General features: G+C 42.5%; 5 protein-coding genes and 1 pseudogene across 8 annotated transcripts; 3 read left to right on the top strand and 3 right to left on the bottom strand.

Annotated features, from left to right (window-relative positions):
* Positions 1–18,539: 18,539 nt before the first annotated feature.
* Positions 18,540–19,564, bottom strand: LOC146673620 (uncharacterized). The gene has a single exon (XM_085390730.1). The coding sequence runs from the start codon at positions 19,487–19,489 to the stop codon at positions 18,617–18,619; it is 873 nt and encodes a 290-aa protein (XP_085246856.1). The 5' UTR covers positions 19,490–19,564; the 3' UTR covers positions 18,540–18,616.
* Positions 19,565–22,523: 2,959 nt separating this feature from the next.
* Positions 22,524–29,251, top strand: LOC146673619 (putative E3 ubiquitin-protein ligase HERC4). The gene is made up of 11 exons (XM_085390510.1): positions 22,524–22,645; positions 23,080–23,216; positions 23,446–23,660; positions 24,551–24,609; positions 24,692–24,757; positions 25,946–26,033; positions 26,126–26,340; positions 26,485–26,752; positions 26,897–27,051; positions 27,268–27,506; positions 28,760–29,251. Exons 1-11 carry the CDS (start codon positions 22,524–22,526, stop codon positions 29,008–29,010), a joined length of 1,815 nt encoding a protein of 604 aa, XP_085246636.1. The 3' UTR covers positions 29,011–29,251.
* Positions 29,252–54,596: 25,345 nt separating this feature from the next.
* On the top strand, positions 54,597–77,763 carry LOC146673618 (alpha-tectorin-like; annotated as a pseudogene). The gene is made up of 19 exons (XR_014910344.1): positions 54,597–54,698; positions 55,981–55,997; positions 56,292–56,367; positions 56,789–56,889; positions 57,249–57,419; positions 57,816–57,915; positions 58,053–58,182; positions 62,008–62,245; positions 62,467–62,615; positions 62,743–62,830; positions 62,942–63,004; positions 68,058–68,257; positions 68,356–68,487; positions 68,581–68,768; positions 69,496–69,647; positions 69,733–69,978; positions 70,061–70,220; positions 70,418–70,504; positions 76,355–77,763. The product of XR_014910344.1 is annotated as an alpha-tectorin-like (transcript).
* A 2,230-nt stretch (positions 77,764–79,993) lies between these two features.
* Positions 79,994–92,252, bottom strand: LOC146673617 (alpha-tectorin-like). Its single transcript, XM_085390487.1, has 17 exons — positions 92,178–92,252; positions 91,598–91,813; positions 91,335–91,406; positions 89,327–89,423; positions 88,788–88,914; positions 85,356–85,605; positions 84,978–85,134; positions 84,763–84,850; positions 84,594–84,656; positions 84,244–84,443; positions 83,992–84,123; positions 83,711–83,898; positions 82,837–82,988; positions 82,506–82,751; positions 82,264–82,423; positions 81,980–82,066; positions 79,994–81,652 (listed from the first exon to the last, which is right to left on the bottom strand). The coding sequence occupies exons 2-16, from the start codon at positions 91,694–91,696 to the stop codon at positions 81,980–81,982; spliced, it is 2,118 nt and encodes a 705-aa protein (XP_085246613.1). The 5' UTR covers positions 91,697–91,813; positions 92,178–92,252; the 3' UTR covers positions 79,994–81,652.
* Positions 92,253–96,194: 3,942 nt separating this feature from the next.
* wdr55 (WD repeat domain 55) lies at positions 96,195–102,960 on the bottom strand. The gene is made up of 4 exons (XM_085390653.1): positions 102,380–102,960; positions 100,630–100,736; positions 98,654–98,923; positions 96,195–97,059 (listed from the first exon to the last, which is right to left on the bottom strand). Exons 1-4 carry the CDS (start codon positions 102,929–102,931, stop codon positions 96,735–96,737), a joined length of 1,254 nt encoding a protein of 417 aa, XP_085246779.1. The 5' UTR covers positions 102,932–102,960; the 3' UTR covers positions 96,195–96,734.
* Positions 102,961–103,352: 392 nt separating this feature from the next.
* On the top strand, positions 103,353–117,668 carry ccdc171 (coiled-coil domain containing 171). Of its 3 annotated transcripts, none has more exons than XM_085390460.1 (24): positions 103,353–103,411; positions 104,111–104,261; positions 104,902–105,172; positions 105,591–105,741; positions 106,106–106,275; positions 106,473–106,619; positions 106,699–106,791; positions 107,655–107,815; positions 107,950–108,088; positions 108,204–108,407; positions 108,486–108,575; positions 108,999–109,202; positions 109,471–109,638; positions 111,092–111,259; positions 112,356–112,863; positions 114,237–114,353; positions 114,444–114,619; positions 114,700–114,834; positions 114,901–115,080; positions 115,906–116,051; positions 116,129–116,183; positions 116,293–116,424; positions 116,568–116,720; positions 116,841–117,668. In XM_085390460.1, exons 2-24 carry the CDS (start codon positions 104,128–104,130, stop codon positions 117,087–117,089), a joined length of 3,951 nt encoding a protein of 1,316 aa, XP_085246586.1. In that variant the 5' UTR covers positions 103,353–103,411; positions 104,111–104,127; the 3' UTR covers positions 117,090–117,668. The 3 variants fall into 3 exon arrangements, with proteins under 3 accessions (XP_085246586.1, XP_085246579.1, XP_085246569.1); XM_085390453.1 differs by having other exon boundaries at positions 103,357–103,646; positions 114,471–114,619; XM_085390443.1 differs by having other exon boundaries at positions 103,357–103,646.
* The last annotated feature ends 3,391 nt before the right edge of the window (positions 117,669–121,059 follow it).

Here is a 121,059-nt window from a genome sequence, read left to right as displayed (position 1 = left end):
ACAGACTTGTGTGGGCAAATGCTCACATTCGATGGCGTCTGGCACGTTGGAGAGGTGTGCGCTTCACGGATGAATCATGGTTCACATTGTTCAGGGCAGATGGCAGCTGAGAATGTCCCAGTTCTTGCATGGCCAGCATACTCACCGGACATGTCACCCATTGAGCATGTTCGGGATGTGCTTGACCGGCGTATACGACAGCGTGTACCAGTTCCCACGAATATCCAACAACCTCGCACAGCCATTGAAGTGGAGTGGACCAACATTCCACAGGCCACAATTGACAATCTGATAGACTCCATGCGACGATGTGTTGCACTGCATGAGGCAAATGGTGGTCACACCAGATACTGACCGGTTCTGGGTCCCCAGACCCCCAGTAGCGCAAAAAACTGCACATTCCAGGGTGGCCTTTTGTTGTGGGCAGTCTGAGGTACACCTGTGCACTACTCATGATGTCAGATCAGCATCCTGATGTGGCACACCTGTGAGGTGGGATGGATTATCTCAATATAGCAGATGTGCCCACTACCACACATTTGGACTGATTTGTGACCACTGTTTGGGAGGGATGGTTATATTGTGTATCTGGAATGAATTTTAGGTCTCTACGTCCATCCCATGGGGAATGGGAGCAGTAACAAAGGTGTTGCGTTTATATTTTTGTTCAGTGTATATATGTATATATATTTTTTTTTTTTTTAGTGCGCATGCGCCAACCAGCGTGCAGCCTGTTACAGTCGCTCCTGCTTTTCTCTTAGTTTAGCTCTTTTTTCTTACGTATTCTTTTTTTTTTCTGACTTGTATTTTCCTCCGTTTTCTATCTCTTACTCAATCATGTGGATTGAGAGAGTTTTTGTTCTTCTGGTGGCCGTGGAACTGTTACTTTTATCATGGAACGGGACCGCGGCACATCTCCTACACGCACGGACTGTTTACTCCAGAGATCAGCTGATCGCCCTGATGCCGGCCGGCTCGCTGGCCAGGCCCGCAGAAGTACCAGCTGAAATTTGGAGGAAAACACATCGGGGATGCAGAGGTCAAGGACAGAAGAGAAGAAAAAAGGTGACGGTGAGACAGCGGAGGCTCGAAGCGAGGAGGAGGTTTAAACCGTGTCTGCCGTCTATCGTGATGGGAAATGTGCGATCGTTGGCAATTAAAATCGACGAGCTCTCAGCACTGGTACGGAGTCAGAGGGAATACCGAGAGTGTAGCCTGATGTGTTTCACCGAATCATGGCTGCACCAGGACATTCCCGATGAGAATGCTTCCGTGGAAGGCTTCCACACTGTTCGGGCGGACAGGGACAGCATCGCTAGCGGTAAGCGTAAAGGAGGTGGGCTTGCTGTTTTAGTTAACAACCGGTGGTGTAACCCTGCCAACATAACAATCAAAGAAAGGATTTGTTGCCCGGACACTGAACTGTGTGCTGTTGGACTCAGGCCGTATTATTTACCCAGGGAATTCTCTCACGTCATCTTGGTGGCTGTCTATGTTCCCCCCTCTGCTAACCCCACAGCTGCATGTGACACTATCCACTCTGCCATAGCTCGGCTACAGACTCAGCACCCGAGTGCCTTTATTGTGATCTCGGGTGACTTCAACCATGTATCACTGGACAATACACTACCAACATTCAAACAATATGTGGACTGTCCCACCAGGGGAGAGAAAACTTTAGACTTACTGTATGCTAACGTCAAGGATGCATACAGCTCCTCCTCCCTCCCCCCACTTGGTAGGTCAGATCATAACCTGATTCACCTCACCCCCCGCTATGTGCCAATTGTGAGGAGGGAACCTGTGACCACCAGGACTGTTAGGAGGTGGTCAGAGGAGGCAATAGCGGAACTACAGGGCTGTTTCGAGGTGACCGACTGGGAAACACTCTGTGAGCCTCACGCCGAGGACATCAATGGGCTTACTGAGTGTATCACAGGCTACATAACTTTCTGCACCGACTCCATTGTTCCAGCTCAGATTGTTCATTGTTACCCAAATAACAAGCCGTGGGTGACTAAGGACATCAAAGCCCTCCCCAACAACAAGAAGAGGGCTTTCAGAGGGGGCAACAAAGAGGAGGTGAGGAAGATCCAGGTGTTACTAAAGGACAAGATCAGAGAGGCTAAGGACAATTACAGGAGGAAGCTGGAGTGGAAACTCCAGCAGAACAGCATGAGAGAGGTGTGGAGGGGCATGAAGACCATCACTGGATTCAGGCCAACCAACAGCAGGGGAGCTGAGGGAGGTGAGAATAGAGCCGACGAGTTGAATCTGTTTTTCAATAGATTCGACACCACAGTGTCTGCTCCCACCCCCACAACCTCACCTGCAGTCAGCCTGGAATCCAGAACCACACCACTGTGCCAGCCTCTCTCTTCACATGTTGCCTCCTGTGAGATTCCTGACACCCCTCCCCCACCCATCACCTTCACTCAATACCAGGTTGAGATGCAAATGAGGAGACTTCACTCAGGCAAGTCTGCTGGACCAGACGGAGTGAGTCCCCTTGTCCTCAAGACCTGTGCCCCCCAGCTGTGTGGAGTCTTTCATAAACTGTTTATGCTGAGTCTGAGTCTGCAGAGGGTCCCGGTGATGTGGAAGACATCATGCCTCGTCCCTGTACCAAAGACGCCTCGTCCCAGTGGCCCCCAGGATTACAGGCCTGTGGCACTGACCTCCCACATCATGAAGACCCTGGAAAGGCTCATCCTGGACCAGCTGCGACCCATAGTAAGACCACATCTGGATCCCCTTCAGTTCGCTTATCAGCCTCGTCTCGGAACAGAGGACGCCATCATCTACCTGCTCAATCGTGTCTACACCCATCTGGACCAGCCGGCGAGCACTGTGAGGGTCATGTTTTTTGACTTTTCCAGTGCTTTCAACACCATCAGGCAGACCCTCCTGGGTGATAAGTTAGCAGCGATGCAGGTGGATGCTTCTCTGGTGTCCTGGATTGTTGATTACCTGACAGGAAGACCACAATATGTACGTCTCCCACAGTGTGTGTCTGACAAGGTGATCAGCAACACAGGGGCACCACAGGGGACTGTCCTCTCCCCCTTCCTCTTCACCCTCTACACCACAGACTTCAGCCACTGCACAGAGACCTGCCATCTTCAGAAGTTTTCTGATGACTCTGCGGTGGTTGGATGCATCAGCAGGGATGATGAGACAGAGTACCGGGCTGTGGTCGACTCCTTTGTCACGTGGTGTGAGCAGAATCATCTGCAGCTCAACGTGGCAAAGACCAAGGAACTGATCGTGGACTTCAGGAAGACCAGGAAACACTTGACCCCTGTTTCAATCCAGGGGGTCAGTGTTGACATTGTGGAGGACTATAAATACCTTGGAGTACACATTGACAATAAACTGGACTGGGCTAAAAACACCACAGCACTTTACAGGAAGGGCCAGAGTCGTCTCTATTTTTTGAGGCGACTGAGGTCCTTCAACATCTGCCAGAAAATGCTGAGGATTTTCTATGAGTCTGTTGTGGCCAGTGCGATCCTCTATGCTGTTGCATGCTGGGGGAGCAGGCTGAGGGTCGCAGATGCCAACAGACTTAATAAACTGATCCGTAAGGCCAGCAATGTTGTGGGGATGGAGCTGGACTCCCTCAAGGTGGTGTCGGAGAGGCGGATGCTGTCCAAGATAAAGACAATGTTGGATAACACCTCCCACCCACTCCATGACATGTTGGTCAGTCACAGGAGCTCGTTCAGTGAGAGACTGAGATTACCGAAAAGCACCACTGAACGACACAGGAAATCATTCCTGCCTGTGGCCATCTCCCTGTACAACGCATCCACTTAACACACTGTTTGCTGCTACAGCTACACGTTTCTTTTCCAACTATTTATTTATAAGTGACTTATGTATGTATATACATTATATACACACACACACACACACACACACACACACACACAGTGAGGTCAATAAGTATTTGATCACCCTGTAATTTTGAAAGTTCTCTTACTTAGAGATCATGGAGGGGTCTACAACTTTCAGCATAGGTGCATTTCCACTGTGAGAGACACAATCTAAAAAGAAAAATCCAGAGAGAAATCACATTGTATGATTTTTGAACAATTTATTTGTGAACTACTGTGTCAAATAAGTATTTGATCACTTAAATCAAAAATTTTTAATATTTGGTACAGAAGTCTTTGTTAGCAATTACAGAGGTCAAACGGTTCCCGTAGTTCTTCACCAGGTTTGCACACACTGCAGGAGGGATTTTTGCCCACTCCTCCATACAGATGGAATGCTGTGTGCATTGGGTCATTGTCATGTTGGAAGACCCAGCTACGACCCATCTTTAATGCTCTGACTGAGGGAAGGTGTCACAGTCTGGCGAGGGCAGACTGTATGAATTGAAAAAGGACCCAAAATGCAGACTCCAAGGAACAGGGAACAAAACTTGAATGTTAACAAAAAGCGAGCCGTTTAATATGGCTGGAAAAAAAAGGTACAAACAAAGGGCAAGGCAAACTGAAGCAAAATTAACACAAACCTAAACTGGGAAATCTAAACAAACAATAAGAAAAACCTAGACAAGAAACTTGGAAGCATGGCATAGGAAACATGGCGTGGACAACAGACGACCTGACAATCACACGCTGAAAACAGAGGACTTAAATACACAGGAGGTGATTAGGGGAAGTGGAGACACATGAGGAAACAGCTGGCACACATGAACATAATGACGTCACAGTGGGAGAGTAAAACTGAACATGATGAACACAGAACACCAGACCTCTTCACAATAAAACAGGAAACATAATGAGACATAGACATGACAACCCGAACTTGACAACGTAAGACACAGACATGAAACGCATGAAGAGCAGGGGAGATTTAACATGGTTGGAAACACGAGGGGAAAATAATAACTAGAAACACTTAGGCATAATAATACAAACTTGATAACATAAGACACGCAGCATGAAACACGAAGGGTGAGGGGAAGCTTAAATACAGGGGAAGAAAACACAAGGAGTCTAATAACCAAATGAACTTAGATAACCTAATGAACAAAATAAACTCAAACTTAAAACGCTGGGTCAAAAGACCCAGGACCATGACAGAGCCCCCCCTTCAAGGGCGGATTCCAGACGCCCAAAACCATGAACAAAGAAATGCAGCAACAAGAAAACAAACATGAAACAAAACCAAAACAACCCACCCAGGGCGGGCGGCGGGGGTCCAGGACGGAGGGCCTGAAACAAAACCACAAAAACAAAGAATCTGAAGCACTCAGTCCAAACACAAGGGCTTGAGAGTCCGAGACCCTGTTTCAGGAGGGCGACCATGATCTCGGCAGAAAAGGAGTTCAGGTGGCCGACCTGGAGGCCGATGGCACAGTAGTCCATAGTTCAAGGGTTCAGGGGGCCGGCCATGTGGAAGGCGGCAGTGGCGAAGCAAGCATGGCTGGCCACACTCGGGTGGCTTGGCTCGCGGCCGGCGGTGACGTGGACGAGACCTGTCGGGCGGCTTGGCGGGTGGTCGACGGCGTGGACGATAATCCTTGGATGGTTTGGTTGGTTTCCGTCGACAGGCTGTCCTGACAGGCTCCGGAAACAGCCGTGCTGGACCTGGACGTGGCTTGGCAGGTGGAAGGAGACAAGGCTGAGGCGTGGCAGGCACAGATAATGGCGCTGCAGGCGACGGCGTGGAAGGATGCTGGGCGCGCTTGGCTGAACCTCCAGCTGGCACAACAGGACCAGGCGAGGCAGGGCCAGCAGGTGCGGAGACCTCTGGCTGAGGCGAGGCAGGGCCAGACGCAGCAGAGGCAGGACCAGGCGTAGCAGAGGCAGAGGCCGGACCCGACGAGGCTGAAGACTCTGACGAAGCTGGACCCGACGAGGCTGAAGACTCTGACGAAGCTGGACCCGACGAGGCTGAAGACTCTGATTAGGCCGGACATGGCAAGGCTGAAGACTCTGATGAGCCCGGACATGGCGAGGCTGAAGACTCTGAGGCTGGACCAGACGACGGCGGGGCCGGACCAGGCGAAGCACAGGCAGAAGCTGGACCCGGCGAGGCTGAAGGCTCTGATGAGGCTGGGCCTGGCGAGGCACAGGCTGAAGCTGGACCAGCCGATGACGAGGCGGCCACAGATGGCGGCTGAACGGTCCCCTCGGACCCTCCAGCTGACGAGGCATGAGGCTGGACGGGCTCCTCGGGCCCTCCAGCTGACGAGGCAGGTTGCTTTTCAAGTTGCAGCAACACACAGTCTATAGTGGGTGAAATGAGTTTGTATGAGTTCTCAGGCTGAGGCGTAGAAGCAGCAAGCAGTAGCGCAGCAGGTGGTGGTCCTGCAGGCGGCGGCACGGGAGCCGCAGGAGGTGGCGCTGCAGCCACAGGTGGTGAAGCAGAAGGTGGCCAGACGGGCTCCTCAGGCCCTCCAGCTGACGAAGCGTGAGGCTGAACGGGCTCCTCGGGCCCTCCAGCTGACGTGGCGTGAGGCTGGACGGGCTCCTCGGGCCCGCCAGCTGACGTGGCGTGAGGCTGGACGGGCTCCTCGGGCCCGCCAGCTGACGTGAGGCTGGACGGGCTCCTCGGGCCCGCCAGCTGACGTGAGGCTGGACGGGCTCCTCGGGCCCGCCAGCTGACGTGGCGTGAGGCTGGACGGGCTCCTCGGGCCCGCCAGCTGACGTGGCGTGAGGCTGGACGGGCTCCTCGGGCCCGCCAGCTGACGAAGCGTGAGGCTGGACGGGCTCCTCGGGCCCGCCAGCTGACGAAGCGTGAGGCTGAACGGGCTCCTCAGGCCCTCCAGCTGACGAGGCGTGAGGCTGGATGGGCTCCTCGGGCCCCCCAACCGACGCGGCATGGTGCTGGACGGGCTCCTCGGGCCCTCCAGCAGACACAGGAAAAGGCTGCACAAACTCCAACTTAGCCCCTGGCTCCAACCTGGCCCGGATCTCGGTCCCACAGTGGCTTAGCTGAGCCTCATGGCTAGCACTTCCAGTGCAAACAGTCTTATAATTTGGCTTCTTGGAAGCAAAGTTCGTAGCATGATCAATACACAGGGATGCTAGGTAATTGTGCAGAGGGATAAGATATTCCGTGGAAGACTTGGCTGGTGATTTTGCAGTCTTAGTCATTTCATAAACATGCCCATGAACCTTTAAGGCAGTGTTTGTTCCAATATTGTCCTTAGAAAAAACGCGTGGATTCAGAATACAATCACCCACCTCATGTTGCTGTGAGCCGTGGTGACGACCTGGACGCCGCCTCCTCCTGGAAGCGGTGGTTGTGGAGGCCGGCGCCGCTACAGCTGAGATGAATGTAGCACTGGAAGCAGCCACCGGTTGAGGTGAGGGAAACGCAGCACTTCTCTGCTGCAGTGGCGACATGGACATGGAGACAGGTGAGAGACTGAATAAGCCGACTCTTACTCCTGTAGCCGGTGAAGGAAGAGCTGCATCACCGCAGGGCTGGTGTGATTCAGCCTGCACACTGGGCACCTGCTCAGACGATGATGGTGAGGCAGAGGAGTTCGTGGCTGTAGCAAACTTCTTTAAATCTGCAGGCAGGCAGTCCATAAAACCTGGGTTAGCCGTGGCTATCCGGGTCAACTGAGCCCGAATAGCCTCCTTCTCCTCCCCCTGCTTCCCTGCACAGGAGATAATCCAAAGTCCACGAAGCTGTGTAACACGAATCTTGAATTCAAAAAAGTCACTGAAATAAATGTCCGCTGGGTCCAGCATGGTCAGGTCGTTCTGTCACAGTCTGGCGAGGGCAGACTGTATGAATTGAAAAAGGACCCAAAATGCAGACTCCAAGGAACAGGGAACAAAACTTGAATGTTAACAAAAAGCGAGCCGTTTAATATGGCTGGAAAAAAAGGTACAAACAAAGGGCAAGGCAAACTGAAGCAAAATTAACACAAACCTAAACTGGGAAATCTAAACAAACAATAAGAAAAACCTAGACAAGAAACTTGGAAGCATGGCATAGGAAACATGGCGTGGACAACAGACGACCTGACAATCACACACTGAAAACAGAGGACTTAAATACACAGGAGGTGATTAGGGGAAGTGGAGACACATGAGGAAACAGCTGGCACACATGAACATAATGACGTCACAGTGGGAGAGTAAAACTGAACATGATGAACACAGAACACCAGACCTCTTCACAATAAAACAGGAAACATAATGAGACATAGACATGACAACCCGAACTTGACAACGTAAGACACAGACATGAAACGCATGAAGAGCAGGGGAGATTTAACATGGTTGGAAACACGAGGGGAAAATAATAACTAGAAACACTTAGGCATAATAATACAAACTTGATAACATAAGACACGCAGCATGAAACACGAAGGGTGAGGGGAAGCTTAAATACAGGGGAAGAAAACACAAGGAGTCTAATAACCAAATGAACTTAGATAACCTAATGAACAAAATAAACTCAAACTTAAAACGCTGGGTCAAAAGACCCAGGACCATGACAGAAGGAGGTTTTTGCCCAGTATGTCACAATACGTGGCCCCGTTCATCCTCTCGTTAATACAGTGCAGTCGTCCTATCCCTTGTGCAGAAAAACACCCCCAGAGCATGATGCTTCCAACCCCATGCTTCACTGTAGGTATGATATCACAGCATATCATTATTCTTCTCATCATTCTTCTTCCTCCAAACACGGCAAATTGAGTTAAGACCACAAAGTTCTACTTTGGTCTCATCTGACCACATGACTTTCTCCCATGACTGCTCTGGATCATCCAGATGGTCCCTGGCAAACTTCAGCCATGCCTGGACATAGGCTGACTTAAGCAGGGGAACCTTGTGTGCAATGTAAGATTTTAAACCATGACATCTTAGTGTATTACTGATACTAGCCTTGGGAACGATGGTCCCAGCTCTCTTCACGGCATTGACCAGCTCCGCCCGTGTAATTCTGGGCTGATTCTTCACCATTCTTAGAATCAGTGATACCCCACGAGGAGAGATCTTCCGTGGGGCCCCAGTCCGAGGGACATTGACAGTCATCATCAGCCTCTTTGATTTTCTGACAATTGCGCCAACAGTTGTTCTTTTTTCACCAAGCTGCTTGGCAATTGCCCCGTAGCCCTTTCCAGCTTTGTGAAGGTCTACAATTTTGTCTCTTGTGTCTTTTGACAGCTTTTTGGTTTTACCCATGTTGCTACTTTGACTGGTTGTGGGGTGCACAGGTGTCTTTATGACAGCTAACGACCTCAAACAGGTGCTACCAATTTAGAATCATGAGCAGAATGTAGATGGACTATTTAAAAACAAAATAACAGGTCGCTGATGGTCAGGAATCTGGCTAATAAGCAAGTTATCAACTACTTATTTGACACAGTAATTCACAAATAAATTGTTCAAAAATCATACAATGTGATTTCCGGATTGTTCTTTTTAGATTCTGTCTCTCACAGTGGAAATGAAAATTGTAGACCCCTCCATGATCTCTAAGTAAGAGATCCATGATCGCCCCGTGCGTGGGGCTGGACGGCCAACACGTTAACTAGCAAACTGTGCTAACGCACTAGTTTCCACCAATGTAATTGAGCATTGCGTGGCACATCCGACATACTGTTTTACTTTTGTCCATGACGCGGTTACCTTCAGGGTCATGCGTTCAATATCAATACGAGTATATATATATATATGTGTGTGTGTGTGTGTGTGTGTGTGTGTGTGTGTGTGTGTGTGTGTGTGTGTGTGTGTGTGTGTATAAAGAGAAGGAGAGAGATTTATACTGACAGAAACTTTGATCTGGGATCATACTGGATAGTCTCAACAACAAAAGGCAGGATACCAGCAGCATAGGTTGTTATCAGGCCAAGCCCCACTGCACTGAAGGAAGACAGAATTTTGTCATAATTTGCCCAGAAACTATGAATTAGGTAATGAAATAACCTGTGCTTTGTACAAAGAACAGTCGCACATTGTATAATTTTGTTTTGCTATTCCTCTTAATGTTTGTTTAAAACATGTTTAATGGTATGTTTGCTTTTGATAGTAGAGAAAGCTGAACCAAACATCTACTCTTGGATCAATTATAGTATCAGAAGGTGATCATAGATCATGTAATGTCTAATGGTGTTTGTGTTTGCTACATACTTACAGATTGCAAAAGGGAGAACTTATTGAATACATTAACAAAACAGTGGATTATACTCCAATTGTTAGTGTTAATATTATATCTTTATCCTTTGTTGCTTTGTGTTTCCAGATTCTCCATATCCTTCTGCTTTCTCTGTTTTGCCTGCGTTTCTCATGTTTCTGTATTAGTCATCTTTTGGTTACTTCCTCTTTTAATTTGACAGGTGATATGTTTTGTTATGACTCCTTTCTGACCATATAGTCTTCCCTAAAAAGCATTAAAAATGCAGAGAGGTGTATAAACACATAGAGAGTGAAAACGATGATTAAAGAAGAAACAGTGCATTCTCCGGCAGCCTTGGGCTATTGCAGCATAACTAAGGGAGGGCTGCTAACTAAGTATTTTGTGATCTGAATTCATACTGAATTAACAGCTTTCAGCTAACATCTGGTTTGAATAATGCTGGAGAGTTATTCTCGTTATTCTCGTTATCTCGTTATTCATTCTCATTATACTAATTTCTTGTGTGATAGTACCTCTCGAAACATTCACTTACTTTGTGCAGTTTCGCCTCCCTTTTCACTGTTGGTCACTCTGCCACTCAGATTACTTGCTCCGCCTGCCTGCCCTCCTGCTTCCTCCAACCTGCTCTCAAAGTTTCTGACCCTAGCACCTTATATCTTCACCCCTTTCCTGCGTTGTGCTATAGTTGCCACCACTTGTGTCACGTGTGGCTACATCTCATAGTACTGTGCTGGCTACACAGTATTCTTTACAATTATCAGGAAGGAAGTTAGTTTTTAAAAAAAATTTTCTGTGTGTGTAAATAACGCTGCAATCGTGTCGATTAAAGCACATTTGGAAGCACTCAAATTAAATGGTATACATTTGTGAATCTTACTTTATGCTTAACTGCTTTATGCAAAAGATTCAAACTCCAGGCAGAGATTACAGGCATTAAAACATGTTATTAACTTTATCTGTTAAATCGGGCTGTCTGCTTGTGCCTGCTCACATAAAAAGAGGTGTCTGAATCAATGTTTTTCCACACACCATTTGACCCACATGAGAGCTGTGAATTATAAGAGGATAGAAAAAATGTAATCGTAAACCGCAACACTGTCGCTGCAAATAAGAGAAACACTGGCGAAAAAAAAGCAGAGCCTGTTTGATTTATCCTACTGTTGTTCTTGGTTGTGTTGTGGCTGGTTTTAAGCTCTGCAGAAAACATAAAGGACTACAGAGTCAGACCTATAAACCCCTGATGACACCAGCATATTTCAAGCCTCTCTCAAACCTGTCAAATAAACTGTGACTCTTGTGTCTCTTGCTGATCAGAGGAGAGACACTACATACAGCTGGAGGCATCTAATCACATCCCAGACCCGATGCTCAGCTTTAATCACACTGTGTCCCCATTGACTTGAGCTCACACTGCAGTGATAGTCTGCATTGTCGGCATGTCTCAATCATTCTTAGAGATGAAAAGTTAAATGCTGAAATGGGACAAAATGTATGTTTTTCCATTCATGGAGGCCAGCAGTGTCTCCAAAGATAAACTCAAGGTTTTTAGCCTAATATAATACATTTTAAGCTGTTTCTGAGGAAAAGATGTTATAACTGCGAATGCAATCAGCCATGCCCACTTACATTAATGGAGTGGTGCTTTGAACACAGACTGAAATTAGATTGACTGCCTGAGCAGTAAGGCATAACAGAGAATATATTTCATGTGATAATGTGAACTCCAAAGTGCTCCACATGTTCCAGTGGGGTTTTATTAAAAGTGTGCTGACTTTTTCTTGTTATTTGTTGGTTTGGAAATGCCTCTGAGGCACAGAAGAAATCCATTAGAAATAACCAGGAAATTGTCGGGAACTTCCTTACCAAGCCTAGAAAGTATTTAAGCCTAGAAAGTGTTTTGCTTCAACCCAATTTCCTCATGGAGACAAATACATGTTTCTATTAGCGTCAGATTCATTTGGTTAGGGCCATGAATGGAGTGACTTTTTCTCAACTTCTGTTTGTTCTTTTTCTTTTTTGCTGTGGTTCCTCTCTATTGTTTTCCATTTACACAGTTCAGGGTTGTTTATATTCCTGTTTCAATTTTATTACGCAAGCTTCTGTTTGCTATGCACTTCAGGATGAGTAGTCTGTGTTAGGAGCACAGGGGCCTATTTGGGAGGCTAGTGGAAAAGGTCAAACTTTTAAGGAAACCAGCTGCACGGGCAAAATCCCTAAGGTGGCTGTGCTGACAGGTTGCCCTCAGACTGAACAGGGTTTGGCAGCATAAATATATAACAGGTGTACCAACCTTGGGTTACTCTGAAGCACCATGGCTAGCCGTGAGAAGTAAAGATTCTGAACTTTGAGCTTTCACATCCACAAGTAATTTGAGCACTAGAATATCTTTGAAGCTTAAGATAAATAGAGAAAAACTGTGATGTGATGCAAAGTATTCTTTAGATGTAGGCATAAACGAGTTAGCTGGATAAAGTAAAGTAGATCTGAACTCATTATATTTCGGTCTGTTATAGGTTATATCTGTTATTAAGTTTCTACTACAATGACAAGAAACTGGAAGAAATGACTGCAGCGAGCTTGAAATTAGTTCTCTTTTTGAAAGTATCTCCTTCAAGAATTTGAGCCATCAGAAGATGGAAATGGGGTTCTCATCAAAGCTCCAGGTCTAAAAACTCAACCCAGCACTTTGAGTTTGTTGTTATATTTGTGATTCCTTATGGATGTTGAAAGGATGTTCCAGTATTATTTTCAGGTTGCCTTGAGTTTTAAGAGTAGTTTAGGTTATTCTATGTCTTTTTAGTAACGTCCTCATAGTCCATTCATAGTTATCTCAGTTAGTTTTCCTGTTTAGGCTTCAGTTTACTTTCTGCCATTTTATTTTTGTATTCAAAAATACCGTCTCTCATTCAGTGGCTGCATTTGGGTCCTCCTCTCACACGCCATACGGTCTGCTGCAGACCGTGACAACCGTGGTGTAGAAACTAGGACAGTATGTGCATTCTGAACATCTAGCAGCTAAAAACACCCCAAACATTACATTGTTAAAAAAAAGATCTGTAATGTAACAATTAGTGCTGTCCAAATTAACACATTAAAGCATCTGGAGTGCAGAATGACTCAAAATCCCTGAAATGTTTCTGTCAATGGGCAGTTGATCTGGTAGTGATGGGCAGCTGAACCAATCAATTCAATTTGGAAAATAATAAACGCACGTTGGCCCTCTCGATGGGAAATTTGAGTATTAAAAAAATAACAAGACTGAACAGTTGACCAACAAAGTATTATGCACATTGTGCAAGAAGGAATTTTCTTTTCACCGAAGCACTTCAAGCTTAAAATATCACATTGATGCAAAGCATACGTTAACTCAGGGATGCTGCTAGGACTTTGGCTAACACGTCACCCAGCTTGTGATTAAACTACTCACGGAGCATCTGGGACTCAGTAAGTCGACCTCGGAAATATTGACTGACACAATGCCAGCTGGATTGCAACAAACTGCAGACCTATTAATATCGTTGAGAACACGCGCTTTACATAGCTTTGGTTCCTCGTTTCAAGGACTTGAAATGACCCCAAGAGTGACAGAGAGAGAGTGGATAAATATTTACAGAGTTTTTTGTTAACATGAATTTTCAAGCTGTTCAATAAACATGTTAAGTGCGTGTATTTCCCCTTTCTTTTTCCGAGTCTGTTTGCTCATGCAAAATGAAATCCGATTATTATAGAATAAAAATGAAGGATATGTAATCTTGATTAAGCAAAATTTATCCAGCAGACCGCCCCGACTCTGCAGCAGCAGGTAGGGCCCACAAACCCCAGTCGGACGGCCAACTCCTCCTCCTTAAAATTGAGAGGTGGGCAACGACGCCAGGGGTGAGGTGTACACCCTGATGGTAATTTGGAGTCCGTGTAGTGTGCCCACCCCCAAGATCCTATATGTATGTGTTATGAGAGTGTGAGTAATGTCAATGTCTAAGTCGTGAGATAAAATTGAGGCACAAGAAGCCAGAAGGGGACAGAGGGGGGGATGCTTCGCCAGCACCCTGGTGACATACCCCTACTCCAAGGCCCTGCAAGGCCCTGCTCCTAATATGCCTTTAATCTCTCCTCCACTTCTGCTCTCTCACGCTCTTCTCTGACTCTACTTTCTGCTAACATTCTTGCTTCTCTCCTCTTCTGAACCTGCTCCAGCCACAACTTAGCAACTGCTAACTGCAATTCCTTCCTCTGCTTCGCTTTACCTGTTTTACCTGCTACACTTACAGCTATTCTTTCTACCAGCATTTTACACTTAACTTCCACTAATGTCCCTTCAAATCCACATTTCTTACACCAACAACCTACATACTGCGTGCTGCCTGGTAAAACTTTCTGCATAAATTTTACATCTCCTTCTAAGGCAGACTTACACATTTTATTCTCCATTACAAGACAACAATCAGCCACACTCACGCAGACCACGTCTGGCCCGCACACACACAACATAGGCCTATCGCTTGCGTTTGCACGCACAGCTAGCGCTCTCTGTTGAAAACTCTCAAACGCCCCATATGGCGGAGAATTCAACCTTCGGACACTCTCCACGCCCCAAATGGCGGAGAACTCTCTACGCCCCAAATGGCGGAGAAGCCTGCGTCTCTCTCACGCGGCTAGCGCGCTCCCGGACTCACGTTTAACGCACAGCCCGTAGCCGCTCTCTATTGTTTTGGGTCACGTGCGCTCTCGTGACCAGCACTCCCCCGTATGGCAAGCCATTAGTGCCAAAATTCGCCACTTTCCTAACCCGTTTGGTTAAGAAATGGCGTAAAAAACGCCGTTTAATTATTCAAAACGCCGAAAAAAACGGCGTTCTGTTCCGACAAACGCCGCTTTTTCCGCCGCTCGGATGGCGCCCTGAACGCACCATCCGAGTGACGTAAAAAGCGGCGTTCAAAGACAGACGGAAACGCCGTTTTTTACGCTACTCGGCACAAAACGCCGTTTTTATGCATCTTTGAACGGCGTTTTTTACGGCGTTCTCTGCCAGCTGTAACGGCGTTTAAAACGGCGTTTTATTGAAATTATGCAGGGCACCCCCCATGGTTCCCTCATCCAATTACTTTCAACTCATTTCACCCAATCAAAGAAGAGGAAGTGCAGACCACACTAATGCATCACCGATTCACCTTGCTGCTAAGTGATTGCCTATTCAGTACCAGTGCTTGTCACAGTATTCACTTGTATTATAATCCCACTATGCATTTTGATGTGTTTAAGGCATGATCGAGCAAACAAACGACAGAATACTTTTTCTGAAACCTTAACTGTGTTACCTGTTATGGCAGCTAACAGGTAATGAGCAGAAAGAAGCTCATTTCTGAGCTTCTTTCTTATTTTCCTCTTTACTTCTCTTAACCTTTAACTTATGTTTTAGCAATCAGATCCTGCCATCTTGCATTACCGCTTCGTGCTAGTTATGTTGACTTTTCTCTTCTTTTGTCTCCACTTTTTTCACCCGTGTTTGGACACTCGGCGCATGGCTCCTTTGTTTACATTAGGGATCAGCTGTTAGCGCTGCGCCCTGCAGCTGCGCTACCGGCAGACAGACCCTACATCCCCAGTGAGGGAAGAAACGGGGGTGATGTCTCCCGAGGACACCTCACACACCATCTCTCCTTCCTGTAATCACTTTAAATGTGAGATCGCTCCCTGATATGATTGAGGAGCTAATGACGCTAACCCGGTCACAGTGGCAGTATCCCGGCACTGCCCGGTACTCCCTCTGTGAGTAGGCTGCCCGGCTTCCAGCTGCTGCGGGCGGACAAGACGAGAGACAGCGGTGAGAGGAAAGTGTTTGTTAAAGACGGTTGTGGTATCTCTGGGCACATCGCTGTGAAAGAACAACTCTGCAACACAGACATTGCGCTATTAGCCGTTAGCATCCGTGGAGGTAGCCTGTGACTCTCTGTGGTCCGCAGACTGCAAACGCAATCTCCGAGAGCTCTTCTTCTAATATCAGGGGACTTTAATCATGTCTCGCTGGACTCCACACTGCCCACCTTCACCCAGTATGTGACCTGCCCCACCGTAGGCAATAAAACATTGTACTTAATGTATGCCAATGAAAAAGTGGCATACAGTTCATCACCTCCCCCTGCCCAGGGAAGATCCGATCGTAACCGAGTGCGTCTTGTCCCTGTGTGCAGCCCTTACTGTGCAGGGAGCCACTAATCACCCACGCAGTGCAGAGATGGTCCGCGGAGGGCATATAAATAAATAATAAAAGCAAGTAAATGACAGTATGCTCTTTCTGAAACAAACGGAGACCTTAACTTTTATCAAAATACCGTTTTACTCAGTTTAAAGTAATACCACTGTATAATAGCCTTCAAATTTAATAATGTTAACAGTATCTCAGGAATATTTTTGCCCTTTCAACATGCATTAAAAAAATAGATATACAGTTTTGAATCAGACCTGTATGTACGTTTTCTCAAAAGTGACGTAAATAAGTAATCTCAAGAACCTGAAATGATAGTTTCCCATGTAAACTGGAGATGTCCTTGTCAATGTCATCAGAGTACTGTGGATGTCTTACACGAATTTGAAACATAAAACCAGAGTGGCACATGACAGTGTTGCACATAACATAACTAGTTTATATGACATGAAGTTATAAAAAAAAAAAGAATCCATGTAACTTGGTAATGGCTTCTTTCTGATAACTGTCGGCTGCAGTGTGCATTATCTTGACAAAAGTATAAGATACTGAACCCACTGATATGATGTGGTGGAGGAGCACAAATACCTGGACACCCACATATATGCATTTGCTGAACTGGAAGATCAAAACAGAAGCTGTACACAAGCAGTGTATGGGCAGGCTATTTTTTGTGAGCAAGCTTGTGCAGCGCACTTTGATGTTTTCTTCTTGGATCAGGAGAGCAAGCTCTGTGATTGGCTGCACTTCGGAAGCTGTGGTGGAGAGGAAGTGAGTGAACAAACTGCCATGCATCATGGATATTCCTCTCAATCCACCTCACCAGGTACTTCTCTAAAAGTGTGACTCAGGTCTGTTGCCCCAAAGGATACAGGAAATGTTAGATATTTTAGTATTTTGGGAGCATGTACTGAATACCTTTTTTGATGATATTATACAAAGGACCCTGTTTCTGCAATGCCCTTTGTTTGAACTTCATCTCCTCTTGCTGCGACCCCACGGGCAACTTCCTTTGGCCTGCTGGTCTGGAAAATCCAACAGTTCATCTATATGTAAAGAAGGCACTTAAACTGGAACAGGCATAGCTGCGTTGATCCTGCTGTGGTATAGTAGGACAGTGCATTCCTCGAGTGCACATCAAGTTTGCAGCCTGCTAAAGATCACACACCATTGATTATGTGCCTTTAGGTATATATGGTTAAACATTTCCTAATGCAAATAACTACATGCAGTATTCTACCATGTGCAAACTTATATCACTAAAGGATTCTAACTGTCTAGTGTTTAATGGACCTGTCAAAAGTATGTTGAGATTATAGAAGGCCCCTTTCAGAGCTAGGGGGAACTTCCTTATATGGTTGTAACTTGTAACTTGAAACTTGTTGACACACGAACCCTTCTGCCTATAAAAACCCTGCACAGAAGAATAAACTTTGAGTTGATTTTGGGAAAGCAACCTGAAGCAGTCTCTGTATCATTTTGTTCTCCCAGGCTACTCCCGGCGCTGTAACTAACCCGCTGAACGGCATACCTGAGCTTACTTTGAATAATTAATCTTATACAAAACTCTGCTTATCGCTGCCCACGTCTCGAAGGAAACTCGATCCACGGATGACCCGGAAGGAGAGATTTCTTTCAGGAAATGCACTGATTTCCATGACAGAATTCACAACAACACAGACACAGGTCGGTTCTTTGAAACGGGCGTTTATTACTTGGGCCTTCTCTCCTTGGCTTCACCATCACCAGTACGCTGATACACCATGAGAACTGGTCACAAGCGAACAGTACAAATCAATTAGCAACTTTAGAGTACACATATTAAGTCCAAACACAAATAACAACATTTCTCAAATGACAAATACCTCGTTGGCTGCTTGTCCTGAAAAGAGGTCCTTAAGTCCTTGTGTTGCTTTTTCTTTTAGTAAACTTTTAACTTAAAATCGCTTCATGAGAGACATCTGCTCCCTCGCAGTCCATGCAAAGTCTCGTGTACTCTCGTTAAGGGTATTCTCACGAGACACTAGCTCTTACACTTTACACATGTACATTTCAAATAAAGACATTTCAACACAAACTATATACATATTCATGATATTATGTAACTTATTATAAATCAGTCATCTACATCATGAAATCCACACAGAACATTTTAACAGCATTTACACCACTACTCAATGGTACATAGTAAACACGTATCATAACTTTTCACATTATATGTATCCAGTCACCTAGATATTTTGAAGTCTTTCCACTTGCTGCTATTATGTTTCAGTCATTAATTGAACTGTCTCAGTGATATGTGGAGTCCAGAAAGTATATTAAGCCAGTGATGAGCTCAATACCATGACTCCCTCTGGTGCCACTTAGTGGATTAAACAGTTCTACCACTTGCTCCATCACCATTCCGTCCAGAGTAAATTCAATGTCTGGCACAGTAATCCTCTCAGGCCAGTCGACCAGCAATCCCAGCTCATCTGTACCATGAGCAGCAGCACCACCACCAGAATCTGCACCTGAGCCCTGAGCAGCAGTCGTCTCACTCTCAGTGGCTGTCACACCACCATCAGCTGTCCCACCAATAGTCCCATCAGCAGCAGCTGCTCTGGTCTGAAAGATGTCCTGCATGGCAGTTGAGGCTCGGCCCTGTTGCTGGAGGCTGCCTCGGACAAAAATCTGTAATGGGCTCAAGTGTCTCTCTGTCCGCAAGCCATGATTGTTCCACTGTTGAGTGAAGTCTTTCAAATCTCTGTTGATCCTTGGGAGATAGATGTAATGGAGAGCCCAAAGGTGCATTTCATTGTCAATGTCAATGATGCCTTCCTCCTCCAGGTGGTGAAATAAATCACAGTACACATTGGTCATTCCTCGCCACAGATCACCCCAGAGCCTCTCAATTCTCTGATTATGGGTACTCCTTCCTCTTAGGGCACTTCCACGATCAAAGCCTCTGAAAATGTTCATCATCAGGCAGACAGCATTGTTTTCCCCTCCTCTGTCTGTCCGGACCCTCGAGGGTACACCATAGGATACCACGGCTCTGATGAAACTTGATAAAACAGTACTGCTACGGTTGTTGTTTGAGGCATGAAGGAAGACCACAAGACGACTGTATCCATCAATAGCCCCATGAATGACTATCCTCCACCTAAAACCGTGGTCCATAAGAAGAAAAATCTTATTTCTGCTTTGTTATTGAAACAATGGAAACACACACTCTTAATTGATTTACATGGCACTATTGCATGTCAAGTTTGTCTGTACGTTGCTTGCGATGTCTGTGTTCTCTCATTTTCCCCTTTAAACATAACCAGTTGTGTTAGAGGACTGCCCATCACAGGGCCTGGCTCTATTGGATGTGTCTTACTGTTCAACAGTTATATTTGATGTAATGCTGAATTTCACTTTGGTCAAAATAGGTGTTCAACAAATCAGTGTGCTTGGTTACCTTATCAGCTTGTGATTTCCATCAATGTGCCACAATGAGTTTGGACCTGCAACCTGATATGTTCTTCGTTCTGGTCTCCGCAAAACTGCTCTTATGGCAGCTGCTCCAGGATTTATCCGTAGCATGCTTGCTCGAACCCTCCTTCGCTGTACACGTAGTCCACGTACTCGCAGGGAGGCTCTGACAGCCTCAGGACCAATTTGTTCATTGCCAGCGACAATGTCCTGCACATGTTCATCCAGCGCACTGTCAGTCAGTTCCGCATACATTGATGCACGGGTGAAATGATACTGTCTGAAATCAGACAAAAAGAACACGAGTATTTTATCACTGCCATAACAACACACATCATTACTTGACTAGTTAGTGCACATTCAAATATACTAATTTTTACAATTTCACAATACCATTTAATTTGAATAAACAGTGGGTGTGTGTCACAAAAGAACTGAAAGTCACACTGGTTTCAAAAGTCACTGACCGCAGACGTCTTCGAATTGTACGAAGTGAAACATTCAAAATATCAGCCATCTGAGGTGCAGTGAATCCACATGACTTCAGGAATGAAAGCTGTTCCCGAGTGATAAGGTAAAGGGATCTGCCTCTACCTCTGTTGAAAACCACTGGTGCCTGGTATCCAAAAGAGCCTGAAAATATATAAGCGTTTGGTGTATTTGGAAAATAGGTTAAGACAGAGTCATAATTTATTTCACACTTTTGATCAGTCAAGGAATCGACACAATATGTGCTTACCTTGTTGGCCATGCTGAGTAGACAGTTCGACCTCCTGAATCAATTCAGCCAAGTCACGCAGAAGTTGATCTGCTGCAGTTACACTGATCAGTCTTCCTCTTGCCCACCGAAGGCTTCTCTGCATTGTCTCCAACCTCAAAGACATCAAAAAATTACTTCTTAATTCATGTTATATTTTCAGGCCATATTCCCCTTAAACATTTTATGCAAGTTAAAATGTTAAATGTTTTCCATCATGCTTTCATCATACCTCCTTAACGCTAACTGTAGCACATCTGGCCCAACATCGTCCATCAGCAGCCGCCGTGTACAGTCATTATGAATGTTCTTGCACCTTGAGATGAAAATCCTCCAGGCCATACTTTGTACTGTGATTCTACAAAGACAAAAATTTAAATTATTGCTTTCAACAGGTTTATATATTTAAATAAATCAAAAAATTTCATGTTAGTCTTCTGAAAATTGTGACTGAGCACTTTTGGAAACACTCTGTCATCACTAAGTATTGGGACTGTGAACAGTTACAGAATGCATCTGAAATAAATGTCACATTCTAACAGGTTATAGTTCTGTTAATAGAGCTTTTGAATCTACGTTTCATACATATTCCTATCTTTAATAACCCCTGGAGGGTCTTAAGGACATTTATTGTCGTTAAGCACAAAGGTGGATGCATTTTTAAGACGCCTCCAGGTGTTAATAGCAGTATGTCAACGATGTCAACCAATATTTTCATATTTCAAACACACACCCAAGTTAAAAATTTGAATCTCCGCATCTTCTACTCAGCAGATCTGAAAAATCATTTTTGATAATGTTCCGATTCCATTGTCAAATGTTCCCATCCATGTTATTCATCTTTGTTTATTTTAAATGCTGTCATTAGTTTTTTTTTTCCAACTAATTACCAAAATGAACATGGTCTACATTGTTTTGCTCACTTAAATAAAACGACATTTTTGTATTGTACCCTGGGTTCATGAAGACCATGCTGTCTTTTAACTTTATTATTTCTTTTCTGCATATACTGACTGTTCTTTATTCATTTCTCTACTTTCTCCTCTCTTCTTCTTCAGTCAAGTTTAACGGCAGCTTGCATCCACTTTCTCCTCTCAATTCCGCTGAGATTAATTCCCGCTCTACTGTACAAGACTTGTGAATGGTTACCTGGAGGGATGTACCACTGTGAGAGGGGTGATACGGAACAGTCCAGGTGATCGCTGCTTTAATTTACCGGTCAGATATACCTAAATTGCACGTCGACATAGCTAGTGAACTGTAACTAGACCATAAATCAGTGATAACAAAAGAACATTCAATCTACTTTCTCCGGTACTTTATAGAAAAAAAATCAACATCAATTCAATGTCGTCTTGCTATCTGGGATGGCAGTGCAGTACCGTGTAGCCTAATCCGGCTAATGTAACAAGTGATATAAAACCGTATTTTAAATAATATAAAGTGGCTAAACGGAGTACCATATTAAAGACCTTATTAACATGCCTCACCTAAAATGGCATGTTGGCAACATTCCTAACGGACAAAGGTTAGCATGACTTGTCTGTGAAGGTTCTCAGCATGACTTTTTTTTCGCTTACTACAATACAAAGCTAACATATAACATGTGCTTAAAAGGACAAAGCAATGTTTTTGAATCATCGCTTAGCTTTTAGTTAGCAAAGACGAACAATAATTGAGATTAACTAGGGTACTTACGGTGTTTTTTGTTGCCGCAGAGATTTCGCATGCATTCATCTGTATGTAGTTTGTCGCACATAGCTTGATTGAGACAACACAAATATGAGGTTGACTGTGATTGGTTAACACAAATTCTGATCACAGGTTGTGGTAAGGGGTGGATTAAAAAAAAAAACACAACCTTCAGTCTTGCTTATCCAATCACAAACAATGTACCTTCTCCCGCCGTACTTTGAATTTTAGGGATGCTATATATATATATTTCTGCCAAGCCTTTTGGCGGACTTTTTGGGAACAGTCATGTCCGAACGGAGCGCTGCATTTCGACGGAGAGTCACTGATATCAGAGACAGAATGAATGCCCAATTTAACCGGCTACTGAATCAAGATGACAGTGAAGAGGGGACATCTCTTCTACAAAGGTGAAATGCTTTGGTGGTGGTTACTCTATTGGCAAGCTTTTAGCTTTGCGCCTTTTTTGTTTTTGCAAAAGGAAATAACTTTTACATTTTTAAATAATAAATGGCTCGTTTACTAATTATCTGTTACAATTCAACAACAAATTCTGTAATCATAAATGTCTATCCTAGATTGACGACTTCAAATGACAGTCATTTTAATCCCTGTTATGTGCATTTATGCATAAAGATTTTAGTTTATAAATGTAGCATATCCCATATTTTCAGGGAGCATTTAATTTGCGAGACAATCGAAAAATGCATGCAATAAACACCGATTGAACACTCATTCCTTACTCTGAGTGTGTTGGGTGGTTTTTTTTTCTTTTCTTTTTTTTCTTGGGGGGGTGTCTCTGTGTGATTAGTTTCACTAAAATTATCTCATGGTCTAATGATAGCTTTGGAGTTTTCCGCCAACAGCACGGAGGTGGGCCAGTGCGCAGACCAAGAGGCGGGAGAACCAGACATCGCCAGTTAACGTTTAAGGTGTCAGTACTAAGGAATCCCACACTGACACACTACCGATCTCATAGGGGTAATCAATATTTATATTAATATTAATTATTTGGAGTGATGGGTTTGAAAAATGAGAATTACATCATGGTGTCAGTTGTTTACAAATTGTAGAATTTGGCATTAGATTTTTAGCACCTTTGTAATCTTTATTTCCTTGCACCAATAAGTTGATGTTGAGACACTACAATGGGACAATTTACCCTTTTCCGTTTTTAGGGAAAGCTAATTTGGTTTAAATTTGATTACAGATGCCACTCCTGCTACTCGGGTGGTCGTTCCTGTAAACCTAAATGCAGCTGAATTCAGGCAGGCACTACGGGACAATATTGCAGACATACCCTTGCAGTTCGATCTATGCAAAGTGAATGGACAGCGGCTCATTCTTCCTCTTGAAGAGGAGACGCCCCAAGAAATTAGAGCAAGAAACCTACTGGGTCGCTCCAATCTTTATATCCGTCCAAAGGTATTCAAATGTTCCACTCGGGTGGCTGATATGGCATAATTGTCACTATTACTGTAACTCAGTGGCGCTCCAGTCACCCTAGTATTGTATAAGACATCTTTAACATGTTACTGCTCAGAATAATAAATGCTGTGATTTTCCCCAAAGGATTTGAGACATTCATCTGATCACTATGCCAGATGGCTATGCTTAAATAATGCCCCGCCAATTGATTCACTGTTAATAACAGAAATGCAGTAGAGCAAGCTTCAACTGTGGTCTAACAGTATTTTAGGGTTAGGGTCATTTTGTTCTTGTAATCTTAGTTTCCTGGGTTCTGGCTTTTTCATTGTCTTTTGTTAATGTCCTTAACCTTTCCTTTATTTATTTATTTTTTTTTTCCGCCTCAGTTATCCTAAGTTCTACCTACCCAAAGTGTCACGGTCCTGAGTCTGTGGACTCGGTGTTTTTCTGTTTGTATTAGTTAGCTTTGATTTCATGATGTGTTTTGATTCTCTTGGGTTTGATTTCTGTCGCTAGTATTCCTAACTTCCTAGGTCCTGGGCATTTCTTGTGTTCTCCTTCTTAGGTCGTGGTTCTGTGTTCTGTTAGTATACAGTCGTCTCTGTCAGTGTGTCTCTTGTTCTGTCACCGTATCCCCTAGGTTAGTCCACGTCTGTTCAGTTTCCTGTTTTACTTTGAAAGTCTGTGTACTATGTCAATGTGTTGAGTTTTGCCTCGTCATGTCTGATGAGTCCCAGCTGTGCTCTCCTCCTGTTTCACATTCCCTAATCACCTCAGTATGTATTTAAGCCTTGTGTGTTTCCCTGCCAGTTGGCGCGTTGTCCTCTGTTCTTGTTTGTCATTTGTTGTTCCATTTCGTTTATATTTTTTATAATCTGGTGTTTTAGATTACAGAAGCCAATGAGGACTCAACTGGTGGAGAAGTTGTGCAGTCTGAGATGGCAATGTAAGTCTTTGACAACTGCCTTTGGACTGTAGCACTGTAAATGCATTACACCCTCTCATCAACAATATTTACCATATTGCAGTGTGCTGCATGACACCGAGACACCTGACCATAGCAGGCACAATGTACAGGAGCCAGAGGTTATCAGGTAAATGGCACTCTGTTTGTTTATGAGTTGGAATTTTAATCTTAAACTATTGCACAATTTCATTTATTTTTTTGGTAAAAACTAGTTTGGTACAAACTAATTATATCATTATTATAACTTGGATCATTTTGTGTAGTCTAGATCAATAAATATCTGCATTGGGGTCCTCTTCCTGCTATGAAATATTTCTGCTATTCCTTTGCAGTGGTCTGCATGAAAACCATACAGCTCATTCTAGTAGGCATGGTCTCCAGGAACCAGAGGTTAACAGGCAAGTGGTAGTTGTTGAATAACATGCCAAAACTTAAGTGTAAACTGGAACTTATAAAGCACACACCATAGGTAAATAGACACTCAATAAGTACAATATACGGGGTGAGACCAGCGAATATTAAAATTTGAAAGGTTGCATGTATTGAACTGATAACATTTATGTGCTCTGAATATAGACCAATGGTTTAATTGCCTCATTCGGTTTCTGTTTTGCTTTTTCATGTTTTTCAGATTTGTTGATGTCATGATATTGGTATTTTTAATTGCTGAAAATGCATCGATAACACTTTAGTCAGCCTGACCATTCAGACACTTGGAACTACAAATCACCCAAACTATTCCCAGTAAATGGGCAGTTCCTTATGTTTCACAAAAAAAGGAAAAAAAGACACTGCTGGCCTGTGATAATCTTTTGTGCGCAGGAAAACTGCACTGTCAAAACTTGAAAGTTGCATTTTATAGTTTATTGATCCATTTTGGCAACCAATAACAAGATCCATTTTTGTTCCTTCATGCTGCTTGTCTCTCAAATTAAAAAACAAACAAAACAAAAGGCCCATCTCAGTGCATGCTGGTCTTATACCAGTCTCTTAAGTTATCAAAAATAGCCCTGAAATTCTTCCTGGCTGACTTGATAAGATAAACAACAAAACAATGAAGTGAGCATTAACCTACAAATAAAAAAATAACCCAGAAATAGAAGTAAACTAACAACAAACTTTATATTTTAATATTTTGAAATTTGTTAAAATACAAATGGCTCCAACAGATGCAATCAAGGACCACATGGCCATTTTAAGTGCCTGTATCTATACAGTAAAAGAATGTGAAATCAGATTCTTTTATCAGATGAGTCATTCCATTTCAGTATGTATACATGATATTAAAAAAATCAAATGCATTTGTTCTGTTTAGGGAAGAGTTTTACATCGACTCTGCAGAGTCAGAAGTATCAGACCTGGATGAGGCTGTCCTGGCTTCCCCTGAACAAAATGACTCGCATGTATGTCTCATGAACAACACTGCCAGAACTGCTGTGTATGTGTTTCATGTAGTCATGACCCTTCTCTCTCCCCCCCCCCCCCCCTTCTTCAGGACGAGATGGACCTTGCGACTGTGTTGAAAGATTTCCAGGAAACGCATCTTGACACCAGCAATTATTGTGCAATAATAGCCCGACGTAGGAAAATCCTACATAGTGCCTGCATGGCACTTTCCAAGTCATATTTTGCCTGGCATAAATTGCCAAATATTGAATTTGTTGGTGAAATGGCCGATGATTATGGAGGCCCAAGGCGGGAATTTTTTCGGTAACCCATTCCCATCTCTCCCACACAATAATAGAATGCGTGAATGTGTTTTTTGTTGTTGCAAAGATGAAATCACAATTTGACTCAATTTTTTTTTTTTTTTTTTTTTTTTTTTTTTTTTTTTACTACTATCTTTTCCTGCAGATTACTTATGGTCGAAACTCAGAATTCCCAAGGGATTTTTGAGGGGAAGCCTGGCAGTCTGTTGTTCAGCTATAGCCAGCAGTTGCTGTCAAGCAACAAGTTTTATACGGCTGGTAAACTGATTGCTTGGTCGATAGCACACAATGGGCCAGGGCCACGGTGTATCAACAGACACCTGTTCTGTATGATGTGTGGCCAGAAGACATCTCTTGATGACTTCGATGTAGAGGTCTTCATGGACGAAGACATCAAACAGAACATAGAAAAGGTAAAACTGTGTGCATGCTGAGGTGTAATTAAATTCAGTGAAACACAATGCATAGCTTAACTCATCAGTGGAACGTCTCAAAATGTAAGTACACTTAGTGAATGCTTTAAACGTATGTATTTATGGAGGTGCCTAATTTTCAAGGTTTCCAGCTGCAGCACCCCAGAAGACCTGGCAGACTTGAAAAGTCACCTTGGGGACTGGATTGCAGGCTGTGGTATCCCTGACATCTACACTGCCACACTACTTGATGTTAAGAGGATAAGGGGCGAGATTGTATCTCATTTTGCGTTTCACAGGTGAGGATTTGTTAGAAAATTACAAAGTACTTTCCTGGTCAGTGCTCGTCTTCCCATTGTGTTCCCCCCTAATAGTTAACACTTAAACAAATCATCAATCTGCTGAGTTTATATCTGTATTGCAGTTAAGGTGGTGTTTAAATTGACAAAACTTTTTGTTTTGTTTCACAATTTTGCTATGTTGTATGAATTGAGAGTACAATCTGTGGTCAACAGGGTTGCCAGCATGATTCAGCAGTTTGTTGCCGGTATGGACTCATGTGGTCGGTTCTGGCAAATGGTGAAGAGATGCTGGAAGCAGTTCCTTCCTGTATTTACAAATGCAGGAAATAAACTTACAAGGAACAGCTTCCAGGATCTCTTCACCATTGGATGGAGTCCAGCTGGAAGTAACAGACGTGAGGAAGAGGAAGCAACCATCTTTCAGTGGGAATGGTGGCTTATGGCCATTCAGGGTGAGTACATAGAATACAACACATGTCTTGTTTCTGTTTGAATTGCTTCAGGCATTTCATGTTAAATACAGTGTCCACAATACAAAATACAGACAACTAAATCGAAACAACACTTGGGTGCAATAAAACCTTAGAACTTTGCAAAATCCACCCCTTCTTAGAGCAGATGAGGAATTTTTTGATTATTTTACCTTTTTAGGTGAGGTATTTGAAAGGAAACCACCTACAACAAATATTTTTGGAAGATTATTTCTTTTATCCTCTGTCATCTCTACCAGATCTTGCTTGTTTAGACTGATAGGATGTAATTTGATTTTCATTGTGATTTCTGGTAAAACATTAATTTTATTACATGACCGAAAACTTCTAACACTAAAATATTAAATAGTTATATTACATACTTGTATTTAAAATATGGTAAAATTTATGATTCAATTGTATTAGCACATCTGAGAATTAAGTAAATGGTAAATGGCCTGTATTTGTATAGCGCTTTACTAAAGCAGTCATCCACACATTCACACACTGGTGATGGCAGCTACATTGTAGCCACAGCCACACTGACAGAGGCGAGGCTGCCGGGCACTGGCGCCACCGGGCCCTCTGACCACCACCAGTAGGCAACGGGTGAAGTGTCTCGCCCAAGGACACAACGACCAAGACTGTCCGAGCCGGGGCTCGAACCGGCAACCTTCCGATTACAAGACTCAAGACTCTTGAGCCACGATCACCCCCAGTGTTTTTGCAGTGTTTAAGATAGAATAACACAATTTGAAACTTGTCTCCCTTTGAGACAAAGGTCATTTGTTAATTAGATGCACTGCCTAACTAGAAGAACCTTCAGGTATTACGTTGACTATAACGAAACCTCCTGTATATTAGTGTCTTAGAGTAATCGAGTGGTGCAATGACAACACCCACGCAAATGTGACATCACTAGAAAGCCAATGTACTCTTGCAAGGACAGAATGAATAACTTCTTAAAAAAAAAATACACATTGCATAAACAGTCCTTGACATATACAGTAGGTCTGACTCGGAGGACAAAATTAATTTCCTGTCTTAGCAGGGCAGGATTGCTTTGAGTAATTTTTTTTTTTTTTAATGCAATGCTTTGCAATAATTGTTTTGCCTAACAACCTGTTTTTGACTCCAAAATAGTCATTAACGCAACTGTTCTACTATGCAGTCAGTGTAACTGATTATAAATCTATACATTGCACCTTATTTAACACTTGTATGTATTTTAACAGAGCGAGAGGTGGACCACACATTTGAAGAGCTCCTCGTCTTTATAACTGGGGCTGACTTACTTCCACCACTGGGGTTCCCACAGTCCTGCAACATCGACTTCTACGATCAGGAGTCAGGGATGCGGCGTATCCCGTACACATCAACGTGCAGCTTATCCCTGTATCTCCCAAGAGGTGTTGCAGATGAAGATCAATTCAAAGATCTTATGAATGATGCCTTAAAAGGATCCCTGGGATTTGGAAAGGTGTAGCTGCATACATGAACTGATGCTGGGAAGCTGTGGTTAAAACATGTGGGCTTTTGGGATGAAGTTCTTATTGTAAATGTTCTTAAAGGGGATTGCTCCTGGCACTCAGGCTTCTTAAAGATTTTACATTTTAAAAGTGTTTTTACAAATGACTGTTCATTGTGTATATAGTTATATTTATAGTCCAGTTAAGACAACTAGGGTATTCATGCATCAAGCTATGCAAAATAAGTGGTGTTCAGAAAGTTTCCAGGAAATAGTTCAAATGACAATTCATCTAGAAATATTCTTTTGAAATATTGTTTATGTTCAATTATAGTACACTGCATAGAGTGGTTTTTGTTTTTTATTTTCAAGATGTACAAGAGATGCCAGACAAACTTTGAACTAAAAGACACTGACTTTTGTAAAATAAAATATTGTAATGTCAGTTCTCATGGTGTCTTGTCTATTTAAAAATTAAATTTGAGGCTTACCTGTTACTGTCAAATACTGGTATTGGGTTCCATTGACGAGGGCTATGTAGTACAATTATGTGCTTAAGTCAAGGTAAAAGGTTAAATGAATTTACCCTCATCTGTTCTCAAACCAAGAACTGAAGAATCAATCTCAACTCAGAATTAAAAGTTACGAATTAATTTTACTGGTTTCAAGAACAAAGCAGTTTTAACAAACTGACTTTAAGCTCCGGCGTTAACTCTGAGATTGACACCTGGCCTTTCACTATAACCTGGTTAAAAATCAATTATGTAATTGTGGTAGAATTATGTAAGAGGCTGTAAAGCTTTTTTGTAAAAAAAAAAAAAAATCACGTCAAGATAATGAACACTGGTATTAAAATTATATTTTATACATAAGGCAATAACTGTAATTACCAAAGTAAAGAAAATGATTTGTTAGACTCAGTTTGTTGGTGAACGATGCTTAAAAAGTGTGTAGCAATTTGGACAGTATATCCAGTGATTGCTTTGCTTTTGCTATGGTCACGGCTTACCTACTTTATTACAGTCATTTGGCTGTACGTGAAAATATATTTAGCTAAAGTTCCTTCTGCTTGTTTAGGTTTCTCTGTGTTATAGGTTCATTCAGCCCAACCTCAGGAAACTTGTCTGCTTGCCTACTGTCATCTCTACAAGCCTAAAAACAAACAATTTTAAAAGAGGCTATACACATGACATTTTTTCTACTTAATTTACTCGTGTGTGCCATACAGAGGGAAATATCTCAATCAGAATCGCATTTATTGGAAAAGTATATGCGCAAACACATACAAGGAATTTGGTTCCATTTGAGGGCGTCTTTCAAGCACAAAAAAGTAAAACACAATCCATATATGTGTATGGACATACATAAATACACACGCACACAGGTGTATAAACTAACAATATAATACACAATCTAATTCTTTTACACAGAAATTACAGGATTACAGACGTTAATACCAAAGAGTGCAGTTGCAGTCTAGCAGTGTGACAGTTTAACCACTTAGGAGGGAGATGGCGGGGGAAAGAATTTTGATCAAAGTTAATGTCTCCACTTATTTCGAAAAGAAAAAAGAGCATACTGTCATTTACTTGCTTTTATTATTTATTTATATGCCCTCCGCGGACCATCTCTGCACTGCGTGGGTGATTAGTGGCTCCCTGCACAGTAAGGGCTGCACACAGGGACAAGACGCACTCGGTTACGATCGGATCTTCCCTGGGCAGGGGGAGGTGATGAACTGTATGCCACTTTTTCATTGGCATACATTAAGTACAATGTTTTATTGCCTACGGTGGGGCAGGTCACATACTGGGTGAAGGTGGGCAGTGTGGAGTCCAGCGAGACATGATTAAAGTCCCCTGATATTAGAAGAAGAGCTCTCGGAGATTGCGTTTGCAGTCTGCGGACCACAGAGAGTCACAGGCTACCTCCACGGATGCTAACGGCTAATAGCGCAATGTCTGTGTTGCAGAGTTGTTCTTTCACAGCGATGTGCCCAGAGATACCACAACCGTCTTTAACAAACACTGCCAGCCCCCCTCCTTTCCTCTCACCGCTGTCTCTCGTCTTGTCCGCCCGCAGCAGCTGGAAGCCGGGCAGCCTACTCACAGAGGGAGTACCGGGCAGTGCCGGGATACTGCCACTGTGACCGGGTTAGCGTCATTAGCTCCTCAATCATATCAGGGAGCGATCTCACATTTAAAGTGATTACAGGAAGGAGAGATGGTGTGTGAGGTGTCCTCGGGAGACATCACCCCCGTTTCTTCCCTCACTGGGGATGTAGGGTCTGTCTGCCGGTAGCGCAGCTGCAGGGCGCAGCGCTAACAGCTGATCCCTAATGTAAACAAAGGAGCCATGCGCCGAGTGTCCAAACACGGGTGAAAAAAGTGGAGACAAAAGAAGAGAAAAGTCAACATAACTAGCACGAAGCGGTAATGCAAGATGGCAGGATCTGATTGCTAAAACATAAGTTAAAGGTTAAGAGAAGTAAAGAGGAAAATAAGAAAGAAGCTCAGAAATGAGCAGAGCTAGCTCTGCTCATTACCTGTTAGCTGCCATAACAGGTAACACAGTTAAGGTTTCAGAAAAAGTATTCTGTCGTTTGTTTGCTCGATCATGCCTTAAACACATCAAAATGCATAGTGGGATTATAATACAAGTGAATACTGTGACAAGCACTGGTACTGAATAGGCAATCACTTAGCAGCAAGGTGAATCGGTGATGCATTAGTGTGGTCTGCACTTCCTCTTCTTTGATTGGGTGAAATGAGTTGAAAGTAATTGGATGAGGGAACCATGGGGGGTGCCCTGCATAATTTCAATAAAACGCCGTTTTAAACGCCGTTACAGCTGGCAGAGAACGCCGTAAAAAACGCCGTTCAAAGATGCATAAAAACGGCGTTTTGTGCCGAGTAGCGTAAAAAACGGCGTTTCCGTCTGTCTTTGAACGCCGCTTTTTACGTCACTCGGATGGTGCGTTCAGGGCGCCATCCGAGCGGCGGAAAAAGCGGCGTTTGTCGGAACAGAACGCCGTTTTTTTCGGCGTTTTGAATAATTAAACGGCGTTTTTTACGCCATTTCTTAACCAAACGGGTTAGGAAAGTGGCGAATTTTGGCACTAATGGCTTGCCATACCCCCGGACTCAAACGTTTCACGCAGAATCACGGTGACGCGTATCTAGGATCCACATTCATTCACACGGTTATAGAGACGCTCTCTGATTGCTTACCGTTGTGTTGCGTTTCGTTCACAGGAGAGTCCTAGAATCCCGTCAGTCGCCGTCCACGAGGGGAGTTCAGACGCTATTCCACCGGCCTGGTCGCGAATTTAACACTCCAGGGCTTTGTCAGGCGTCCTAACGGCCTGGTTGTCGACAGTCTGCGGCGTGTCCTCTCTCCCCTCAGTGTGCGGCGAAATTCTTGGACTCCGGCTTCGAAGGACCAATTAATGTTGGGTCTAAACTCAGACCCCGCTGTATCTAAGACTTATTCCCATGAAAGAAAAGCAAGGCAACAACGTTCGATTTCTTGCGCAAGGGAGGCCTCTCGTCTGTGACCAGCACGTTGAAATGACCACACTGGTGGCCTCCTCTTGCCGCCTTTTATTGACAAACTTCAAACAATAGTTTACAAAACACCTCCCCTTGCAACCCCCCTTTGGTTACAAAGACAAGGCACTGTATGTAAATGTATACACTGAGTGTGTGTGTGTGTGTGAGAATGTGTGTGTGTGTGTGTGAGAATGTGTGTGTGTGTGTGTGTTATGTGAGAATGTGTGTGTGTGTGTGTGTGTGTGTGTGTGTGTGTGTGTGTGTGTGTTGGTCAAAGGGTCATAAAACCTAAAAGCAGGAACAACATCCTTGGTCATAAAGAGGGTAGTCTTCCCCCACACCCAATGTATGGTTTACCAAAGATAACACAGTGAAACCATACAAAGGGTAGGAAGCTCTACCAAACATCAAACAGATCTTCAAGTTAGGATGTATCTACAATAAAACCTCCCCCAGCACAGAGTGGCTGGAGAGGTGGTCAGGATCAAAGGAATGGCTTTGATCCTACTGCTTAAACTAAGACTATACAAATTTAAGAAACACAATGGCGACATTCAACAATTAGACTTAACATTAACATTCATTTCTTTCCTATTTCTCTTTCTTCAGTTTATCTGTTTATTATTAATTGTATGTATTTAATATAGTTTTATACTGTTACTGTATTTGCATGTTGAAGTGTTTGTTTCTTGGCCTTTCCTATTGCCTTGATAAGGCTCTTGGTATGAGAAAATTCCAGGGGATGGTGAGGGTGCTAGTAATAGAATTTATGACAAGTACTGACAATCCTAACTTACACAGACTGTATTTTTATTTTTGGTTTTAATAAAATATACTTAAAAAAGAAAAAAAAGAAAAATGGAATGGCAAATCACCTGCACTGCATTAAGCTAAAGCACAGGTGTCGAACTCAAGGCCTCGAGGGCCGGTGTCCTGCAGGTTTCGATGTGTCCTTAATCCAAAACAGCTGATTTAAATGGCTAAATTACCTCCTTAACATGTCTTGGGGTTCTCCAGAAGCCTGTTAATGAATTTATCATTTGATTAGGGTGTGTTGACCCAGGGTGATATCTAAAACCTGCAGAACACCGGCCCTCGAGGCCTGGAGTTCAACACCCCTGAGCTAAAGCATGTTAATGAAATCTATAATCCATAATTATTTTATGTTAATTTCATTTGTGATTAATAATCCACATTTTTGTGTCTTCAGGTTAATGTGTTTGGATTTGGAGCAGACAAGAATGGAAACTGGAATCATTACTATGAGGAAATCAAAAACACACGTCTGAGAACTGGACAACATCCTGGAAAGCTGGAATATCAATATATCGAGAAACTTCATAAGCAACGGAAAATCCATTTTTTCAGAGGATGGTAATCTGGCTTTTGGTGTCTCTCAGGGGCATTAAGATAAGCAGCCCCCAGAACTGTAGAATTAAAATACTTAAGAATAGTAGATCTAAAAAGAAAAAAAAATGTGTAGTTTTGTTCATTAGTTGCATGTTGGGTATCAGAGATTACTTATTTTTGGAAGTGTTTACATACAATAAAGTCCTTTCAGTATACCACCATACAAAAGATCTTGTCCATTTTGTTCATAAAACAGTTTTACTCCCCTTCGGCAACTTATTCTTCATCATATTTTGTCCAGTATATCCACTATCTGTCCTCTGCACATGTTGAAACCATTTCAGTCTTGTCTCTCTAGCTACCCTATCTGAGCTGTTCCACTGATATATTAATCACACACACACACACACACACACACACACACACACACACACACACACACACACACACACACACACACACAGTATCTCTTACATCTCTTGGTGAGATGTAAAATGATTAAAATCATAGCTTCATAGCTTCTGATGACAAGCAAGATGATGCCTGTGCTTGGCTTCTACCTGTCTGCAATTTCCTATTACATTTTATGCTATTATATCAACCCTGACGTTTAATAAATGCACCTCTGCCGCTGTGACGTATGACTGTTCTCCCCTGCTCCACATCAAAAAGTCTATGGAACGCCTTTATGATGATTGGGATAGTTCAAGGAAACTTTCCCCCTACTATTTGTGTGCTTTTCCTGATAGGAAAAGGAGCTAATTACAAAAAGTGCCTCAGGAAATCCTAAGAAGAAATCAAGGAAAAGAGGCTGTAGGGTTGGCATCCAGGTACATATTAGATGAGCCTCCAGATCAGAGACTCTATGAGTGGACTGGAGGTGTCCTGAATTTTGCTGCCAGTTACCCTTCCGGATGTAGTTGGAAACATGCACTCACAGCCACTGCAGCCTGGCCTTTTCTTTTGTGATGCTCTGGATTCTGTTGATTTGGGCCTTACCGCTGTGTCCTCATAGCTTGCATCGCAAAACCAGTGTCTGGCTCTGCTGGTTCCGTGGCACAGCTAAAGAGACCACGTGATCGGATAAGGTGTTTGCTGTCACACTCACTGAGACCAGCTGTTGTGTAATCTGTGCTGCCAGTGTAACCCAGGTATTTTTTGAGTGTGGGATTTCTGATGATTTGGTAGTCATTGAACACACCACAGCCTTCTGTTCATCCGATGAGGTGCATGCTGCTCTCCTGCCCTCTGCGAGCTGGAATTTGATATTTGAGTCGCTGTAAATAGTTTTAAAAAACCTTTATACTTGAAGTTAATGTTTTAATTTGTTGTTAGCAGTGTTGGGTAAGTTACTTTGTCAAGAGATGTATTCTAAAACCCTTCTTCAGCAGAGAATCAGAGAGGAGAAACACAGGTTTTCTTGCTATCAAGGGCAGCCACTAGAGCGCTCGCACGAGAGTGAGGGCACAGAGACTCGCTGGTCTTTATTTTATACATCAGTGGGTGTTTGTTCCTTACATTGGAATGTGGATGTTTATACAGTGGGGCAAAAAAGTATTTAGTCAGCCACCGATTGTGCAAGTTCCCCCACTTAAAATAAATCCATGAATTCACATGGTAGGATTTGTAAAGAATTTATTCGTAAATCAGGGTGGAAAATACATCCTCTTTGTCTACTGCAGCAAATTGACACTGAGTATTCAATCAACTTAGCAAACAGACAATTTAGATAAGCTCCAATATGCACACTTTTGATTAAAGGTGGCACTTACCTTTTTAAGATGACCCGGGTCGCTGTTCGCTTTGCTGGCCGAACCCCAGACCACCCAATCTGTCTTCCTCAGCCTCCTACTGGAAACCCCAGATGAGCCACCAATTGTTAAATATCAACACTTCACTGAGTTCCTTTGACTCCTCATAGGCATCCAATGGAAGACAACACACTGCTCAGTAGACCATTTCACATTTTTATTCTCTTACAAAATACTTCTAGAAGGGAGATGCATCCTGCATGACATGTTGCCGTGAATCTCAAAATGGTAACGGACGACCAACAGTTTTATAAGAAGCTGTCCCATTCCAGTCTAAACAACAGTGTTTCAGTAACTTTCCACTAGATAATGGTCCCCTGTTGATGAAAGATTTTTAATTTTGTGATTATGCTTAGTTGTAGCTTCATTTAAAGGAAGAAGAGGTTGTGAATTGGAGCTATATGTATAATATACAGTCTATATGTCAGGTCGGGTATCAGACGCCACCTCTCTGGGGACATCTCAGGCCCTCAAAGGTTTGGAGGACTATCTCCCCCCACCACCACTTCTCTGCCAGTGGCAGACGCCCTCAGACATCGGTGCGTTGGTGGTTTTTTGTGTCCGGGGATGGGCGTCCGGGTACCCACCGGCTCACTCCTTGGTGGCTGCTTATCAGGGCCTGGAGCCTGGGCCCCTTCGGGGGTGGGGTGCCCTCGGCCTCTCGGCCTGGGGTTCAGTCACTCTGGCACAGCTGGCTGCCGGCGGAGCTCACGGGCATGTCACTGCAACCTCCCCTGGCTTCTGCTCCACGGCTGCTGAGTGACCCCTCATCTGGGGCTCTCCTCAGCTCTTTCTGGGACAGTGGCGCGGCTGCCCCTCTTTTGGTCTCTTGTGTTCTAGGGGCCTCTGGATGTCTGGAGTTTTGATCTCCTCCATACCTGTTTCATGCCCTGGTGGACGGGGCAGTGGCTCCCCACACCCTCTAACAGATCGTTACATGAAGGAACCTTTTAAAAAGAAGTGCGTTCATGCTCACAGGTGTACACACGGGTGCTCACACACACAAACGACACCCTTTTTGGCTCCTACTTCAAAGCACACTGTGCGCTGTCGATCTTATGTGCTGCACAATAATGTTTAATATTTAGTAATTACTGTTATATTCCCATATATCATTGTGATGTTGTTTATTCTATTTCTCTCGTTTTCTTCTGCTTGTTTTCTTTTTTCATTCTCAGCAGGTGATCCAGGTGATTGATAGATGCATTTTTGTCTGCTTATTTTGTTGGTTTTTTTTTTTTTTTGCCCTTTATCCCCGTCCCTCTTCTCTGCTGTTTTTCTTTCCCTCTTTCTTTTTCCCTTTTCTTTTCCTCATTCAAGTTTGTCCTGTATCTAGCAAGTGAAAATACAAAATAAAATAAACAATAAAAGGTGAATCAAATAGACCATTACGGCAAGGCTGGGATGGTCCATTTGGTAAAGTAAATCCGTTGGGCATCTTTCTTTGCCTTTAGACAATAATTCTGATGGCAAAAGAACCAAACGGGACAGGCAAAAAAAACACATTTATGTTGCTACTTGTGTTACAAATTTTTTTCAGTTATCTTAAAAGTAAAGATAACTGACCCCTAACCTGCCTTGAGATGACTTTTGTTGTGATTTGGCGCTATATAAATAAAATTGAATTGACTTAAACCTTGAAAATAACTTTTTCCACGATTAGGAAAGCTGCTAGTGCTTTCTTCTGCAGTCCCCAAATGTGATAATTGCAAATACCTACTGTGCAATTTTCCCAGTCAGTCCAGTTTGGGCATGTTTTCTTTTGTTTTTGTCTTGCTTTGTTACACCTACTCATTACCACATTTCAGAAGCAGCATGAAATGTGTTTCATTCAAAGTATGTTTCAGTGTGTTATCATTCTGAGTCAGTGCTTCTCATTACTTAAACCTTTTGACGTCATTAAACATACCATTCAACAGATCAAAAATATGTCATTCTTGTAGAAGAAGTAAGCACAGAGGTAAGAGGTAAAAAGGAGTGAATCCATCTAAGGTCTTTCAACAAAGCAACACAGGAAATAATGTAACTGTAGTTTTAAAAAATATATAAACCAGTTCTTCTCTGGATGAAACCTGCATACTTAACAAGCCCTAACACAGTCCTTATCAGTTTCAGTTTAGTTTAGTTTTTTACAGTAGTTTTCACTCCCAAAATGTACTGATGCATGTCTGCCTCTCAAACATTTTTAGATGTGTTCCTTTGATTGTAGAAACACTCTCATCAAGCTGACTGATTTTGAACTATTAATTTTCATTGCTGCAAGTAGAATATAAAGTCATTATTGAAATATTTTGGCAACTCTTTAAAAAATTCCTTTCATCAGAGTTTAAACTGTAAATGTTGAAGTTAGAACACAGTGTTCTAGTTTGCCAAATGTAATAACATGAGTGACTATAGTACAAATACCCATCCGTGCATTTTCTGGTCTTTCCTGTTTTGTTTTTTTGTTGTTCTCTCTCTCTCTCTCTTTTCAATGTGCATGTTCTCACAAAGACTGCTGAACCCTGCCCTTAACTACAATTTTAAAAATCCTCTTTCAGTGTGTGATCTTGAATCAGTACGTGTACTTGTTTGAGCCGAGGAATTCAGAGATTATGGCTGTCAACACACAACCAAAAACGTGTGCTACTTCTTTATGGGGGATGGAGCACACAGGTGAATCATGCAAGGACATTTGTTTGCAGCTAAACTCCATGTCAGCTACAGAGCTAACTTGGCAGGGCATTTTTAAGTTGAGCGGCGTTTGTTTTTTACATAGTTCACAGTGGACCCACTGACATAATGTGCATCCGAAGATCCAGAATTGTCTTACCTGGGGTTGGAAGTCTCGATAAATGCACGGTGTTTCAGCGGGTATATCGGCTTCCGCAAGTGTGACGCTTATTTTGAGCGATTAAAAAACAAATTGAAAAAATTGAATAAAATTTTATATTTATATTTCAATATCACAATAATCTTCCAATTTAGAACTACAAGTTAAAAAAAGAAGTAACATAAATAAAATACACTTCAGCTAATTTCTTAAAAAAAACAATTTATTTTCCCAAACCACGCGGAGCCGCACTAAAAGGACTAAAGATCCGCATGCGGCTCCGGAGCCGCAGGTTTCCGACCCCTGAGCTAGGGTCACACAAGACCAGATTCCAGATTAAGAATTGCAAGAAAGTCTGGCTCCTGGAATTGCAAAATATGAAAAAAAAAATTCTGTGACTTCAGTTGTGTGTGCAGTAGAGTATCCTGTATGGTAGAACAGAAAGTATAAAACAATCACCATAAAACTATTCCAATGTATTACTGTTTAAAACCAGTCAAGTGATACCAATAGATTACATATATTTGTACTATAATTTGACTTTAAAAATCCCCATCACTAAAGATATTGTTTTATACCTACACTGTTCTAGCTTGATAGCATAAAGCATGATAGTGTAGTATCACATCACAGTCAGAGTGACATAACATAGAATGTTATGTAGAAAGTTCTGTATGAAATAGTGATGCGCGATTCATGAACAAATCGTTCAATACTCGAGAATCACTTTTCTCATGGGAATATTTGCATATTTGCAGCTCTGGAAGCCAGGATTACTGAATTGGAGACTTGGCTTCGCACCCTTCATTCACCCGTAGCTAGCCAGGCCCCTATAGCTGGTGCAGCCGAAGAAAGTGTAGGCCCCGCTAGCTGTTCCTTTTTTCTTTTTTTTTTTTCTGCCTGTCCCGTTTGGCTCTTTTGCCATCAGAATTATTGTCTAAAGGCGAAGAAAGATGCCCAACGGATTTACTTTACCAAATTGATCATCCCAGCCTTGCCGTAATGGTCCATTTGATTCACCTTTTAATGTTTATTTTATTTTCAGTTGCTGAATACGGGACAGACTTGACTGCGGGAAAGAAGGGGAGAAAGAAAGAGGGAAAGAAAAACAGCTGAGAAGAGGGAAGGGGGAGAAGGGCAAAAAACAAAAACCAACAGAATAAACAAAAAAAATACATATATCGATCACCTGGATCAGTTGAGAATGAAAAAAGAAAACAAGCAGAAGAAAACGAGAGTAATGGAATAAACAACATCACAATGATATATGGGAATATGACAGTAAATACTAAATATTAAACATTATTGTGCAGCACATAAGATCAACAGAACACAGTGTGCTTTGAGGTAGGAGCCAAAAAGGGTGTCGTTTGTTTGTGTGAGCACCCGTGTGTACACCTGTGAGCATGAACGCACTTCTTTTTAAAAGGTTCCTTCATGTAATGTTCTGCTAGAGGGTGTGGGGAGCCACTGCCCCGTCCTCCAGGGCATGAAGCAGGTATGGAGGAGATCAAAACTCCAGACATCCAGAGGCCCCCAGAACACAAGAGACCAAGGAAGACCAACAGAGGGGCAGCCGCGCCACTGTCCCAAAAAGAGTAAGTAAAGTAAGTAAGTAAAACTTTATTTATATAGCACCTTTCAAGATAAAAATCACAAAATGCTTCACAGAAGCTAAAACCTAAAAATAAAAATCAACCAAAAGCAAGTTTAAAAAGATGGGTTTTTAGCTGTTTTTTAAAAGTGACCACTGAGTCCACAGATCTCAGGCTCAAAGGGAGAGAGTTCCACAATCTGGGGGCCACAGTTCCAAAAGCTTTGTCGCCTTTTGTTTTCAGCCTCGTGTGCTGGGCAGCAAGCAAGCCCAGGTCACATGACCTCAGGGACCTGCTGGGAATGTATGGATGCAAAAGTTCACTTATATATGTTGGTGCTTTTCCTGCAGGGCCCTGGAAGTCAAGATCAAAATCTTAAACTGGATCCTGAATTTAACGGGGAGCCAGTGCAGCTGAATCAGCAGGGGTGTGACATGTGAAAACTTGGAGGACTTGGTCAGAAGCTTTGCAGCAGCGTTCTGAACAACTTGCAGACGCTCCAAAGAGGCTTTACATAAACAAGTAAACAAAGAATTACAGTAGTCCAGACGAGATGAAACAAATGCATGAATGATAATTTCTAATTCGGAGCGCGATACAATTGGACTCAGCTTAGCAATGTTTCTCAAATGATAAAAACAGGAGCGAACCAAAGATTTTACATGGGCATCCAAAGTCAGAGCTGAGTCAATACTAACACCAAGGCTCCTGATAGACGGTTTTGCAAATATAGCAAGTGGACCCAAGTTTTCCATAACACTAGGTACAAAATTTTTAGGAGCACAAACAAGAACTTCAGTCTTCTCCTCATTTAGTTGAAGAAAGTTTCCAGCCATCCAACATCTAATGGAGTCTATGCACTTGTGCAAAATCTGTAGCTTGGAAACATCATGGGGCTTAAAGGAGATATATACGTGAATATCATCTGCATAGCAGTGATACGAAATGTCCTTGAAAGTGCTCAATAAGTGTTGAAGAGGAAGTAAATACAGTAAGAAGCAGTACTAAGTACTAAGCGACCGAGCGAGGGGGCGGGCCAGCTGCTGCCTGTGAGTGCGCTGTTGGAGAAACGGAGCCAGGCATACTAAGGAGAGCTTAAGTTTGACCAGGTACCAAAACAAATCATTCGTACCGTACAAATAATGTAAATATGACGGTGCATCACGAAAGATTGATATCAAACTGATCGCTTGAGCAATATTACGTTACTTGCTCTTCAAGTGAATTAACAAATGGCGAAATGAAAAGCCGAACAACAACAATGCTTTTTCTTTAGAGAGTCTTAGCTTACATGTGTGTTTATTTCATATTTTCAGTTCTTACCCTCCACGGATAAATAAATCGGTTTCAGTAATGCACTGATATACAAGAATGGACATTAGGAGCTTCTTTCAAAGAAAAAAACTCAGGTAGATGTTATTTTATATATTATGCTTTGTATGTTGTTCAGTATATTTCTATGCAAAACAAGAAGAATTTCAATACAGCAGTATATTCACAGTTTAAAACAGATATTTACATACACTTTATGGAAAACACAAGACCATTTTTTACTGTACAACATCAATTTAGAGTAAACTTGTTTTGTTTTGGATAAATAAATATTGAAATATCTTTTGAATTAGTTAAATGTCAGAATAAAGAGAGACAGAGCTTCTATTTTTTATCACTTTCATCAAATTTAGGAGTACATGTACACTAAGTTTATTGTTAATTAATAAGAAAACTCCAGACGATTCCATTCTGAGCTGAAGAAGCTTCTGATAGGTTAGTAGAGTCCATGTGAGTAAATTGGTGGCACAGCTGTGGATGCATATAAGGCAAAACACAGAGCCTGTTTCTGTGACATGGGAAAATCAAGAGATGTCAACCAAAACACCAGGAAAAGAATTGTGGAGTTCCTTAAGTGTGGCTCAATGTTGAATACAATTTGGTGCCATTTGCAATTAAGAAATACAGACAGTTTCTCACTTTACTCTTAAAGTTAACAAATATGTTTTTTATATTTATCAATCTAAAAAAATTAACATTTAGTCTGATTTGATGTTACAATTAAAAAAGTGTTTGCGTTTTTATCTGAAGAGTACATAAATATCTGGTTTCAACTGTATATTTGATGATGTTGGTGTATGGCTTGATTGTCAGCACAAAGAGGGAGAGAGAGGGAGAGAGAGGAACAGAGAGGGAGATGAAGAATGAGGACAGAACAGAGATGGAACAAGAGCAGGTGAGACACACATGTTAGTCAAATGGTTGTTTACCAAAAGTATCACCGTATCATAGGTACTCATGTATCTTGTACCTAGTGTTTCTTTTTAGGTTTACTATTTTACAAATTTTATATTTATTACATTATGCAGGCTTGTTTGTACAACAAGGCTACAGTATCTCCCCCACCACTTCCCCCTGCCAGTGGCAGACGCCCTCAGACATCGGTGCGTTGGTGGCTCTTTGTGTCCGGGGATGGGCGTCCGGGTACCCACCGGCTCACTCCTTGGCGGCTGCTTATCAGGGCCTGGAGCCTGGGGCTCGCTCGGGCCCCTTTGGGGGTGGGGTGCCCCCGGCCTCTCGGCCTTGGGCTCAGTCACTCTGGCACAGCTGGCTGCCGGCGGAGCTCACGGGCACGTCACTGCAACCTCCCCTGGCTTCTACTCCACGGCAGCTGAGTGACCCCTCATCTGGGGCTCTTCTCAGCTCTTTCTGGGATAGTGGCGCGGCTGCCCCTCTGTTGGTCTTCCTTGGTCTCTTGTGTTCTGGGGGCCTCTCGATGTCTGGAGTTTTGATCCCCTCCATACATGCTTCATACCCTGGTGGACAGGGCAGTGGCTCCCCACACCCTCTAGCAGATCATTACATGAAGGAACTTTCAAAAACAAGCGCGTTCATGCTCACAGGTGTACACACGGGTGCTCACACACACAAACGACACCCTTTTGTCTCCTACCTCAAAGCACACTGTGCGCTGTCGATCTTACGTGCTGCACAATAATGTTTAATATTTAGTAATTACTGTTATATTCCCATATATCATTGTGATGTTGTTTATTCTATTGCTCTCGTTTTCTTCTGCTTGTTTTCTTTTTTCATTCTCAGCAGGTGATCCAGGTGATCGATATATGTATTTTTTGTCTGCTTATTTTGTTGGGTTTTTTTTTTGCCCTTTATCCCCATCCCTCTTCTGTGCTGTTTTTCTTTCCCTATTTCTTTTTCCCTTTTCTTTTCCTCATTCAAGTTTGTCCTGTATCTAGCAAGTGAAAATACAAAATAAAATAAACAATAAAAGGTGAATCAAATAGACCATTACGGCAAGGCTGGGATGGTCCATTTGGTAAAGTAAATCCGTTGGGCATCTTTCTTCGCCTTTAGACAATAATTCTGATGGCAAAAGAACCAAACGGGACAGGCAAAAAAAATCACATTTATATTGCTACTTGTGTTACAAATTTTTTTCAGTTATCTTAAAAGTAAAGATAACTGACCCCTAACCCTCCTTCAGGCGACTTTTGTTGTGATTCGGCGCTATATAAATAAAATTGAATTGAATTAAACCTTGAAAAGAACTTTTTCCCGGACGAGCCCCCAATTATGTTATGGCCTGTCTAGGCGCGGCCAGACCACAACATAAAGGGTGATCCATCCCCGTCCAACCCCAAGCAGCATGTCACACACTTTATATTTTGTGACAGTGATTTATTTACAATAAGTGCAGTTGCCTTCAGAGATGGAGACGAGGCAAGCCTGAGGACAGCTAGGGCCAACCTTTCCCGTGGCATCAGAGAGGCTAAGAGACAGTACTCCAGGAAAATATCGCATCACTTCAAAGACAGCAGAGACTCACGGAGCCTGTGGCGGGGCATTCAGACCATCACAGATTACAAGCCCCCACCACAGACCTGTGATAGCACTATCCCCCTGCTGAATGAGCTGAACACTTTCTTTGCTCGCTTTGAAGTCCAAAACAGCACCAATGCACAGAAGACCCCACCCCCTCCTGGTGACCAGGTGATGACTCTGTCCCCGGACAGCGTGAGGAGATCCCTCAGCAGGATCAATGCACGTAAAGCTCCGGGTCCTGACAACATTCCTGGTCGTGTACTGAGAGACTGTGCAGTGGAACTCACTGATGTCTTCACAGACATCTTCAACATATCACTCATCCAGGCTGTCGTCCCCACATGTTTTAAAGCCACCACAATCATTCCGGTTCCAAAAAAGTCATCTCCCTCCTGCTTTAATGACTACCGTCCTGTTGCACTTACTCCCATCCTGATGAAGTGCTTCGAACGACTAGTCATGCAACACATCAAGACTGTCCTGCCCCCCTCCCTGGATCCCTTCCAGTTTGCGTATTGGCCCAACCGCTCAACCGATGATGCCATCTCCACTGCACTCCACTCGGCACTCACACACCTGGACAAAAAAGACTCATATGTTCGAATGCTGTTCATAGATTTCAGTTCAGCATTCAACACTATAATCCCCCAACAGCTCACTCAAAAACTGGTCCAGCTGGGGCTCAACACCTCACTGTGCAACTGGCTGTTGGATTTCCTCACCGGAAGACCTCAAACAGTACGGGTCAGCAGTAACACATCCAGCAGCATCATTTTAAACACGGGGGCCCCGCAGGGATGTGTGCTGAGCCCCCTCCTCTTCACTCTGCTGACCCATGACTGCACTCCATCATACAGCTCCAACCTCTTCATCAAGTTTGCGGACGACACAACGGTGGTGGGTCTCATTAGCAACAGGGATGAGACCGACTACAGAAGTGAGGTGAGACGCCTGGCCACGTGGTGTGCTGACAACAATCTCTCTCTGAATGTGGAGAAGACGAAGGAGATTGTTGTGGACTTCAGGAGAATGCACACCCAACATGCTCCTCTGACCATTGACGGAGCGTCTGTGGAGAGAGTGAGCAGCACCAAGTTCTTGGGTGTGCACATCACAGAGGATCTCTCCTGGACGTACAACACCACAGCACTGGCCAAGAAATCACAGCAGCGTCTCTTCTTTCTCCGCAAACTAAGAAGAGCAGGAGCACCAGCCCCCATCATGTACACTTTCTACAGAGGCACCATCGAGAGCATCCTGTCGAGCTGCATCACTGTGTGGTTTGGAGCCTGTAATGCGTCCTGTCATAGAACCCTCCAACGCATAGTGAGAGCTGCAGAGAGGATCATTGGTGTCTCTCTCCCCTCCCTCCAGGACATTTACAGCACCCGTCTCACTAAAAAAGCCCTTTGCATAGCGGCTGATCCCACGCACCCAATGCAAAGCTTCTTCAAGCTGCTGCCGTCGGGGAGGAGACTGCGGAGTCTCCAGGCCAGGACCAGCAGGCTGAAGGACAGCTTCATCCATCAGGCTGTCAGGAAGCTTAACTCCCTCCCGATTCTGCCCCCTCTCCCCTCTCTCCTCCACGGTCTCACTGAACTCTGTCACACACACACACACACACACACACACACACACACACACACACACACACACACACACACACACACACACACACACACACACTCTCTGACTCACTCACTGGCCTGCACCAGTTACCAGTCACTTTGTGGAGCATTGGACTGCCATTACCTCATAAGACTTTGTTGTTACACTATCTCATACCGTACATTACTAAATCTCCATTTGCACTATTTGCCTATTTGCACTACTCTGCCTGGTTTGCACTCATTGTCATTTACCCATTATATTGTATATTGTATAGCTTTCTTGTTATATGTAAAATTGTATTGTATTTATTTAAATTTTTACTTTAATTATTTTACTTGCATTTTTAATCACTCTTATATTTAAATGTTCATTTGCTATTTTATCTAGGGATTGAGAGTAACGAAGTTTCTATTCTCTGTATGTCCTGTACATGTGGCAGAATTGACAATAAAGTTGACTTTGACTTTGACTTAAACAAAGGAAGGGAGCATATCATAACTTCAGGGTGAACCCGAGGCCAAAACAACAAACAAAAAGTAACCTATCTCAGGGATAAACACAACTTACCTACTCAAAAGAACTAAACCAAATGACAATCACTTTCCTCCCTGCCTAACAAAAACAGGAGAAAACTGATCAACCAAAAAGGCGGTCCACCCCTACATGCTCTTACATTAACATAATATTTTGACACAGTGAACGGTCTGCCGGTTGGGTTGGGCCGAGGATGAATGAATTGGCAGTCCCTGGCGGTCTCTTCTTATCCGCTGCCTCCCAGTCCTCAGCCAATTGGTGTGAGCCATCCACCCTGGATGCACCAATCCCGGAGGAGCACCTGGACACTCAAATTCACACATGATTATGGTCACAGTCGTAACACATGATTAGGAAAGCTGCTAGCGCTTTCTTCTGCAGTGCCCAAATGTGATAATTGCAAATACCTACCGTGTAATTTTCCCAGTCTTTCCAGTTTGGGCATGTTTTCTTTTGTTTTTCTCTTGCTTTGTTACGCCTACTCATTACCACATTTCAGCTGCAGCATGAAATGTGTTTCATCCAAATTATGTTTCAATGTGTTATCATTCTGAGTTAGTGCTTCTCATTACTTAAACCTTTTGACGTCATTAAACATACCATTCAACAGATCAAAATTGTTCTAAAAGCAGCAGGATATATATTTTAGTTCTGGTGAGCCAAATAAGACAGGTCAGGGTGAAGAAGTGACAGCCAAAGAAAAGCTTACCACAAAACGGAGAAGTTATGACAAATGAGACTATAAGGCAAAAAGAAAGTGCAGCTTTATGGTTTCATGGACAAAAGAATTTCTGTGGCTGCAATATGACGAGCTAAATAACCAGGGGTGCACATAAGTGGTCCGCAGGTGCGCATTCGCTGTCAAAATAAAAAACACGCACAAGGGTTAGGGTTAAATTTAAAAACTGTACTTTTCAGTTAAAATATATATTTATAATTTTAATAAATGACAAATTAAAAAGGCATGAACATTTTTTTGTATCGAAAAAATATCGAACCGTGACACCAAAGTATCGAACCGAACCGTGAATTTTGTGTATCGTTGCACCCCTAATATATATATATAGTCATACTTCTTTTTAAGGCTTTGTTTGAAGAGTGGACATATTTCTAGAGTTTCCACATCAGAACACAAACGTACAGTAACAGTTTGCTCAGGGTGTTTTAAAGACTATCTGCTGAAATGTTTGAATGAAGCTGTGAGGAACATTAGCCTAATATGTGATCAACCTATAAGAGATCTATGTCTGAATAAGGCAGCAATGTTACTCATCCACTTGCTGAAAAGAAAATGCTTGCTCATCTCTCCCATCATGTGTTTTTAGTTTGTTTGTTTCATTCAGAAAACACGTGATTCTGATGTCTTTAATATCGTTGAAGCTGTGAATCCGTCCTCTCTGCTCTGTGTTGTTTTCTCTCTCCTTCAGTCCACGTGAACCTCACAGCCACCATCGGACAGAATGTCACTCTACCATGTTGAGCTCCAAACAACCCAGCACACAGCTGTAGAGTGGAGCAGGGCTGAAATAGAAGAACAATATGTGTTTTTTTACTTGGATGATCATCCTGATCTAGCTAAACAGCATCCATCTTTTGAGAACTGGGTGGATCTGCAGGACAGACAGATGAAGGAGGGAGACGTGTCTTTGATTCTGAAGAATGTGACGATTAATGACACTGGAACATACGAGTGTCGTGTCAACAGACTAACAGGCCGCAGGAGAGCTCATCTGAAGACTCCTCGATCAGCATCATCTACCTGAGAGTTGATCCTCCAGGTGAGTGAGTAGAGTTGAGTGTATAAGTAAGTAAGTAAGCAAAATTTTATTTATTTAGCACATTTCTAGATAAAAGATCACAAAGTTCTTCACAAGGTATAAAACAAAAAGCAGACAAAAGTTAACAAAATGCAATTCTAAAAAGATGTGTTTTTAGTTGTTTTTTAAAAGTGATCACTGAGTCCGCAGATCTTAAGTTGTGAGGAAGAGAGTTCCACAGTCTGGCAGCCACAGTGGCAAAAGCTCTATCTCCCTTGGTTTTCAGCCTTGTATGCTGAATAACAAGTAGGCCCTGATCACATGACCTCAGGGACCTACTAGGGACACAGGGCTGTAAAAGTTCAATGATGTGTGATCAGAGGTGAAGCTGCTTCCTGGTTGTTGATGTTTGTTTCTCTGACTTTCAGTTTAAATATATACTTTATATGTTTGTTTTTAGTACTTGTTTTCTTACTATGAACATCTGAAGGCAAAGAGGCGTGAGGGGTGTTAAGGAGAGGGGTGGAGGGACATGTTCAGAGGACTGCATCAGGTAAGGCTGGCAGTCATCACTAATAACAGCCTCAAATTTCTATGTGAAGCATGGAGAGGGAAGAGAGGAGCAGGAGCAGGTGCAGGAGAGGAGTGCAGAACTGGGACAAGGACCTGAAAAGCTGCCAACACTGCATTGGGGAAAAAAACAAACAAACTGTAAATAAAACACTGACGTCACACAGCTGAGCATCAGGACATTACTGCTACAGTTTTTTTCTTTCTTTTCTTTCTTTCTTTAAATCGTTCAAACTTGTTGACAATGTTCAAAATGTCTGTTGAAATAAATAGTTTAAGACAAGTTTGAAATCTTTTCATTTTTATCTTCATGATTAAACGTTTTCAGTATTTGTTACTGTTGCAGTAGCATTATGATGGGAATAATAATAATAATAGTTACTTAGAAAGTAAGTATTGTAAAGCGCTTTGGGTGCCTAGAAAAGCGCTATATAAATCCAATCCATTATTATTATTATTATTATTAGAAAGGAACATTTACTTTTTTTTTCATGCTGCTGGTTGCAAGTAGATTGCAAAGACGCCTTTACCAACCTGCATCAGCTCAGTGAAACATTTGAAGTGGAATTTCATGCTCTGGCACATTTGACATATTTTTTCATTTGTTCTGTTCTCTGAGGTGAGATGCCTTGAACATAAAAGTTTCCAATACAAACTAAAACATGGCACGCTGAAGAAGAGGTGTGTAGCTGAGTCTACAATGTCAAGAATTATAACAACATTTTTAACATCACTTCAGTTTCTGTTTGTAAGTTTACCATGATGTACAGTAATGTGCAAAAGTCTTGAGCAACCGTTCATTTCTTTACATGTTGCTGAGAAGAGGAAATAGGTGCAGTGATTTATTGAAACATATATGGAAGTACAGTACATGGAAAAACAAAGTTCATACACAGCCTGAACTGTATTTCTGTAATTTCTTTTAGGTATCATCAGAAATATTTTCCTGTAGGACATTTAGAGCTCTACTTCATTTTTATGCTGAAAAATCAAACAATTGCCAATCAAACACTTTGGTGCATCAGAACCTGACAGTATTTTTCTGTATTTCCAATTGTATCAATTTTGACAGGATTCTCAACAGCACTGGCTGAAATGAAGCCCCAAATCCTGAAAATTTAAACTGAAAATGTCAAATGTTTATTCATCACTCTGAGAAGCTTTTAATTAATGGTTATTTTTACCACTAAATGTTTCAGTAAGTTGCAGTTTGCTTTATGATGGCAGTAATAGTAAAATTTTGAAGGAAAGTTCACGTTTTGATTCTAACGCTGCTAGTTGTAAGTATGTTGCAAAGACACCTTTACTGATTAGTACTCGTTGTTATTGCTCATCAACTCACAACACAATTGATAATGAGGAGGAAAACTACCCATAAAGGCAAAAACTGCTTTGTTGCAGACTGTAAAAGATTTATATTTTGCTGTAAATAATTAGGACATTTTACAGTCTTTCCTGGGATCATATAACTCGATTAATGATTGAAATCTGGGTATGTGCAGTGGGCACAGACTTATAATGGGGAGCTGTATGAGTGCTCTATGAGAGACACGTAGCACACAGTCCTGGTAATCAGCACTGCACTCTATGACCTGTCTGTAAGTCATCTTCAAGGCTACAGAAAGCTGCTGCTCAAGTATCGATGAGAACACACATTTGTAAACACATCGAAACTCTCAATGTGTGAGAACAGAATTCAGAGCATGTGTGAGTCATTAGCATGAAATCTGATCTGGCACAAAACAACTTTGTTTCGTTTAGAAGTCACGAAGAGTCATTAAGAGTCTAAGACAAGATGATGTGGAGTCATTTGCACTGCACCTGTTAGCAGAACAACAATGCAAAGTACTTCAAACATCACATACTGTTCATACTTAAACCCTCACAGTACAAAGCACTAAAAAATCAAACAGGAGCAGAAACTGAAACTGTGGATGCAGAGTCACTGACAGCTAAAAGAGCAAAAAACAAAACAAAACATGAAAAACAAGAAGATAAAGAACAGCTATTAACAATCATGATACAGACAAACAGCAAGATTGTAAAGACAAATATAAATATCAGCATGTATAGTAGCTCACCTGTGAGAATAGCTTTAATTAGCAATGATGCTAACGCTGTTAACATTAAAATTGATACAGTAATCCTCTGTTATGGTCAAAGAACAGATGATGGGTTTGGCGGAGGTTTACCCTGGTGCAGGTGTGCTGCGGTCAGTTGAAGAATCCGCGAGTTTCTCTGTGAGTTTCCCATTACGTCGTTGCGAACTCGGCGCTTGCTTGGAAGTTTAGGGGGTTTTTTCGCTGTAAAAAGTTTTCTTCCCACGCACAACGGACGCTAATGTTTTTGTCACTTTTTATGGAATCAAACTCAAAATAAGGTCAGTACTTCCACGCTTTAAACGCTGCACGCTCATACTCTCTCCCACAATCGATATATGATCCATTGTTGATCTGCACACAGCTGTTGTCACCAACGGCGCACTCACTTACGTCACTGTCATGAGACATTCTCGCAAAAAAATCACGGTTTTAGTAACGCAGTAACTAACGCAGCGTTCCTACGGGAAAGTAACGGTGATCTAATTACCGATTTTGCAATAGTAATCCCTTACTTTACTCGTTACTTGAAAAAAGTAATCAGATTACAGTAACGTGTTACAAGCAACGCGTTACTGCCCATCTCTGGTGGGAACTAGTGCGTTAGCGCAGTTTGCTAGTTAACGTGTTGGCCGTCTAGCCCCATGCACGGGGCGATCGGTGGTAGCTCGTTAACGGAGATTTGCCGTGTTGTGGCGTTAAGGTCATTTCAACGAGATTAACCTGAAAGCACTAGTGGGAACACAACGAATATGACTGCACATTTACGCCGACATCATCCTAGTGCAAAGACAAGTGGAAGCAGAAAAAAAACAAGCATGCATGCGACAAACTTTCAAAAATCTAAATATCAGCATGTATAGTAGCTCACCTGTGAGAATAGCTTTAATTAGCAATGATGCTAACGCTGTTATCATTAAAATTGATACAGTAATCCTCTGTTATGGTCAAAGAACAGATGATGGGTTTTAACAGCATGGTATTATAAAGTGTCTTGAACATAAAGGTTTTATTATTGTTACTAGTAAAACAAATACAACACTGAAGAAGAGGCATGTAGCTGAGTCAAGAATAATAACAACATTTTTAACATCACTGAAGTTTCTGTTTGTAAGTTTACCTTTGAGCCATGGCTTATTTCTTTACATGTTGCTATGAGGATAGGGAATATGTGCAGTGATTTATTGAAATGTGCAAACATATATGGAAATACAGTATACAGGGTAAAACAGTTTGTACAATGAGCTTGAAAGTGAAAAATATGCACGATCACCTTTACTCTTCCATACAGCCTGAACACTATTACTGGACTTAATTCACTCAGGTTCTGTCTGTCGGGTCACGTTAACTTCACTGTTTTATTTACAACTGAGCAAATCGGTTTGGCTCAGATTAAAGTTACGTTTCATAACTGCATTGTTTTAGTGAAGTTTAATGTCTCACCAGAGCACATGTTAGACTGAGCCATTCGCTTTGCTTTATTACCTGGTGTTCATATGTGTTGGATTTTTTTCTTAACCATGAATTTTGAGATAAAACTAACATTAAAAATCATTTTTATAAAAGATAAGATAAGATAGAACTTTATTAATCCCTCGGGTGGGTTCCTCTGGGAAATTCGGTTTCCAAAAGCACAGCACCGACAGAAGTTACAGTTACAGAATGTTATATATATATATATATATATACATACACACACACATATATAAATACAGAGACAAATATAAATAAAAATAAAATATACGAAGGGGATAAATAGAATAAATAGGAATAAAAAATAAAAATACAAGTGAAATAAAAATACAAGTGAAGTTTGCACATTTCAAGTATTGAGGTCTATTTGCACCATTGACTATTTACAAAAGTATTGCACAAAGGTATTGTACAGTGAGGTGAAGAGGCACTACAGCTAAAAGGAGGAAAGAGAAAGTTTACTAAGATAAAAATAAAAGCAGAGTAACATCTGATTTGTGTGTGGTGTTTTTTTTAATGTTGGTGTTTCAGTCATGTTATGTTTAACTGTCAAAGGCTTGTTAGAAACTAAGAAAACTAACACTCCTCATGAATGAGACTAAAGGTAGAACGGTGTCCTTTACAACTAAAGATGTTATTAGCACCTCCACATTTATATCATAGTTTATGATATAGCACGTGTATTTCAGTAATAGCCTACTTATTTCAGTGTAGTGGTGAACAGTCACACAGCTCACGTGGGCGTTATCTGTGAAATTTTATCAAACTGCACTTTAGGTAAGCTTTAAAGAGTCAGATCTGGGATAGTTGGCTCCTCTAAACAAATTGTGCAACATGTAAGGTCTCCTCTTTACATATGCTGTGATAGGCTACATACATTTGACTGAACACTCAGGTCTAACTTGATGTTTTGATAATCACAGTGCCATTAATGTAGGGCACAACTGCTCACAGTTACGTCAAAAGGAAATAGTGTTTGGTATTCATGATTCCATACACTATAAATTAAGTGAACTTGTTACAAACACGGTTACAACACATGGCTTCAAGGCTTCAAGCTATATTTATAGAAAATTGTGTTTTGTTGCAGTTTGGAGAGCAAAATCTTTTAAATGTCAGTGTGATGACTCCATTTTCACAGATGAATGAAGAAGCATGACGACATTTGTTTTATATTGTATAACAATGTACAACACTGCATATGTTTTACAAATTTCACATATCATGCAGCTTTCTGTCCAGTCAGAGGTATTGAAATGTCAGCTGACTGACCCTGTCCAACATGCTTACACATATCTCATCAATCTTGCACACTATATAGGCTGTACCTCAGGAGGTTGTGCAGGTCACTTACTAACCAGAAGGTGGGCTGGTCGATCCTAGTCTGCTCAGGTCTTCATGCCAAATGACCTTGGTCAAGATAATAATTTCATGGTGCTCACATATGAATGTGTGTCAGTGTTAGATAGGTAGCACTGAGAACAAGCATAGAAAGAAAGTTGTGTAAAGTGCTTTGAGTGCTCAGATACATTAGAAAAGTGCTATATAGGAACCAGTCCCTTCACCATTATCCATATAAAAATCTATTTATCTGGACAGAGTATTGATCAATTATCATGCAGTGTTTTCATTTTTCATTTATTTTTATTGATTTTAGCTTTATCAATAATTGTGTCTGGAGTACAATACAGAAGTAATAGTGCACTGAGGAAAGAAAGTTCTGGTTCTCGGTTGCTGCAGGTCTCAGTGACTTTCTACCTGGAACTAAAGAGGTATTTACACATTTACCAACCTGCTGTTCCTCATTAGCTCAGAGAAAAGCACAGATCTTCCTGCTCTGTTACATTTGACACTTCTTTTTTCTGTATTATGAAAACACACATTTCATAACTCTGATCCTTTGAAAGCTTCACGAGTTCAGTAAAGCTCTTACATCTGACATACGTCAAACTGACAAAGAACCTTTACATAATGGAACATGGCACCGTGAAGAAGACGCATTGTTTTTGTGTCTTCTCAAAAAGATTTCTAATGTGACTCCAGCTTCTGTTAGTAATGTTGTGTTACTGTTGAAATGTGAGCCGTTTCTTTAAAGAGCCCATAGTCACAGCTGCCTCCACATCAACACAAGTTCAACATGAGTGAAACAGAAACTCTGACTCCGTCTATGTGAAAGGTTCAACATCCCATTAACCATTATGGAGTCTCTGATATAAAACTATGATATGATCCAAATCTTTTTACACATACAAAACTGATTTACAAAAAGTACAAAATATTTATGACCACATTTTGAGCCCATAGGTGAGGTCAAATGTCTTTTTACATTACACCACAGTCAAGAAGAGTGTGAGACAAAATGTAGACGCAGTTGCATCACAGCTGTTAGCAGGACAAAGAGCTTTAAGAAGACATGAAGAGCATTATTGTTGAATGTCTTTAATCCTGCAGTGACAAACTTATTTCAGTGTTTCCTGTTGCTGTTGTCCTGTTTGTGTAAGAAGAGGCTGAATAAGCATCCATCAGTGGGAGGTTCCCATCAGGTGGCTCCACCATGGACTCCACCTCCATCCCCGCTCTCCAGGATCCACATAAAGAGAGACGGACGGAGAGAGCAGCGTCTTTTTCACAGAGACACCACCTGCAGAATCACCAGAGAGCCTCCTGAGCAGCAGCCTTCATCCTCCTCATCCTCCATCAGAGCTGCAGGTAAGACGAGCTGCACACCTGGACTCTTGCTCTGCCTCTTGTAACACACATCAGGACGGCTCAGTGGACACATTTCAGAGCTGAACAACACATCAGTGTTAGGACTGTTAACAGACACAAACACATCACAGACAGATGAAGGTGTGAAAGCCGACTTTTAGTGTTTTATCCAGATGTTAAAAGCTGAGTTCAGTGTTTTGGGGCTGGTGGTCATCATTCCTCCTGTTCTTACTGGACGTCAGGAGATCCTTTCCTGATGTGCTTGGAGCACAAAGCTCCACAGAGAATAGATTTGAATGTTTGTCTAATTTATCATTGTTGGAGACAAACTTCCTCAAACTGAACTAAAGTAAAACAGAAACATTTTATTTGAACATCCCAACCTGTTGCATGGATACGACAGTGCCGTTGGTCTGTTAGTGTTTCCTGTCAGGAACCTCGCTTACTTTCAGCTCAAGCTGAGCTCAATATCCTGGCTTTTTATGCACTCACACTTTTATTTACTTGTTTTATCTGATTTATTATTTATTTACTGACTGTTTGTATGCAGTGTATATTTGTATAACTTCTACAGCACTTTGGTCAACAGGTTGTTTTAAACGTGCTGTATAAATAAACTTTGACTGACACATAAAGTAAAGCCAGCTTTGCATTGTTGGAATAATTTGGTGAATTTCCAACAAGCTGGTGACTCGCCCTCCTGCCCCTCCCTCACTTTTCTTTCTAATAAAGCTTCTCATGTCCATGGTTGATGAGCTTCAGCTGGTTAGCAAACACCAGTTTGTCAGACCTGGACCAATCAACACTGTCAGCTTACAGGTGCTGTCGGAGGAATGCAGTGCTGTGATTGGTTGGTGATGATTGGGTAGTCTGGTCAGAGACGTGAGTGTGACTTCTGCCCAGATAAATTGTGAGGCCTGAACACATCTTTACTTTAATAAACATTTATTTTTATTCTGGAGCCCCGAACGCCTCAGGCTGAAGACACGCCCACTTTTATTTAACCTTATCTAAAGGAAGCTGCTGCTCAGGTCCTGGTGACAGAAACCTGTGAACACGTCAAAGCTGACAAAGAGTCCGAACACAGCGTCACATGACAGGGTTTTTGTGTTTTTACAGAATAAAGTTTTTTGTATTTTGTTAATGTGTGATGTTATATAGAGCTGATAATGTTTTATGCCATCTATAAGTTTGTCTTTGTATCACTGCTGTGACTTTGTGTTTGTGTATAATTTGACACATTAAACACTTCAATAACTGATTTTTGTCTTGTTTTCAGCAGAATCACAAACAGCACAGGTTGGTTTTCCACAGAAACAAAGCTCATGTTTATGTTTATGCTCGAGGCAAACACTGAACTCTATAAGTCAAAACAGAAATAATGTTGGGTTTGATGAGTCCATACACTACAAGTGAAGTGAACTTAATATAAACCGGCTTACAACACATGATCATGTTGTATTCTCTGGATGGTGAAGGCTTCAAACTTTATATTTGTGAAGTTAAACTTTACAGAAAAGTTTAAAGTATAAATAAACTGACTATAAATGTTAGAATTTCATGCAGTTTTCTCAAAATGTGTTTGTGTTTCAGGGATCTGTCAGCTGATTGGCCCTCTCCAACATGCTCCGCCCTCTGCTCTGCCTGTGTGCTCTCATTGCACTGACAGGTAAACGCACACACCTGGCAGCCATTTTGCAAGTGTCCTCAAAATACTCGAGTACAAAAACATGAGAGTGACGATGAAGAAAGCTTTAAGTACAAATAATCTGACATCGTCAGCAAAGTTTTATCTTTTTTTTATTATTCTTTAACAATAAAGCAAAACAAAAAGCCCTTTTCAATTGAACTTCTCATCTTTGCAGTTTTATTACCTTCAGTATCCAGAAGTCTATCAAGCTGTCGTTTCCTGTTATCTTTGTTTCCAAGAAAGCTAACTGATGATGTCATAGTAAAGCTTTACACTGATTGGTGAATAAACGCTGTTTAATCCATTCATGAAGGCAGTTTTTCAGCCTGCAGCTCTCCCTGTTTGTCCGACCAGCTAACAGACTGTAGCTCACAGCTCTCATGTGTCTCTGTGTCTTCAGGTGCTCAGTGGTCCTATCAGCAGACATTCACTGAGTCTTCAGTGGTCAACATCAGCTCATGTCCCATCACGTATTATGGACAGCAGTACGAGCAGCTCTATGTGAGTAGGATGAAGCCTGATGTTTTAGCAGATCTTTGTGTTTCCATCACTGTTGCTGTTTAGTCTCCACCTGTGGCAGAGATCATGTTTGCAGACTGAGTGAACATCAGCAGTTAATGAAGGTCACACACTCTCTGTTCACGGGTTCAGGCCCTCAGAGGGCAGCTGGCTTTAAGCTCAGAGTCTCATTAATGTCCTCTGCAGTGATGCTGAGTATGTGAACCTGATGCAGCTTCCTGAAGCAGAGCGAGAGCTCTGACTGAAACCTGAGCAGCTCTGACACCAACAGTTCAGCTGTAAATGACTCAAAGCACAAAAGATGTTGATGTTTGACTCGTTGTGTCTCTGATTTTCCGCAGGTGAACATAACATCTGGAAATGTTACCGCCTGTTTCAACGGCTTTTTCAGTCCTGAAACTGGAGGCGACTGTGTTGTGCAGCGTTCACTGGGAGCAGAGAGTTTTTACTTTGCGATATATTCATATCATTATTATTATGATTATTGCTACTTCTATATATCTTGCAATAATGTGAGTGTTTTTCTGTATCACACAGTTAAATCCGACTAGTGTCACTTTTCACTGTTTTACCACAAATTAATTTTATAAACACTGTAAACCAAAAATAAAATTTGAGGTTTTATCACATCAAAAACTTTTGTAAAAGCTTTTAAAGGAAACTTCCTGACAGTGTCTGAAACTTTTCTGTTTGCTCGTTACAGTTTGTTTTGGTTCATCAAATGTATAGGACACAACCATATCTGTACTCGTTCATTCAAAACTCTGATCCAACGGTGAGTCTCTGAGTGTTTATAAACAACTTTACACGTCTGTTAATGTTTAAATACTACATTAAATACTTTCTAACACAAACATCGTTGTCTCTGCTTTGTAGTCGTAACATTGATTGTGTTTGTTTCTGTCCAGGTGTTTGAGCTTCAGGTCGGTGGAACCACAGTTGATACAGTGAATGTTACTTCTGCATATACAAATTATTACTTCAGCATCAGTGGATGCAGACACTCAGGTAAGTGAATCTAAAGCTCCAAACTCAACTTTGGGATTCTGTAAAATGTAACTATTTGAATGTTACGGTGATGTTTGTGCTCACAGTTGTTAAACGAGTCAGTGATCTGTGAGTGTTTGAATTCCTTCAATCCTCAGGTCAGATGTATCGACCTGGTACAGTGATCAGCTCTGATCCAGAAACCTGCTTCAGTCTCACCTGTCATGAGACTGCAGTCCTCAACACCTCCAGCTGTGGTCCACTGGAGCGTTGTCAAGGCAACAACATGTAAATATGTCTTCTTTGTATTTAAAAGAAAGCAGGAAGTGTTAGTATTACATCAGCAGTGACTGAACTCATTTTGATCAGAGCAAAGAGCTTCTCCTTCTTCTTCTTCTTCTTCTTCTTCTTCTCAGTGAACAGTGAGTTTGATAAAATGCTCAAACTTCACACACAGCTGCTGATTCACAGCTGGATTATTTGATGAATCACATATCAATTAAACCCCTTCTGTTTGTCTGGCTGGTGTTTACTGTAGTGCCACCATCAGGTTTTTCTCTGAGATGTCTTGAAAAATGAGAGCTCCCACTGGTGGCTGCAGCTCCCAACAGCAGCTCATTAAGATGTTCATGGTTGGATTTTTTTTTTTTTTTTTGATGACCAGGATATGTCCTTACATATTAAACAAATATGTAAACATGTATTTTCTTCCATTTGCGCAACATCTCTAAAATTAGAAATATCCTGTCTCAGAGTGACGCTGAAAAACTAGTTCATGCATTTATTACTTCCAGGCTGGACGACTGTAATTCATTATTATCAGGAAGTCCTAAAACCTCCCTGAAAAGCCTTCAGCTAATCCAAAATGCTGCAGCAAGAGTCCTGACAGGGACTAGAAAGAGAGAGCAGATTTCTCCTGTATTGGCTTCCCTTCATAGGGCTCTAGACTAACTTTTTGCCACGGTTGCACTGGTGCGCCCAACTTGTTTTTTCAACTGCATTGCTTAACCCCACTGTTTTAAATGTTCACTTTTTTTAATTGCTGTCCATACAGACAATATTGATTCGTGAATGATTAACTAACAATCTCGTCAAGACAAAGTTCTTTATTTAGAGCAAAGTTCTACACGAAAGATAAGTTACTGAAAAAGTGCTTGTGCTTAAAGTGCGTTGGCACTTTGGCACTCTTTAGCAATATTGTAGGCAATGTTAAACTGAATCATCATCTCGGCTCCTCTGACGACCTGTTTGCTGAAGGACAGTGAGGAGAGGGGACACTTGGGCGGTGCATTTATCACAGCATATAATGTGTTTTCTGGATACACTGGTGCTTTTTCAGCGTTTCAATTCGAAACATATTAGCACAGTTCACAAATGCAGTATTGTCGGCCATGGGCTTTCCACACTCACAACCGTACAGGCAGTGCATCATGTTGTCAACTTTATTGTATCTTAGCCAGGGAAACTGGTCAAGCCACTCTCTTTCAAATGTATAAATGTCCCCCTTTCACGTTCAGTGGGCTCTGGCTGTGGCTCATTATCTGAAGCCGTCTCAGGACCAGTGTTAGACATAACCTGAGAGGTTGATGGCTGCGAGTCAGAGCACTGGTTATACATTTCAGATGGATCAGGCCTTAACTCAACAAAAAAGTTATTAATCGTCCTTTTCATCTTTTCTTAATGCCCACAGCTGCATCCACTTCTGTCAGGCCTAAGCTGCTCACTCGGGCTAAATATAAACCACAAAAATAACACTTCTCATTCTCTACATGTTTGAGAATGAGACGTCACTGGTTTCAATAATCGATCTGATTCCAATTCACAATGTTCAGATTTGCTTCAATTCCCTATTTGATTCAATTCAATTTTGCCTCAGACAGTCAGAAATATTATAATTCTGATCATTTATCAGTGCTGACACTTGTGAGGCTTCATCAGAGGTGTGAACATCACAGCAGATGCCTTTGTGTCAAAGTAACTGAGGATGAAACACAGAAAAACATGAAGGAGATTTTCCTGGCCTGGATTTTTATAGCAGATAACCTTAAAAACATTCTGCAGTAGATTGAAAACTGAAGAAAAACATGACTCAACATATAAAATTACCTGATGCTGCTGAAGTGAATGTTACAGAGGTTTTATTAAAAACTTGCTAAGCATTTTGCAATGTGGCATCATTTTAAAACTTTCTTCAGTATTAAACAGCAGAAATAAGCCTTTCTTGTCATTTTTGAAAAAGAAACAGCTGTTGTCAGTGCTTGTACACAATAGTGTGAAATAAGCAAATGAATGGGGGAGAGAGAGAGAGCTGTGCGGGAAGTGTGATTTTATCTTGGTGGAAGCAAAACAGCAAAGGTAAGAGTGAATTAATGAGGATGTTATCAAACGGGAACAGCAGTTTGGATCTTCTTTTGCTGCTGGCTCAGTGAATTTTGGTTGGAGAGTAAAAAAAACCTGCAGCTCAGAATCTGTGAGCTTTTTCAGCCCCGACAGCGTCTCCATTAGTGATGGGATTTCCGTCTGTTTTTAGAGAACCGGCTCTTTCGGTTCGGCTCACTAAAAAGAGCCGGCTGTTTCGGCTCCGAACCGGCTCTTCAGGTTGTTTTGTTGCTTTAATGAATTTATTATTAACAATAATATAAAATTATGCACAAAAGGAATTACTAATGTAAAAAAAAAGTAGTTTTATTTATATATGTTTATATATAAATATATGCGGTGGCCCCTACAGACAAAACGCGTACAAACTCCAAAACACATTTCTAGCATGAACTGAACTTCCAAAGCAGAGCTACTAGATCACTTAAATTACACAATTGAAAGCATGTGTGTATTGTTTGTGTATTTATACACAAGCATTCATATATAGTCAAATAATTTAAAAAAAAAGGTTCATTTACCTGTTACTACCACACACCAAATCCAGTTATTAGTACTTCCTGGCTTGTGTAGCCACCAGTGTTGGGACTAACGCGTTATTAAGTAACGCGTTACAGTAACTACGTTATTATTGTGGTAACGAGCACGGTAACTAGTTATTATGCCAAAACCAGGAACGCGTTACTCGTTACTGGGATTTAGATGGGCTCGTTATTCGTTACTTTGTGTGGTGGCTATCGCGGCGCTTCCACAGATTCAGTAACATTAGCAAGTGGTGGAGGCCAGCAGGTGGATGAAGGAAAAGGGAGGCAGGAGGAGAGACCCGAAGTGGCCGCTGGTCCGAGAGTGTCAGGTGAACTGAACTTCAGGTAAGAAGTTATGACCTGCAGTCCATCTGGGTCAGATATGAACCAAGTTTAGGTGGAGTTTATTTTCGTTATTCTGACTTTTTCCGAACTGCGTGCTAGCTTGACGGAGTTTCTATACAGCTGGGTGGGTGCTATGTTACTGATGTTGAACTTTATTTTGTTCATAAGGTTAAATATTAGAGTTGCCAACCGTTCCCTAAAAAACGGAATCGTCTCGTATTCAGAGAAAATATTACGCGTTTCTTATTGAGGTGAAAAGGAACAGTTTGTCCCGGACTTCAGCTACAATGAAAAAGACACAAAGCTGGAGTTATTCTGTGTCTTTGCTGCACAGCTGCCTCTTCTTCTCTCATTCTCCCCCCTCCCTCTCCTGTTTCTACTTCAATCATGAAAACTGATCAATGATCAGCTGATTGGCTTTTCTCTCTTGTTTGTTTATCGCCCACTTTGCGCCAGAAAGAGGAAACCAGCAGATGTTGCGCTAAACAACAGCAGCACGTTTAAGCTTGATCAGCTGTTGTTAGAATTTATTTAATATTAATTTCTAGTATCAGCTGATGTTTGCTGGAGCCACAGCTGCAAAAAAGCTGCTGGTCATGATATGATTTGTATATCTGGTGAGAGGGAAACATGAAGATGAAACCAGGAGATGTCCTTACTGAATCATCAGAGCTGAACAGGTGATGGAGAAACAGGTTTACCTTTTAGGTGACATGAATGAGTTGGAGAGAAGTTATGAACTGTTTCTGACAAATAACACCAGGATCCTTTTCTAAGTAGGTGACAGCTGGTAAACTGTTGTTGTGAATTAAGGCTATAAAAACAAAACAAAACTGAATAATGTTGAATTTTCTGCCTTTATCAGCTGCGTGTCGGCCTCCACCTGCACTGTGACCGGCCCCACTATCATTGACGTCCACGGCCAGATTAACTCCATCCAGGATCGCTGTGCGTACTCTCTGTTCTCGACTCCGTCACTCCCAGACTTCCATGTTTTGGGGAACTTCAGGGACAGACGTCGTAAAGATGTGAGCTTTTTGAACAGTGTGACGCTGCGTGTGGACGGGCATGACATTCACCTGGAACAAGGTGGGAGAGTTCAGGTAAGCGACCTACAGCCACGGTTCATGCGTCAGAGTGGAGTCTGATCCAAAGTCCTCCCTCATCCTCTGCTGTGTCTCCTCTCATCGTTCTTCTCAGGGCTGTTAGAAGCAGTTCTTTCAGAGCTGCTGGACTCAGTGGTTGTTGCTGTGAAATCAGCCTGTTTGTGTGTTTGACATGTTTCACTCAGTGTTTCCTCCACTTTGTCTCTGCTGTGATGCAGCTGGACGACTCCACACTGACCCTCAGCAGCTCATCTCAGCTGGTTCATGGTGTGCAGCTCTCTAAGGACCAAACTGGAGTCACTGCTGATCTCTCCAACCTCAACATCTGTCTTCTTTGACGGCTACACCGCACAGATCGTCTTAAAAGGTACAGAAGATAAAGTTTAATTCATGTAACATAAACTGTAAACTGTGCTGTTATTAATTGAGCTGCTGTGTTCATCCATTTTGAATATTGATGCTGATCTGACTCATTCTGTCCTGATCCTGTGCAGGACCTGCTGGTTCATCTGTGGAGGGTCTGTGTGGAAACTCCAGCAGCTCTCTGAGTGACCTGAGGCTCTCTGAGTACAGCTCCACCAGGTAAGACCTCATCACAAGCTCAGAGTCCCTCTGACTGCTGCTGCTGCTGATGTTGCAGATATTCTGTGTTTGTATAAAGCAGCCTGAACTTTGTTGTTTGTCGCCCCCTAGCTGTGAGATGCAGTACAGTGAGACTGCTGACAGCACGATCGACTGCACCAGTGTGACTGAACGGTGAGCAGACTGATCCACACAGCAGGAAACATCTTACCACTTTATTTCTAATTCACTTTAAAACATCATAACAGCTGAACAAAGTCATGTATAAAAACATAAGAGAACCAGAACAAAACATCAAATCGCTGTAAGTTAAGATAAAATAAACTTTTATTAGTCCCACACGTGGGAAATATTTTTGGTCACGGCAGAAAGCACAAGTTAAGAGCAGTAAAAATTAAGAAAAAAACAATAGGATAAGATGAGACATAATTACATACTATAAAAAATAAAACAACATTGTGATGGACCGAGTTAAAAAAGCAGGAGTCAAAGGTTTATTAGAAAGGTAGGGTTTTCATTTAACCCCCACAATTTTAATTACAAAAGTAATAAATGTTGAACTCATAAAAGAGGTCAAAGAAACAAAACTGAACTCGGGCAGAGAACTGCAATCTTAACAAACCAAACAATCGTAACTGACCTAAAGAGGAAATGACACACAGGTGTGTGTGTGTGTGTGTGTGTGTGTGTGTGTGTGTGTGTGTGTGTGTGTATAGATAGATATCTATCTCCCCATCTATCTATCTATCTATCTATATAGTACTCGTTAAAAGTCCCCCGATACCGGGGACCGATACCACGGTCTGAGAAAAGTCTGTTTGAGCGGCGTGTAAGGGGTTAATCACAGGCGCCGAGTGCCCGCGCCGAGTGCCCGCCCCCAGGCCCCGGCTGCAGCTCAGAGCGGGGGAGAAGGGGAGGCAAGACATGTCAGCCGTGTGGAACTATTTCAAAGTGAATGAAGACGACAAAATAAAGGCGGACTGCAAATTGTGCTCAGCGAAATTGTCCAGAGGAAGCTCGAAAGGTAGCGCATTTAACACAAGCAATTTAATCAAGCACCTAAAATCCCAACATGACAATGAGTACAAGGAGTTTACCCACACTTCTAAACCAACACAACCCACGCTGCAGCAAACTCTTGCAAGACGAGAGAAAATGTCCAGAGACAATCTACGTGCTGTGAAAATAATATACTTCAACAACATGGGAATAGAGCAGCTGCGAGAGACTTCACTATTAATGAATGAATGGTACGGAAGTGGAGGAAGCAAGAAGAATGAGTGGAGTAAAGTTTGACTTATCTGACTGCTTTGTTTCACCTAATGCGCCTTGTGGTCCGAAAAATACGGTACTGCAAACTAAAGTCTGATTTTGCGTTATTTTAAATTAAGAAATAAGAATACATTACTTGAACTTTGTCACGATGGAACAGGGAGGACTCAGGCGCAGACTGAAAAATTACAGAAACTTAAATTTTATTTACACACTCCCGGTGCACTATATACAGGTGAGGGGAAAGGGTCCAAGGTTCCCAGGGGTACAGGGAAGAATCAGGAAACGTCCTCTCTCGCACAGCTCCACACGAACAGCACAATTCTCTTGGAATGGTCCTTTTCTCACACACGCCACTCTCACTGCCGTACTCACAAATAGGCTTCGGTGTCCAAACTTCCAAACAGAGCACGAAGGATCTGCACACAGAGATGAGGAATTAACAATGAGAAGAGTACTCAAAATTGGCTTAGGCTAAAGTAGCACTGACGAGCTTTACTCAATAGTCCAGACGAGGTGCTCTCAATCACTAAGTAGTGAGAGCAAACGAGGTGAGGAGCCACAGGTGATTGCTTGCAGGTGGTGAAGGGGAGCCCACAATGAGCTGCACCCAGGCAGCGTGTAGAGAGTGAAAGGAGAGAGATGTACTTCAATGTACTTCAGGCCCAGCAACACACTCAGACAAAAACTGGTTCTTCCCAAATGCAAGAACTCGTAAACACAAACTTAATAATGTAGTGTGTGCTGTACAGTGCAGTGAGGAATGCTCAGATCTGAACATGTTCACATTTTGGACAGAGAGGACAGATGGTTTGAAAGACGAGTGAAAGAAGCCATTTATGTCCACTGTGAGCGACCATCTTTGAACAGAGGAGGTGGTTTACGACACCAACTGTCTGCCATCTATAATCCAGTTCTGACATCCCTTCCCAGACGCCTTACCGCCCACTCACATCCTGGGCCTTTTGACCCTAAGAAATTACATGATAGGGTGGGGCCAGGTTTCACAGCGAACTCACCCAAAACCTTGGCTTTTTTCTTTTCCTACACTCGTCTTCACCAGTGATGGAAATGACGGCATTACTAACGGCGTTACTTTTTTCAGTAACGAGTAATCTAACTAATTACTATTTCTATTGTTACAACGCCGTTACTGTTACTAACAAGAAAATGCAGTCATGTTACTATTTTTCAACAAACATCGGTTGAAGCTGTGTTCAGCTTACCACACCTTCTATCAGCTGCACGGAAGTAGCGGTCTACATAATTAATCTGGGTAAATGGCTGCAAGTAACTGTGCATATGATTTTAAAATTGCCAATTTATATTTGCATTTAAAGTTATGAAATATGATTCAACAGAATTGTTTGCGGTTGTTACAGTAAATAATATAGATTTTTCTACTCAGATTTTATGATTTTTGTATGATTTTAGATCAATTGTGTTAATACAAATAGAAAACAACTGTAAATTCAGACACTTGAGGTTGTGCTGAAAAGGATGATACTAAACAAGACAAAGTAAATAGTTTTTAAAGGTGAAATGTAGAAGTAAAATCAAAAGTAGTTAAAATGTCCAGTTATAACCTTTTTAAAGTAACGCAATAGTTGCTTTTCAAGTAATTCATTACTTTTAGAATCTTGTAACTCAGTTACTAACTCTGTTACTTTTTTGAAGATGTAACTAGTAACTATAATCAGAAATGGGCAGTACCGCGTTACTTGTAACGGTAATGCAAAAACGGTAATTAGATTACCATTACTTTCCCGTAGGAATGCTGCGTTACTGCGTTACTAAAACCGTGATTTTTTTTTGCGAGAATGTCTCATGACAGTGACGTAAGCGGTGCGACAACAGCTGTGTGCAGATCAACAATGGATAATATATCGAGTGCGGGAGAGAGTATGAGCGTGCAGCGTTTAAAGCGTGGAAGTACTGAAATTACTTTAAGTTTGATTCCATAAAAGTGACAAAAACATTAGCGTCCGTTGTGCGTGGGAAGAAAACTTCTTTTTACAGCGAAAAAAACCCCTAAACTTCCAAGCAAGCGCCGAGTGCGCAACGACGTAATGGGAAATTCACGGATTCAAACTCGCGGATTCTTCCACTGAGCGCTGCGACACACCTGCACCAGGGTAAAATCTGCCTACCGCAGTCCTGCTTTACAGGTGAAAATAGAGCAACAGGACCGCTGAGTCTTTGACTTTATTTATTTTCTTCTGTGTTTTACTTGCATCTATTTGAAAGAGTGAGTGTAAACACACCAAAAATATTTTATTTTATGTGCTGGAATGTGCAGAAAATAGGTTTAAATGTTAAACTAATTTCTTCCAGTCAGAGAATGTTGCATATAATTAATTTTTGTGCTTGATACATAAAATTAAAAGATTAAAACTAATAAAACAAGTTTTAAAAAGAGATGTTTCCATTTGATTACATTTTGTATGATGGATTATGCAGAAAAAGTAGAACTGGGCTTGTAAATAGTTTTTTTTTTAAATAACCAAGTAACTAAGTAATTAATTACTTTTGAAAATAAGTAATCAGTAAAGTAACAGGATTATTTTTGGGGGGAAGTAATCAGTAATTAGTTACTGATTAATTTTTTCACGTAACTTGACCAATACTGACTATAATTAATTACTTTTTCAAAGTAACTTGCCCAGCACTGGTCTTCACACCTTGGCGTGGGGCCAGGTTTCACAATGAGCTCACCCAAAACTCTGGCTGATTGTGACCCACACCCGTTTTCACACCTTGGCTCATGTGATTAGGTAGAGGATCATTAGGGGGTCGATTGTCCCTCTTGGGGGATACTCCCACAGGTCTTAAATCTGGGACTCTCCACCGCTTGACCCTAGAACTGAAGAACCTTCTTGAATGTGAGGTCAAACGTCCTCAAGCAACTTAAAAAAGTCCAGACTCTTTTTCTTTCTGTGTCCTTGTTTATTTGTACCAGTTAAAAATCATGCAGCGCTATTTTGTAACAATTGTAGAATGAGAGGGGGGCCTGGCTAATTCCAGTCAAAAGAGAATTACAATAATCCAGACGACAGGTCACGAACACATGGATCAAAGTGTCTAGGTGGTTTCTAGGAGGGGGACTTAACCACAGGGTTGACATATGAGTCATGTTTAAGGCTCGGGTCTATTTTCACAACTAAATTGGTGATGCTGGACTTTTTATGCAGGACCAAAGAGGAAAGATCTAAAATCATGACCTCTGTCTTTCTTCTTTTTTCATTAAAATTAAAAAGGTTGAGTGCCATCCACCATCTTTCTGTATTATACTTAAATTATGTGTGTTGTGTCTGCACCCGTTAACAAAGCAAGACAAACAGCTTAACCGTTTTTTACTTGCTAGTAAGGGGAGTCTGGTCGGATCCTCAGAGCAGCACTTTTGCCCTCGACCTCAGACGACTCCAAAAGAACCAGCCTCCCCTGCAGCCTTTTATTCTCTCACACACAGTTTCCCAAACAGCCACTGTTAAACCTCCCTGTGGTGCGCCATAAAATGTCATTAAACTAAGGCACTGAGCATGTGTATGTAACTTCCTCATCACAAATGATCATCTCCCCTCACCCTGTGTATGGCTTAACCCCTCTAATGGTACACAAGCACAGGTGAGGTCATAAATGGCAAGAAGTAAACATCCTCCCTAAATAAGGACAGAGAACCTACACATAGGGTTTCTGCAGTTAAACACTATAACCAATTACCCCCCCCCCCCCCCCCCCCCCCACCTAGATGTAGGCCGGGAGGAGGATGGAAACAGAAGAATGTTGTTGATCATACAGTTTGAACCAAGGCTTACAAATTTAAGTAGAACAATGACAACTATTAACCAAACAATGTAACTTCAGCACAGATGGAAGATAAAAACACCTGATCACAGATTATTATTTTATTCTCATTAATGTTTTTTTTTTATTTATTTTTTTATCTGTGGTACAGCTGTAATCTCCTGAGGGAGGCGCCCTTCTCCTCCTGTAACAGTGACATTGACCCAGAGCCCTACATAACCGCCTGCACCGACACTTTGTGTAAATATCCTGCAGTGGACGGACTCAACTGTCAGTTCCTGAAGGCCTACGCCAGAGCCTGCAGTCTACACAACCACACTCTGGATGGCTGGACATCAAAGACCGGCTGCTGTAAGACCTTAATAAGCTCTCCTTTGTTAAAGACCTGAACTGTGGATTTTTAGAGCTCCCATGTTTTCAGGATAATACATCAGTGTGTTCCTCTGTAGCCTCTGAGGCCTTCTGTCAGGACAGGACCTGCAGCGATCACGAGTTTTGCGGTCAGAAGACGGTCGGTGGTGACACTCGCTGCTTCTGTCGGGACATTTTTGCCTCCAAGTACCAAGCAAACAACTCTTTTGGTACGACAGCTGTGACATCACCATGACAACAGGGCTGAATGATGGAGGAAAACTTCTAACTGTGATTTTTCTGACTGATATTGTGATGTTCAGGTGATCCAACGGTCTGCATGCAGGACTCTGCTTCAGTCACTCTGGTCGGTTGTCTCCTGGAGGACAAAGACATCAACTACTCTGCCTTACACCTCAACGACCCGACCTGCAGGGGTCAGGTGGACGAGCTCACCCACATGGTGACCTTCAGCTTCAACAGCAGCAACAGCTGTGGGACGGTGGTCACGGTGGGTTTCATCTCCTCCTCTTTACCTTCTACAAGCAGCCAAACATCTTCCAGCATCTGCTGAGCTTCTCCTGCTCTGCTGCAGTTTGGGATCTTTCTGTGAGATCAGCTTCACCTCTGAGCTCTGTGGCTTCTCATCATGTTGACGATCTGTGTAGTTCATACACAGAAACATCAGAGTAGGAGTTTGATTCAGTACAGGAAGAAACTCTCTAATGTTTGTGCTGTGTTAAAATAAAGTGACTTCATTTGATGTGCTCGACTTGTCTGCGTGACACGAGCGGTCAAAGGCAGAGACAGAAAGGAGACTAAAGCTGCTGTTGTTGCTTTTAAGAACAAAGTGAATGAGTTTGATGTTTTTGACGTGTCTATTTAGCAGATTGTTTCTGATGAAATCTGTGATTATAATCAATGACAAGATGTCATAAACATTGGACTGAAAAAACAAGGACACTTTCTTAACTTAACTTACTTAACTTCATACGTCTGAGTTAGAGGTCCATCATCTTCAAAGTGTTGATGTTCTCAGATTAAAATCACTGTAAAGAGACTGAAAATAAAGTTAACGTGGCTTCATGTGTCTGTGCAAATAAAGCAAACAGAGCATGATTTACATTCACTTTTTCTAATTGAATAAAACTGATTCAGTGCACTTTGGGATTAATGAACTGAACTGAATAGACAAATGTTAACAGTCAGTAGCAACTTCTGATTGTGTGACTCTGCAGACCAACAACAGCCAAGTGATCTACAAAAACACCATCATGAACCAGAACAGCTCCTCTGACATCATCACTCGTCACGACCAAGTCTACATCGACTTCTCCTGCGTCCAAACTCAGCCGGACATCAAGACTGCCACCTTCAGGATCAGAGACAGGTGTGTGGTTGAGTTACTTTAAGATGTGAAGCTTCTCATGAGGTTTGTGAGTCAGAGAAACCTGAAGTGTGTTTGTGTTCTGCAGCTCTGTGATCCAGCACATCACATCTGGAGTTTGGGATTACACTCTGACCATGAAGGCTTTCACTGACGCCGGCCGCACACAAGCTGTGGAGTCCAGCACTGAAGTGCAGCTGAACCAGAAGATCTGGGTGGAGCTGAAGTCTGATGGACTGGATGGAGACCTGGTCGTCATGGTAACCGACTCCTGCTGGGCCACTGACCAGCCATCACCCGACAGCACTCCGAGATACGACCTGATCATAAACGGGTGAGACAGACTCAGAGAGTCATGTGGTTTTGATCTCTCTCATGGACTCCTGAACAAAGTGTGTTTTCCTGTCTGTGAGCAGCTGTGCCAACCCTGCTGACCAGACGGTGCAGGTGGAGGAAAATGGACTGGGAACCTCCAACTACTTCTCCTTCAACATGTTTGAGTTCACCGGGGGCTCTGGTGAAGTCTTCCTGCACTGCAAACTCCACGTGTGTCCCAAACAGAACAACTGTGTCCCGGTACAGCTTTGTTACCAAACACATCACACACAATCAAATGTATCTCTCTTCTGTTACGATCATTAAACAGGTTATTTTCACTTATTCTTGTTTCTATTCTGACACAAAAGCTCAAATGTTCTCAGCAGATTCAGTCCTGAATGAAAGGATCAGTGTTGATCTTCTAAAGTCTGGACTTTGTCTCTTGTTGTCTTTAGACTTGTCCTGGAGCTGCTCGCAGACGCAGATCTGCCAGGTCCAAATATGAAGGTGAAGCCTTCATCAGCATGGCCTGGACTCATTAGGTAAGACACAGTCTGCTAGTGCTGAGAAGTGTTTGTAGACAAAGTGCTGATTGTTAGTGCTGTAGCAAATATGTTTCCCATAGAAAAATGTTTTATTTAATTCAACAGAAAGATATTTACTAAGTTCCTCACCAATGAGTTTGTGTTTCGAACTGTCCTCATGTGATAAACTAAATGAACTGCTGAGTGAGTGAAAACTCTTGGTGTGTCATCTGTAGCCTGACAGTCCAGGATCAGGGTGAAGGCCTGTAGTGTTTTCAACAAGGATGTTGGTGACACTGAGTTAAACCACAAATCAAGACCCTGGAGATTAGTTGCAGCTTGTTTAATTGTCTCCATGAACATCTGGGGAAAACTGAAATGACAGATAATAAACTCCATCTCAACAGGTAGAAGCATGTTTACATCAATAAAGTACATAACGCTCACTAAAACATTCATTTCAGCAAACTATACATCAATATCCAAACCTATCTGTGTAAACTATCGTATAAAGAAACTTCCAGCCTGAATAATTCAGAGTAGATGGCATCTGATTACATTTCTATACTGCCTTTAGCATGTGGAGCTAGTTACCCAGCAAAAACCGAGCTGCCGGAAGTACTTGTCCTGAACCGGAAGTGCCTGACCAGAACCGGAAATACATTTTAGCTCTTTTCCTTTTAACAAAAACGTATCTAAAGCATGAATTATACATTTTAACATGTATTAATTTTTTTTTAATGACAAATATGTTTAGAATTATTTATTTTAAACGTATTAACTTATTTATTCAGAAAAATGCCTTAGGGCAACATACTCCATGCCTGGCCTCAGGAGGCCACTATGTTAAACAAACATTATGCAATCAGTCCTTTGGCAGGAGGAGGATAAATTCTGTAACCGGTCTCATAAATGTCTTTACATACCCTTGATCGCATGTCTTTACCTCAATGTTCCTTACTCGATTGTCATTGCTTGGGAATTTGGCAGTGATCCTGGCCATGGGCCAGCTGTTTCATGCAACCTGCTTGTCCTTGAGCAGAAACAGGTCACCAACTTGGAGGTTTCTGCGTGACCCAGTCCATTTCTGCCTTAGCTGCAATGTGGGTAGATACTCTCACCTCCAGCGTGGATAGGGGATAGGACGAAAGGTTTCTCTGTATCAGTGGACACTGGGACGAGCGACCTTGCATTTATTATGGCTGTAACTTCAGCCATGAGTGTCCAGATGAGTACTTGGAGGTGAGTGACTTAAGTTTTTACTTGTGGTCTAATTTCTGAGTCCTTATCTGGTTCAATCAGGTCAAACATTCCACTCACTTTTGTTGTATCTGCGGCAGGATGGTGGATGAAGGGTGGTCCGGTGAACCAGGTGGACTTTTTCAGTTGGAATGCTGACAATGACCTAGATCAGGGGTGCCCAATCCCGGTCCTCAAGAGCTACCGTCCTGCAGCTTTTAGATGCATCCTTGTTCCCACACACCCGAATCAAATGAATGGCTTGTTATCAGGCCTTTGCCAAACATGATGGCATGCTGAAGAGGTAATCAAACCATTTGATTCAGCTGTGTTGGAGTAGGGATGCATCTAAAAGCTGCAGGATAGTAGCTCTCGAGGACTGGGATTGGGCAGCCCTGACCTAGATGCATGGTCTGGTGGATTTTCCTCTGTGTGCACATAATGCCACTATTCTGGCTTGATGACTGGCGAATGCGCCGTACTCTGTTGTGAACATATGCGTAAAACCTTTTTGACTACAGATGTAGCCAAGCACTACCTTACTGTCTGTATAGAAGTGCACTGCATCAAAGTTTAAGTCCAACTCATTTTGAATGAGGTCGGCCATTTCTGCTGACAAGCTGGCTGCACATAGTTCAAGCCTTGGTATTGTAGGTTCTGACAGGGGGGCTAGTTTTGCTTTGCCTATTACGAAGCCTACCTCGACGTTCCCATCTGTTTGATTTGCCTTTAAGAAGGCTATGGCTCCTATGGCCTTAGTAGAGGCATCTGAGAAAAAACACAGTTCCTTGCGCTTTGCTCAACTTAGTGAGGTGGATGTGTAGGTTCTGGGAACATGTAGTTCTTTTAGGTTCTGAAGGGAATTTCTCCACATTTCCCATCTGCTTTGTTTATCCTCTGGAAGGGGTACGTCCCAATCTGAACATTCTGAAGTAAGCTCTCTGAGTAGGGCCCTTCCTTGGATTGTAACAGGTGCCAATAGGCCCACAGGATCGAAGATGCTATTGACAGAGGACAATACACCATGGCGAGTAATTGGCTTGTTTCAGTTGGCGACTGAGTAAGTGAATGTCTCTTGTTATTTCCCAAATTAAAATTAGTCCAAGGCTTCACTGGGATTGTGTCTCTTCACCACTTAAATCTAAATTTTTAATGACAGGAGCACAATCTTTTGGGCAGAAGGCCTGCAAAACAGCCTGAGAGTTAGAAACAAACTTATGCAGGTGCAGGTTGGGTCCAGCGAGTGGGGCTTGTGCTCTTTGAAGAAAATCTATAGCCTCAGCAGGAGAGGAAACAGAAATCAAGCCATCATCTACATAAAAGTGCCTCTCCACGAACTTTACTACATCTGCACCATAGTCCTTTGAACCTACTCTGAGGCCTTGCGTAGTCCATAAATGGCAACAGCAGCAGATGTTGAGTTGCCAAACACGTGGACTTTCATTCACTCGATAACTTCTTTGTTTAGATCGTTGTCCCTGTGCCACAGAAAACGGAGGAAGTTGCTGTGGTCATCACGCACCATTAAACAGTGAAACATTTGCTGTATATCTGCCATGATTGCAACATTTTCTGTCCGGAAGATGAGAAGAACTCCGACGAGTGTGTTACTTAAATCGGGGCCAGTAAGGAGGACATGGTTAAGTAAAGGTTTTTGTGGGTGGTAGACTCCAAATGTTGGAAGATACCAGCACTCTTCTCCTCTTTTCAGTGTGTGTGTGGGTGTGGGACCTCAGCATGACCATTGGAGAGGATCTTTTCTATAAAGGCCACATAATGCTGCTGTGTTTCAGGTTTCCTATTTAGCGTCCGTTTTGAGGATGAGAACCTTGTGGCTACCTGTTTTCTGTTTTTTGGTAATTGCTGGTGGGGTTCCTTAAACGGAAGTGGGGAAACCCAACTGTTTTCCACATCTCTGTACATAGCTTGGTCCATTATTTTTAGAAAGTGTCCTGTATTAAGTGAGCTGGTTTATTGTCGTTATCTGTCTGGTTAAAAAAATGTTTGACCCAGAGTTTGTTTGGGCGCTTTACCTGGCCTATTTGTGTGTGACACTTCTTTGAGTTGCAGAAGGCTGCTGCATGGTTCAAAAACTGAAGGGCGGCCATTTTCTAGAACAACTGTCTTCAGGGTGCTGACTGTAGGCCTATGAACATTACCCAGACAGACCCAAACAACTACAACCCACCCTAGGTCTAGGCACTGGGCAAAGGGGGCATTATGGGGGCCATTAATTCTCTGCCTGACCTTCTGTGCCGGTAAAACATCTGCCATGTAAAACACATCCCTAGTAGCAGGAGTATTTTGGCTTTAGGGTCTAGTTCTGGGATGTACTTTGCTATGGTTTGGAGGTGTGGCTGGTGTAGCACTACGCTGGGAGTTGGGATTTCACTCCTATTGTTAGGAATGTCCTGACACTCTATGAGCAATGGTAGAGGGATAACTACTGACCTATCCAGTGACTCGATATGGAAGCCTTCAGCTGTTTTACCCCATGTTTCTACTACACCAGAGCATGTTCTAAGATTGCAGGAGAAAGGTTCACTTTTAATGTCAAAAAGTTCGAAGAACTCAGGCTTGGCTAAAGAACAAATGCTCTGATCGTCTAGTATTACATATGCCTTAACAGCTCTGTCTTTGTAACCTTTAGGGTACACCAATACAAGACATGGAACATGAACGTCCCCACTGACCTGGACCGCACACGTCTGTGCAGCTTGTTGTGACATCAACTGTGTCGTGACCAATGTTCCCTCTAATTTTTCATGTGTCTGAGCGAACACACAAACTCCCTGAGCGATCCCTTGGACCACTGTGAGCAACAGCAGACGTGTGCACTGTGGTCACGCCGGCATCAAATCCATCCAAGTTACATGGTTTATTAAAATAATCAAATTACAGCATTTACATTTATGTTAGACTACTTTTAATTAACTGCTTTAGCCCACTTACAATGAAAATTAAAATAAAAAAAAAAGAAAGAAAATTAAAATATATCTTGTTCATGACCTGTGTAGTATGTTAACACCATTGGAAGTAAAAAAAAATAACTTCAACTCTAATTTTGAAAACACAGTTATTATTTTTTTTAATAGAGCTCTGACTTGTATTATGAGTCTGAGTCTGTGGTCTGGGAGGGACTCCTGTAACTCTGTCTGCAAAATACAGCATATAATGACCAATGTTGGGCAAATAATTATATAGTTAGTTCTTCAAAAAAACTTACTGAGTTTTGAAAACAACAAAGTTTTTGCAGCTGTTTACTTAAAATGCTGCCAAGTCGTTTTTTTAAACAAACATTTCAAAATATGTATTTATTTACAGAACAATCAGGTGTTCTGCATCAAATCTGATGCCACACAAATTATTTGTGCCACTCCAAAAAATTATTTGTGTCCACTATGAGATAAAGGAGAACATCAAAAGCCTGATACCTGCAGGCCTGACAACAGGAGATGTATCACTCCTGTAACACCCGTAACACTCACCTCATTGTTCTCACACACAACACAACTATTGACTACACACTAACCATACAAGATTTGCGCTAAACGTAGCAAATCAAAACACCGTAGTCACTATTAAAACTTCCCCCCTTTCCTAAACAACTAAAAGCCATGTTGCCATATCATTTTTTGATTGGTCGACATTTTTCGAACAATAGGAAAGGGTGAGTTTTTTTTTTATTTTGTTTTTGCTCACAGGCGGAGAGTGCTTTCGAGCGTTTTCCTTTTAAAATGCTGTTTTTACCGTTTCTTCTCGCAGTAAATATAAACAACAATAGTATTCAGGAAGAAAACCAAGCATTACATATGTTTTTATCATAACACGTTGTCATTAACCTGGCTTCACTCCACATCAGCCACGCCGCTTTGCTAGCTAAAACACCGGTGTCGGCACATAAGGACGCTGTCACAGCCTGTCAACGACGTTGATTAGCTGCGTGTATACGAATGTGAATAGCATCATTGGCTGGACTATGGGATAAGGTGGCATCGTTCTTATCACATACTGGAGCAGCCAGTCACTTGCTGACTAACACTGCAAAACAGAATTGTTAACGTATTTACTTTAATTTCAATTCAGGTTAGTTTTTTTTTTTGTGTGCAATACAGCTTTTTTGTGCACAGAGACCATGCCAGCAGTGCGCAATTGCGAACACGCGCAGCTTAGAGGGAACATTGGTCATGACTGCTTGCTCTCTCCCCGCCATTCTCTTGTGCTGGAAGTGGAGGCTTGTTGGTCTGTGGTGGAGGACTGTGTCGTGACCTGTGCTTTCACATTCAGAACACTTTGCTGAAGATTTGCATTCCTTCGCAATATGAGTGTCTGAAGAACAGCATCTGAAGCATATTTCTTTTCTCTTTAAGGAAGGCCTTCCTTTCATCAAGTGATTTCTTCCTAAGCATGAATTACACATTTTAACAACATGTATTTATTTTTTTTATGACAAACATGTTTAGAATTATTTATTTTAAACGTATGAACTTATTTATTCAGAAAAATGCTTTAGGACAATACAAGGCCCATCTCAGCTCTGATGATGATCAGATGAGAGGAAGAAGTGACATGACAGAGAGGACTGAGGGTTGTTCAGCAGTCACAGTGGGGTCTGGTTTATCTTCTCAGGTGGTTTCCATGGTGACTCGGACTGACTTACAACTTACTGACCTCCACGATGATCCTTGACTTCTGATTGGTCCTAAGCCAGATTTTGGATGTTGGAAAGACTGAGCTCAGTTCTGCGGCAAACTCCCACAGCTGGAATAAGCAGATGTTTTTTTAGAGCAGGACCAAACTGTCGTCTTTGACACATGATAAAGTTCAGATGATGGGTTTTTTTTTCAGTTTCATTAGTAACTTGGTGAAAGGGAAGAGTGTGAACTGCATGTGATTTCCAGCCTAACCATATAAATAAATCTGGGGTAAATCTACACTCCTGAAACTTAACAGAATCAGATCTCACTAACACTGTCAGATATTTTACTTGAGTTAAGGATACCGGACATATTTATTTCTTGGCTATATTCATAGAAAGAAATATATTAACACAGGTCCAAAGCATCCATGAACAGTGAGGCCTTAACCAAAGCGGTATCTTTCTTTCTCAGGTTGTTGTAATTTAAAATGATTTAGGTACAAAATGATGAAAATTTCCAGTGAATCAAGTAAAAAATGGTTTATGCTGTGAACATGAAGTGATTCAAAAGTAAATATGAAAATCATCTCTTTAAGAAGGTGGTAATCAGGGTAAAATATTTAAAGGGGATCATCTGGTTTCTTACTCTTTGTTTTGTAGCTGAATGTTGTAAAGGTGAAGGTGTGTGGATTTCTTTTTCACCTGTTATCAGACCATTACAATCATGTGAAGTATGCAAGCAGAGTCTCTTTAACTCCGATTGTCTTATAAAACAAGCCGGATGCAGCTCAAAGTGGACACAGCTGCTGAACTGTTATTAGCGAAAGAACCAAGAGAGGACCACAGCTGAGTTATCAAAGTTGTAATTTGGTCTCTTTAAGGCAGGTAAAACAAACCAGTGCTGGAGTCCATGTGACAGAAAACTGACCAGCTGTAACCAAAGCTGCAGTCAGCTGATCTGTGGTCGTATCTTTAAACAACTGTGTCACAGTAAAACAAAACAGTTGGTTTATGTGTTTCCCATTTGAGCTGCTGATTGGCACTTAAAGTTGCAGGACAGCATCACCTTTACTGTGATCTTTAGTGCTCTGATAAGCTCAAGAACATATGGAAGTTACATCTTTCCTTTTAGAAAACACACAGTACAAAGTGAGCATGATTTCATGGTGACTTTTTCCTTTCTGTGTTGTTTTTGGAGGCAGCAGTGTTGATAACAGCACATGAAACTGAGACTTGATGCTCTGCTTTGTCGCCTTCACGCTTTACTGTTTGTTCCAAAAGACCAAAAAAATAAATAAAGGACATGGGTAATAAAATAACCAGTTTGTTTTTTCTCTTCTTTGTCACTTCCACTCAGAAACTGTTTGTTGCCATCAGCTGTTTCCAGGTGTTTCCAGCTGTTTCCAGGTCCATTTCTCTTTCAGTTCTAAGATTATAAGATCAAAAGCACATTTCTTTCATGTCAGTCCGTCCTTGATGCATATATGTGTCGTACTGTTTCACAATGTGTGCCCCATGGACCTTCACAAATACGTTGTCTGATTTGCTCCATCATCAAACTTTGTCTTGAGGTTCAGCTGCTCAGGAGGATGAGATCAAGAAGTGTGACAAAAGGGTCATTGCAAATATTGCAAAGTCAATCCAAACACCAGCAACTGTGAGAAATGTGATGCGCTTCACACAGGAAAGGAATGTCTTTCAATGTCACTGTTTGTCTTAGGCTAAACTCGTGAAACAGCCACGTGTGTCACACCTTTTAATAGTTTCATAAGCTTTTCATGCCTATTTTTCTTTAATTATGCCTTGAATTAAGTGGAGATATCATCTGAAATTCAGGAGAGAGAACACTCCTGAAGAGAACACTTCACCTCAGACTATAAATGCCCCCTTCTCCAATACCCGCTGTTCTCTGGCGAACTTTCTAAGAGCTTAAAATCCTACTCACCCTTTCGGCTCATTACCATGGATTCCCTGTCGCTCAGCCCATTGAACGAAGACCTCATTCTTTCTCCGCCTGAATTTCCCCTGGCAGTCCTGGATCCGCAGCCTGTATTTCCAAGCGGGGCAGCCGTGGAAAGCCCGATTACCACCGGCCCGTCCGGGGAGCGCTCCAGCGGCCATTCTCGCCGCTCGGCTGTATCCATTGCTCCGAACTCCTCTCTCCGCTCGCTTCAGCAATACAACGGCTCTGGTTGCTCTTCATCCCAGCGAAACTACGACCTCCAAACCACTATTAGAGGTCGACCCACCTCCAGCAAAAGTTCAAAGCGGAGCTCCACACCGGATCACTCTGAGACACGTCTCCAGCACTGCGGAGCACCCCGGAAATCAAAACCATCTCAGTGTCCAACTCCGAGGAAACGCCGCTGTTCCCACGCCCGGGTGAGGTCTCCCGAAGATTCTTTACCGTCGAAGGTCTCGGACTGGACCAATGCCTGTCTTCAACGAGTTTTGAAAGAGAGAGGCATTTGCTTTCGCCGGTTCATGGACAAAAGAATTTCTGTGGCTGCAATATGACGAGCTAAATAACCAGGGCTGCACATAAGTGGTCCGCAGGTGCGCATTCGCTGTCAAAATAAAAAACACGCACAAGGGTTAGGGTTAAATTTAAAAACTGTACTTTTGAGTTAAAATATATATTTATAATTTTAATAAATGACAAATTAAAAAGACATGAACATTTTTTTGTATCGAAAAAATATTGAACCGTGACACCAAAGTATCGAACCGTGAATTTTGTGTATCGTTGCACCCCTAATATATATATATATATATATATATATATATATATATATATATATATATATATATACGTACATACATACATAAGCTGGGGTCCTCTACCGTCTGTATCTGGAAGTCCCACAGGATCTTAGCTCGGTCATTCCCCATCACCCTTGGGGGCATCTCCCATTTTGACCTCAGGACTTCCAGGTAATATTTGCCACAGATGTTCCTGTACACTATACAGGCAAGGGATACATGAAACACCACTTGGTTATGGCGTTCCATGTATCCCTTGCCTGCTAGCATCTTGCACCCTGCTGTTATGTGCTGGATTGTCTCAAACCCTTGAGGAGTTTGCCCCCTCACATATGCTAATGTGCCACAAACAGGACTTTAATATCACCAACCATTCCCATGTTATTACGGTGTATCCATATAAATGGTTCACCCTGTATATGTCTATGAAGTAATTTTAAGATGAGCTACTAAACAACAGTTACCCAGTGTACTTCATAAAACTAGTGCCTATCGCACTTTGGTAATATAATGTAGATATAATATGTCCAAAATTAAATTCATTGTATTAATAAATGATATGTATTTAATCCATTATATCTCACTGTGAGGCAGTTGTCATCGCCCATTTAAACATTGAGGAGAGTTCATGTTAAAGTTTCAACATTAACTTTTAACCCATGAACTTCCCAAGAGACATCTACTGAACATCCTGATGCAGTCATGTGACAAGTGAGTGTAAACATCGGCTTGTTCCAGCTGTGGGAGTTCACAGCAGCACTGAGCTCAGCCTTTTAACATCCAGGATCTGTCAAGGCAGGGTGGCCAGTGTGTTTGCATAGCGGATGAAAAAGCAGGAACGGGAGAACAAAAAGTGAGCTGTTTATTTGGCTGATAGGAAAAAAAAACACAAAACAAATACAAGGGAAACTGGGGCATAACTAAACAAGAAACTAAATTGGGGAAAGCTAACACTAACTACAAAAACTATGACATGAGAACATGAACATGAGCAGGAGCATGAAAAACTCTAAGACCTGACATGACATGAAGAAATACAAACAGATGAACCGACACTGAACAAATGGAGCCAGAGGACTTCAATACATAGGAGAGCAGTGAAGGAAGTGGAAACACCTGGGGAAAAACAGCTGACACAAATGAATATGGTTGTGTCCTCCTGAGGACCCGGCCTTCGCGGTCTACGTGGGCCGGGTCCTCAGAAGGTCGGGTAGGCCGGAAGTAAACTGCTGTGAAATTGGACGGTCTAGCCTTCTGATTAGCGTCACCGCTGTCTCGGTGGAGTTTAATAAACTCAGCCGTCTGCTCCTTGCTATCTAAAATATAACAGGACACTGGCGTAAATTCTCGACTGTCTCATACTTCTCTTTAATCAGTTTTCTGTTTGACGTTTAGTCAGCTGTGTAAAAACCAAGGAGGAACCCACCCGGGTGGTTAATAAAGTTTTATTTTATCTAATCTAATAACTTTAATCTCAGCCAAACCGATTTACTCACAAACAAACAAAACACTGAAAAAAGCCCAACAATAATATTTTTAGGTTGTCTAAGTAACTTATATATCACGTTTAACCTGAGTAGCGAAAGTCCGCGGTGATCTGAAAATGATGTGCCGGGAGTTGTGCCGTTCTCGGCCGCATCAGTAACCCTCGAGCTCCCGGCTAGCTATCGAGCTGGTGGGTAGCAGACGTCTCCGAAAACGTCGAAGCACTTTTGCAAATATGCGATATCTTGATAAACCGAGCAGATATTTGATGTTTACACAGCTACTTTCTCGCCTGAAAATATGTTAAAAGTTTATTTTGTGACCCAGAAAGATTAGTAAGCGTAATCTTAAAACTTAGTAGCGGCCGCCATTATTGGAAACTGGAGTTTGGCTGGGCCGCGCTATGAATTCTGGGATGTGGTAGGCCACGAAGGACACACCCGACCCATCCTTCAAATTCGGGGAAAAGGAGGACGCATTTGTCGGCTGCATTCGGAGGGGTCTACGAATTTGGACAGCCTTCGGCGCGTCGCTGTGACGTAATCGGTCTACAAATGCGGCCTCAGGAGGATGCAGCCCATGAATTTGGACACGACCTATTATGCCACAGGGGAAGCAAAACTAAACACACTGAACAGGGAAACCAGACCTTTAAAATAAAACAAGAAACCTGGAGAGACATGAACTGGGACACGCAAGCTTGAGACAAGAGACAGAGAGAAGGAGAAGGACACAGAGGAGAGAGACACAAGGGGAACCTTTATAGACAAGGAGATAACACATGAAAAAAAGGAAAAAGACTCATAAACAACGAGACATGGACAACAACATAAACTAGACTAAACTTCAACTAAGACGAGCTAATAATAACCCCAGAACTTAACATTATCTCATAAGAGAAAAAAAAAAACACAATAACTCAAAATGCTGGGTCAAGGACGCAGGCCCAACACAGGATCTGGATCAGGACCAATCAGAAGTCAAGGATGATCATGGAGGTCAATAACCTGTCGGTCAGTCCGAGTCACCGTGGAAACTACCTGAGAAGATAAACCAGACCCCACTGTGACTGCTGAACAACCCTTCATCCTCTCTGTGGTGTCACTTCCTTCTCTTAAATGTTTATCGTTGGTATTGAGATGGACATTTACCTTAAGCCAGGGCTTTTCACTCACTTGGCAGTACATTAAATTTATTACACGAAGACAGTTGGAAACAATCTCATTGGTAGGAACTCAGAGAATATCTTTCTCTTAAATTGAATGGAGACATTTCTCTGTGGGAAACATGTTTGCTACACCACTAACAATCAGAACTTTGTATACAAACACTTCTCAGCACTATTAAAACAGCAGACTGTGTCTCACCTAATGAGTCCAGGCAATGCTGATGAAGGCTTCACCTTCATATTTGGACCTGGCAGATCTGCGTCTGCGAGCACCTGCAGGACAAGTCTAAAGACAACGAGAGACAAAGTCCAGACTTTAGAAGATCAACACTGATCCTTTCATTCAGGACTGAATCTGCTGAGAACATTTGAGTTTTTGTGTCAGAATAGAAACAAGAATAAGTGAAAATAACCTGTTTAATGATCGTAACAGAAGAGAGATACATTTGATTGTGTGTGATGTGTTTGGTAACAAAGCTGTACCGGGACACAGTTGTTCTGTTTGGGGCACAGGTGCAGTTCGCAGTGCAGGAAAACTTCACCAGAGCTACCAGTAAACTGGAACATACTGAAGGAGAAGTAGTTGGAGGTTCCCAGTCCGTTGTCCTCCACCTGCACCGTCTGGTCAGCAGGGTTGGCACAGCTGCTCACAGACAGGAAAACACACTTTGTTCAGGAGTCCATGAGAGAGATCAAAACCACATGACTCTCTGAGTCTGTCTCACCCGTTTATGATCAGGTCGTATCTCGGAGTGCTGTTAGTTGATGGCTGGTCAGTTGCCCAGCAGGAGTCGGTTACCATGACGACCACGTCGCCATCCAGCCCATCAGTCTTCAGCTGCACCCTGATCTTCTGGATCAGCTGCACTTCAGTGCTGGACTGCACAGCTTGTGTGTGTCCAACATCAGTGGTCGCACACATGGTGAGAGTGTAATCCCAAACTCCAGATGTGATGTGCTGGATCACAGAGCTGCAGAACACAAACACACTTCAGGTTTCTCTGACTCACAAACCTCATGAGAAGCTTCACATCTTAAAGTAATTCAACCACACACCTGTCTCTGATCCTGAAGGTGGCAGTCTTGATGTCTGCTTGTGTTTGGACGCAGGAGAAGTCGATGAAGACTTGGTCGTGACCATTGATGATGTCAGAGGAGCTGCTCTGGGTCATGATGGTGTTTTTGTAGATCACTTGGCTGTTGTTGGTCTGCAGAGTCACACAATCAGATGTTGTTACTGACTGTTAACATCTGACAATTCACTTTATTAATCCCAAAGTGCATTGAATCAGTTTTATTCAATTAGAAAAAGTGAATGTAAATCATGCTCTGTTTGCTTTATTTGCACAGACACATGAAGCCACGTTAACTTTATTTTCAGTCTCTTTACAGTGATTTTAATCTGAGAACATCAACACTTTGAAGATGATGGACCTCTAACTCAGACGTATGAAGTTAAGTAAGTTAAGTTAAGAAAGTGTCCTTGTTTTTTCAGTCCAATGTTTATGACATCTTGTCACTGATTATAATCACAGATTTCATCAGAAACAATCTGCTAAATAGACACGTCAAAAACATCAAACTCATTCACTTTGTTCTTAAAAGCAACAACAGCAGCTTTAGTCTCCTTTCTGTCTCTGCCTTTGACCGCTCGTGTCACGCAGACGAGTCGAGCACATCAAATGAAGTCACATTATTTTGACACAGCACAAACATTAGAGAGTTTCTTCCTGTACTGAATCAAACTCCTACTCTGATGTTTCTGTGTATGAACTACACAGATCGTCAACGTGATGAGAAGCCTCAGAGCTCAGAGGTGAAGCTGATCCCACAGAAAGATCTCAAACTGCAGCAGAGCAGGAGAAGCTCAGCAGATGATGGAAGATGTTTGGCTGCTTGTAGAAGGTAAAGAGGAGGAGATGAAACCCACCGTGACCACCGTCCCACAGCTGTTGCTGCTGTTGAAGCTGAAGGTCACCATGTGGGTGAGCTCGTCCACCTGACCCCTGCAGGTCGGGTCGTTGAGGTGTAAGGCAGAGTAGTCGATGCCTTTGTCCGCCAGGAGACAACCGACCAGAGTGACTGAAGCAGAGTCCTGCATGCAGACTGTTGCATCACCTGAACATCACAATATCAGTCAGAAAAATCACAGTTAGAAGTTTTCCTCCATTATTCAGCCCTGTTGTCATGGTGATGTCACAGCTGTCGTACCAAAAGAGTTGTTTGCTTGGTACTTGGAGGCAAAAATGTCCCGACAGAAGCAGCGAGTGTCACCACCGACCGTCTTCTCACCACAGAACTCGTGATCGCTGCAGGTCCTGTCCTGACAGAAGGCCTCAGAGGCTACAGAGGAACACACTGATGTATTATCCTGAAAACATGGGAGCTCTAAAACTCCAGAGTTCAGGTCTTTAACAAAGGAGAGCTTATTAATGTCTTATTAAGGTCTTAATAAGGTCTTACAGCAGCCGGTCTTTGATGTCCAGCCATCCAGAGCGTGGTTGTGTTGACTGCAGGCTCTGGCGTAGGCCTTCAGGAACTGACAGTTGAGTCCGTCCACTGCAGGATATTTACACAAAGTGTCGGTGCAGGCGGTTATGTAGGGCTCTGGGTCAATGTCACTGTTACAGGAGGAGAAGGGCGCCTCCTTCAGGAGATTACAGCTGTACCACAGACATAAGAAGAAGTTGAAGATAATAAAATGATCATCTGTAATCAGATGTGTTATCTTCTATCTGTGCTGCAGTTATATGTGATGTACCACAGAGATCAAGGTACAACACAGATGTTTCCTACTGTGTGGATCTGCTTACCGTTCAGTCACACTGGTGCAGTTGATCGTGCTGTCAGCAGTCTCACTGTACTGCATCTCACAGCTAGGGGGCGACAAACAACAAAGTTCAGGCTCATTCATACAAACAGAATATCTGCAACATCAGCAGCAGCAGTCAGAGGGACTCGGAGCTTGTGATGAGGTCTTACCTGGTGGAGCTGTACTCAGAGAGTCTCAGGTCACTCAGAGAGCTGCTGGAGTTTCCACACAGACCCTCCACAGATGAACCAGCAGGTCCTGCACAGGATCAGGACAGAATGAGTCAGATCAGCATCAATATTTAAACTGGACACACACAACAGCTCAATAAATAACAGCACAGTTTACAGTTTATGTTACATGAATTAAACTTTATCTTCTGCACCTTCTAAGAGGATCTGTGCGGTGTTGCCATCAAAGAAGACAGAGATGATGAGGTTGGAGAGCGACAGCTTGGCAGTGACTCCAGTTTGGTCCTTAGAGAGCTGCACACCATGAACCAGCTGAGGTGAGCTGCTGAGGGTCAGCGTGGAGTCGTCCAGCTGCATCACAGCAGAGACAAAGTGGAGGAAACACTGAGTGAAACATGTCAAACACACAAACAGGCTGATTTCACAGCAACAACCACTGAGTTCAGCAGCTCTGAAAGAACTGCTTCTAACAGCCCTGAGAAGAACGATGCGAGGAGACACAGCAGAGGATGAGGGAGGACTTTGGATCAGACTCCACTCTGACACATGAACTGTGGCTGTAGGTCGCTTACCTGAACTCTCCCACCTTGTTCCAGGTGAATGTCATGCCCGTCCACACGCAGCGTCACACTGTCCAAAAAGCTCACATCTTTACGACGTCTGTCCCTGAAGTTCCCCAGAACAAGGAAATCTGGGAGTAACGGAGTCGAGAACAGAGAGTACGCACAGCGATCCTGGATGGAGTTAATCTGGCCGTGGACGTCAATGACAGTGGGGCCGGTCACAGTGCAGGTGGAGGCCAACATGGTGTCCAACACGCAGCTGACAAATGCAGAAAATTCCGCTTCATTCAACTTTATGTTCACCAAATCACAACAGCAGTCACCTCAACGTAAATATTAGAGAGAAAACGCAACAATCATATGACCCCCTGTGTGCAACCACTTTGGCAACAGTGGGAATGAAAAATGGTCAGGAAGAAACTCTTGTGGATTTTTTGGGATGACACGTATACCTATATACACGATATATCGATCTGCACTGAGTAAATATCCTGTAAGACTCTTAAGCAAAAGATGTTTTGCTCTCTCCCCAGATTATTGAGCCGGTACAGTAACAGGGCAGTTAATGCCAGGTAGAGACGAACAACTCCATTTCCAGGTCCAATAACTAACTCCCCCCACACAGCACACACTCTACATTTGTTATGCAGCATATCCAAAGTATGTCTTTTAAAGAAACCAATAGTGAACACATCACAATAACATCACCTTAAGGATCATTACAATACTATATAATCATACACACACACATAAACTATATACTTAGACTGGAGTGTTTATGTAGAAAAGTCAGTGTTTGCATGGACTACATTACCAAGCAGCCTTTGTGCAGTTGTGGGATTCGCTCCTGAGCTGGAGAGCCTGACTTAGTTACTGGGCTGATGATGCTGGAGAGAGCTGCTGGGAACCAAAGCGAATAATCCATCCTGTTTATTATGAATGGTGTGCGTCACATAAACATGAGTTCATGTTCCATGTTTAAGATGCTGCACCCTACTACTTTTGTGCATATTGGTTCTAGCTCGTTGTATATAGTGTATTACCTTTTTTATTTTGTATTTCTTTACTTAATATTCTTGGTATACTTGGGCTGGTTTCAGTCTTTATGCAAATGTACTGTTTATAAGATTGGAGAAACCTGCAGTCAGCTGAGACTGAAGAAGTCACTTGGAGGAGTGATGAAACGTTTCTGCCACTGAAAATGCTATGTCCAGATGAACAGAATTAGCATTTGGAGATTCTTGGTATACTGTTTGTGTTTATCTATCTATACCTACCTGCCTACCCTACCCTACCTTTGGAATATGTGCTAATTAGTGATAGATTCTGGCATTGTTCCTTTAGTGTTCCTGGTCAATTGACCGGTCTGTTTTAACAGCTCTTAAATTAGCATATCAAACATTTTTCACCGTGACATTCAGTTCAGTGGGTTTTTCAGTGGTCGTTTAGTCAACTGGGTGGGGGGAATAAATGAATTCCCATTCATTTCCTATGGCAGTGACTTTTGATCGGGAACACCACAGATGTAACAAGATAGATTAGAACACTCAAAATTCAATGAACGAGGTAATCATCACTTTTATATGCTAAAGTTCATAGTGTGGAAGAAATTATTGTCGTTTATTATTGTTCGATACATATGCGTACCGAACCGAAAGCACTGTATCGAACGGTTCAATATCGATACGAATATCGTTGCACCCCTAATTATATATCTATATATATATATATATATATATATATATATATATATATATATATATATATATATAATGTGAAAAAAAAATCCATGAATTCACATGGTATGATTTGTAAAGAATTTATTCGTAAATTAGGGTGGAAAATAAGTATTTGGTCACCTCAAACAAGGAAAATCTCTGGCTCTCACAGACCTGTAACGTCTTCTGTAAGAAGCTTTTCTGTCCCCCACTCGTTACCTGTATGAATGGCACCTGTTTGAACTCATCATCTGTATAAAAGACACCTGTCCACAGCCTCAAACAGTCAGACTCCAAACTCCGCCATGGCCAAGACCAAAGAGCTTTCGAAGGACACCAGGAAAAGTATTGTAGACCTGCACCAGACTGGGAAGAGTGAATCTACAATAGGCAAGCAGCTTGGTGTGAAAAAATCAACTGTGGGAGCAATCATCAGAAAATGGAAGACATACAAGACCACTGATAATCTCCCTCGATCTGGGGCTCCACGCAAGATCTCATCCCGTGGGGTCAAAATGATCATGAGAACGGTGAGCAAAGATCCCAGAACCACACGGGGGGACCTGGTGAATGACCTGCAGAGAGCTGGGACCAAAGTAACAAAGGTCACCATCAGTAACACACTACAACGGCAGGGAATCAAATCCCGCAGTGCCAGACGTGTTCCGCTGCTGAAGCCAGTGCATGTCCAGGCCCGTCTGAAGTTTGCCAGAGAGCACATGGATGATACAGCAGAGGATTGGGAGAATGTCATGTGGTCAGATGAAACCAAAGTAGAACTTTTTGGTATAAACTCAACTCGTCGTGTTTGGAGGAAGAAGAATACTGAGTTGCATCCCAAGAACACCATACCTACTGTGAAGCATGGGGGTGGAAACATCATGCTATGGGGCTGTTTTTCTGCCAAGGGGACAGGACGACTGATCCGTGTTAAGGACAGAATGAATGGGGCCATGTATCGTGAGATTTTGAGCCAAAACCTCCTTCCATCAGTGAGAACTTTGAAGATGAAACGAGGCTGGGTCTTCCAACATGACAATGATCCAAAACACACCGCCCGGGCAACAAAGGAGTGGCTCCGTAAGAAGCATTTGAAAGTCCTGGAGTGGCCTAGCCAGTCTCCAGACCTCAACCCCATAGAAAATCTGTGGCGGGAGTTGAAAGTCCGTGTTGCTCGGCGACAGCCCCAAAACATCACTGCTCTCGAGAAGATCTGCATGGAGGAATGGGCCAAAATACCAGCTACTGTGTGTGCAAACCTGGTAAAGACCTATAGTAAACGTTTGACCTCTGTTATTGCCAACAAAGGTTATGTTGGGCTGAGTCATCAGTGACTTCTGCAACTCATTCTATTCGATTCATAAGATCCTGATTTTATCAATCCCTGATTCAAATTGATTCGATTCAATTTTGACTCAGACAGTCACAAATAGTTCTGTGAGCATCGCAGCAGATGTGTCAAAGTGACTGAGAATAAAACTCAGAAAAACATGAAGGAGATTTTCCTGGCCTGGCTTTTTACAGCAGATGACCTTAAAAATATTCTGCAGTAGATCAAACACTAAAGAAAACCACAAATCAACATTCACATGGTTTTCAGCACCTGATGCTGCTGAAGTGGAGCAGATTGATTTGCTATGTGTTGTCTTGCTGTTCATATAATTCTGTTTATTAAACTCTGTCATCACAGCGTTTTTTTGAAATACAAAGAGGATATATTTACATGCCGTTGCCTTGACAACGCTCCAGCGCACCACAGCTGGAGGTGTTGAGGTGTGCAGTCTCATTACAGGTGAAGCTGAAACAGGTTTGTGGAGAGTTGATCACTGTACCAGGTCGATACATCTGACCTGAGGATTGAAGAAGAGTTTATTTTAGTTTAAACACTAACAGATCACCTTTCTGTCGTGTTTTTTAAAAAACTCATAAATATTGTGTTTTACATCTGATTGCTCCAATGGCTTTATGACATCCTCCACACTATGCTGACCCCCTGAATGGCCCACTGAATGACCAAATGAAAGATCCAATTTTAAGACCTACTGAACAACCCACTGAGCTGAATTTGGTTGTGAAAAATGTTTCTTATGTTAATTTAAGAGCTGTTAAAGCCGAATGGTCACTTGTGACCGGTAACACTACAGTAAGGGGTGCACACAACAGAGGGTATTAACAACTGTGAGCACAAACATCTCTGTAACATTCAAATAGTTACATTTTACAGAATCCCAAAGTCAAGTTTGGAGCTTTAGATTCACTTACCTGAGTGTCTGCATCCACTGATGTCCAAGAAACCTCGAGATGAGGAAGTAAGATTGACTGTATCAACTGTGGTTCCACCAACCTGAAGCTCATACACCTGGACAGAAACAAACACAATCAATGTTATGACCACAAAGCAGACAGGTCAAGATGAAAACAATAATTTTTGTCTATTTCATGTAGTATGTAAACATGGCCAGGGTGAAGGGAGTATCTGCCATCAAACAAGAAGACAGCCGCATGTAGCTATGATGAGGTTTGCTAGTTCACCTTACATGCATTAATGTAATAACGTGGTTAGCCTACTCAACGTAAATTACACACGAACAACATTAAGCTACTCACGCAGAGAAGAACGGCTGCTGCTGCATCATCATCCTCATCATTTCTGCTACACTGGCAGGGCTAGGGGCCAGGACTCTCCTCTTCGGGGTTTTTTGGGGGATATTGCTAACTCCGGGTCCGATAACAGGCAACCCACCCGCAGTAGATGCGCTCGGTGTGAGATCTCGCAGCAAGCTATCATATGGCGCATTTCTGGGCTTTTAAAAAAAACGCTATGCGTCGCCAGGTGTTTCATCGGATTTGTTACCTCCTTTGACAGTATCACAGTATCAGCTTAAAGCACTTGTTGCTGCTGAGTTTGCATATTTTGCTGTGAAGTACAGCCAGACTTTTGACCGCTTCGCCTTGGACTTTTTTAATCTGTAGCTCTGCTCTAAAAGAACGTACGTACCTGGGCCCGCCTACTATCCTCGGAAACGTAAAATGATTGGCTAGAATCTAAAGTGTATCACAGCTCAGGAAAAAAAAGCACCGAAATAAAGCACCGAAATGTGCGCTGCTTTTCGGTCTGGTTACTACCGTTTATGTCAGAACCGGTGCCATCATGGCACCGGACACCGGTACCCATCCCTATTGGTGATATAGGTTACAAGCAAGTCTGGCGCTGAACAGAAATTGTCGCGCTATGCTCCTTTGTTTATTGTGCATAAATAGTGAATTGTCCTGACACAATATTGCGTTTCGCTTCTGTTATTATGGTACATTGACAAAAACATATACTTTTATTCACAGGATAAAACAGGTTTTTTGTATCACCAGTTGCCCAGTACGATTACAGCATACAGTATTATTGTCACTGCTACATTTCTGTGATGCTACCAGAAATTATTTCCACTGCTAATTAATTACCGTTGAGCTTAAAGGTCCTATTAATAAACGGTTAACGAATCTGTATTTATGAAGACAATTTGTGAGACTGGTAAACTTACGATACGCACGATGGTCTTTCGTTCTACACGGTGCATTTCAAGGTCCTGTACCCATCCGTCGGTAAACTGTACCTGGGCTTGTTGCAGTGACCTGAAGTTACTAAACTTCATGAGTGTATGCACTCACTCCAAGAACCGTATAATTATAAATATGCATATAAATATGCTAAGATGAGATAGTTGACTTCATCTAACTAGCAAATGTTGTCCAGGCTACGTTGGTGATACAGTTTTTTTTAATGTGTATGATATTTTTGTCATGCGATTTTAAAGCCAGTCCTACAACCGCATCCAAGAATAACATGCAGCTTATCTCAGAACTGTCGGTGAAAATTATTCTTGGAGCTAGGTTTAATTGAGCTGCATTTTAAAGAGGTGCAATTTCAAAATTTGTGTATATTTTCTAAGTTCACTATTTTGTCATGTGTTGAGAAAAACACAGATTTTAAAATTACATGGTCTAATATTTACATTTAGCATAACTGCAACATTATTTTTTTCGTTTTTTTTTTTTTTTAAAGACTCGAAAGGACTTGAAATTCAAAATTTCAGACTTGTGACTTTACTCGGACTTTTACACCAGTGACTTGAGACTCGACTCTGACTTGCCTGACATTACTTGAGGCTTGACTTATGACTTGAGGATAAAGACTTGAGACTTACTTGAGACTTGCAAAACAATGACTTGGTCCCACCTCTGGTGGATAGTTGTTTACAAACACTCAGAGACTCACCACTGGATCAGAGGTGTCCAACACCAGAGCTGCTTGTGAGCTGCTCCCAAAGTTTAAAGGATAGAAACCAAACTGTAACCAGCAAACAGAAAAGTTTCAGACACTGTCAGGAAGTTTCCTCTAAAAGCTTTTACAAAACTGTTTGATGTGATAAAACCTTAAATTTTATTTTTGGTTTTCAGTGTTTATACAATTAATTTGAGGTAAAACATTAAAAAGTGACACCAGTCAGATTTAACAATGTGATAAAGAAAAACACTCACACGAAGAAAACTTAGCAAAAAATAGCATTCCAAACTGTTCTGAATGGTTGGAAAATTTTGACGAACATAATCCACATCACCAGTGGAAGGTTGTAGCATTATGAAAAATTGAAATTGCTCTGCTCCCAGTAAACGCTCCACAACACAGTCGCCTCCAGTTTCAGGACTGAAAAAGCCGTTGAAACAGACGGTAACATTTCCAGATGTTATGTTCACCTGTGGAAAATCAGAGACACAACGAGTCAAACATCAACATCTTTTGTGCTTTGAGTCATTTACAGCTGAACTGTTGGTGTCAGAGCTGCTCAGGTTTCAGTCAGAGCTCTCACTCTGCTTCAGGAAGCTGCATCAGGTGATGTCCACATACTCAGCATCACTGCAGAGGACATTAATGAGACTCTGAGCTTAAAGCCAGCTGCCCTCTGAGGGCCTGAACCCGTGAACAGAGAGTGTGTGACCTTCATTAACTGCTGATGTTCACTCAGTCTGCAAACATGATCTCTGCCACAGGTGGAGACTAAACAGCCACAGTGATGGAAACACAAAGATCTGCTAAAACATCAGGCTTCATCCTACTCACATAGAGCTGCTCGTACTGCTGTCCATAATACGTGATGGGACATGAGCTGATGTTGACCACTGAAGACTCAGTGAATGTCTGAGCACCTGAAGACACAGAGACACATGAGAGCTGTGAGCTACAGTCTGTTAGCTGGTCGGACAAACAGGGAGAGCTGCAGGCTGAAAAACTGCCTTCATGAATGGATTAAACAGCGTTTGTTCACCAATCAGTGTAAAGCTTTACTATGACATCATCAGTTAGCTTTCTTGGAAACAAAGATAACAGGAAACGACAGCTTGATAGACTTCTGGATACTGAAGGTAATAAAACTGCAAAGATGAGAAGTTCAATTGAAAAGGGCTTTTTGTTTTGCTTTATTGTTAAACAATAATAAAAAAGAAAAAGATAAAACTTTGCTGACGATGTCAGATTATTTGTACTTAAAGCTTTCTTCATCGTCACTCTCATGTTTTTGTACTCGAGTATTTTGAGGACACTTGCAAAATGGCTGCCAGGTGTGTGCGTTTACCTGTCAGTGCAATGAGAGCACACAGGCAGAGCAGAGGGCGGAGCATGTTGGAGAGGGCCAATCAGCTGACAGATCCCTGAAACACAAACACATTTTGAGAAAACTGCATGAAATTCTAACATTTATAGTCAGTTTATTTATACTTTGAACTTTTCTGTAAAGTTTAACTTCACAAATATAAAGTTTGAAGCCTTCACCATCCAGAGAATACAACATGATCATGTGTTGTAAGCCGGTTTGTATTAAGTTCACTTCACTTGTAGTGTATGGACTCATCAAACCCAACATTATTTCTGTTTTGACTTACAGAGTTCAGTATTTGCCCCGAGCATAAACATAAACATGAGCTTTGTTTCTGTGGAAAACCAACCTGTGCTGTTTGTGATTCTGCTGAAAACAAGACAAAAATCAGTTATTGAAGTGTTTAATGTGTCAAATTATACACAAACACAAAGTCACAGCAGTGATACAAAGACAAACTTATAGATGGCATAAAACATTATCAGCTCTATATAACATCACACATTAACAACATCCAAAAAACTTTATTCTGTAAAAACACAAAAACCCTGTCATGTGACGCTGTGTTCGGACTCTTTGTCAGCTTTGACGTGTTCACAGGTTTCTGTCACCAGGACCTGAGCAGCAGCTTCCTTTAGATAAGGTTAAATAAAAGTGGGCGTGTCTTCAGCCTGAGGCGTTCGGGGCTCCAGAATAAAAATAAATGTTTATTAAGTAAAGATGTGTTCAGGCGTCACAGTTTATCTGGGCAGAAGTCACACTCACGTCTCTGACCAGACTACCCAATCATCACCAACCAATCACAGCACTGCATTCCTCCGACAGCACCTGTAAGCTGACAGTGTTGATTGGTCCAGGTCTGACAAACTGGTGTTTGCTAACCAGCTGAAGCTCATCAACCATGGACATGAGAAGCTTTATTAGAAAGAAAAGTGAGGGAGGGGCAGGAGGGCGAGTCACCAGCTTGTTGGAAATTCACCAAATTATTCCAACAATGCAAAGCTGGCTTTACTTTATGTGTCAGTCAAAGTTTATTTATACAGCACGTTTAAAACAACCTGTTGACCAAAGTGCTGTAGAAGTTATAGAAATATACACTGCATACAAACAGTCAGTAAATAAACAATAAATCAGATAAAACAAGTAAATAAAAGTGTGAGTGCATAAAAAGCCAGGATATTGAGCTCAGCTTGAGCTGAAAGTAAGCGAGGTTCCTGACAGGAAACACTAACAGACCAACGGCACTGTCGTATCCATGCAACAGGTTGGGATGTTCAAATAAAATGTTTCTGTTTTACTTTAATTCAGTTTGAGGAAGTTTGTCTCCAACAATGATAAATTAGACAAACATTCAAATCTATTCTCTGTGGAGCTTTGTGCTCCAAGCACATCAGGAAAGGATCTCCTGACGTCCAGTAAGAACAGGAGGAATGATGACCACCAGCCCCAAAACACTGAACTCAGCTTTTAACATCTGGATAAAACACTAAAAGTCGGCTTTCACACCTTCATCTGTCTGTGATGTGTTTGTGTCTGTTAACAGTCCTAACACTGATGTGTTGTTCAGCTCTGAAATGTGTCCACTGAGCCGTCCTGATGTGTGTTACAAGAGGCAGAGCAAGAGTCCAGGTGTGCAGCTCGTCTTACCTGCAGCTCTGATGGAGGATGAGGAGGATGAAGGCTGCTGCTCAGGAGGCTCTCTGGTGATTCTGCAGGTGGTGTCTCTGTGAAGAAGACGCTGCTCTCTCCGTCCGTCTCACCATATGTGAATAAAGAGAGACGGACGTGGACTCCACCTCCAACCTCAAGAATGGGGTTGGAGGTGGAGTCCACGGTGGAGACACCTGATGGGAACCTCCCACTGACGGATGCTTATTCAGCCTCTTCTTACACAAACAGGACAACAGCAACAGGAAACACTGAAATAAGTTTGTCACTGCAGGATTAAAGACATTCAACAATAATGCTCTTCATGTCTTCTTAAAGCTCTTTGTCCTGCTAACAGCTGTGATACAACTGCATCTACATTTTGTCTCACACTCTTCATGACTGTGGTGTAATGTAAAAAGATATTTGGCCTCACCCAGTGATGCATTTAATGCAAAAACGTACCATTTTTAAAATTTTGTTCTGAAACTTTGACAGCATTGATTTGTTTATTCATTTGTCTTCACAGGACCTGAGCAGCAGCATTCTTTAGTGCTGAAGAGGAAGTCACATGATGCAGCGTTGGTTCCTGGAACTAGGTCTGCTACATGTGCTGCGTCAAGAACTTGTACAGCTCCTCTTTATGAGGCTGTGCTCTGATCTCACTCAGAAGTCACTGGTTATTCAGGTAAAAGTGTCCCAGCATTTAATGTTCAATATTAAACTCATAGCAGAAGTTAACATGTTTTACAGCCTGACATAAAAACAGTTTGAGCATCTCTCTGTGGTTTTCTCCTTCATAATAAGCATAATCCTCAGTTTGGATCACATCATGGTTTTATATCAGGGGCGACTCCATAATGGTTCATGTGATGTTTCACTTTGTCACTTATTTTGTAGGGAAATATTTGGGGTTAATGCAAAAACAAAACACTGCACAAACATGGATCAATGCTCTGATCAAATGAATAGATTTTTATATTTTGTGCAAGACTGATGAGATATGTGCAAATCATTGTTTTACAGACAGGCAGAGCAGAGGGCGGAGCATGTTGGAGAGTCAGTCAGCTGACATTTCAACACCTCTGATTGGACAAAAAACTGCGTGCTATGTGAAATGTGTACATTGTCAGACAAACAAAGAGAAAACAAATGTCTTCATGCTTCCTCATCCATCTGTGAAATTGGAGTCATCACACTGACATTTGACAGATTTGCTCTCTAAACAGCAACAAAACACAATTTTATAAAAGTTCAACCTCACAAATGCAAAGTTTGAAGCCTTCACCATCCAGAGAATAAAACATGCTCATGTGTTGTAAACCTGTTTGTCATAAGTTCACTTCATTCATGGAGGCATAAATACCAAACATTATTTCCTTTTGACATATACAGTTCAGTGTTTGCCTCGAGCATAAACATGAACATGAGCTGTGTTTCTGTGGAAAACCAACCTGTGCTGTTTGTGATTCTGCTGAAAACAAGAACACAAAAATCAGTTATTGTAGTTTTAAGTGTTTAATGTGTCAAATTATACACAAACACAACCCTGTCACAGCAATGTTACAAAGAAACAGGGGTTGTTATTGATCATAAGTCAATGACCCTCTTAAGGCACGACCCCCACTGGCCTTTACATTCCTGGGACTCTCCACCATTTTGTTTCGGAACTGAAGAAGCTTCTTGGATGAGAAATGAAACCTCTTCAAGTAGCTTAAACAAGTCCAGTAACTTTTCTTTCCAAGCTCCTTAGACTACCATCAGTCGGATGGCTGAGATCCGTCAATACAAAATGAATACTTCCTTTTTAAATTTTAAGAGTTCAAATGAGTAATTCGTTAAATATAAACAACACTTTTATTGAGAGAAATGAGTTTGATACAACACAACTTTCAGCAGATTTACAGGATATCCTGCAGGCGTATAAATGTAACAGCAAAGTCTGTTTTTGGATCTTAGCGTTACTCTGGATCAGGTTCATCGCCACATCACCCGACTTCTGGTACTGATACCACAACATCTAATATTAAAGTTCTTATAAATTATTTTAATATGATTGACAACAGACCTCCTCAAATTTTCACACAAAGTATATAAACATTTAACAAACTGTTTCATGGAAGCACTGAGCACATGCACAATCAACCACTAAAGAGCCAGTACTGATGTACAGTATTAATATTGAAGAGCATTTTCTCCTCTGAGACGTTCACATTTAATCCCGGCACATTTCAAGAGAAAATAAACCTCTGTTTAGTCCTCAGTGGTTGTTTGTTTCTAACAATACTGGAATCCACCAAAGGCAAAGGCCCGACTCAAACAGCAGACACACCCATTCTCTAGGACTAATCTGTCCGAAGGCTTAATGACTACCATTTTCAATCACTGTCACTGTCATCCTCCTCTTCCTCCTGTTCCTCTTCCTCCTTCTTCTCAGTTTCCTCTACAAGTCCTGAGAAGAAGTCATTGTCACCATGGGCCTTCTTGGTGAGAGACTTCATCCGACCGTTTTTCTTCTTTCTCTTGCGGTACTCATCGACAGTCGTGTTGGGTAAACTGGAAATATCCCAGAACTTTATGAGCTGGTCTTGGGCGCAGCTGACCAGGAAACGTGAGTCCCAAGACTTAGCGAGCTCTTCAATGGGTTCACCAACATGCTGCCCGATGCAGCCGATGACTCGGTTGGGAAGAAGGTTGACGGCTCTGATGGTGGAGAGACAGAGTGTGTTAGTAAGTTATATTGACAATCTGATGTCTGATGAGTCTTAACGAGTACCATTTGTTTATCAGCTTCAACATAAAACAACTCTGACTCAATGCAGTTTCACAGATGATCAGACAAACGTGTACTGACAACTTTACAGATGGTGTATACTGGTCACAAATGAGACCAATTTTTTTTCCCAATGGCACGACGGTGCGACCAACTGTTCGAGTAACAAAAAAAAAAAAAAAAAAAAAAAAAAAGTCTTTGCAACTCTGAAAGTCTTCGTGTGGTCAACAGCAGACACACATTGTGCCCCTATCGTGGTCTAAACCAATCAGAGATAGTCAGGGGAGGGACCTCTCTGATTGGTCGTGGTCCAGATATTCATGTAGTCGGCGTGTACGTTTGAAAGTGCAGGGTGGGCGGAGAGAGAGAGGTGAGTAACCTTAACCCACCAGTCTACCGTTGTTTACAGCGCTGTCGGCCACTGTGGGGTTTTTTTTAACTTAAATGGACAAGAAAGTCTAATTTCTGCTGTTCAATACTGAAGACATTTAAACTTTTTAAAATTATGCAAAATTGCAGAACATTGTAGAATATTTTCAAGGTTATCTGCTATAAAAAGCCAGACCAGGAAAATCTCCTTCATGTTTTTCTGTGTTTTATTCTCAGTTACTTTCACACAAAGGCATCTGCTGTGATGTTCACACCTCTGATGAAGTCTCACATGTGTCAGTACTGATAAACGATCAGAATTATATTATTTCTGACTGTCTGAGGCTAAATTGAATCTAATCGGGACCTTGTGAATTGGAATTGAATGGATTATAGAAATCAGTGATGATACCCAGCCCTAGTGAGCAGCCTAGGCCTGAGAGAAGTGGATGTAGCTGTAATAGGAAAAGAACTATTGCTAACTTTTTTGTTAACTTAAGGCCTGATCAGTCTGAAATTCACAGCCACTGCTCTGACACAGAGCCATCAACCTCTGAACGCTGAAAAAGCCCAGTGTATCCAGAGAACACTATATGTTGTGGTAAATGCACTGCCCAAGTGTCCCCTCTCCCCACTGCCTTTCAGCGACAGCAGCAAACAGAGGAGGCCGATGTGATGATTAAGTTTAAGATTTTCTACAATATTGCCAAAGAATACCAAAGCACTTTAAGCACAAGCACAAGATTGTTAGTTAATCATTTACAAATCAATATTGTCTGTATTGACATCAATTTCCCCCCCAAAAATGTGCACATGTAAAACTGCGGTGTTGAGCGATGTGGTTGAAAAATCTGGGTACGCCTAACTTTTGTGCTAGGCGCACCCAGTGCAACTATGGCAAAAAGTTAGTCTGGCGCCTGCTGGTAGATGATTTTTTCTTGTCACCAACATGTTGCACAGATGCTAAATTACCTGAGTAACACTCTGTGTTTTAGTGATTCTGCAGTAAAGGCTAACAGACGGCTAACAGGGCTTTTAATCGATAGTAATGTCAAAAGCAAGAAGAACTTTCATAATCTGCTCAAACTGGCAGATATTTCCAGCTGTATATCACACTGTATTTTGTATTAAACCTTCAATGTTAACACAACTCACCTGATGTACCCGTCTGTGGAGGCGGTGCACATGATGCTGTCAGTGATTGGGAGGATTTGGTCTATGGACTCAGCCTTGAGAGCGAAGCGGTCACTGGTGGCTCCAAAGCCGTTCCAGTTGAAGATGTAGATCGTCCCCTCGCTGGAGCCGCAAACCACCTTCTTGCCCCGTTTCATCAGCGCCACTGAGGTCAGATCACCACTCTGGTACTCTGACAGCAGCTCAAACCGCCGCCTTTTGATGTTGAAGACGCCCATGGTGCCATCGCCACTGTGACAAATCGCAGCAAATCAGATTGGAGCTCAGATGGTGAGCTCAGGATCACCATTTCTGGCTTTTTTCTGTACCTTAACTCCATCATATCTAATAAAACCCTGAAACTTTATGTTTTCACTAAGAACACCTAAGCGCATAAAGTTCGGTTGAAATTTGGGAAACTTTACAATTCATGTGATTTTTTTTATAGCTGCACGTGACGTCCAGGTGAAAACTCCAAGGCTAAAAACATATCGAAGCTCTGCAAAAAACTGCAACCACCCCAAGCGTCACAGTCTGTAATGGTTTTGGGTTTCCTTGGAGTATCTTGAGTGTCTTACTGATGTAAAAACAAAAAAAGAAGCTTAAGTTAAGATGAGTCAAAGAGTTGCTGCTGGGTCAGGGTTTGATCGCTGATGGTGGGCTGCAAACTGGCTCAGGCTTCAAGCCTTTTGAATTTTAAATGAGTCGTCCAATTCCATCAGGTGAGCTGCTGCCATGACTGACTTCTTGTGGAACTTATTTCTCGTGAAAACTGTACCAGGATCTAAATTAATGTTGTTTTCAGTTGGATGTCAACTCTTCATTTTATTGCTATAGCTCTGTACAGAAGTCTTGAGTCACCCGTCACGTCTTCATATTTTCCTTCCAATGAGTCAGGCTTTCTTGTCATTTTGAAAGCAGTTTGGAGCAATCAGACGCTTCACATTTGGGAAAGAGCTTTATTTTACAGCATTATAATGATCTTAAGCACACTGCCAATGCAGCAAAAACATATCTAGAAGGTGGTCATAGCAACTATTGACTTGCAAGCTTGTTAGAACCATACAAACTCTTTTGCTCTTCTATACTATATTTTCATAAATGCCTGCACATTTGCCATTTTTCTGGCAAATATAAAGAAATGAGGGCTGCCTCAGCACTTTGCACAGAACTGTATCTTGATTCACTTTATAGTAGCAGCTGAGCAGCACACGCGCTTGATGCCAAGTTGGGAAAACTCGACATCAATGACACTGTGATTATCAAAACATCAGAAGAAGATCCAAGTTAGACGTGAGCCTTCAGTCAAATGTACGTTCAAAACAAAGTGCTGACAGCCACCAGTGCTGCTCCTCAGCCTCGTAGCAGCACACCTGTGTTATTAAATTTGACAGGTGATGTTTAGAAAAACTTGACCTCTGACCATGACCTTTTGAGGCCTGTCATATTCACATATTTTGGTGGTCACGCCGTCGGCCTATCACAGCTGAGAGGTAAAGACGAGACCTGCCACGGTGGTATAACTTCTAGAGCAGCAAACTATGGAGGAGTTTTCTTATTTTCTACATTCAGTTATGCACGTTGTTAAACTTACCTTATTGTCAAAGCTGGATAGAGACAAAAAGTTGCAACTTGGGGTTTAGTATATTTCACAAGGTTAATTTTGCATGCAGACTGGAGCATCAAGGAATCGAACCACCAACCTTCTACCTCCGGAGCTACACCTACACCACTGTGACACTTGGAGGCTGTGTAAATATGATTTGTTTGGGAATATTTCCAGTATTTATCAAGTTTTCAGAGCTTATGCTCTTCAGAAAAGAGACTCTCAGAAAATAAAGTATTAAGTGAATGTAAAGTTTGCATGGTTGTTGGATGTGAAAAGATCCAAGTGATCCAGAGAGACTTTTGAATTGTTCAGTAGATTTTGTCTATAGTTGATCAGTAGTTGTTGTTACCTGGCTGTGAGCAGGATCCTCTTGGCTTGGTCCACAGTGATGTCACTGATGTAATCCTCGTGGTGTTTCAGGTCCATGATGGCAGTCCCCTTCCTCATATCCCACACCTTCGGAGAGGAAACAAACGACAGGGAGGTAAGCCTGAATTTAAAAACTGAACTCACTGAAAGGGGACATTGTGGCCACCAAAGACCAGAAGAAACAGGGCGACAGCATCAATCAATACAGCAGAACCCATCTCCAGTGCTCCAGTGGCGGTGTGCTTAACATCACTGCAATGCTTTGTATTGAGCTGGTTAATGTAAGGCTTAGACGCAGCTGATTTGAACCCATTCCATGGAGCTCTCTACGCACTGTTGTTGAGCTGATATGAAGGTCACATGAGGCTTGGAGGTCTGCAGTAACTGACTCTGCACAAAGTCAGCGACCTCTGCACACTATGTGCCTCAACATCCGCTGACCCCACTCTGGCATTTTACCACTTCATGGCTGAGTTGCTGTCATTCCCAATCACTTCCAGCTTGTTATAATACCACGAACAGCTGACTGTGGAATATTTCGTGTTGAGGAAACTTTATGACCGGACCTGTTGAACAAGTAGCATCTCATGACGGTACCACGCTGGATTTCACTGAGCTCCTGAGAGCGACCCATTCTTTCACAAATGTTTGTGGAAGCAGTCTGTATGCCTCAGCGTGGCAGTGGAAGTGAATCAAACACCTGAATGTAATGTTTTGGATGAGTGAATGAATACTTTTTACAACAGAGAGTGAGAACCCTGCAGGGAACAAACATTACAACACTTTGTTTCCATCATGGCTGGCACTGCATATGAAACATCCGGACAGCACTACATGGTAATTAGCACATGATGCACCAGTATAAGCATAAATGGCAACAACGGCTGCCACTTGCTTACAAGATGTAAATAATGAATGGACTAGTTGTTATGCACGGTTTTTCACTCTGAACTCTGAATGTGCTTTACACAACTTGCTCCATAGACTGCATGTCTATGTCAAAGGATCACGGAGCCCAATCGTCCAGCATGGTTGGACTGCAGCTTACAATTGTAGTCGTTCTTTTCTACTCCAGAGGTCCTCTGTGAGCTCATGGGTCACTACAAACAGAACCGACAGAAGGTGAAGAACAGGTTCACGGCATGTTACGGCGAGCAGAGCGATGACTGCGGCCGCAAACTGAAGGAGTGGAGAATGGTGAAGTCTGACGGGGGCGCAGAGGTGCAATGTGCTCTACTCCAGGCTCTGCTTTCTCATCTAATCCTCGCTCAGGATGCAGCAACTTGACTCCTGACAGGCACAGGTAAACGAGACCATATTTGACCTGTTTTGGCTTCCAGTACATTTTAGATTTAATTTGAAAATGTCTGTTTTAAGTCACCAACTGCAGTCTCACCCTCTTACCTTTGTCAACTTTTAACTAAGCACGCTGCAAACAGATCTTTAAGGGCAGCTGACCTGATGCTTCTGGTTGTTCCAAGAAGCAGACTCAAGAACAGAGGAGACAGAGGCTTTGCTTCAGTTGCTTCTAAACATCAGAACCAGTGCACCTCTTCAAATTATGACCCCTCCAACACTCAACATCCTCAGTGTTTAAATTTTGAATTGTTGTGTATTAATGACTGAATCTGGCACAAAAAGATCTCTTAAATCTCTTTCTGGTAACTGGGTGTGTTCTAAAAACACAGATTCAAATTCGGGGTAAAGACGGAGCGAGACCCTGTTCAGACCTTTAAGGTGCCTCCATCGTCTCCGGTCGCCACGATGTTCTCGTCTACAAGGAGCAAACTGTTGATTGGCGCCCCGTGGGCCCCTCGGATCCGTGTGACCAGCTGCCCCCGCTCCACGTCCAGTTGGTGCACGGCCTTGTCTCGGGACACGCTGTACAGCTTCTCTCCGTCCGCCGTGAAGCGAAGCTGGCGGCAGGACTTCAGGTGGTGCCCCGAGGACCACAGCTCCCGGTTCTCGCCCTCCGTGCACGAGTACGAGAAAGCGTACACGTCCCCGTCCACGTCCCCGCAGGCCAAAACGTCCCTGGTCGGGTGCAGAGCAACCGTGTTGGCAATCGCTTCCAGCTGGAGGTCCATGGGGGTATCTCGGATTCTCGGTCCTTGCGGCTCGCCCGCATCCTCGTCTTCGTCCTCATCAGGGTCCGGATCTGGCTCGGAGCCGGCCGGCTCAGAATCAGACGTTTCGGGGTCTTGGGTGGTTTCCGGAGCTTCTTTTTGCTCAGTTTCCGAACTTTCTGACGCTACTTCAACGTGTTCCGTGGTAGCTGCCATGTTGTTTTGCCTTTCTTCTTCTTTTACGTTGAATTAAAGAAGCGATGCAGGTGAAAACCAGCCTCATACCGCCCCCAAGCTGTAGTTAAATAAACCACACATACGCAGGAGAACACTCAGCAAATTAATATATTTAAAGGTCAAGAGGTAAAAATAAACATGCTAAAGCTTACTCGCTTATATTGTGTGTTCTGAGGGGAATATTTGTAACTCTTTAATATATATAATCATGTGAGTACTCTTTGATGTTCATCTAAAAATAACTAAATTATACCAAAATTACTAAATTTAATGAAATATAATTTAATCTGATAAACTGCTCTAAAATTGAGTATAAGATAAATAAAATGCATTCAAAACAAATAAAAATAAATACGTATATAAAAAAACTTTAACCAGCCAATCCAGCGCTGATCCGGAAGCGACGTACTGACGCTAAAGATGGCGTCAGATTCAAACGGCTTCGGTTTTAGTGCGACAGTAAGTGTTAATAACAGTGTTTTAAACGTTTTCTTTCTAAATGTGTGCTTAGATAAGATGCCACTGAGCGTCGCATAATGATTAAACACGGGTTTGAAGCTAAAAAAAACCCTCCAATGTAGGTTATTTATTAAGTAAGAGTATTTTTCGGGACTGTTTATCGTACGAGAACAAAGCTTCATTAACAAAACAATGGAGTTCGTCGCTGACTCGATAGATAGCAAGTGTCAGAGAGGTAAGTGAAAACTCAACAATTTGGTTAGGATGAAGACAGTATTTTAAATAATTCGGTACACATTTAAGCCAACAAAGACTTATGTAAAATGATAAAAATCCCAACAGGAAACACCTGACAAGTATTTATAGCGCTTGAAGATATACGTAGAGATTTAAGTTATAAAATAGAAATCTTGCGGAAATACGGTTTTTTGGGGGGCTCTGTTACTGATGCCGAATTGATCACCTGGTCCGTTTATTCATCACTAGTCGTAACTGTTTTTGTAGAACTTGTGCAAGCTTTATTATTTGTAGGCAATAATTAACTTAGACGATTTGTAAACAGAGCTCGCTGTAATTTCGTGTGCGTCTGCTGGCAGGGCAACAGCAGCGTCTAAGCAACCAAAAGAGTCTCCGGGGTCACAAAGAGGAAATCGGACAGCTTCAGGCGTGACAGTAACAGACATTTAAATGCAATTCCAGGTTCACTGAACTCAGATATGCAGACGGAAACAGCAAAGAGGAGGAGACAACCTGACCGAAGCGAGAGCGGGGAGAGGAGAGCAGAGCCGCGGGATATCGAAGAGAGACCCGCGGGCAGCAGAGCCCGGAGCTCCGGGGAGGACAAGGCAAGGTGGGTGCAGGCAAATTTTAAGACCTAGTTGGCCTTAAAAATGTAAACTTTGGATGATTGAAGAATTAAATGACTGTTTTTTCTTTAGTTTTAAGATTTAAACTAAAATAACAGCCAAAAAGGGAACAGTTTGAAGGGGGGGGGGGTTAAAAGCATACTTCCACATATTTTTTAAAAAGATCTTAAAAAGGCTACTATATAAGAAGTTATAATTTTTACTTAAGATAACTCTTTATTGTCATTGCACAGTCATACATAGTACAATAGTACATTGGAAAACTGTCCCACGTACAACACAACACGACATTATAAATGTTGAAATTAGTCTTTTATGAATGGTATAAATGAGTCATAAAAATGTGGGGAAATAAGCTTTAGATTCTGTGAAGTTTGAGATAAAAAGTCAGAAGATAAGGTGGAAATTAAACAAAAATGTCGATTTTTTTTTTTTTTTTTTTGAAGAATCTGAAGAATCTGGACAGAAGGCTGATTAAAAACAATCTGCTCTTTGAAGGTGTTCACAGCATCAGCTAAATTTAAAAATTATTACATAAAAAAAATCACATTTCTGAGATTAAGTTAAGCTGTTATGTGGGTATTTAATAAAAAAAATTAAAAAATAGTTTCTTGCTTTCTTCAGGTCAAATTTGAGCTTTGACGCTCCGCAGCAGAAACAGAAGCAGGCAGTAGGAGACCGACGAAGAAGGAGGGCTGAGAGGAAAGGAGAGGAGGAAGAGGAGTGGGAAGAGAGAGGAAGAGGGAAAGACAGAAGCGGAGGACATGGGGGGAGGGGAGGGAGGAGGGTGGCGTCAGAAGGGCACGATGGGGGCGAGGACTGCAGGAGGCTCAGGTGGAGAGTCAACGATGTGGAGAAAGAGAAACTGCAGCTGAAGGCGAGCCACAACCAGGAGGTGAGCTACAGCCAATCATAACCTGCAGTTCCTCTAATGTCCACTTGAGGCTCCAGCAGCAAAATGTCCAACTTTAAACATGTTTACAGCCTGCTACAAAAACGGTTTGGCTCTCAAGAGCTAATTTCCCCCTTCATGTCATCTAAACAGTCTAAACAGAGGTGAATCGTTTAATAAAGTCACCTGAAATTGTGACCAAAGATGAAAATCATAATTATGATTAAAAGATATGAAGGAGTGAGAAAGAAGGTTCAGAGTTTTGGCAAAAAAGTGCAAATAATGCATCGAAAATCCAAAATGTTCAAGATAGAAAGACAAAACTTTGGACAGAAATTAATAATTAGCAAATGATAAATAATCAGCTACAAATAAATAATAATAATGTAAGTGTGTGTGTGTGGTTACTGTGGTGTTTAAGGTGTGTCGGCTGCAGGCAGAGCTGACCCGGCTCCGGTGTTCGGTGGAGCGCGGCGAGGCTCAGAGGGTGGAGCTTCAGTACCAACTGACTCTGAGCCGCAGAGATGCCGAGCGAATCACCGAGCTCAGCAGAGACAAACAGGCGCTCACAGGTACACGAATCCAACGCACCTTTCTGCTTCATGCTGCGTGCGATCCCCCGCAGGAGCAGGCTTCCCGAAATCGGCCAATTAGAATAAAGCTGGCAGTGTAGTTTAGTGCAACACATGATGTCACTTTAACAGAGCAGACTTTTAATAGTCCTTCCTTTTTGATTGTAGCGTGATCTGTGAAATGAAGTGCTACAAAGTTCTGTCCTTGTAGAGTTTTTCATGTCGACAAGTCAAAGAAATATAAGAACTCTTCATCTGTACTCAAGAAATCCTGTCCTCAGCAGGACCGCATCAATCCCTTGCTCTATAAACGTCGTGGCTTAGAGCACCGACAGCTCTGACAATGTTTGTGTTTGTGTGTTAGAGCGAGCGGCGCAGCTCCAGCAGGCGGTCGAGGAGCTGCAGAAAGCTCTGGACATTACGCGGCAGGCCAGCGAGGGAGACCGGCACGCTTCGCAGCGTGAGGTGGAGGAGCGAGATCGACTGATTCAGAGTTTCAGCTCTGAAAACCAGAGACTGCACCAACTGCTGAAGGTTAGAGTCACAACAGAAAAGAGCTCTGTTTTTAGTCTTCATGTGACAAAGAAAAACTCAGAAATGTAACTTAAACATGATTAAAACATTATGTCATTTACCAGCCTAATAATAGGCTGAAAAACAGATTGAATCCAGTATTTCTTCACCCTCAAACAAGTTTCTTGGGGTTTGGTTTGTGTCTTCTGGTCTGCAAGGATCAGGAGGTTGCTCTGGAGGAGTCAGAGACGAGGCTGGCCAAGTTGCAGACAGAGCGAGAGAAGGAGGCCGAGGTGAAAAGACGACGTGCCGACGAGCTAAAGCAGCTGATGGAGAGAGAGGAGAGGAGCCGCAGGGAGAAGGAGGTGAGGCCAGACCCTGTTCCTGTTTTTAACATTGGGTGGGAAACGGGAGAAAGAACAGATGTGTGTCTTCTCTCTCCAGCTGCTGGAGCAGAGGGTGAAGTCTCTTCAGTCGAACATCGAGGCAGAGCGAGGTGCTCACCTGGAGACAAAGTTCAACTCTGAGATCGTCCAGGTAACAAACGCGCAGAGTCGGAGCTTTAACATATTCAATTAAAGTGCAGAGAGGTTTTCACTAACAGAGAAAACACATCAATAGTTTTTTAAACACCTTGTGATCCTCAACTCGAATCAAGGACCAGCTCTAGTTCAGAACCTGTGAAGCTGTTAAAAATGCAAACAAGGTGAACGCTTTGGTTTAAAACAACATCCCGGCTTCAAAGCAAGCACTTTGAGTCAAAGTTAGGCCCTTTGTAGTGCAATACGGTGTACATCAGTCAGCCATTTAACTTTGTCCCTTTTTCTGTCCATAATGCTCTTAAAGTGTTAGATCATAGAAAATCTTCAGGACTGATTTAATAGATCCTTACTTTTTGACGCTGGCAGCGCATTTTGTGGCAGAGCCTCCCACAACAAAGGAGGTGACCCAGCAGTTGTAACTAATTATAGACCAATATCTGATCTATCTGTGCTAGCCAAAGTTCTTAACCTTCTAAGACCCGAACTCTTCCACAGCATTTTTAATTTCTCTTTGATATTTGGACAGATTGGGACCTGATGAATGTAAAAACAAAGAATTACCAGATTTGTTTTTTACTTGATTTTTGTTTCTAAGAAAAATGAGAGCCACATATGAGGACATTCGTTTAAAATTTTGATAGAACAGTAGCAGTATAATGTCCTCGTAGGTGGATATCAGGCCCCTGTAGAGCAAAATTGAGTATTTTGGTCTAAATAACCCAAATGTGATGTCCACATATGTGGACGCCAGGTCCTAGGAGGTTAAAATAAAAACGATTCACTAAAGGAACTCATAAAGAATCACTGAAGTATCAATGAAGTCTTATCAATATCTCTCCCTGTTTATGTAACCACCAGCTGCGTGTGCGGGACCTGGAGGCGGCGGTGGCAGTGGAGCGGTCCGGCCAGCAGGAGGCACACAGCAGCCTGGAGCTGCTGAGAGCTCAGTTCAGAGAGGTGGAGAACGCTTACAGCCGGGAGAGAGAGAGGAGCAGCAGCACTGAGCGCGCTCTGGAGCGGTGAGGTCACTGCAGAAAATGCGGCTAAAAAAAATATATAAACTGTCATCTGATCTAATCAACCAATCACATCACTAAAGGCTGGATGTATTTTCTTTAGTTGTCTGTAATTGGGATTTCTAACATGTGCACAGGTTGCAGTTAGAGTACGAGCAGTGCAAGTCTGTCATGAGCGCTGCTTTGGAAACGGAGAGGAAGACGACCTACGACCTCTCAGAAAAACTTGAGGAGGAGGAACGACAGCATGCAAACACACACTCACTGCTGGAGCAGGTAAAACGTACACACACATGCTTTAACTTGGTGTGTTCATGTTTGTGTGTCGTGTGCATGTCGCGCTACGATCATATCTGAATTCTTCTTGCTCATTTCTGTGAACTGTGTTTAGGCCGTTCAGAGGCAGTGCGACACAGAGGAGGCGTTTGTGACCTGTGTGAAACAGATCAGAGGCGCTCTGCAGCAGCACACCAGCGAACCATCAGCGCAACCTGCAGAGGATGATGGGAAACAGAGTCTTCCTGCTGAAGTCCTGCAGCTGCTGAGGACCACGCTCAGCTCATACCAGCAGAGGCTGTTAGACGCTGACAGACAGGTACAGATTCCTCTCGTTTATTTCTGCGTTTCTTCTGGTGAATTGTGATTTTATTCCTCTGCTCTTCTTCTGTGGCAGCTCCAGGATCTGCTGCTGGTGTCGGAGAAGCTGCAGGAGGAGAACCAGACTCTTCAGCAGCTGACCTCAGATCAGAGGAGTCAGATTGATGTAAGTACAGGTCTTTATCCTAAATGGAATCCCAGACAACGATAGGACTAATGTGGACTGCCAGTGCTGGAAAAGTCAGGAGCACTGGATGAGTTTTCTTTTTTACATAATAAATAATGGTAAAAATAAATAAAAGTGCTCCTTGATAGACAGAATCCAGCATGTATATAAATCACATGACGTGATATAAGCAGACATAAGAGTGGAAACACCAAGTTTGCTTTTTTGGACAGATGGGACTAACACAAGTGTGTCTCTGTGAAGCAGGGACTGTTACTTTCAAAGGACGTTTATTTAAAGATTCTCAGTACGTTGGTGGAAGGTCAGGATCTCTGTGTAATCTGCAAAGACATTTTCTGGTTTGTTGGAAGGTGAGGACATTTTTATGTCTCAACCTGTTTTTCTCTCTCTTTTCTTCTCCAGGAGTCTCAGCAGGAGACGCTGAAACTGAAGGAGGAGGTGTCTCGCTTACGCCAGGAGAGCTCTGATTGGTCGACACAGAGTCAAAGCCAGGAGGCCGAGCTGCAGAGAGAGAGGGAGGAGAGGAAGAGGGAACTAGAGAAGGAGAGGGAGGAGAGGACAGCAGACGTCCAGGAGATAACTGAACACTACAAGAAAGAGTCGACGGTGCTGAATCGAGATTTTTAACATTTGTTATGATTCTGGTGCTGCATTAATCTGTCCGTTACTTTCAAACTATTTTTATCTTCTGTTGACTCAATTTAAATGAAAAAAGTGAAACGTTGTCAGTTAAACACTTGTGTTGTGTGTGTTGTGTGGCAGCAGAGTCACAGTTTGAGCCTGCTCTCTCAGCAGCATGATGTCATTATATCATTACAGCTGAGGCTTAAATGCATTACAGCCTCCTCATACTGAGCCTCTGTCTGTGTGTCAGGCCCATCTGTCCTTCCTCTACTGCCTCTACCAGCGCCTGCTGGCTGGCTGCGTCCTCCTCGATCAATCTCAGAGCATTCTGGGTAACTTCACCTGGAAGGAGCTGTGTGATGTCATCAGCGAGCAGGTGGACCAGCTGACCTCTGACCTCAAGAAAGCCAACAACAAGGTAAACCAAGCTGAATTCACCCACTGATACCCATCCTGTCTTCACCTCAAAAACATTTTTTACTTTCATATGAACACAATTTATAAAATAAATGTGTTTTATTTAATAAGACTTGAAACTAGAATCTGAAACCAGGATTAAGTGAAGTCCAGATGAGTCGCCCCCTGCTTGTCATTAGAAACAATCCAGGTTTCGTTTCAGGTGTTTTCTGTTCAGCTCTACTCTTCAGACCCCAAGAATAAAAGTATGATTGACTAATCACTGCAGCTCTGATGATTGTTCCTTTGGTACAGAGCCAATAAAATTTGTTGTTAGTGAGAACTTTGTTTGCCTTGACTAACTTCTTTCACAGCCAGATCTTAAGAAAAAAGGTAAATTGTTTAGGTGCAAGTGCCAAACCTGGTCAGCACAGGGTTATTTAAACTCTAGTTGCCCTTAAACGTGTTCACTCTGCTTTCATGAGTTACTCACCAGTATCTGTCAATCCCACTGCTTCACTGGTTTTCCTTGATGTTGAGAAAATACATCTCAGAGCCACTTTGTGTCACCAAGAGTCACCTGTAGATGCTGAATGTCATTGTCCTTCTATGGCAGGATGACAAGTTATAATTTGAAGTAGCCTAACAGTTGCATCAGTGACTGCATACAATCAGCAACTGGCTGTCAAATGAAACAAAGAAAGTACAATTCTACAAGATTTCAACGATGTTTAATTATTTATTATTGCGTTTTAATTATTTTTCACAAAGATGTAGTTTAAGGTTCGTCCTTTTTCTTTGTCCTTATTTACATTTTACAGTTTTACAGATTAAAATTACTGTGCTGTAAATACAAGAGAAGTTGCGCCAGGTTAATAAATCTAAAATCTAGTAATAGACCAGGGTCTGCCTAGTAGTGACGTAGTGTGTATGGTTTCTGGCTATCATGTCAGAGGGAATCAGTTCCTGTGTGGTCACAGCTGTAGATAACTTGCATTTAGATGTGTTTGCCTACTTGATAACATGTTAGTCAAAATATAGACAGTCTGAGTGTTGAATTTGAATCAATTGATATTTTGATGGTGAAAGAACTTTACTCGAATGCCAGTCAAATTTCTGTTTGTTTAAATGGGCTTCATCTGATAAAAGTGGCTTTATCTTGTTTAATGCTAGCAAACATGTTGATAAGCGATATAGGAGCGAGCCGGCTAACATTAGCTTCCTGACTATATGAATAAATTGGGGTCTTGTCCAGGACTGTGGCGTCATTCAGAGGCCTGAGACCCCCAGAGTATTTTCACAAACCGGTGAGGTGACACTGAGCTACAAGGTTTCACTTCCTGTACCTGCCAGCTGTGACACATCTGCAACAGTTTGCTGACAGACTGTGAACATTATATTTCCCATGTGGCTAAAATGTTGAAGTGCTCTTCTGCCCCTCCCCCACCCTGTTTTTCTTTGCTCTCTCGCTGCAGATCGCCCACTTGCAGAGCGTGTGCGACAAGAAGAGTGTGTGTGTGCGCGAGCTGCAGCGGAATCAGGAGTGTGTGTTGTCCCGTCTGGAGGAGAGCGTGAGGAGGAGGGAGGAGGAGTGGAGCAGACAGCACACGCACACTGTGAGGGGGCTGCAGAGCGAGCTGCAGGTAACACATACACACACACTCATCTCTGGGGTGTTTCGGCGCCTCGTGTACGTCAGTCACGTCGCCCTGCAGCGACAGAGGCACTGTGAGCTGAATCAGCAGGATGGAAGCAGAAAGATTTCAGTTATCAGTCCCTTTGGTCAGATTCTCCGAAGAGACGAGACGACAGATACAAAAATCATCTGTTCACTTCCAACTTTGTTGTCTCCGAAAGCATAAAATTCTCTGCAGCAACATTTACAACAACAGAAAAAGTTCACCGAAGAGTGAAGAGCAGAAAAAGGCAAAGCTTAATAGGGATTTGTTACGAAGTTATTACAACCTTTGTGTCACTGAGCAGCGTCACACTTTACACGTTTTTTCTCATGAAAACGCAATAAATGCGAAAGCAGAGAAGAAAAGACAATAAACATTTCATGTTTAATGTAAAAGAAAATAAGTAGCTTTGTTTAACCGTGTAAACAACTGTCACCATTAAAAATACCGTGACACCCAGCATTAGGGCTGTTCAATATAACGATATATATCGGATGACGATATAAAAACATCTATCGTTTCATTTTACGCTATCGTTTGTTTCGTGGTGTCGCAAAATAAACTGTTTACGGCAATATTTTTTTATCGTTTTGATGGTCACTGTAGTGGCTATATTAATTTCTTAAAGTTCTCTCTTTCTCTTATATGTAATATAACCACACTACAGACGGACAAGCGCCTGTTTTTATGCGTTGTCGTTAGCAACAACGACGGTAAAACCATTGTGTGGCTCCATCGTCTGCTTCAAAATAAACCGAATCACGTAAAAGAGAATGCAGAGAGTTTACGGATGAGAAGCAAAAAAGAGCCGCCAGGTGCTAAAAAATAAACCTTAGACTCAAACAGGCTTTTCCCCGCAGCACGCCGTGTAATAAATACTCACACTCCGTGTTAATACCAGACGTGCACAGTTACCTAAGATCTGAAAATGGCAGATTTTGTTTGTTTGTGTGTTTTTACGTTGGAGGCGGCATACACATCAGCTCCGCCCACTTCCTTCTCTTTGCTGAACCAGCGTGTTTCTGATTTTGGATGCTAACGCCTCCACGTTTTGTTCCAGCTCTGCCGCTCTCAGTGCGACTCTCTCCGTGATCGCACCTCCTCTCTGGAGCAACGCTGTTCTTCGCTGACCTCTGACCTCTCCCAGCTCAGAGGCCTCCTCTCTCGAAGTCGCAAGGAGTCCTCGTCCTTCTTCTTAGCCTGCGCCCTGCTGGGTGGAGCGCTGAGGCACGCTCACCACCGTCTGTGTGGGCTTTCTGAGCAGAAGAAATTCCTGTGCTGGCAGCTGGCAGAGCGGGAGCAGCTGGAGGAGGAGGTGAGGAGGCTGGTTGATGCTCTGGAAGGAGAGAAAGACCAAGAGAAGGAGGAAGAGAAGAAGAGAGAGAGGACGAGGAGGGCAACGAAGAGGTGGAGGAGGACTGTGTGCGCTGTGCTGGCAGTGAGGAGGTGGTGTTCGCTGGCCAGGAACACGACAGTGTTGCTTCGTCTGGAGAGAGGAGGCGGAGCTCCAGCTGTCTGCGTCTGTGGAGGGGCGGATACGGCGACACAGAAGGGTCGAGACACAGCAGGTACACACACCTCCACAAACAAGAAAGGAAACACTTTCAGTGTGTTTGTAGCAGCTCAAGGAAACACCGTCTTCAGAAGGTAACACACTGATGTTAGAGATGGTGCTGAGGCACACACAGACTGTGCTGCACTGCTGTGTGTCACTGATGTTGTGCAGCAGCTGAGAGAGCAGCGTAAATACTGTGTATCTGAGTGTCAGTGTAATGACAAGCTACCAGATTCACATACATGCTGTGGAGCTGCGGTCCTGTGAAAAACAGTTCAGCCCACGATTCAGTCGCTTGTGGAACGATCTTTAGCAGCAAGAAGTTGAAGTCATCACTTCCTGTATGACTATCGATCTCTCACATCTCTGTGGAGGAAATTTGTCCCACTCTGCTTCACAGCATTGCTTCAGATGATTGAGGTTTGTGCACAGATCTCTTAAAGTCCTTCCACAGCATTTCAATCAAGTTGAAGTGTGGACTTGGTTAGTTTGGTGGGATCGTCGTCCTGTCGTATGACCTGGTTTCAGCCAAGCTTTAGCCGTCGGATGCATCTCCTCACATTTGAATCTTAAATAACAAACAGACAGTTGGTATGAGGTGTTTAGTTTTCTCCAAACATGGTGTTGGGCATTATGGACAAACATCTCTGCTTTGCTCTCATGTGCCCATCGGTCACATCGTTCCAGAAGTCTTGCGGTTTCTTCAGATGCAATTAAACCATGCTACCTTATTTAAGAGAGAAGAGGCAGGGTCTTGAAATACCCAACAAGCCACACTTGTTCTGTTGTTTTCTAATTGTACCGTCGAGAACGCGAGCATTTAGCGTGCTAACTGAGGACCGTAGAGCCTCAAATTACACTCCGACCTTCAAGTGAATTTGCGGGGAGGTCCACTGCAGCAGCAGCAGGAAGTTTGGCAGCAGCCTCCAATGTTTTCCATGTGGGATTAATCTGTTCTGACTGTAGAGGTGGAGTTCAGATTGTTTAACAATGGCTTTCTCCTGCTGTCATAGAGGCGCTCACACATGATCGTGAGTTTAATTGAGTGCTTTTGATTATCAGCACGTGGCTGCTGCTTAGCCTCTGAATTCCTGTGGGCGCAGTAAGGGTGGACTTAGTTTTTCACACGTCACTCCTGGATTTAGACGCCATTTTTAAAAAGTAAATAATGACACAGTGTGATATGTTGTGTTTTGTAGTTGGTTTGGGATTTCCCAAATTTTAAGATTGAAGGATTTTCATGTCCTGATTTATAAAACCTTAGAGTTTTGGCACAGTTAGTTCATTGGCAGACATTAATAAGTGTTTCATTCATGATAAATGTTTGGTGGAGTGTGTTTAAAAAACAAAAGGAAACTGAGAAACTTTTCTTTTTTTTTTATTTAGACAAAAAGCTGACTGACGGTCGTGAAGGTCTTTGTGCTCGTTTGTTTGGATCTAAACGTCTCTCATCCACCATCCTGACCTCCATGTCTGACCTGCAGGAGGCTCTGGGAGACTCTGGTAACCACAAACACACACACACACACACACAAACAAACACACACACACACAGACCTCCTCAAAAACATCTTGTTTCTTTTGTTTCTCGAGATTCGTCCCCTCCACTCTTGCTCTCAGTGGCTTGCGCAAGCTTGTCCCGCCTCCTTGATCTCCTCCTCGACCAATCAGAGTCCAGCCTATCATCCTGTGGCGTGAAGGAGGAGACACTGAGCAGCCGAATGAGGCTCGGTCTGAGTAGCCTGACGTCTTTGCAGTCTGACACAAAGGTCGCTAAACACAAAAGAAACTCAATTTTATCTGAGAAACTGTCTCCCTCTGCTGACCTTTGACCTCTGTGCGCCAGCAGAGTTTGGTGTCGGTCCTCCAGCAGCATTTCCTGGTCTTCAGCCAGCGGCTGCATTCGGCAGAGGTGGAGAGGCGGAGCCTGCGGCTGGAGGTGGCCAATCTGAGGAAAGGACTCCGGAAGGAGACGAGCAGAATGGTGAGGCAAAACACACACACACCTGCATGCTAAACACCTTCATGACGTACGTGTGTGTGTGTTCAGGTACCAGACGAGCGTTTCCAGAGTGTGTGCGTGGAGCTCCGTCAGGCTCTGAGCAGAGAGCAGGAGGCTCAGATGCTGATCCAGGAACAGTCCAACCAGCTGCACACGCTGCAGCGGCGAGTCGACGAAAATGCTGCCGGGCAAGCTGAAACACAGCGCACACTGAGACAGACCACACAGGTACGCCACACACAAATATTCACTCTGCTCTTTTTGAACATCAACAAGTGTGTTACTTGCAGCAGGTGGGATTAGGCCACGCCCACACAGAATCTGACTCGACCTGGGTTTGATGGACGCTCTATTGAGAACATGTTCACCACTTTGCCTTCTGTCAAACAGCCCTTTCTACAGTAAGCAGGAAGTCACCCAAATTGCTGTCCACCAGACTCCATTCATAAAAACAGTAATTTTACCTCACAGAACACAGAACTGCCTCCTGCTGCCTCGATTGATCGGGCAAGTTTGCCCTGTTACGTGACTTTGGTGTTTTGATCCTTTGGTTCAGACACAAACTAGAAAAGTCTGACCGCAGCCCCGTCATCCTGTCAGAGAAAAGTTAAAGTTTAGTTAGTGGAGTTTGGTGGAAAACAATTCATCATCTGTTTCCACAAATAGGTGGGTAGATAAAGCTTTAAACACATTTCAAAACCAATGTAAGAACTGGGTGAACTGGAACTTAGAAAGTGAGACGCTCTCTCTGATGCTATCATGTTTAATGTCAAACTGCACGGATTTTAAATATACAAAAAGGTACAAATCAAAAATCTAGCATTAATATTCTACATTAATAACCAACAGGAGGAGCAAGCCCCACTCCTTGCTGTTACCTTACGAGAACCTAGAGTTGTTTACTGTGAGCTGTTTAATGGTGATGTTGTCAATAATTTACCTTCACAGTTAATGTGGAAAAGATGCCTGCAAGCCTGCACAGTGGACACCTTAGCCCTGGTGCAGTGATGGTTACTTTCAGGTAACTCTAGGTCTCTCTCTCTCTCTCACCAGGTGCTGTCAGAGGCTCGGCAGGAGGTGAATCGGAAAGAGCGCTCACTGAGGATTCTGGGTAAGCACCTATCAGGGATTCAGAAGGGGAAGAAGCAGGTGGAGGAGAGGCTGCAGCGAGCTGAGGAAGAGCTGAGCGATGCCAGCAGGTAGCGGGCCTTCTTTCCCTCCGCCCAGAAGTTTGTTTACTGTGAGATTGTTGGTTGTTGACGTTGTTGTTTCTCAGACGTCGGGACGGTGTGGTCAGCTTCATGAAGGCTGCAGAGGCGAGTTGCAAGCAGGTGAACACATGCGCACAAACACACACACACAGTGAGGTGACCTCACTTTGACTGCTGAAAACTCACTCTGGGCCTCACAGTTGTTGAAACAATGCAGTGTGCTCTTCAGTTCAGGGACAGTCTCGTCCAATCACAACACTCTCTGAAGGCCAAGCCCCGCCCCTTGCTGTTACCTCACGAGAACCTAGAGTTGAGTGGAGCAGAGAGCATCATGGGAGCTCCTGAGGCGACAGCGTGCCAGGTAGCAGAGCGAGGAAGGAAGTGTCTTTCTTTTCTTATGTTTTCCCTCCTTTCTTCTTCCTTCCTTCTACACCTTTCTCTCCTCTTTAGCCTCCACCCTTCGCCGCTCTCAGTTCATCCCTTCATGTTTCTCTTCCTGTGCAGAGTTTTCTCTCCGCCGTCTCTCAGCTCTGCCACACCTGCAGCTCCAGGATTGATTGGCTTGAGCAGGAAGTCTCTGCCCACCGCAGTCATGTGACAGCACTGCGTAGCGAGCTGCAGGATGCCTGTCTCCGTGACAACTTGGCCTTTGTTCCTGTAAGACTCCCTCTCCTTTAAATACTGGTCTCTATAAGCCTCTATCTTTAGTGTAATGAATTATTTTTATACATGCAACAATTCCTGTTTACAATAAATATTACCTTTGTTTCTCTTCAGGTGTCTGATTTCACAGAAACCTTTCCTGTCGCTGACTTGGAAATACCTCAAGCTGTTCCCCTCTGTGATTTGTCAAAGAACCCGATGATCACTGTAAACCACTCCCCCTCTAAGGTAAACCCCACCCCTCCATCAAAAGCAAGTTCCTCCCCTACATCGGCTTCTTGCAAAGTCACCGTGGGTCAAACGAAGTTGAAGAAAGCCACAAAAAAAACCAGAGGCCACGTGAAGAGCGGAGGGCGGAAATGATCACATATATAATGATACAAACCACAGAAGAAGAAACACTTTTTTGAAGTTGTGGAGGCATTCTGATTTTAGAAACTTCTCCTTCAAATAACCAAAACTTTATTCATCTGCAGTAGCGGGCAAACATGCTCTCTCCACAGCTGTCTGGTGACAGACGCCTGAAGGCCAGATGGTCGAGCGTTACGACGGCGACTCGGTGACGGATCAGCAGCTGCCGCTGCCACCAGAGCTGCTGTCACTCAGACGCTACTGCTCGTGTGCTGTGGCCGAGTGCGTTCTCAAAGGATTCATGTGAAAGAAAACATCACAGAGAAAGCGTGAAAATTCTTCTTTAGTGTGTTCAGTCGGTTTTACTCAGTTACCTCACTGCAGATTTTCTGTTCGTGTTACTTTTTCGCTCTCGTGTGAGCTGAAATTTTGTTTGTTTGCACACAGAACTCACGAGCAGATACATGTCCAGCTAAAGCAGAAAAACTAAAGAAATATAAATGTATGTTTTTTTGTTTATTGTATTTGTTTTTACTTATTTATTGTCAGATTTTCACTGTTAGGAATTAAAAATAAAAAATAAAACACTAAGGAGTGACGGCAGCATTTTCATTTTACTAATCTGAACTGAACACAGCAAATAATTTTTAAAGGAGCAAAATGATCACAAACAAAAAAATAACCCCAAATAATCTCTAAGGACACAGGACATCATCACAGACACAAAATGAGTCCTTAAGAGGAAAAAGTAGAAAACAAATGACTTAAAGGAAAATTAAAATTATACAATTAAATAAATAAACTAAGCAAAAAATAATAATCTCAGGAACACTGAATGACCACTAAGTTTAAACATACATGACCTCAGAGAGAAACAAATTCCTCCAAACAAAATATTGCAAAAATAAAAAACATTAAAGATCAAAACTGAAGTTGTGAAAACAAAAGTTTTCAGCAGGAAAAGCAATCAAGACAAACATTTCATAACTACTGCATCAGCACAATAACTCTGTGTGTGTGTGAAGCCTCAGGCGGTGTGTGCTTCTTTTTTTTATTTGGCATTACCATGAGACGGCCAAAGAAATGTCCTCGGGCTCTGAGTGTGTGACGTCTTTACAAAGTGACTTAAGCTGCTGACACACAGAGAGCCGCGCTGATTCAGCTGAACGCGACTCTCTTTCCTCTGGAGGGGTTCGTCGTTTTTTTTTTCTCTGTCTCTGAGGAGTCCCTTTGAGCTCCCCCTCCTGTCTTACACTCTTCCTTTCATACTTATATCCAACTTATATTCTCTGCTTTTTACTGTTGTCTTGAGTTCTTCTTTGCACTCAAAGAGAAACAAAATGAACTCAAAGAGAAAAGAAAAAATACACATAAGTGCCACTCAGTCCTAATGAAACTTCAGCTCTTATCAATACAAAGACCGTTTTCAGTGGGCGTAACATGACCTGCTCACCTGCTCTCACCTTTTCAGTTATGAGTCCTGGTGGCCAGTCCTTCCCAGCTTACTTTTTTTAGAGTATTTATTTGTCACAGATTACACAGTTTTAGTTTTATTTAGCATGCAAGCTTTAAAGTCTCTATCAAAGAAACTGCTGGTGTGCACAGAAAGCTTTTTCCTTGACAGTCACTGGAATCGGGTAAAAGCTGTCTCCCTCCTTCAGCTGTTGACTCCTCTGTCATTTGCTTTGAAAGGAGTGGGTAGCTTAGCTTAGCATCACAGAGAGGACAGCTGGGTTAGTGTTTTCCACCAATAGAAAAGTGACAGGTTCATTGAACAGGAGGCAGCGGTCAGAGTTTGTCCCGCTCTCAAACGACAGATTAAGTTTAATTCCTGATGAAGCAGCAGCTTCTCTCATAGAAAACCAGATTCAAATGACAAATCTGAGGAGCTGTGAATTCCCTCAGAGGATAAAAAATGTAATCCAGAAACAAAGATAAGCTCCGGCATGCAGCGACACAACAGGATCGCCAGCTTTAACCGCTTCGACTCGTGCCACAGTGACCAGCAGCTGCACTCGAGGCTGCTTATCTCAGCGTTTCCCAGAAAATTACATACAAACACAATGTCTCCTGTGACTGTTAGAATCTGTGAAGTAAAAGTATTTCCACTGGGGACGAAAACCTGATAGTATCCATCCACAATATTGGCTCTTCTCGTAGTTAAAGCCTTTGCTTTAAAATGTCACAGTCTACAAAGGAAGGATGTGACGGAGTGGCCATATGTCAATAACAGAACACTAACCTCCATGGAATAATATCCAGGAGGTTTTCAATGAAGCAAAATCTTTCTGCGCTTTTTATTTGTAATTCTTAAACCTCTACAGAGTTCAGGCAAATTTGTTAAGGACTACTTTCATGTTTAAATGCATGAAATATAGCAGAATTTACTGTGTATGAGATCAGGAACTTCAATAATAATAATAATAAACTTTATTTATAAAGCACACTTAAAAACCAAGGGTATGCCAAGGTGCTTAACAAGTAAAATAGAGTATAGGAGGAGGATAATAGAAATAGGACCAAAGCAAGTACTAAATATGCAAACAGATAACTGTCACTAATACATAGGAAAGCAACAGGTACAGAGCAAACAAGAATTTAAATGAGCATAGAAGTGCATGATATAAAATCATAAAAGAAATATTAACTAGAGGGAAAGGCAAGATTGAATAAGTGGGTTTTTAATCGTGATTTGAACAGTGCAATGGAGTCAGATTAATCAAAAACTAAACAAACTGACAAACTTTATCTTTACAGTCAGTTTGAGACATTTGCAGGTGTGAAGATCTGAAAGGGGAAAATTGTTTTGGCTCAATGGTAGTCCAGAGAGTCAAAGGCAAATCAAAAGGTGCACCTTGATGGTATATTAAAGAATTATCTGAGAACCCCAGGCCTATAATGGTTAGTAGTGTTTCAATGGTGTTTGATGGACTATGAGTCCAAGTGCTTGGGTATATTGTTCATGGTGATCTGGATATTTGTTGAGTAAGTAACTGGTTTGCAGTTTTGAGGTTCAAATATTACAAGTTCGTTCTGATTGTGTTTGTTCTTTGGTCGTGGAAATTTGGTTCTGGAAGGTTATACCATTTCTCTCTTTAGAGAGTGCCAAAATCGAAGCCCTTAGTATTCAAGAGAACACTAGAACTGTGTGGTAATTACCTTCTCAAATGGTTTAAATCATCTGTAAAACTGTCCAGTTTTTCTTCTTAACCATAGTCGTTCCTCTGAAACTTGTTAAAGATCAGTAAATACAGCTACTTCATTTGCAGGATGACTTTAGGATTGCAAACCTGCCGTTTGCAGATGGGTGGAGTATCGTTACCCATCGGCAGCCACATTAAAGTATTGATAATAAGCCCTGACTTGTTTCATGTGATGAATCGGCCTCTGCTCTGAAGTCTGATGTGACACCGCGAAATGTCAAACAGCAACTTAATCCCATGTTATCCTTTCACACACATGACAGACGTTAATCCACAGCGCGATCCTCAAACTGTAACAGGATTAAAGACCTGAAAGAGCCGCCTTTTCATGGGTTTGTTTTTCTATCAACATCATAGGAACTTTCTTCCAAGTTTGAGCCTCCTGTTCATTAAATAATAATACGACTAAAGGCTGGAACACGGAAAGAAAACAAAACATCAGTACAAAAAGAATGAATTAAAAGGTGTCAGCGTCCTGTTTCTGTTCTCGATCTCCCATATGAATACTCCACAAACTTTTCTTCTCCATCTCCGAGTCCTCCCAGCATGCTGTCCTAGTTCCACCTGTGACAGCGCACACATTTCATTTAAGCCCACACTTAAACACACACTTTCCCAGCAGTGACTGCATTGCTGCCAAGTTGGACTCGCTACAAAGAGAAACCCTCTCACTCTCCAGAGCAATGACACAGATACAAAGGGGGTGGGATAAGGGACTGCAAAGAGTGGGGGAGGAACGAAGATGGAAAGAGAGGACACACTCAGGCACTCAACATGTC

Source organism: Rhamphochromis longiceps, linkage group LG3, assembly GCF_057381845.1.
Source record: "Rhamphochromis longiceps isolate RC_006_pf linkage group LG3, R_longiceps_female_GT1.1, whole genome shotgun sequence".
NCBI classification, from domain to species: domain Eukaryota; kingdom Metazoa; phylum Chordata; class Actinopteri; order Cichliformes; family Cichlidae; genus Rhamphochromis; species Rhamphochromis longiceps.
This window is presented reverse-complemented; position numbering and strand designations above follow the sequence as displayed.

Excerpts from the sequence above, each read along its gene's own strand:
- LOC146673620 (XM_085390730.1), bottom strand. The coding sequence starts at position 19,489 with ATGGACCACGGTTTTAGGTGGAGGATAGTCATTCATGGGGCTATTGAT.
- LOC146673619 (XM_085390510.1), top strand. The coding sequence starts at position 22,524 with ATGTCCGAACGGAGCGCTGCATTTCGACGGAGAGTCACTGATATCAGA. Across the intron at positions 23,217-23,445 it reads ACACTACCGATCTCATAGGG|ATGCCACTCCTGCTACTCGG; the intron begins GTAATCAATATT and ends ATTTGATTACAG. Across the intron at positions 23,661-24,550 it reads ATCTTTATATCCGTCCAAAG|ATTACAGAAGCCAATGAGGA; the intron begins GTATTCAAATGT and ends CTGGTGTTTTAG.
- LOC146673617 (XM_085390487.1), bottom strand. The coding sequence starts at position 91,696 with ATGCTACAACCTTCCACTGGTGATGTGGATTATGTTCGTCAAAATTTT. Across the intron at positions 85,606-88,787 it reads CGTTGTCAAGGCAACGGCAT|CTGCGTGTTGGACACCATGT; the intron begins GTAAATATATCC and ends TGCATTTGTCAG. Across the intron at positions 83,899-83,991 it reads CCAAGCAAACAACTCTTTTG|GTGATGCAACAGTCTGCATG; the intron begins GTACGACAGCTG and ends TGTGATGTTCAG.
- wdr55 (XM_085390653.1), bottom strand. The coding sequence starts at position 102,931 with ATGGCAGCTACCACGGAACACGTTGAAGTAGCGTCAGAAAGTTCGGAA. Across the intron at positions 100,737-102,379 it reads ACGATGGAGGCACCTTAAAG|GTGTGGGATATGAGGAAGGG; the intron begins GTCTGAACAGGG and ends TCCTCTCCGAAG. Across the intron at positions 97,060-98,653 it reads TCCACAGACGGGTACATCAG|AGCCGTCAACCTTCTTCCCA; the intron begins GTGAGTTGTGTT and ends CTCCACCATCAG.
- ccdc171 (XM_085390443.1), top strand. The coding sequence starts at position 103,604 with ATGGAGTTCGTCGCTGACTCGATAGATAGCAAGTGTCAGAGAG. Across the intron at positions 114,620-114,699 it reads CTTTGCAGTCTGACACAAAG|AGTTTGGTGTCGGTCCTCCA; the intron begins GTCGCTAAACAC and ends GTGCGCCAGCAG. Across the intron at positions 114,835-114,900 it reads GGAAGGAGACGAGCAGAATG|GTACCAGACGAGCGTTTCCA; the intron begins GTGAGGCAAAAC and ends GTGTGTGTTCAG.